At 35.3% G+C, this 144,179-nt stretch overlaps 1 protein-coding gene across 1 annotated transcript; it reads left to right on the forward strand.

Annotated features, from left to right (window-relative positions):
- The first annotated feature begins 78,462 nt into the window (after window positions 1–78,462).
- LOC107868976 lies at window positions 78,463–78,897 on the forward strand. Its single transcript, XM_016715578.1, has one exon. It carries the CDS (start codon window positions 78,463–78,465, stop codon window positions 78,895–78,897), a length of 435 nt encoding a protein of 144 aa, XP_016571064.1.
- Window positions 78,898–144,179: the final 65,282 nt, after the last annotated feature.

A 144,179-nucleotide genomic window follows, 5' to 3' on the forward strand; every position in this document is an offset into this window, starting at 1 on the left:
CATAGACTGAGGAACAAAGAAGTCCCTCTAGTCCAAGTTCTTTGGCGTAATCAGTCCATTGAGGGAGCTACTTGGGAATCAGAAGTAGACATGGGGACCAAGTATCCTCACCTCGTCTTCGCAGACTAAGACCCTGTCCAAGGTAATAACTTTCCTTAAGCTTATTCAGTTTCATGTTCAAATTTCAATTACAAACTTAGTATCAGTTGCCATTGCATGTCCAGTCGTGTATTTATGCATCAGATATACATGTCTAGTATGAGAAACTCAGTTTATCAGTAATTCCAGTCATGCATTCATGAATCATGTTCAGCTATGTGCTCATGCATCAGATATGCATGTCAGCATGATAATTCAGTGTATCAGTGATCTCAGTGATAAAACGATGTTTTAGTTGTGCATGCCCAGTTTCTAAGTCCAGTCTCTTAGTATTCTCAGTCTTACCATTATCATTCGAGGATGAATGTTCCCAAGGGGGAGATAATGTTAGACCCCACAAAATCCTTAGCTTAATTCAGTCCTCTAAGCTTGTTAAGGGGTCTCGGACTTAGAATATTCTAGCTAAGTATTCAGACTTAGTGTCATTCTAGCCTTCAAAAGTTGGCAATCTTATTTAATGGCCTTTACGTCAATTATAGGTGGATATTTACGTTGATTCATGCTTTGGAATGTCCTTAGGTGTTTTCGAACAAGTTTTGGATTTTTTGGATTTCATTTGAAGCTTCTTTGGAATTTCAAAATAGTGGATCAACACGATCTTGGGGCACTTCATCGACTACCATATTGATAAATGTTTTCCCAAGCTCCCAGCGTCAATTTTCAGTGAGTCAACACGGACTCTACTTGACGTGTAAGATATTAAATTGATGCCAACGACATGGCGTGTCAGTCTGCCCGTCGATGGTACAGTTTTTCAGTCAGTAAATCCCCTCAACCTTCAGCCCTCAAAACACAAAATTTATCACCTTAGAGAGCAATTAAACTCATTTTTTCTCAAAATTGCTCAAGAACAAAACCCCAGAAGATTCAATTTCAAATCAAGAACTCAAGATTTTCACCATCAATTTTTTGAAATTCCTTAACTAAGTGTTCATCCAAGGGTCCCTTCCACCCTTGGAGTCCAAGAAACAATTTTTAGACTTCAAGTATATGAATTCCATGTTTGGTTTTATAATATCCATGTTTAAAAATGATTAATTGGGTTTCAAATCCATATTGCATGATCAATTTCATGTGGGGTTAATTGATTTATATGTGTTACCATGTGAAATCATGCTATAGCCTTCAAATGGTGAATTTAATATTGAAATTGTGTGCTCACAAGTTGATTAGTACTATGTGCATAATTTATGCCTTTCAAGTGATTGATGAATTTAACATATGAGTTGAATAGTGAAGTTATATCATGTTAGCATGTGTTTAAGTTCATGACATAGAAGTGTTTGTTAAACTTCCCCAATGAAAGAAGAATGATCAAATGCTTAGTTTACATGTTTCAATTTTATGCCGTGTCTGTTATTTTGTGTTATCAAGTCCTGGGGGTACTTGTACCCGATAATTTAGATTATTATTTAGAGCCATGGTCAGTCATAGTATAGTAACAATTACGTCACTATCTGTAGAACTCTCAGTCAGTTACAGAACTTAGGAAAAACTCAGTAGACTCAGTATTCTTCAAGTCTAATTCAGTACTCAGTCCAGAACTCTGTAAACTCAGTCAGTTAATAGAATTCAATAGTTTCTGCTAGTCTACGAAACTTAGTGTACCCAGTTCGGTTCAATTAAACAACAATATCAGTAACAACTTAGTCCAGCCTAATACCGACTAGAAATCGGTTCAATGTCTATTTAGTTAGGAGTAGGATTCAACATCGAGTTAACCCCAGGATGGGGGCATTCCTTCTAGCAATGGGTTTGACCCTTAGTAATAATTCCTGTTTTACATAACTATGTAGCCAACGTAGGTTGAGATATCTTTCGTCTAGATATATTGAGGGATGATATATCTTATTCGAGTTATCATGCTAGCGAGGATTGACAGAAGAGCTTCCTGTCAGAGAATGTTAACTCATAGCTTGTCCTTACCCCTGGGACTGTATTGACACCCTTCAAACTAGGGTTACAGGTTGGACCCCAATCAGTTAGAGAGGGGCATGTCAGTTAGATTATTACCTCCCATAGTCTCAATTTCAGTCTCAGTCTCAAATTAGAACTTAGTTCAGTTCTACAGATTCAGGACTATCATATATAGTTACTCAGCTCAGTACAAAACTTAGTATGGTCCCACATTACTCAGAACTGTTGGATACAGTCATTCAGATAAATAGTAATATAGTATTCACAAACTCAGATATCGGTTTTTAGTATTCAGATTCAGTACTCAGTATTAGCACAATCTTAGTTACAGTCTATGTATTCATGAATGTACTCTTACACAGTCATACTCATGTTATACAGTTATTATTGTGCATGCATATGAACCTATGCATTTCAGCCTACCTCACTGAGCATACCAGTACATTCAAAGTACTAACACATGCTTTTTCCTTGTTCTATAATGTCTTATATCACAGGTTCAGATGCATGGGCTCCAGAGCACCCTAAGTAGTTCAGATTCTCAGCTTTTAGAGTAGTGGTGAGTCCTTATAGTTCGAGGAAATGCTTATTATTCGCAGTACTTCAGTTTTATTTAAGTATATGAAGTTAGTTGGGGGCTTATCCCATCAAATCCACAATTCAGATTGTTAGAGGGTTTTAGACTGGAGTATTTTCAGACAGTTGTTTAGTTTTTCAATACTTATATTTAGATTTATTTATAGATTTGAACCTTATGGCATATTTTTCTACCTATTCCTACAATCATTACAGTATTTACAACACAATTATTACAGTATGTACCAATGATGGGTCAACTTATGGTCCTTTAGGATTGTGAGCACCGTGTAGCATTTGGGGTATAGACTCGGGGTGTAACAATGGTAAAAGCTCTGGGGTCTTTCTTCTTTTCCGTAATTATGCTACACATTATAGTACTACAGACATGGGTGACTTCAATTATGTAACCTTCAATGAGCATCTTCTTTGACATCAATTTCTTCATGAGCTTAGTATATATCGGGATCTCTCGGATCGCTTCAAGAAATGGGATATTGATCGAGAGATTGCTAAACTTGGCCATAAGATTCCTGAGTTTATAACCCTCCTCTTGTTGTTAAAGCCTTTGAGGAAATATAGGAGGTACTTGGATTGTAGTCATCAAATCACTTTGTGGTTACTCAGTTTTGACCACCTCTTCATCAACCTCCATTGATTCCTTTTCATCATCTTCTTCTTCTTGATATTTTGGGGGTCCTTATTTTGGCTTAAACTTGGGCACATTTTCACCCCTATTGTCTTTCAAGTGATCACCAAGGGTTTGCCCACTCCCAGTGACTATTGTAAGAACTTGAGCATTATTTTTCGAGTTTACAATAGTATCGCTAGGAAGACCACCCTTTGGCCTAGCATTTATTTGAGCTGAGATTTTCCCGATTTGAGTATCCAATTGTTTAATGGAAGAAGAATGGGAAACCACAATTTGATTAAGTTGCAAAAAATCTTCTTTTATCTCACAACCATCTTGTCTGTGTCCTCAACTTTCATAAAAATTCTCGCTAAGATATCTTCAATTTTGTATTTGTCATGGTCGATGGGGCTTGGGTATTTGTTCTTTTCCCGATCATAAGGGCCACATAGGGATCATAGTATAGCTCTCTATCTCTCCAATCCCTATTATAATCATAATCTATCCAACCTTGATTCCCACATTTCCTTTGATAGGTGGGGCGGGAACCTCCCGAATAATTGGCCAAGTACCGAATTTCCTCATAGAGATTTTTGGCCTCCTCCTCATCATCATAAGCTTACTATGCAATGGCATTTACCACTTTTGTAGGTTCACCCATCATATGTTTTCTCAATAGCTCTAATGAAGTCATCATATTTGCCATATTCTTCTCTCTTTCTTTATCTCATTTTCGTTATTCCTTGTCAACGAAGGGTGTAGTTGGAAATCTTTTACGAACCTCGGTATCTCGGGTATGCTATCCTCAATTTTTCTTGGTAACTTCCTCAAGAAAATTCATTGCCGCATGATAATTCAAATTTATAAGAGATCCTCTTGCCGCATTGTGCAATATAGTTTTATTAAGTAGATCAAGAGCCTGGTAGAAGATTTTGAGAAGCATCTTCTCTGGGACTTCGTGGTTTGGACATTGCGTTAGTTTTTCATTGAATCTTTCCTACACTTCATACAAGTGTTTTCCATTCAATTACCTAAAGTTAATGATCCCATTCCTCAATTGGAGCATTTTGGAAAGTTGGAAATACCAGTCAAGAAAGGCCACGGTAAGTTCATCCCAAAAAGTAATTGAACCAGCTGGAAGAGAACGGAGCCACGATACCACCTCGCCCGTTAAATAGAACATTAAAAAACATAGATAGATAGACTCATGGGTTATGTGTGCAATATCAAATGGTGCACACAACTCTACAAAATTCTTCAAATGAATATTGGGATCCTCATAGGCTCCCCCCCTCCCCAAAAAAAAGTCCCTTCATTTGGAGCATATGCAACATGACACTTGTGACATAAAAGACACCATTCCCATGAGAGAAAGGGATACATATGGTACATAAGTGACCAACGTCATTTAGTTTCTCTTCATCATCACGAGGTCCACCAAAGATCCCAACGTGACTTGCATTGTCACTCATGGTTCCGTGTACACTATAAAGATAAACAAGAAACATAAACAACAACCAAAATAAATACACACCACTATAAGTATACCCTAAGTAAAAATCTACACCACAGAAGGGAAGTCTAGATTTCACTCCCTGACAATGAAACCATTTTGATAACGCTTAACTATACTATATAAATTGGTAGAGGATGGTCATTGTCAATAGCTCAACTTATGTTGAGGTCAAATCCATGAGGAGAGAGATTTAGATTTTGAGTCCTATGTGAGTCAAATTACTAACAAGATACGAGATTTAAATTTTGAGTCCTATGGGTGTCAAAATTACTAACAAAGTACCTGAAGTACGCGGCGTAAAACACATAATGTAAAATTGGGGGGGGGGGGGGGGTCAGTTTTGAATAGGGTTTTGTCAATATCAAGTCAAGCAACACACTACGGTAAAATTTTGTTTTAGAATTCAATTTTTAAAGAATCTTGGGATTATATCTACCTAAGGAAAAGTTGTACATGGGATCATAATGGTTTGGTGTAAGTTATAATCGTTAATGACATGGTCGGTAAGGTTGACAGAACTTGAGGCTAGTTTGTAAACAAGGACTCAAGGATGTCACTCCTTGACTCTTTCAAGTATCTAACGATCATATCAATGAAAGCCACTCATAACCTCAATTGGGCATCCCTATATCTAGGAAGATGACCATGACTTAACCTATTCTCCATCTACCCTTATTTCTAAGATGGCAAAAGATAGTAAGCTAAGTGCTCAGTGGTCGACTATTATTTTGTCCCCTTATAGCCCTCTTTTAAGTAAGCTATGGGTTCCCAAGAGTTCACCCTCATCCCTCTTTCATGGATGATGAAAGCTTTCAAAAGTTTGGGGTTTTCACCCAACAAACATATTTTGGATACTTAGGGTTTTCACCCATAAATCCCAACCATTTACACTAAGCAATAGTGAAATCCATAATCAACAACTAAAATTAACATAAACATATCACCACCCAACAGAAATGTACCTTAGCTCAACATAATCCCAAGACTAAAAGATTTAGCTACTCATGAAGAAAAGAGAGAAAAATATACCATAGTAATTGTTCAAAGCATCCATTCTTCATAAATACTAAATTCAAAGTCTCTAAATGAAATTATAAGTCTTGTCCAATTTAGGATTCAAACTTCAAATTCAAAAAATTTTCAATAGTGTAGAATTCCCAAAAATGAAAGAGTTTAAGCCTATAAAATGAATTGGGTTCGGCCGAGTGAAATTACAAAACTGACCTTGGGAAAATTCCCGCTCAGCCACGATCGCAATAAGGACACTAAGAATGCGGCCTTTTTACCTGCTTGACTGGCCACGATCGTGGTAACTGAGGCTTGTTTCTACATCAGGCCTTCCAGCTGTACTTCTTTCTCCTTTTTGGTCCCTTTCAACTCAAATCCATATATTTCATTCTCCTAACATGTATGCCTGCAAAATGTGGAAATTAGTGCAATTAATCCCCATTTTGTCTCACTTAAACATTCAAATCATAGTAGTGTGGATGATTGTTGAGTGCAATTGAATGGTAAATTTAGCAGTCATCAAGGTTTAGCTTCATAAATTGGCCTACTCTAATGGCCTCAGATTAACTTCTAGCAATACTAGCAGAACCCGTCTAATGTGACTGAGATATCACCAACTACTTAAACAGATGAATAGATTGGTGGAACTCAACATTAGTGATATCTCCCTTAGGTGACAGAATCGGAATGTTACCCTATGGATTAGGATCAGTGGAGACTGGTAGAACTCAAAAGGGATAATCAGATGTAGTGACACTCAATTGGGTTTGTACCCTATAAGTTGGGTCCTCAGATAGGACAGATGAGTTTTCATTAGCTTTAGATCGTCTAAGAGGCATTATCTGAAAGGAGAATAAATAGGAGATAGAGGAATTCATGAACATAGACTCCGTAGCACGAAATTAAGATAAATAAGAGAGGGAAACATTCCTAAATGCCTTGTACCCTATCCCTTATAAGTGTGGTGTGCTACCCACCCATAAATGAGATTCTACTTAACATGGATTTATGCACACCCCTTTACACCGAAACCTAGGCTTGGATACAAATTCTGTCCTGATCCAGGGCCTGGCTGTGACCAGTAATCTCAAGTCCACCAAGGACCGCAGGCCCCATTGGCTAGTCAACTAGTACACAATATTGTATGGCAGCAGAATTCCAAAAGTAATGCAAGATAGATAAGTACGACTCAAGGAAAGTATAAGGCTTCAACAACCAATCTCGAGCCTATAGTAATATCCATAAAGCCTTTAGTAAACTAAATATCAATAAAAGTCCGTACATGCCCCCGACAATAGCCAAAATAACCAAAAGAACAGTTTATAAGAATATGAAACCAAAACATAAAATGAGGTCTTCCAAAGTATGGAACCTCACCACTTCAGTCTGACTCTCGAGTTATACCACGATCACCTAGTCACTATGCAGGGAAGGTAGAAGTATGGCCAGCTCTTGCATCACATAGAATACAACATTTGTTAGTGGTTGGAGTGCTAGCATGTAACTCAGGGATAAAAGAGTAAAGAAATGCTATAATCCATAATATGACACCAGTAAAAAACAATGAATAATTTCATATGCGATGCATAAATATATCTGTATATCATATGCTGGGAAAAAACGGACAAGGCTTAACATGCATTTTTAAATCAATAACATGAACTGTGTATCTCTGTCATCGTAAAGGCACCCATGGGCTATATGAGTTCAACTCCCCCTTTTGAAAGGGCCCTAGTGCATCTTAGCCACATGTACCAAAGATAACCTGAGAGGGCTAATTCCATCCCAAAATATAAAGCGTGTCTCATGCACATGGTCACTATGACCAAACTTTTTATCGACAAACATGAGTTTCCAGTATCGGTCCCCTCAGGACCTCCACCTTCCACGACTTTTCGACAAACCCCCTTTAATCCCATATTAAAACCATTTACACATTCCTAATTATTTACAAAAGAGACTTTTAACTAGGCATTTCACATTGGTATTGTCATACCAAAATTAGAGCTTGCAAGTCTATCCCTTTATGCCATATAAACCATTAGACCAAATTTGACTTCAAAGTTTTCTATTAAACCAAAACTGTGTCAACCAAGGCCTTACCTAAACCATTTGAAAATGCAACCAATTCATATTCCATATGCCATTTATGGAATGTAAGGATTCCATGAATATTTAACTATGAGACAAAATCACATTCACTATCAATTATACAAATAGGTTAAAGGTACATAATTTCTAACACCATATATCAAGGCTAAATCATCAAATTGGGGATTAACCATGACCCCTTAGATTAATTGTCATTGACATGGATCCCACAATATTCAAAATCATAAATAAAGCATAATTATTGCATAATAAACTATGAAAAACATTTAAACCAATCACATTTGCAACCCTCAACCCATAGTTCAAAACCTATAATCAAAACCATGAATAATAACCAATTTCAGACACTAATCAAATACAAGTATAGGAAAAGAGATACATGCCTTAATTCTAAGAACTTCGAAGAGAACCATATCCTTAGGACCCTAGATGATCACCTCCTTTAAACCCTATCCTAGAATTGAAAAGGGGAATTTGAGAGAGGATAGTTGAGAGTAATGAGAATAACTTTCGTGTATTAAAAACTGATAGAAATAGGTCCTTATAGTGATTAAAAATCATCTATAGGTGAAAGGACCACGTTACCCCTCTTTTCTTTTTAATTAAATAAAATAGCTATATAATACAGGTTCGTGGCACGAACCTTATCACGGAGGTCCAACCTCCGTGACACAGGCCATATCATGTAGGCTAACCTTTATGACACGGACTGTATCACAGAGATTATCCTCCGTGACACGGGGCTATCGTAGAGGATTACTACCTCCATGATACAAAAATACCCTAAACCCTGTCTAAAATTTCTAAAACTCTTTAGGGTTGTCCTTTTAACATCCCCAAACACAATTTAATTCAAAAATCAATATTTTAAACATGGAAAGTCCAAAAATAAAATTCCCAAAATTTTGAGGGTGTTACATTATCCCACTCTTAGGATCATTCATCAATGAATGATGAGCTAGGATGCATTTCACAGGAGAATGATAACAATACACAAGAATCAAAAGATAAACCCGAATAACAACCAGAAAGAACAAAATTTATACCTCAAGCTAATTCATCCGACACATGGAATAGAAATGGATACTTAGCCTTCATATCCTCTTTCGCCTGCCAAGTGGCTTCATCCACTTTATGGTTCCTCTATAGGACCTTTATCAATGATATATCTTTAGTATGCAACCTATGTACTTATTTGTCCAAGATATCTATTGGGACCTCTTCGTAAGACAAGGAATCCGAGACACCAACATCCTCAATAGGCACAACAAAGGAAGGATGACCCACGTATTTCCTCAACATGGACATATGAAACACTAGGTGAATAGAACCCAAACTTGCAAACAATTCTAATTATTAAGCAACACTTCCCTCTTTCTTCAAAATAAAATAGGGACCAACGTAACAGGGAATGAGTTTCTCCTTCTTTCCAAAATGTATCACTTCTTTAATGGAAGACACCTTCAAGAACACCTGACACCCACATCGAACTTCAAATCTCTTTACCTTAAGTCTACATAGGACTTTTGGCAACTGTAGGTAGTCTTAAGCCTACCCCAAATCACTTTCACCTCCTCCATAGCTTGATGAACTAAATCAGTATCGAACAACCCTGCCTCACTAACATCGAACTACCCTATTGGGGATCTATACCTCCTACTATACAAAGCATCAAACAGTGCCATACTAATGCTAGAATGATAACTATTATTGCATGCAAACTCTACAAGAGTTAGGTGGTTAACCTAACTACCACCAAAGTCGATTACATAAGCTTAAAGCATATTCTTTAAAGTCTGAATAGTCCTTTTCTCTTATCTATCCATCTGTGGGTGGAAAATGATACTAAGGGTCACTTTAGTCCCCAGACCTCGCTGAAATAACTGTCAAAAATAAGATGAGAATTGCGTACCCCAATAAAAAATAATGGAAATTAGAGTGCCATGCAACTTCACAATCTTTTAACTAAACAACCTTGCATAATCCTTAGTATAATAAATAGTCCTCACTGGCAAGAAGTGAGCAAAATTAGTCATCCTATCCATGATGACCCAAATAGAATCAAACTAGTTTCGAGAACACGGAAGACCATTAACAAAATCTGTATTTATCACTATCGATTTTCATATAGGCAACTCAATTATTTGAGATAACCCACCAAGCCTTAAGTGTTCCACTTTCACTTGTTGACATACCATGCACTTAGCCTCAAAATCAACACATTTTTCTTCATGTTATTCCACCAATAGATCTCCTTGAAGTCGTTGAAAGTAATGTGAATGACCATCATATATTGAAAACTAATAGAAGTCGGTCCTTATAATGATTTAAAATTATCTATAGGCAAAATGATCTCACTACCCCTCTTTTGTTTTTAATTAATCAAAACAGTCGCAAAATAATACAAGTCCATGGCATAGACGTTATCGTAGAGGTCCAGCCTTCGTGACACAGACCTTATTGAGGAGGCTAACCTCTGTGATATGAACCATATCACAGAGATTATCCTCCATTACATGGGGCTATCATGGAGTCTTACTGCCTCTGTGACCCAAAACTACCCCAAACCCCATCCAAAAATTTTGAAACTCTTTTGGGTTACCCTTTTAAGATCTTTGAAGATAATTTAAGTCAAAAAATAATATTTCTATAACAGAAAGGCCATAAATGAAATGTCCAAAATTTGAGGGTTTTACAAAAGGGATATTCTTTTAATATATATATATATATATATATATATATATATATATATATGGTTAATATATCGCCCTTTACTTTGTTTCGCTAGATATAATGTGATTTTAAGTGTTTTAGAATTTTTGTTCTAATGCTTTCTAGGATTTAATCATATATTTGATTTTTATTTGTTTTTATTTTATTTAATTATATATTATATTTTGATATTTTATGTACTGTTTTGTTTCATTGTATTGAAATTTAATTTTATATATTTCACTATTCATCTTTTATTTTTGTGATAGAATCTTTCTTAAAACAATGATGTTGTTAGCCTCTTAATAGATGACTTTCAGTTTTCTTTCATCAATTTTGAGGTTTTCATCTCATATTTTACCATAATTTTTTTTGTTATTTCTAATTTCCTATAAATAGTTATGTTATATTATTTTACTCGTATATAATGTAGTTTCCATGGGCAGAACAAGGTGCAAATATTTGGTGCTTTAGCACCCATTAAAATCAATGCAGATTAGGTATAACTATATGATTAATATATGAAAATTAGGTCAGGATGGGAAAAAGTACCCCTGAAACCAAGAAGATAGATGGGTTCTTTGATCCCCAAGTAGAACTTTAAAGTTTTGAATGTCGATATATGTGTTCAAACTTTTCCGAACATCCGTGACCCCTAAATTATGGGTCTATCACTGGTAGTTCATTTTTCTTTAATATTTTTTATAATGTGTTTCTATGTATCAATATCAACATAATTTTGAATTTTGATATAACTTACAAAATTTTGTTAATTAAAAGATGTTCAACATAAATAGCATGTTAAATTTTTTCCAATTGAATCATTGTTTTCTTTTTTTCTAACGCTTTTGGAATGAGGTTTTGGATTATCAAATTAAATGAGACTTACAGGGTTTAGTTCAGTAAAAAATAGTGGTTATGAATATAGTAGTGAATGATGATATCAAAGGTGAATGATTTATGGTGACTTATATGTTGTAAGTTTAGCAGTGACCAATCAAATTAGTGTTGGTGGCGGCAGCGGTGACTTTGGTGTGTTTCAATTTTATTTTACATTGGAAAGGAAATATGGTGAAGGAGAAATAGGATCGGATATTATAATGTAGGAAATCGAACGCTCACCAACAAGTAACAATTCTGGCAATCAATCGAAAGACTGTTTAATGAATTTGTGGTTATGTTAAATCTAGCTATTTTATTTTATTTGTTTTTTATCCTTTCCTCAAATTTTTTTTAAAAAAGTGAAGTTTGAAATTATGAATTAATGATATTAATTTGGATTTTTTCGTATCTCCATCAAAAAGAACATAGTTTATGATTTTGTTTTGATAGTTAAGTTAGTCGTACTAATTTTCTGGTAATATATTGTAATGATTAGTGTCGAATATAAAATAAAATTTCATATGAAGTATTGGAGATAAATGTGCAATGCACATTCACATAAATTAGTGTTACACAAACATGAAAAACTATATAAATAAATTTAAATTGAAAAAATTAAAAATGGTAAAAAAAAAAAAAAACCCATATACACGTAAGAAATTACTCAATTATATTATTATTATTATCATTGTTATTATTATTATTATTATTATATTATTATTATTATTATGATGATGATGATGATGATGATGATTTCTTTTTATTTTAAGCATGTGAAAGTCCTATATTTAATATACTTCTAAATTAATTAAACTACTATCTTATATAATTACTTACTTAAATTATAATTCTATTTAAGTAACTTATTGCAAACCTTTGTTTAGCTCTCACTAACATGTCGCTTCTTTTTCGTCTTGTTTGTATTTTTATATCGAGGAAAAGGATAGAAGAAAGAAAGGCCTTATCCATGGTCAAAAAGTAACAATCTAGATCAATATTTTTTTAATGAATATTTTGCATTGAGGTTGTGCGGTATCATCTTACTTTATGAGAGCTTTCTGTAGAGGTAAGGTCTACGTGCATTTTGCCCTCCCATATTTTAATCACTAAATTACATTCAATATTTAAGTTATTGAATTTCAAATTTACATCCAACAACATCATTTAAACAAAAAGTGCATGTGTTGTGACGATATGGAAACTAACAAGATTTACATATTTCATTCAGTGTTGATGTTGATGAATAGTAGTGACTAGTGTTGGTGTAATATAGCACAATAATTAAATTAAAATTTAAAATACAAAATAAAGCAGAAAATAAAATAATATTCTTCTTGCTTGAGGCGCAGATATCTCGCCGTCTTTAAGGAGATTCAAGTCCACTGTAGCATAATCTACATCGATCTAGCAGTATATCTCGTGACTTATTTCCTCCAGGATATAACAATCCATCAAAGATGTACAACTCAAGCAACTCCGGATTAGTTAAAGAGTCCAAAGCTCCACCACAAAAACACCTTCCTTCAACATATTAAAACTCGATTTCTGTAGTGAATATAGTTAAAGAATTAGCATATTTTCTTTGTCTTGACTCTCTCTTTCACTAATATAATTTTCACACTTATCATCTTTCCATGTACCTCACAATAGATTACAACTCATTTCTTTTCTTCTTCTTACTCATAGAACGAAGACACTCTTTATATAGGTGTATATTTCTTCCACTTAGTAAATGAGGGAGTCATGGATATTAAGTAAGGAAGATGAATGCTTAGTTATTATATAAGTTACATGGTATAATGAGGTAGAATAATAAGTGACATGTTACAAGAACTAATGGCCATTTAGGTTACATGAATGTAGATGGCCTAGTTCATCCAACTATTAAGAATCAAAAGTAATAAGAGTAAAGAGATATTAAGTGGTAGAATTATGGATAAATAAAGTGACATGTTACAAGAGTTTGTTAGGGTTTTTTCCCCTAATTTTCTTACCAAGTTTAAGTTTTCCTTTTCTTGAAAGAAAAATAAAATAAATACCATAATTACTTATACTTTTTCTAAAAGAAAAATATAAAACTTTTTCATATTTGACAACCTTCTTTCTTGGAGGAAAGGTTTTAGAACTCTATAAATAGAAGATTCCTCTTCTTATACCATAATACAACATCATCCACAATGTAGTCCTTTAAAAGTCTTGTTTAGGGGGAGATTTTCTCCCAACAGTGTTTATGTTTTCTTTAATATTAGTTTTCATGTGCAAGTCAATTGGTCAAATCATATCAATTATATTATGTTTAGTATACTTTTATTTCTCATCTGAATTATTACCATGATGGTTTGTAAACTTTAAGCTTTAGCATGACACCCTCTCGATTTCGAACCAAACAGAGTTATCCAAAACTAATGGTACACCACTTTCTCTACTTTATAATATCCATAAATTATCATGCAATTTAATTTTAATATTAAAAGAAACAAACAATTAGCTTAAAAATAATAACACCAATGCTATATATGTGACATTCTTTGTGGTAAATTTGCTTGTGGGTATATATTATAGATATATGTAGCCTACACACCTTTTAGGCCTGAGTTGCAGGCTTGCAGTATGATTTTAGTTTATGAAATTGGCCTTACTTGATTAGTTTTCTTATCTTTACAGATATGAGAGGATTGATGTCTACGCTTTACGTTATGTTTGTCTCTGAATCTTTCTATTATTCTTACAGGTTAAAAAAAATTCTCTTTATGCCACATACAAATTTTACAATCATCTTTTGGTTTCTCATGAACGGGGTCTCTTGTCTATTAGGCCACTTAGGCAATCGCCTAGGGTTCCATATTTAAGAAACCCAATATTTTGCATGTAAAAAAGCTTTATATATATAAATATATAAAATTTAAAATTAAAAAATTAGCATACATCTTTTGAAAAATAAAAGAAAAAATAAAATCTAAATAATAAAAATTTTCCTTAGGATTAAAAAAGGGAAGGAACAACTTATTTTATTGATATGACTGTTTGAGCATGATAAATGGATGAGTTGGTTAAGATAAAAATGAAAAATACAACGTTTAGATGATTATATACCAAAACTGTAGCTACTACAATTATTTTTTACCTTTTAGTTACTATTTTAATTTTCCTCAACACTCAGCTGAAAAATATTCTCTTATCATTGTGTTTCTTAATTTTTCTTGGCAAAATGATCTTCTAGACCCTTATACTATGTCGACTTTGTAAGTTGAACACCTCTACTTACATATTTGTCATCTGGACCCCTGAACCCATGAAAAAGTAATATTTTAAACACTTTTTTGGTAAGTGCAATACACTCTTGCCACGTCAACTGCCATGTCATCTTCCACGCCATCTTTATATATAAAATATTTAATATTAAAATAAATAAATAAATAAAAACAATCCCCCCCCACCTCCACCTTCTTTCTCTCTTCTCTCTCTTTTCCTTTTCTTTCTCTTTCCCTAATTCTTCTTCTTCTCTCTCTCTTTCTTCTTCTGTTTCTACTCTCTTTCTCTTCTCTTCTTTTTTTCTTCTCTTCTGTTTCTCTTCTTTTCTTTATTCTACTTATAACGAATCAAAAAATGTAATTAAAATTGTTAGATTTTATATAAAAAAAAATCATATGAATTCAAGATCCATAATACCCATTTTATATACTGAATATTTTTGTTATTTGGTGTGAAATTTTAGATTTTTTTTGTTAGGAGATGATTCCATGGTAAAGTAATGAACATCTTTAGTTGTATTGTTTTCTTGAATTTGTTTGATCAGTTAAATTAAGAGTAACTTATGTCGTTGAGAGTTTGTTAGTAGATTATAATTCCATGGTAAAATTGAAATGAAATTAAAATTTGAGGTTTTTTTTAATTGATTCCATGGTGTTTGGTTTGAATAGACTCCATGATTTTTGTGATGCCGCAGTGGGGTAGGGTGGGGGCGGAACGCTAGTATGGTGGTATAGTTGTGTTGCTTGGGAAGGATGGAAGACGGGGTGGGGGATGAGGAAAGGGTAGAGGACGGAGGTACGGGGTGGGGGACGTGGAGGGTGCTGGATGGGGTAGGGAACAGTGGTGGACTAGTGGATGGGGTAAGGGGCGATGGTGGAATGGACTGGTGGATGGGGTGGGGGCGGTGGTGGACTTGTGGATGGGGTGGGGAGGCGGTGGAGGAGGGGTGGGGTGTTGGACGGGGTTGGGGGAGGGGAGGGTTTTTTTAATTTTATTTTTTTAAAATATTATTTTTAAAAGTTTTAAAAATATTTTTAAAATTAAAAAGCTGAAAAAATGTTAAATTTTTAAAAAATATATATTTTTAAAAATTTTAAAATTATTTTTAAATTTAAAAAACTGAAAAAATGTGCCTCTCTCTCATACGCACGTGACTATGCGCGTTTTAACCTAGTCAACACTTTTAATGCCACATAGATTAAGTCAATGGACAAAGGGTTTAAAATGTTGAATTTTATTGAGTTGAAGGGTTTAGATGACAACCATGTAAGTAGAAGTGTTCAACTTACAAAACCGACATAGTATAGAGGTCTAGAAGGTCATTTTGCCATTTCTTTTTGCTATTTTATTCTTCAATCCTCATTCTTCATAAGCTCAAAATCAATTGACCAAATACTATTTGAAAATGGGGAAAAGAGACAAAATGTACAATACAATATATTATATATTTTAATTTTTTTCAAGTTTTCATTGATCGTGAATTCTAAAAGAGACGAAGTTATTTAACAATCAAGCAATTTGTCTATTTCTCTATCCTTTATTAGCTTTTCATACTTTTGGATAGTGTAAAGTGTCTTTAAAATTTTGTCATAATTTAGTTATGTCAAATAGAAAATATGATTGCAGTTATTCAAAACTCTAAAAAATAGTAAAAAAAAATTGAAAATTTAATACAATCACAAAAAGGGATGCTTTACTGGATTTAGTAGAAAGTATTGAAGATTCAAAAACTAAAAATGAAGCTAATTGTTTAGCAACATATGAATTTAAAAATTTTTGAATTTCTATTGGGTATGACCATTTGACATGATATGTTGTTCACCGTTAATTAAATTAGCAAAATTTATAATCAAAAGATATGCATTCATATTGACATATATCAATTAAGTAGTTTGATTTCTTTTTTAAAAAAAAATATTGAGATAAAGGATTTGAGACTGATATAATTTCAGCCAAGGAAATTGCATCTGAGATGCATGTAGAACCTAAATTTCATAATAAATGTGTAATATATAGAAAGTATTAAAATTAATCTAAGCAATAGAAACATGAAGAAGAAGTAAACAAGAAAATAAGAAGATAAGACAAGAGATGAGAATTTTTCATTCTTTCAATTGTTCAAGTGTACAAGTCTTTCAAGTATATTCAATATGAATCCTTATGCCTCTATTTATAGTGTCATATAGAGGCATGAAAAAGTTTTTCATAAACATGACATTAACCTTTAACATAATTGAGGAGATTATGGATGTGAAAGATTGCAAGAATAATGGTCATCAATGGTAGAGGTTATCTTGATAATAGAAGGAAGTAATGGAGATAAGTAGTGAGAATAATTTCTAGAGTAGTGGACATCCATACTTATTGGTTTTATAATACTCCCTCTTTGATGTCCATAGATGATGTTCCTCCTTTAAACCTTACTAGGAAAAAATTCAGTGGAAAATAATTCCTAGTGAAGGAAAAAGAGTACACATATCTTATAATACGCGTTTGTTTGCATCCTCATTATAAACCTTATTAGGAAAATCTATTAGGACAAAACCTAGGGCAAGAAAACGAGAGTACAACACATACTTTACTCCCTCTGATGCAAACATCATTTGTCTTCTCAAAGACGATGCCTTCAATCTTATATATCTGCTTACAAATGTTGATATTGATTGTGTCGTAATCAAATCATATTCATGAAGATGTTGCATTCTTGAAATCATCTTGATGTGTTGTTTTCTTGTTTCTTGTATATGTTAAGCCCATGAACACAGACAAATAAATTTTTGAAAATTATTTTATATGTGACCTCTTCGTCGCAAGCCATTTGCATATTGAACTTGTTCGTAGCAAAAACCAATTAGTTTTGAAAACTCATTTGCATGATAGATCAAATATTCTTCCTGCATTTGTATAACCAACCATTATTTGACAATATTTGTTATAAATAATAAATCTATATCAATAATATTTTATTTCACTCACAGTCACATAAAAGTGAAATTATATCTTTTCTGCACATTAATTAAAACTATTATCTCATGTATAAAATAGTAGGATAGATAAGTGCAATAATTGCAATAATACGATATTTTTTAACCATTTTCATAAGAGGAAAATTGATCTTTTTTAATGGTAAGCGATCTCGCAATCATTGGGATATTCAATGGATCGAATCTCTTTTAAATCCTGTAAGGATTTTCCTATAAAAATTTTCATCTGGCTAGAGATTAAAGTCATTCGTTATATGCATTCAAGATTTTCATACATTGCCAGATTTAAAGAAACCTTATTACATCCAACATAGGAGAACGCATCTCCAAAAAATAATTTCAGAACTTTGTGAATAACCTTTATGCCTCAAGGCACAAGTCGTATTTTATATCTTATGATTTCACTTTTTGTATAATCACCAATTTGTATCCCACTAGCATTATACCTTAGTCTATGGACTAATTTAAAAATATCACTTTTCAAGTGAAACATAATATACTTGAATTGTGTTTTTTATTTGTCCACATTATTTGATAAATTCAAATTCAAAATTCTCAACACCATATATAATGGTGAGATCTACATTATACCAAAGATATCGTCGACTGTCATTTAATATCGATTTCATTACGACATAACATATCAAGATTGATCTTTTCTTTTTTTATCATTTTCAGGTACCTGAATCTTTACCAAGTTTTTATAAAGAGTTACATCATAGTTCTTTTTAAAGCACCTGCCTCATTATCATTGACCATATTTATCATTTTCTCTTCTCTTTCTTCAAGGAGTTTTATGTTTAGAACTAATTTATCTATCATGCTTCAGGTATTCCATAGACTCTGTCCTTCAACGACTTCTCATTGGAGCATTTATAAGTGAATTATAGCATAGGGTCAATCTGGCAATAAACTTGCAACATTTTACAAATCATTAATTATCAATTGAACTTCAAGTTCACTATTTGTTAAGAGGATCTCAATGATTCATTCCATATATTTCAACTATTAATAATATTTTCCTCTAATGTTAGGAAATTTAACATTCACCCCAATCCTATTTGGGAATCCATCTCTGTCCGTGGTGGATATTACACATTTAAATTATTTAGATGGATTCATTTGATTTCTGATCCCAAACCAACAAATAGGGGAATCTTGTTGGCTTGATGCATACAAATATAGCTACATTTAAATAAAATCATCTCATACCTAATTTTCTTTATGGGAGAATTGTTCTCATAATCAATGGTTCAGCTATAATTGAAGGCGCATAATTTTCTCCTAAATCAATTGGCATTATCAACTTTTATAGTTTCGAATAGTGCTTTCAATTTAATAATTTAAGCAAACAATCTTACAAAAATTAAATTGCAAGTAGATAGCAAAGCACATATGACCAACCATAGATGCATCTCATATCATAATAAATGGTCTGCATGCCAAGTGAATGGGTGCATATTCACCTTGGGAATAATCATAACTTTAGCCGATATTGTATTTTATAATGAGAATAAGCAACATTAGATAATTATTGAAGAATCATTTATTTTTTCAATGTAAAACCTCAAGAATTCTCAATTATCTTTGCATCAGATTTGAACCGGGATGGTCAACCAGTCATGCCAACTTATATATTTCTTGTAAACCTTTCGTTTACTACAACATGTAATTTTTCTCCATTTCCATATTTGTATCAATAAACATGGAAAAAATGTGTAGACTTTTTCATAAATATTTATACCATTTCGATTGTAGTAATATGAAGATGTAAAAACTTTCCATAATTTATAGTCTCAGAATAATAATAATTTCTTTTCTTATAATTTTTCTTGAAACTTTAAAAGTTCTTAAGGAGACTATAAATAATTTCATTCCTCCGTGTAGTAACACATTAACTTTTTGAAGCTATCAAATATTTGGGCACTACCTCATATTTCAAAAACACCATTCGTATGGTGACCATCTCCTTTTAGGGATAAAATCATTGCCTTCGTAGTTAAAATCCTTATATGCAAGACCTCACTCTTGCTTTACTTTTGCCTTTAATAAGTTATTTTAATAATATTTGGTAAAGTTCTTTTTTGATGTATTATATTTATGCGATCAGTGGCAAATTCATTCAGCCATATCATAATATTTATTTTGGTCATAGCCAAAACTTTTATAAGAAACAATCACTTCTTGCTTTTACCCTTTGGTAGATCATGATAAAACATAATATAACATCAATGATCTTTTTATACCAAATTAAATTTTTTATTTTTCTCAAACCTCCCATAAAGGTGAGTTTTGGTATTTATCCAACCATATATAAGCACAATTTTATCCATAACTTTCTATTATCACATTTTTACACATTCACTTTCAAGAATGATCAAGCATTTACAATGCTTATATGAGTCACATTCTTTTCCAAAATTGGACTATAATCATATGTGCTTCATAATTTATTTTATAAGTTCATTGTCATGCCTTGAAATTTATCATATTTTATACCCATCTCAATATCACTTTGAAAGACCAAGTGTATCTTCACTTTTATTTTTTTATCTTTTGATGGAGAATTTATAAAACCTATCAAATTACGTTGCACAACCACCATGTGCCCACTACCTTTCTTACCAAATTGATGGTGAAAAAAAAATTAACTTCACCTTTAGAAGGACAATTTGGAGAAATCGTAGTGTTCTTTCTTTTATTATTATCAAAGTGATGAGTATTACAACTTTGTTCCTCCACGTCCATATATATATTTTTAACCACTTGTCTTATTTTAGACTTATGTACAGTGCTACCATATTAATATAAAAATGGAGCAACCTAATGTGGCGAATTTTGTGATTTTTCACCAAGAGTACATTTACATCGACCATCATTATCATCAAATATATTGAGTTGAAACTTCATTCCCAATGTCTTACCCATATAGGCCTGTGAGGCCATATACTGTGGGACTTTAATCCAAGATCTTATCGTCATAGTGTATCGAAATTCAAACCTGATACCTTACCCTCTCATAATATAACTTATATCCACAGTATTATCCTCAACCAAGAGTGTAATAAGATAAGCGTAAAATGGCTCGTCCTTGTGTTTTTGAGAATTATTATGATCACTTCTTGGTCATACTCATAGAACAGTTTAGTAACGACAAGTTTTGTAACAACAACAAGATTCAACATATATAATTACTTTTGTAAACTACAACTCTCAATAATATAAGCACTTAACTAGTATAATAAAAAAAATTCATAAAACCAAATCTACTATAATATTGTTTGGCCACAATGAAAGTGCCACATGGTGTCATGATTATAAAAATTATTACATCAAATATTTTCTTTTCATAAATAATATTTTTTCTTTTAAAATGCTAACAATATATTTTTAACAATAATCGTGACATAAGCATAAACAAAACATAAACTAAACCATGATATTACACTGTATTTGGTATAGTAGACCCATAAAGTTAAGTTGTTACGTCTTTTTTTTTAAGAAATATTGATATCTCAATCTAAAGTGACCACATATAAAATTGCTATAACCAAGTGCAAATATATATAGAAGAAACAATGAAAAATAAATTCATACCTTGAATGCAAGAAAAGGAAATTACCCGTTCAACCTTTCTTCTATAAAATAATTTCATGGATTATACTTCTTACCTTTAATATCTTAGCATCATGTTGATAACGTATTAAAATTAATCTAAGCAATAGAAATATGAAGAAGAAGTAAACTAGAAAAGAAGGAGACTAGACAAGAGATGAGAACTTTTCATTTTTCCAATTGCTCAAGTGTACAAGTCTTTCAAGTATATGCAATATGAATGCTTATGACTCTATTTATAGTGTCATATAGAGGCATGCAAAAAGTTGTCATAAACATGAAATTCACCTTTAACTTAATGGAGGAGGTTATAGATGTCAAATGTTACAAGAATAATGGTCATCAGTGGTGGAGGTTATCTTCATAATAAAGGGAAGTACTGGAGATAAGTAGTGGGAGTAATTTCTAGAGTATTGGACATCCACACTTATTGATTTTATAACAGAAAGAAGCAATTCATGATAATGTTGATAATGGAATTTTAATGTCTCTAGAAGAATTTTTTAGAGTCAATTACTTTTTATACATAGTTGACGAAGTTATTTTTTCACTTCAAAGTAGATTCAATCAATTCAAAGCGTATGCCAATAATTTTGATTTTCTATTTTGTGGTAAAAAATTGAGATTATTAGATGGGAAAATTTGAAGAAAATATTGTCTTAATCTTGAATATTTTCTAATGCATAATGGTCACTCCGACATTCATTGTTTAGATTTGTTTTCTTGAATTGAAAGTGTTAAGGGAAATAGTAAAAGTAGAAGATAATAATGTGATTGATATACTCAGTTAGATCAAACAACTTGATTCTTTTTCTAATGCCTATATTGCTTATAGAATAATGTTGACAATTGCCTTAGCCGAAAGGTATTCTTAAAAATTAAAATTGATAAAGTCTTACGTATGATCAACAACGTTTCAAGAGAAATAATTTAATAGATTAGTTATATTGTCAATTGAAAAAGAACTATTAGAAAGTATTTACGATAAAATAGTATTAGTAATTTTGCATCTCATAAAGCTAAGAAAATAAATTTTAAATAAATATATATATATATATATATTAGTAATAAAGCTAAAAAAAATAAATTTTAAATATATATATATATGATTTAGAGGCCCCTGCTCATGAAGTTTATGTGTGTTGCACTAAATCTTTTATTTTTATTATTATTATTATTATTATTATTATTATTATTATTATTATTATTATTGTGGTGTCCCAGCCAACTTTCATCCCTCGACTAAGTTTATGGATACTTGACATCAACCACTAGTAACAGTATCAACAAACTCTATCCACAAAGACTTGGATAAGGTATTGGACTAATCTTTTCTCTTACGAATATTCAACTTTTTAATAGTGTTCTCTATTTAACAAATAGCTACACATTAAAGCATATTGGTGATTTACAAATTGTGTACTGCATTGGCTGACGAAACTAGGTTCATGGATCTTGCAGTTCATAGTTAAAATATAGCTACATATTAAAGCATGTTAGTGATTTACAAATTGTGTACTACATTGGCTGACGAAACTAGGTGCATGGATCTTGCAGTACATAGTAAAAAGGGATATCTTCATATAGTATACATTCTTCATCTTGATCAGGTATAAAAGTTTTGTATGTTATGTTTGTTAATAATAATTTTGTTATAGCTCTCAACTCCTGTGAATAATCTTGACTTTTGGACTTGTCTTTTTATTTCATTATTTCAACTTAGCTCCTGATTTTTTCCTTGATTGTCAATTTCCTCATTGAGCATTGAACTGAGTTGAAAAAGATTGATTTTCTCAATCTTCAAAATATCAAGTTAGTTTTCATTTTTATAAGATACAACGAATGCGTTAAACAAAAATCCAAGCACAAACTCTTGAACATTGGTCATATTTCAGTGACTCGAAAGAGTCCACTATGTTGGACGTTGTTGAATGTCAAAATTTGAAAAAGAAATATTTTTCAAAATAAGTTGATTTTAGAAATTTGATCAAACAAGTTATTAATGTGTAGATGTTGTCTGATGGGATTGTGGTGTGAAATTTACCTAAATTTTTTTCTAAATAAGTGATCTTTTACTAAATTTATTTGTTGTGTTGTGAGTATTCACTTTGATTTTACAATATCATGTTTTGTGTACTTTCTTATTATAGTATTCAGGGTAATGGTGAGATTGACGAGGATGTCACGCATTGTATTAGAGCAGGATGGTTGAAATGGAGGCTCGCTTCGGGAGTTTTATGAGATAAGAAGGTACCCCTGAAGCTTAAAGGTAAGTTCTACAGAGTGGCAATCCGATCGGCTTTGTTGTATGAAGCGAAGTGTTGACCAGTTAAGAACTCTCACATCTAAAACTTGAAGGTGGTGGAGATAAGGATGCTATGAAGGATGTGTGTACATATTAGGAAAGATAAGGTGAGGAATGAAATTATTTGAGAGAAGGTGAGAGTGGCTTCGGTGTAGGACAAGATGCGAGAAGTGGGGTTACGTTGGTTTGAGCATGTGATGAGGAGGGGCTCTAATGATCTAGTGCGGAGGTATGAGACATTGACTATGGATGGTTTTAGGCGGGTTAGAGGTAGGCTGAAGAAATATTGGAGGGATGTGATTAAGCATGATTTGGAACAGTTATAGCTTACAGAGGACATGACTCTTGATAGAAAGGTGTGGAGGACACGATTAGGATATATGGTTAGGGGGCGAGAGTGCATCGGTAACAGTAAGGGAACGTTCTTTATTTTTGTTTGATGTTTCTTGTTCGTGGTGTTAAGTGTTGTCTATGGCTTAGGATAAACAGCTTTTAGTATTATCTTGTGGTTAGCAGTGTTAGTTTATTTTTACATACTGTACAATTTTATATGCATATTTATTTTATGTTTATTATACTGTTGTCGGTCCTAAGCCGAGGGTATATCGGAAACAGCCTCTCTATTTCACCTAAGGTAGTGGTATAGTCTGCGTACACTCTACCCTCCCCGAACCCTACTATCTAGGAATACACGGGGTACGTTGTTGTTGTTGTTGTTGTAGGTTTTCTTGGTGTAGTTTTGAAAGCAAATGTGTTGAATATAGTCTGATAAGATATCGGTGTGAAGTTGACCTAAATTTTCTCTTTAAATTGTGATTTTCATTAAATTTACCAGTTGTGTTGTTGTGTGTATTCTCTTTGTCCAGATGGATCATCCAGCATCAGTTTGGTTCAGATGGACTATTGATAATTTTTCTAGGCTGAATGTGAACAAATTGAACTCTAATGCCTTTAATATAGGAGAATATAAATGGTAATTATTTTCAGCATCACATATTTTGGTGGATTACTACAAATTTAATGTGGATATGACTATTATGTGCATTGTGTTTGGAGGAGGTTACTGATATACCCAAAAGGGAACAATGCAGACCATTCATTAATGTGTTTACTTGTGGAAATGTTGCAGCGTTGCCTTACGGTTGAGTAGATATGCTTTATTTAGCTTAGCTGTTCTCGATCAAGTTCATAGAACATTCACAGTGAAAAAAGGTCAGACATCTCATTTGTCGTATGAATGATATGAATTTTGTGCATGAGTTGTAGATGAGGGAAAATTTATAGGTTATCTAGCGGCTGCATATCATATTTGGTAAATAAGATATGAAATTTGCTTGAGTGATGCAGATTGTGGAAAATCCATAGGTTATCCAACAGCTACATACTTCAAGTCATCTAAATAAATCTTTGTTGTGTTACATTTTTTGATTTACCTCATAATTTAGGGGTCAGTTTGGTACACCGAACAAGGAAAATAGGCCCGAGTCCCGAGTGCTGTAGATTGTGGATAATATATAGGTTATTGAACAGCTACATACTTCAAGCCGTTTGAATAAGCCTTTGTTGTGTTACATTTTATGATTTTTCTCATAGTTTAGGGGTCAATTTGGTACACTAGATTAAAAAAATTGTCTCGGGATAAAGTTTGAGATTTAGCCGTCTGAATAAAGTTTTGTTGTGTTACAGTTTTTGATTTCCTCATAGTTTAGGGGTCATTTGGTACATCGGATAAGAAAAATAATTCTGTAATAAAGATTTGGATTTAACTTTATCCCACATTTAGTATGTGGTATTAACTAACTATGAGATTATTTTATCTCATAACTTTTACTAAAATGGTGGGATTACTATCCCAAATGAAGGGTGGGATAAAGTAATACTATGAGACATTCCTAACGACTCCGATAGAAAAACTTATTTCAGCAAGTATTTACGTCATGCAAACTTTTGAGTTTTCTTTTTATCATTGCTTCCACCCATATAATAGTTTGTGTCATGATCCAAACTAAAGGATCGTGCGGACATCTACACTATCCTAAGTAGCTAGGAGAACCCTTATTACCTAACCAAAAGAAGTAAAACACTGCTAGTTTTAAGAGAATACTAGATTAAAAAGAATAAAGTGAATTAAATACCAATATCTAAACTTTTATAAAATTTGTACAACTTTCCTTCACTAACCCAAGACTTGATCAGACATATACAAGAGCTACCTATTACAGAATAGGCTGACAATAAAATAAATAACACAAAGACTCCATCATCTTCAAGGAAGAAAGTGCAGAAGTTAGTGTAGAATATCGTCATCCATTGAGTAACTGCAAACTAACCTGAATCCAGTCTACACCCAAAAAAAAAATGTAGAAGAGTAGAGTAAGTACAAACATACGTACTGGTAGGCATCATCGACCGATCAATGTTAGTTCACGTAATCATAAAATAGAATCAAAGAAAAGAAATTATGACATCTTAAATGGAAAATAATTAAACTAAGGTTGTAATATCATTATAATACTTTGCCTATATAATTTACAAATTTTCAATTCTATTAACGAGATTATATTCACCACTAACATAGTCTAGCCTCACTAATTCACACCATCCACCACAATCCAACTCTAACCATCATTATAACCCCTTTATTTGCATTACTTTTTTCATTATCCACATCTGTAGGATCAACCCATAATCGTAGACAACTCATACTAACTCTTGGGCTAACAACCAAACACTCTCTTATAACATTAAAGAATAATAACTAACCAATCGAATAAATTACAATTACAACAAGTATAAATGAAGAAAGTCGACCAACATATAGCAAGTAAGTACAGAGTTTAACTTTTCCAAGCACATGTCACACAATCAAATCATGGATACAATGAAATAGGGACAACAAGTCAACTCATATCTCAGTAAATTACACTAGCAACCTTATGGATAATCTTGCAAAAGAATTAATTCAATTATTAAAACTTTAGGATTATTTCTATGGGATTATTCATTGGATCCATCACTTTTGATCACTTCATGTAATACCCTTAAAATTTTCATCATTTTAATTTTGACCTTCCCATGTTTGAAATATCAATTTATGACTTGAATTGTGTTTATGGATGTTAAAAAGGATGTTCAGGGTAAGTTTCAAATTTTTTGAAAAGGGTTGGAAGTCATTTTAGGACCTCGCGATAGTGAGGATCTGCGATATCACCGTTTCATGAAGGCTATGCTCCGCGATGTCAGAGGATAGTCTCTAGGATATTGGCATGCCATGCTAAGGTGAAAATTTTGTTCAATTTTGTTTTTATTCACTTGGGATGGGAGACCTTTGGTCTTTTTACCGCTTGTACAACTTTTAAACATAAAATAGTCTCATTCCCATCAGTTTTTAAAGATCAAGTTCCTTATTTCACTCTCAAACACAAAACCCAAGAACATTCAAGGATTTTACTATGCACTCATCATCCCGAATCCAAACATCAAATTACTTTCAAATTCTTGTGTGTTTCAGGCATGTTTCTCTTCCCCAAACTTGAAATTTTTCATTGTGGCATTGACTTGATGGATTTTTTCGTGATTTAAAATGTGGGGTTTGAAATTGGGTTGAGGGTTTTTGGTTACTTTTGATTGAATTACTTGTCCTATGATTTTAATTTATTATTCGTACTTTAAATTGGTATTTTTGGGACTGAATTGGTACCTTAATTAAATGGTTGGAATAGGGAGCATGGATTTTCTCAAATTGAATAAATTTTGACTTAAAATTGCATGAACCTCAAACCGCTTTGTTAAATTGATTTTAGTTATGGAAAATTGCATGGTTTAACTTGCTTTTGGACTCATTTCATTGCATTAATAGATAAATGCTAATTTAATTGGATTTGGATGGTCGTGGTGGCCATGGTTTTTATTTTAATGGAACTTAGGAGTCCAATTTAGTTTTGTAAAATAGTTTGGCATGTTTAATTTAGTTTGCAAGCGTATTGGTATGACGATATCAAATGGTTAATGCCTTAATAAAAGAATCCTTGGTTAACGAATAAAAATGTGTGTAAATGGTTTTAATTTAGGCTTAAAATGGGTTGTGTAGCTCGCCGTGTAAGTTGGAGGTCCTAGGGCCAATACTGGAAACCACGTTTGTTGGCGTGGGGGTCGTTATGACCGACTGCATAGTTAACATAATATATGTATATTTTTGGAATGGTTGAAACCTCATTGGCTTTGTCCCTTCCCCTAATTTCTTTGGTTCATGCGGCTAACATGCATTGAGGCCCTTTTAGTAGGGGGAGCTAAACCCATATAGCCCCTAGGTGCCCTTAGGACGGTTAGAGCTACACAGTCCTGGATAATTGTTTTAAATGTCATGATTAAACCTTGTTCCCTATTCTGTCATCTTATATATGTATATACAAATGTGTGTATTATGGTTTTGACTGATTTTTGGACATGGCATTATGTTATCACTTTCCCTAAGTTACATGTCAGTGCGTATCCTATTAACCATCTTAGGATACAACATTGTTTAATAATGCAGGGTTCGAAGACATGTTTCTTACCCCTGTGCAGTATTACGTGGATTAGCACGTTGTTGAATATCTGTGAAGTGGTGAGCCTCCATACTTTAGAAGGCCTTATCATTTTCATATTATTTTATATTTGACTCAGTACTTTTAGATTTTTTTGGTCATAGTCAGAGACATATCCTAACCTATTTGGTAATCTGATTTTAGAGTCTATTATGGACAGATACGGGTTGGTCGGTTACTGTCTTGACTCTTATATTTCATTGAGTTATATTTTCATCTTTTATTTCTATTTTATTGGCTTCCGTATTGTTATTATTTGATACTATTGTGTTCTTGAGATTGGGTTAAGGGGTGCTCTTTGATCCATGGTGGAATTGAGATACTCGTTACGGCCAGACCCTGGTTTGGATCATAGAAAACTTGGTATCAGATCCAGGTTTAGAGTCGTTGGGTGTCTATAAAATCGTGTTGAGTAAAGTCCTTTTTATGGATATGTAGCATGCCAAACTTATAAAAAGTAGGCTACAAGGCATTTAAGAATGTTTCCCTTTCTTGTGTTCTATTTTTGGGCTATAGAGTATAGTATTATGAAAGTTCTCTAATTCCTAGTTTTCTTGCACTTCACATCATGCCACTTCAAAGATTTAAGGTTCATAAAAACTCAACTAGGAAATCTGTCCTACCTAAGGATAATATAGAGGGGAATCGTCTTGCTTATAAAGTATAGACTCGGTCTAGGTCCCTGCTTCTGATTGTGCTACACCTCATGGAGTTCCACCTATCCTTACTAGTCCTTCTCAGTCTTCTTGGGGTGGTGATGCTTATGATCATCCACCTTAGGAGGACATATCAGTAGTTGGGTCGATATGCGCCAGAGTTAGTGTCTAGCTAGAGATCTAAGATATGGAAGTTTGCTTCTTGGTTATCTCATAACTTGATATTAGAGTATAAGGCTGCAATTTTGAATAATGATATGTACATCTAAAGACTTATGTTTTATATACAGCAGGTAGAGAATGAAAAGAAAAAATAGGAAGAGATGGGCAAAAGGTAGAATAAAAAGTTCAAATATTAAAGTAGAGTATGGGTCAGCAGAATAGTGGACCATTAAGAAGAACTAAGATAATTCTTATTTATTTGCTAGTTCTCCCTATCCTAAGACTTCAGGTGATCTTTCTTCTTAGGCTAGTATTGGTGCTGAGGCACAGAGTACCCAGTCCTAGGCCAGTGGAGCTCAGTTAGCCCCCACCATATCCGTTTTGTCATTTTTATGGACAACTTTACCATCGTTATTATAAGGAAGGGGACTAGGTGTTATAATTATGGTCATCTGGGTCATATGTAGTGGGAGATTCCTTAAGCTGGGGTTGTCAATAGGGCTAATGAAGTTCCGATTTCTATTTCTTCAACTCTTGCACCAAAGTACGCTACGTTTGGTGCCGATACTATCTGAAATTACCTCTAAGCACTTACCACTCGCCAGGAATCTAAGGCATCTTAAAATATTGTTATTGGTAAGTTACAACTCTTTTTTTGTGATGTTTATTATTTGCTTGACCCAATATCTACCCTTTCTTATGTGACCCTTTATGTGGTTGGGCATTTTGGTTTTGCACTTGAAAGTATTTTTAACCTCTTTTCTGTGTCTACCCTGGTGGGTGATTTTATAGTTGCTAGAAAAATCTATAGGGGTTCTATGGTGTCTATTTTTCATAAAAAGGCATTGATGGATTTGATAGAGTTGAATATGGTATATTTTGATATGATCTGGGGATGGATTAGCTTCACTCATGCTATGCTTCTTTAGATTGTAGGACCCAAAGTGTCAGTTTTCACTTTTTTAGTGAGTCGATATTAGAATGGGAGGGGAGTTCCTTAGTGCCCATAGGGAGGTTCATCTCTTATCATAGAGCTTAGAAATTGATTTCAAATGGCTGTTTATATCATCTAGTTTGGGTTAAGGAATCTGACTCTGAAAAGTCCTTCTTTACATTTTCCCAGTGGTTAATAAATTTCTTAAAGTGTTTCTTAATGGTCTTTCTGAAATTTCTCCCTATAGCAAAATAGATTTTATGACTGATCTTCTACCAGACACTCATCCTTTTCCATTCCTCTTTACAGAATAGTTCCAGCTAAATTAAAGCAGCTAATAGAGTAATTGAAAGATCTTCTCGATAAAGGGTTCATCAATCCTAGTTTTTATCCATGTGGTGCTCTTATGATTTTCGTGCAAAAGAAAGATGGGTCTCTTTGGATATGTATAGACTATCGTCAGCTGAATAAGGTGATAGTGAAGAATAAGCACCCTCTTCCTAGGATTGATAACCTTTTGGATAAGCTTTAGGGTGCTAGATGTTTCTCTAATATTGATCATCATTAAGATTATAACCAGTTGAAAATTAGGGAGGTTAATATTCCCAAGACTATTTTTCAAACTCGGTGTGGTCACTATGAGTTTTTTGTTACGTTTTTTTGGATATACTAATGCTCTGGCAGATTTTATGTTTCTTACGAATTGGGTTTTCAAGTAGTTTTTTGACATATTCATTATTGTCATCATTTATGATATTTTCTTGTATTCTATAAGTGAAGAGGATCATGGCAATCACCTCCGAATTGTATTACAGACCCTTAAGGACCATAAGTTGTATGCTAAATTTTCTAAGTGTGAGTTTTTTTTTATTGTTGTGACATTTTTTTGGCATTTTATTTTTAGTGGATTTCGATGTCGTTCTGGGGATAGGTTAGTTACACTCGTGCTATGCGTCATTAGACTGTTAGACCCATAAGGTTATCTTTAGGCTCCATGGGGATTCAGTTATGGGATAGGAAGATGATTCCCTAGCTATGTGGCATGAGTAATTTTTGTAATTTAGGTCCTTAATAACCCTTCTTATGTTAGGGTAGTAGTGGATTTTAAGGTATAGTGATATTTTGAATAGTGGGGAGGTAGAAGTCCCTAAGTGGGGGAGAGTCAGGGGTGGCTCTTAGAGCCAAGGTTTTGGAAGGGCAAGGTAAGGTTGTTGTCATGAGAAATATTTAGGAGACAATTAGGTAGTCATGGTATTTGTGGTAAAATAAAAGAGGTTACTATATCCTTGGAAGGATAGGTAGTATCGCTAGATTAGAAGAGGTAAGCTTGAATGTTGTGGTTGATAGATATACCAATCGGGGTATTGGGTGCCTAAGGAGCTTGGTGAGGCATGATGTTTGGTTTCAATGATGGGAGAGAATTGTCTTTTGGGTAAATATGAGGAATTGAGCTCTGTGGCCTAAGTTAAGTCCTTTTTACTTGGGATAGGCTTGAACATAGAAGTGGTGTATATCTAGACCCAAGCTCTCGTAGTGATGAATCTCTGTGGAACTGTAAGTTAGATTGGACTTGCCCTCTAGCGTGAGTTTAATTCATTTAATAACCATGTGATTATGTTGAGGTAAGGTGTGGGTGGTCCTTCGTTGGTTGGTCCCTTTAGGTGATATTGGTATCTCAAACTCTTTGTTCTATAAGGAGGTCCCTATGAGGAATTTGTGTTGGTATGTTTTTAGGTTGCAAGAAAAAAGCTATGGCTTCGGTAAAGGTTCTATGGTGGAACCAAAAGTATGAAGGAGCCATTTGGGATGTGGAAATGGACATGGAGTCCAAGTATCCATGTTTTTTCTTTATTTTAGAAACTCGTCCATAAGGTATGTGTCCTTCAACATAACTTGGTTAAATAAATGGTGGATTTACTTGTGTCCTTGTTTTATAACTTAGTTGAAAGTCATAATGGAGGTATTCGGGTGTAAATCGTGCTAGGGGTATTTGGTGATCTTTTTATCTTATGTTATGTCTTTGTCTTCTAATTTTGTTTGAGGGAAGTTTGATGTGTGTTAATGCTTTAACTCATGATTGTGCTTGCCTTTACCTATCATTTGAGGATGAATGATCCTAAGTGGGGGAGAATGAAACACCCTAAACTTGGACCCTTAGAAAAATTTCCTAAGTTTGAGACTCTGGGCAAGGTAGTCGTACCCTAGGATACAGGTTGGGGTACCCCATGTCTTATGTTGGTCAGTAAGTTTTGTTTGGGTTCTATCAAAGATACAAGTAGGCATCATATGAGTCATATAATAGGATAAAAGTGGTATGTTAAAAATCGTATGATAACCTAAGGTTAGTCTAGTGGATTCGATTCTGCCCAAGGTTTGGTTTACAATATGTTTGATACCTTTGAGTAAGAGTTAGGCATTTTTTTTGTATGATGACCAATGTGGAGTCCCATAGTGAGGTCTAGGGTACGACTTAGGGTGCCACTCGTACCCTAGGAGTTGGTTTTCAGATTTTAAGCTGAAGGCTTTTCAGATATTTCCCACCCCAAAACCCTTATGTCCCCACGCTATATAACTCATTGTAGACTCTCATAACACTCATTAGAAGATCAAAACATTTCAAATACTCTCTCAAACTTACTCTTGAATATTGGTGGCTAGGGTTTCAACAAGTGTTCTTCCAAGGGATTAAGAGTCATGTTTCCTTCCATGAATATTCTTGTATAAGCCAAGTTACTCCTCTGTCATTGTTAGTTCCAACTAAAGGCATTATTTAATGTGTTATAAATCTTTGTTATGAATCATAAATAGTGGTTTTGGAAAATCAATGTTGAGGGTTTTGATGCATATTGATGAGTATTGTTTACCTTTGGTTTAAACTATGTTTTAACATATTTTTGGTGATGGTTTGCTCATGTGGGTGCTTGTTAGTTGTGGTTTAACAAATGGGTCATGGTTAACCCTAAACTTGATGGTTTATGTTTTGGTTTTGGTCTTGGTAAAGGTATGCCATCAACATATTTGATAAAATGCCTTTGAGAATGTTTTCACAATATTGTTGCACTTTCATTGAAACTATTGCATGGTATGATTTGGTTATGGAACCCTAAATTGGTTTTTATGGATTTTAAATGGTTTTAATGACTTACATGGTTTTGAATAGTGTGAATGGTTTGGAATAGTTAAAATATTAATGCCTTGTGTCTACAAAATTGTATTGAATGAAAACCTTGCGGGGTACATAGGAATCCCCCAAGTGAATACCTAATAAAAATGGTTTGAATGATGAAGTCTTGTGGAGAACAAGGTAATCCCCCTAGCAAAACATAATAATGATGTACTTGTAGGTTACATAAGAATCTACCAAGTAAACTTAATAATGTAACCTATCGGGTACATTGGAATCCCCTAAGGTTGGATAAAGACATTGCTTGCAAGCTGTAGTCGGTATGACAATACCAGTAATGATACACTTTGTTAATAATAAATAGAATTGATGGTTTAGTTGTGTGGTAATGGTTTTAACTGCGTAATAATGATGGGGTGTGATAACTAACCATAATAGTGTGAGTCTAATGGGCAAACTCTAGAAACTTATATTTGCCGACATGAGGATTGGTCATGGTGACCCTATACTTAAGGGGTAAACAAGAATCCCCTAACACTTGTATATATGTATCATGGAGAGCGAAGGATACACGAGAATTCACTACTTCTACGGTATCTCCAGTTTATGTGGCTACACACATCAGGGTCCATTCAGGGGTTTACACAGGACCCATATAACCTGTGGGTGGATTATGACTGTTAAGCTACACATACCCAGGTTAAAGGTTTTAAAGGCATGCTAAACTTGATTCGCTTTTTTTGGCATGAATTATGTGTGTATATATATATATATATGGATATGTATGCTATGTTTGTTTACTTGGCCTAATTGGTTTTAAAGGTTTGCATTATTTTAGCATTATCCTAAGTGCTTGCTAGCATTCACCTGCTGACACATTTTCAGGTAGCTATATCCCCATGCGATGCAGGAACCAACCACACTACTTCTCCTGCTCATTGATCGAATTCGGGAGCAGTCAGTGTTTGATTAAATTTATGAGCTTCATAGTTCGGAAGACATCCATTTTATATCATGGATTACCTTACATATTATTGTATTCTCTTAGACTTTGGTTTTTTGCTATGAACGGGGGCATGTCCCAACTAGATACTCTTTGGTTTGGTTTAGAGACTTTTTATGGACAACTGTGGACTTGGGTATGGAATGGTTATGATATATATATATATATTATGTACATTCGATTATTATTTTTGGTTTGGTAGGTTGGTTGCTAGAAGGATTGACTTGGTTGGGTTGGTCTAGCAAGTGGACCTATCCGAAAGTCATTATATCTCTTAATTGGCGATCTTTTTATATGTTCGGAATTCACCTGACTAAGGGTATTTGTTGGTTGGTTGGATTGGGTTTTTCAGGGTGGTCTTTGATCTCGATTGGACTTGAGATGCCCATTAAGACAAGGCCCCAGTTTGGATTATGTCAAGTTTGTATTAGATCCTAGGTTATCGTGTAATGGGGTATCCACAAAGCCATGTCGAGTAGAGTCTTTCTTATGGGTGTGTTGTCCACCACACTTATAATAAGGAGGCTACGAGGCATTTAGGAATGTTTCACATTGTCTTGAACTCTTCCTAAAACTTCTTTGGTTCACTTTTCAGATTATGTCCCCTCAATGATGTAAAGTTTGTAAAAACTCTCCTATCCCACTTGAGGCGACATGGATGGATCTAGTCCAACTCTTGGGGCACAGACCCAGTCAAGGGTCATAGTTTTGAATTTTCCCCATGGAATTCCATCGGTATCCATTGGCCCTACTTCAAAAGGTGTCAATCATGTTCAGTTACCTCAAGTAGAGGTTACCAGTTTAGAGTTTCGATATTCTATTCATCTATTGACCTAGTTATTAACAACTCTATCACACCAGTTTTGTCCTATTAGTATGGAGAGAATAAGGCATGGTTGGAAATGACAGAGTGAGAGGTCTTGATTTTCTGAACAAATAAGACGCCAATGGTATGGTGATAAGTGGTGCAAGAGAAAGAGTTTAATTGGTCCTAACTTATGTTCTATGGCAAGTGCTCCCTACCCAAAGTCATTGAGGGACACACATTTTTAGATTGTGAATGCTTTTAGGGCACAAGGTGCCCAATATAAGCCTGGTAAGGCCCATTCTATCCCATCCTATATTCTTGTCGATTTTGTGGTTAGTTGCACTGTGGTCATTGGAAAAAAAGGAGGAATCATTGTTATAATAATGGTCAGTTGGGTCATATACAATGAGAGTGCCCCATAATGACTGTCGCTTTGGCAAATAGAATACCGGTTACCACTTTTGTAGCTCTCACACTGAGGGATGCTTCTTCTGGCTTCGATACTGCTCAGGATTTTTCAATGCCCTTACTATCTTTAAGAAATCCATAGCACTTTCTAAGGCTAACAATGGTATGTTGTAAACTCTTTTCTCGTGATGTGTATGATTACCCATTTATGGTTATGTTTTTTGGTTTTGGTCCGGAGTCTGTTTCAAACTCTTTTTATGTTTCTACCTCGGTAGGTGATTATGTATTTATAAAAAGGGTCAAAGGGGGGTACAGTATCTGTTGGTACTACAGGGGCTTTGGTTTATTTATTTGACTTGTATGGTGGATTTCAATATCGTTTTGGGGATGGATTAGTTACACTCATGCTATATGTCATTATACTATCGGACCCATAAGGTTGTCTTTAGGTATCTTGGTGAGTCGGTTATGGGATATGATAATGATTCCCTGGCTATTAAGGGAAAGGTTCTATTATACCTTAGAGCTCAGAGACTAATCTCTAAAAGGGACATCTCTATTATTATTTGGTCCAAGTTAAATATTCTAACTCGTACGACCCTTCTTTATTTTTTGATGCCGGTGGTGAATGAGTGTTCCTGAGGTTCTTCCTGATGACCCTTATGGTGTCTTTCTTGTGGGGAGATTGAGTTATGGATCGGTCTTGTTTTGGACACTTTTCCAAACTTAATATTCCTTCGTTATAGAATTGTTAGAGGATCTTAAGGAGCAATTAAGAGATCTTTTAGAAAGGGGTTTCACCTATCCTAGTGGTTGACCATAGATTATTTCCTTTCTCTTATGCATAAGAGGGATGGTTTCCCCAAAAATGAATAGGTTTTCAATGGGTAAATGAGGAATTTGGAGTGTCCTCCTTGAGGGGTGGACCATATACATAAAGTCTGAATGAGGAGCTTTATTAGGAAGTGTCTGGTGGTTGATAGACACTAAGTGTGAATCATAGATGTTGATATTAATAAATAAAGTATGTTAGCTCATGGATATCAATGCGGAAATAGTAGAAGTAGATTGGTAGGTTGGATAAGGTAAGTGAAAGAGGCAAGGTTAGTGACTTAGGATGGAGATATAGGGAAAGTTGAGACATATAAGTCAGGGGTTCAGGTTGAACTGGTGGGTTGGAGGTTAGGTCATTGGTTGGGTTAGATCCTGGAGTTTGGATGACAATGCTGGGCTCTAGGTAGAATTTTGGTGGATAAGGTGTCAAGTATACAAGAACCAAACATCCATGGTGATACTTTTTAGAGCAGAGTATTGTTCTTATAGGTGTCATAGGATGAAGGTCGAGGGTTAATCCAAAATTTTTGTCTAGCGGTGGACTCTAAGGGAAGGTTGCGTTGCATATTCTAGTGGTTCTCTCCTATTTTAGTTAAGAGAACACTCTTCTAGTGTTGCATACATTCTGGTAGCACATGTTCTTAATGTTCGCATTCCACATTCACCTTGTTCCCTGGATAAGAGTCTTGACCTTATATTGCATTACCTATAATGAATGGGGTCGTGTGTCTGTCTAGTCCTAAGGACTCCTACTATGGTGTATTTTGTCGAGATAGTTCTTCACTTATAACCTAGGTGGCTTCTATATAGTACTTTGTTCTTATTGTACCACATCTTGTTTTGGAGGTCTCGCTTGGGTGGCATAAGTAATTCTTGTACTTTAGTTTCTTTATGACTCTTATTATGTTAGGGTGGTGTTGTCTTTGAAGGTGTAGTGATATTTTGAATGGTTGGGAGGTAGAAGTCCCTAAATGGGTAAGAGTCTTGGTGGCTCCTAGAGCCAAGGTTGTGGGATATGAGGTAAAGTTATTGTCATAAGAAATGGTTATGAGAGAAATAGGCGGTGATGATCTTTGTGGTAAAATAATTTAGGTTACTAAATCCTTAGAAGGATAGGCAGTACTGCTAGAATAGAAGAGGTAGACATGGATGTTGTGATTGATAGATATACCAATTGAGATGTTGGGTAACTAAGGAGCTTGGTGAGTCATGATGCTTTGTTTCAGTGATTGGGTGGAAGGTTGTTTTGGTTGAATGTCAGGAATAGATATCTGTGGCCCAATTTAACTCATTTTTTCTTGGGATAGGCTTGAACATGGAAGTGGTGTATACCTAGACTTAAGCTCTCGTGGTGATGAGTCTCTAAGGAATTTTAAGTTAGATTGGACTTGCTCTCTAGCATAAGTTCCATTAATTCAATACTTCATGTAGTTATATTGAAGTAAGATGTGGGTGGTCCTTCGTTGTTTGGTTTCTTTAGGTGATAGTGGTATCTTAAACTAATTTTTCTGTAAGGAGGTCCCGATAAGGAACTTGGGTTGCTAAGTTTTCCTGTTGCAAGCAAAAAAGTATGGCATTGACGAATATTCTATAGTGGAACAAAAAGTCTGAGGGAGCTATTTGGGATGCGGAAGTGGATATAGAGTCCAAGTATCCACATTGGTTCTTCATTCTAAAAACTCATGCGTAAGGTATGTGTCCTTCATTATAACTTGGTTAAAGGAATGGTTGATTTCTTTGTGTCCTTGTTTTCTAACTTAGTTGAATGTCAGAATTGAGGTGTTGTGGTGTAAATCATGCATGGGGCATGTGGTGATCTTCTTATCTTGTGTTATGTCATTGTCTCCTAATTTTGTTGGAGGGTATCTCAATGTGTGTTAATGCATTAACTTATTATTGTGCTTTCCATTACCCGTCATTTGAGGACAAATAATCCTAAGTGGGGGAGAATGAAACACCCTAAACATGGACCTTTAGAAAAATTTCCTTAGTTTGAGACTCTGGGCAAAATACGACTCTTAGGTACTAGTAATACCCAAGGATGCTGGTTAGGGTACCTCTTCTTGTATGTTGGTCTGTAAGTTTTGGTTGGGATCTGTCCCAGATATGAGTAGGCATTATACGAGTTGTATAATAAGATATGAGTGGTATATTGCAAATCTTATGATGACATATGGTTAGTCTAGTGGATTCGATTCTGTCCAAGGTAGGGTTTAGGGAACCATTCGCTTCTTTGGGTACGAGTTTGGCATGGTTATCATATGATGATTAGTGTGGAGTCCCATGTGAGGTATAAGATATGATATAGGGTACACTCGTACCCTAGGGTACGGTTTTGATGGGTGAGTCATACCCTCCTGGGAGTTGGTTTTCATCTTTTAAGATGAGGGCTTTTAAGACATTTCTCACCCTAAACCCTTATATCCCATTGCTATATAACTTATTGTAGCCTCTTATAGCACTTATTGGAACATCAAAACATTTCAAATACCCTTTCAAACTCACTCTTAAATATTGGATGCTAGGGTTTCCACAAGTGTTCTTCCAAGGGCTCAAGAGTCAAGTTTCCTTTCGTGAATCTTCATGTATTAGGCAAATTACTCCACCCTCATTGTTAGTTCCAATTAAAGGAATGATTTAATGTATTTTAAGCCTTGGTTATGAATCATAAATCGTTGTTTTGGAAAATCAATATTGAGGGTTTTATTGCATATTGATGAGTATTGTTTACTCTTGGTTTAAACTATGTTTTGACATATTTTTGGAGATGGTTCTGACATGTGAGTTCTTGTTGGTTGTTGTTTAGTGGTTCATGGGTAACCCTAAACTTTATGGTTTATGCTTTGGTTTTGGTCTTGGTAAAGGTATGCCCTCAATATTATTGACAAAATACCTGTGAGAATGTTTTCACTATATTGTTGAACTTTCATAGAAACTATTGCATGGTATGATTTAGTTATGGAATCCTAAATTGGTTTGGATTGTTTTCAAATGGTTTAAATGGTTTGAAGGGACGTACATGGTTTTTAATTGTGTGAATGGTTTGGAATGGTTAAAATAGTAATGCCTTATGTCTATGAAAATGTTTTAAATGAAAACTTTGCGGGTTACATGTGAATACCCCAAGTGAATGCCTAATGAAAATACTTTGAATGATGAATGTCTTATGGGGTACAAGAAAATCCCCCAAGAAAAACTTAATAATGATGTACTTACAGGGTATATGGGAATCCCTAAATAAACTTAATAATTTAGCCTATGGGGTATGTGGGAATCCCCTAAGGTTGGATAAAGACATTGCTTGTAATCTATAGTCGGTATGACGATACCACTAATGATAGGCTTGGTTAATAATAAATGGAACCGATAGTTTGGTTGTGTGGTAATTGTTTTAATTGAGCAATAATGGCAGGGTTTGATAGCTTACCATGAAGGTGTGAGTCCAATGGATGGACTCTAGAAACTCAAGTTTGCCAACACGAGGATTAGGCACAGCGACGCTATACTTGAGAGGTACACTGGATTCCCCTAACACTTATATATGTATCATGGAAATTGAAGGGTACACTGAAATCTCCTACTCCCATGGTATCTCCGATTCGTGCAGCTACATGTATCAGGGCCCATTCAGGGGGTTACACTGGACCCATATATCTCGTGGCTGGATTATGACGGTTAAGCTACACATCCCCAGCTTAAAAGCTTTAAAATCATGCTAAACTCGATTCCCTTTCCCACATGGATTAAATATATATGTATATATATATATAAATATATGTATATAAACACATATGTGTATGGATATGCATGCATGTGGTTGTTTGCTTGGTTTACTTGGTTTTAAAGGTAGGAATTATTTTATCCTTCTCTTGAGTGCTTGCTAGAATTCACCCTCTAACCCATCTTTGGTGGGATGTATCCCCACGCGATGCAGGAATCAGCCATATTACTCCTTCTACTCATTGATCGGATTTGGGAATAGTCGGTGTTGGATTGAAGTGGTGATCTCCCATAGCCCGAAAGGCATACATTTCATGTCATTGATTACTTTACATATTATTCTCTTCTCTTATACTTTGGTTTTTGGCTTTAGTCAGGGGCATGTCCTGACTAGATAATCTTTGGATTGGTTTAGAGGCTTTGTATGGACAACTATAGACTTGGGTATCGAATAGTTATGATATATATATATATATATATTATGTACATTGGATTATCGTTTGTGGTTTAGTAGGTTGGTTACTGGATGGATTGACTTGGTTGGGTAGGTTTAGTAAATAGACCTATCCCAAATTCGTTATATCTCTTAATTGGCTATGTTTTTATATGATCGATATTCACCCAACTCAGGGTACTTATTGGTTCATTGGATTGGGTTTTCAGGGGTGGTCTCAGTCCCGCTTTGACTAGAGATGGCCATTATGACAAGGCCCTAGTTTGTGTCCTGTCAATGGTGGATCCACAAAAGGTTGAGGCGGTGAAGTGATACACTAGACCCACGGCTCCGAACGACATTAGGAACTTCTTGGGATTGGCTGGGTATTATAGGAGATTTTTTGAAAGTTTATCGTATATTGCTGCTCTGTTTATGAGGTTAACTCAGAAAAAGGTTAAGTTTTTGTTGTCTGATGCTTGTAAGGGGAGTTTTGAAAAGTTAAAGGATAATTTGACTTCTTCATTAGTCATGACCCTTCCCAAGGATACTGATGGTTTTGTTGTGTTTTCTGATGCGTCCCATGTGGGACTAGGGTGTGTTTTGATGCATCATGGTAAGGTCATGGCCTATGATTCTAGGTAGCTTATGGTTCATCAGAGGAAATATTCGACTCATGATCTTGAGTTGGCGGCTATGGTTTTTACTTTTAAAATTTGGCGCCATTATCTGTATGGAGTGCATGTGGATATCAATTCAGATCATAAGATCTTATAGTACATGTTTACTCAGAAAGAATTGAATCTCAGGAAAAAAGATGTCTTGAATTGGTCAAGTATTACGATATGAGTTTTCACTATCATCCAGGTAAAGCTAATGTTGTTGCTGATACTCTTAGTAGGTTATCTATGGGGATCTTTTCCCATGTTAAAGAGGAGAAAAGAGGATTAGTGAAGGACATTCACAGATTGGCTAATTTAGGATTTGGGCTTTTGAATTCTGAGGATGGGGGAGTCATTGTACAAGAAGTGGTTTAATCATCTTTCGATGTTGAGGTAAAGGACAAATAGGCTTCGGACCCCATACTTATGGAGATTAAGGATTACATGGGCTAGCAAAAGGTTATGTCTTTCAAGATTGGGGGATGGTATTTTGAGGTACCAAGGTAGGTTGTGTGTTCTCGATATTGATAACCTACGGGAAAGGATTCTCACTGAGGCTTATTAGCTCAGATATACAGTTTATCTAGGTTCTACTAAGATGTACCATGACTTGAACGAGATCTATTGGTGGAGCAATATAAAGAAGGATGTAGAAAATTTTTTTGCCAAGTGTATGATTTGTCAGCAAGTTAAGGTTGAGCACTTGAGGTCTCGTGGCATGTCTCAAGTGATAGAGTTTCCTATGTGGAAGTGGGAGATGATTAATATGACTTTCATTTGTCTCACATGATAGAGTTGCCAATGTGGAAGTGGGAGATTATAAATATGAATTTTATTATGTGTCTTCCGCGGTCTCGAAATTAGTATGTTTTAATTTGGGTCATTGTGGATAGTATGACTAAGTCCGCTAACTTCTTGCCTTTGAGGACTACCTTCTCAGGAGAGGATTATGCCAAGCTATTCATTCAGGAGATTGTGAAGTTGCATGGTGTGCTAGTGTCCATTATCTCAGACCGAGGTTCATAGTTTTCATCTCACTTCTAGTGTTCATTTCAGAAAGGTTTGGATACACAAGTGAACCTTAGCACTGCTTTCCACTCTCAAACGGATGGGAAAGTGAAACGGACAGTTAATACCTTCTAGGATATGCTAAGGGTTGTATGATTGACTTTAAGTATAGTTGGGTTGATCATTTACCTCTATTGAGTTTGAAAATAATAATACTTATCTTCGAGCATTTAGATGGATCCTTTTGAGTGTTTTTATGGTAGGAGGTGTAGGTCCCCTATTAGATAGTTTGGAGTTTATGAGACTAGGTCGTTTGACCCTGAATTGTTTCACCAATTCATGGAGAAGGTGAAAGTAAATATAGAAATTCTTAGAACTGCCTAAAGTCGCGTAAGTTTTATGCGGATATGAAGCAAAGAGAATTGGAGTTTGAGGTTAATGGTTGGGTATTCTTGAAGCTGCCTCCTTTGAAAGGATTCATGAGGTTTGGAAAGAAGGGAAAGCTTAGTACCTGTTATATTGGTCCATACCAGATTTTAAGAAAAATTGGAAATATTTCTTATAATTTGGATTTATGACACAACCAGAACTAGGGCCTAGTCGTGTCGGGTGCCTCAAGCCCAACCGAGATTGGACACCACTCCCAATACCCAACCATAACCACCCTGCACTCTATAGTGGATGAATTCTAAACATATAACAAGATAAACAAAATAATAAACCAAAAACGTTAATTAAAGTCTATAACTGCGACCAAACAGCCACAACCAAATATCCAACAAAAACCAAACCAAATGCCATACCAATACCAAGGCTAGCAACAATACCGACACCATCCTTGCCCATAGTAGTCACACAAACCCTCTAACAATAAACATAGAACATCCAATGGGGACATTCCCTCGAACTTAGCAAAAACTAAAGTCCAAGAAACAAAAATAAAATAAAGAAGTTCATATTAAGATATAGAGCCTTTCGGAGTATAGAAGCTCACCACTTCAGTCTAACACAAAGTTGTCCCTAAATTAAATCACTGAGCAGAAAGAGTAGTATGGTTGATTCCTACATCACGGGGGGATACAACACCCAAAGACGGGTTAGAGGGTGAATGCTAGCATTTAATTAGGTATAAGGATAAAATAATGTCATCATTCAAAATCAAGTAAATGATCATATGCAATCACATACATATATACCATGCTGGGAAGAGGAACTAGGTTTAGCATGCATTTAAAATCTTAACCTGGGTTTGTGTAAAGTGACCATCCTAAAACAACCCACGGGCTATATGGGTCTAGTGTTACCCACTGAATGGGTCCCAATGCGTGTAGCTACATAAACCATAGATATCATAGGGGCCGAGGATTATCGTATACCCTTCGCCCTTCATGATACATATATACAAGTATAACTTAGGGGATTCCTGTGTACCCTACAAGTATATAGTCACCATGACCAACACTCATGTCGGCAAATATGTGTCTTAAGTGTCTGTTCATTGGACTCACACCGTCACGATCAGCTAGCACAACCTACCATTATTTTCCAATTAAAACCTTTAGTACATAACCAAACTACCAATCAAGACTTAATTTCCAAGGTATTATAAAGTGGTATCATCATACTGATTATAGCTTTCTAGAACTTTTATTAGCCAGCACTTACGGGATTCCCATGTACCTCATAGGATTTCCAATCAATCAAAACCATTGCCACCGAGGTCTTTCCAAATCATTTGATTCAATCAATCCAATTTAGGTTCCTTTGCCATATTATGCATTGCCAGGTTTTCAATAATAGTCAAACTATGCAACAATAACATTTTCATTGGCATTTTATCAAACATATTGAGGACATATATTTTCCAAAACCAAAACCAAGTACCAATTGAACATTTCTATGCAAACGCATGTTCAAACCACAATTATAACATGAAAATCATAAGTAAAAAGATGAGAAAACATTATCCAACCAAGAACAACCAAAATCCCCAACATATATTTCAAAACCCAAAATAATATCACAATTATGCCATGAAATCCATTAAGTAAAACATATTTTTAGTTTATAATAACAATGAGGTAGGAGTAACATGCCTTAGATTCAAAGCAAGATGGAGAGAAACCACCTTTGAAATCCATAATTGACCACCTAGCGGAAACCTTAGCATCTTTTTCAACCAAGAGCTTAAGAGAGATTTGAAAGTGTTTTAAGAGTGTTTGATTTGGGAATAGTGTATTAATGAATTTCCAATGGTGTTTTAAGTTTTGGGGTCAAAAGAAGTTAAGAGGATAAATGTCCAGAATACCCCCAACTTAAACTGTAAAAAATTTCCGCAGGTGGGCATGGTTTGGACCCCATATCATACGAGTGGTACCTTCTACTCATATCTTGATCAGAATGTAGGACATCATATTATGTCCAATATACGACTCCTTAGCCTAACTCATACCCTAACAATATGACTAATACCCCTCAAGTCGTACCCTAAGCAGGAATATCTAGGATAGACACTGGACAACATGCGATTGGATCCTAGTTCTTGTATTATGTACATACGACTTATATGGAGTCTTCTCATACCAAAAATAGAACTTGGCCAACATCACACTAACCAACATACGACTAGGGTCCCTAGACTCGTACCCACACCATACGACTAGAATAGTGATTCGTATGATAACATAAGGCTCAAATCTCAAGAAATTTCCAAGGGCCAAAACCCAGGATTTTTCAATTCTCCCCTACTTAGATCATTCGTCCTCAAATAACAAGGCAGTACAAGTATGATTTACACCCAACACCTTAACTCTGACCTTTAACTAAGTTAGTAAACAAAGATGCAAGGAAATCAATATTTTCTTCAACTAAGTTAGAAAACAAAAGTATGATGAAGAACACATACTTTCTATATGAATTTCCGAAGTAGAAAACAGGAACTGATACTTAGACTTCATGTCCTCTTCAGCTTCCCAAGTAGCCTCTTCGACCATGTGGTTCCTCCATAGAACCTTTATCGAAAGTACGTCCAAGGTGCGCAACCGACGAACCAATGATTCATGATCTTAATAGGTACCTCCTTATAAGTCAAAGAATCTGAAATACCATTATCCTTGATATGCATGATTTGAGATGGATCACCCATAGACTTCTTTAACATAGATTCATAGAACATCGGTTGAATGGAGCTCAAACTATAAGGCAACTCTAGCTCATACGCAACATTGTCAACCTTTCTCAAAAGCAACTATGAACCAACATACCGAGGACTAAGCTTCCCCTTCTTACCAAACTGCATTACTCCCTTCATGGGAGACACCTTCAAGAACACCTTATCCCCAACTTCTAACTCTAACTTACATAGCCTCAGATCCACATAGGACTTTTGGCAACTTTGGAAAGCTTTAAGTCTATCTGAAATCATCTTCACCTTCTTCATTGATTGGTGAAGTAAGTCCGAGGAAAACATGTCAGCCTCACTAACCTCAAACTATGCTATAGGAGACCTACATATCCTATCATACAATGCTTCAAATGGATCCATCCAAATGCTAGAGCGATAGATATTATTGTAATTAAACTCTACAAAAGGCAAATGCTCAACCCAACTACCACCACAATCAATTACTTAAGCATGAAGCATATCCTTCAATGTCTAAATAGTTATTCAATCTTGCCCATCTGTCTATGGGTGAAAGCCAGTACTAAGACTCACCTAGGCCCCCATCCCAAACCTTTCTAAAACGATCGCCAAAAGTGAGATGTAAATTGCATACCATGATCTAAGATAATAGAAACAGGTACCTCATCCAACTTCATAATCTCATGGAGATACAACCTCGCATAATCCTCAGTAGAGAAATTAGTCCTCACTGGCAAAAAGTGAGCTGACTTTGTCATCCAATACATGATGACCCAAACTGAATCAAATTAATTCTGAGATAGAGGATGACCAATAATGAAATCAATGTAGATCACTTCCTACTTCTACTCTGGCTACTTAATTTCTTGATATAATCCTCCGGGCCTTATGTTCTCTGCTTTCACTTGTTCGCATACTATGCAATTGGCCACAAAATTTGCCATATCCCTTTTTATATTTTTCACTTAAGGTCATGATACATTTTTGTCAAATCAAGAAGAACAACATAGCACAACTCATGCGCCTCAGCCAAGATCCTTTCTCTCAAACCATCAATGTCAGGAACACATAGCCTTCCTTGGTCCTGTAAAGTACCATCACTACTAATCTCAAAAGCCATCACCTTCTTCCCACCAACATCACCCTTGATCCTCATCAACACAGGATCTATCACTTGTTTATCCTTGATTTCATCACTAAAAGATGACAACACCACTTTCTGAATGAACACACCACCATTTGTAGAGTCCAAGAGGCGGACGCCAAAGTTAGCAAAATGGTGAATGTCCTTCACCAACCCCCGCTTATTCTTATCCACATGATCTAGACTCCCCACAAATAACTTTCTAAGAGTATCAGCAACTACATTATCTTTACTTGGATTGTAGTGAAAACTCATGTCATAATCCTTTAGAAGCTTGAGCCATCTACTTTGTCTGAGGTTAAGCTCTTTTTGAGTAAGCACATACTATAGGATCTTATGATCATAAATGATATCCACAAGCACCCCATACAAATAGTGATGCTAGATTTTCAATGAGAATACCATAACTCACAATTCTAAATCATGAGCTGGATAATTCCTCTTATGCACCTTCATTTGCCAGAGGCATAGGCTATCACCTTACCATGTTGCATCAAAACACACCTAATCCCCTCATGGGATGCATCATAATATACCACAAAAGCATTAGTGCCTTCAGGTAAAGCCAAAACTAGAGCCAAAGATAACTTATCCTTCAGCTTCTCGAATCTATCCACACAAGCATCAGACCATAAGAACCTCACCTTCTTCTGAGTAAACCTAGTCAATGGGGTATCTATAACAGAAAAACTTTCCAAAAAACTCCAGTAGTAGCTCGCTAAACCCAAGAAGCTCCAAATATTCGTTGGAGTTATGGTTCTAGGCCAGTTCTTAACCATTACAGCCTTCTGCGGATCAACCATGATCCCTTTACAAGAAATGATATGACCCAAAAAAGCGACAACGTTCAAGCAGAACTCACATTTTGAGAATTTGGTATACAATTGTTGCTCTCTCAAGGTTTGGACACCACATGGTGGTGATCGACGTGATCTATCTCACTCTTAGAGTACATAAAAATATCATCTATGAAAACAATGACAAACAAGTCTAGAAACTTATAAAAGACCCTATTCATCAAATCCATGAATACCATCGGGGCATTAATAAACAAAAATCTCAAAATACCCATACCGTAGATGAAAGACAGGCTTAGGGATATCCTCCTCCCTAATCTTTAACTAATGATACCCAGATCGAAGATCAATCATCGAAAAATACATTGCACCCTGTAACTAATCAAACAAATCATCTATTCTTGGAAGAGGATACTTATTCGTCACCATCATCTCATTCAACTACTAATAATCAATCCAAATCGGAAGGGAACAATCATTTTTATGCATGAATAACACCGGTGCACCCCATGGGTATACACTAGGATGGATAAAATCCTTATCTAAAAAATCGTTTAATTGCTCCTTAAGCTCCTTCAACTCAGCCGAAGGCATTTTATACGAAAGAATAGAAATTGGATGAGTGTCTAAAACTAGATCAATCCTAAACTTAATATCCCTATCAGGAGGAACACCGAGAAGGTCATTAGGGAAGACCTCAGGAAATTCATTTACCACTGGGATGGAATGCAAAGAACGACCCTCCGAGTTAGAATTTTTAATCCAGACTAGATGATAGAGACACCCTTTAGAGATTAATCTTTGAGCTATAAAATATGATATGAACTTCCCCTTCGGAGCTACAAAAACACCCTCCCACACAATAACCGGCTCATTAAGGAATTTAAAGATAGCCATACGAGTTCGACATTCTAGAGAAGCATAGCACAAGTGCAACCAATCCATCCCAATATTATATCAAAATCCAACATATCTAGTTCTGATAGATCCACCATACTTCCTTGCAAACAACAGATACCATACACCCCCTATAGACTCTTCTAGAAATCACAGAGTCACCTACCAGGGTAGAAATAAAAAAGGGTTTGAAATACACTATGAACAAAAACTAAAATGCACAACCACAAATAGGGTAGAGAGTGGACCCCGAATTAAGTAAATAGTACACATCAAGGTAAATGAATTTCAATATACTATTCACGACATCAGGCAATGCCTCAAACTCTTATAGGGTAGTGAGAGCATAAAATTAGTTTTGACCAGTGCTGGAGCCAGACGGTGCATCCTTCGGTGTCAAACCGGAAGAAGAGGCAACTGAAACCTTATTTACCAAGAGCAAACAACTATAGAATTTTCAAGGAGGATATGGTGGAGCAGACTGAGCCCTACTATGCTGATATTAGGCCCTTTGTGCGCTAAAGTTGTTGCCACCTTGAAAATATTTGTCACCCAATGACTTTAGGTAGGGAGCGCTAGCTGTCGATTAAGACCCAAAATTTCCCCACTTCTTCTTAGGATATTTACCACTATCCCTGCCACTCTATTATTGGCCACTACCCTGCTTAAAGAACCTAAACTTCTTGCCCTAACTCTCCCCTATCTCATTCTATTTCTTTTTTTCTTCTTCCACTTATTTTATGTACATAACCAACACAGAGATATCCATATTCTTGACCAGTAAGGTAGATTTACTTTTAAAAATCAAGTCTTAGGATAAATTGGAAGTGAACTTTCTCATCCTAATTGGAAGCGAACTTTCTTATCCTTACCCTCATACCGAAACAACTTTAGAGCATACCGTAACAAATGTTACAACTTCGAGGCGTACTCCTTGACTAACATGTTACTCTATTTTATATTAACAAACTCTTCCGCTTTTATTTCCCTCAACTCCTAAGGAATGAAGGTGTCTAGAAAAGCATTAGAAAAATCCTCCCACAGAAATGACTCAGCATCGTCACCTCTTGCTTGATCCCATTCTTTGTACCATTGGTATGCCATATCCTTTAACTAATAGGTGGAAAACTCCATGTCCTTCACATTAGTGGCATGCACAACATGAAAGATCCTTTCCATCTTATTCAAAAACCTTAAGGATCTTCCTAAACCTAAACCCCTAAAGAGGTCAAAGGATTTAACATCATAAATTGGCCAACCCTTGTGGCCTCAGAATATGGAGTAACAGGAACACCGCCCTCAGATTGAGTATCTCCCAACTATTCCAATATATGAATGAATTGAAGAAACTCACCATTGTCACTTCAACCTGAGAAGTTTGAGATAGACTAGAGGGAGGCAACGAACTTTCTCACAATCAGGAACTGAACCCCTAGACTAGGAATAGATCCTATGAGTAGAGAGTGTCCATTCAACATTGTCCTCAATTAGGACGGAGGAGACTATGAAATTCAGACCATCAAGGCATGATCTGAAAAGTGAACAAATAGGAATTAGAGGAGAATTCAAGACTCAGACTCTACAACTTGAAAATACAAAATAACAAAAAGAAATATTTCTAAATGCCTTATAGCCTCTTCTTTACGAGTGTGGCATGCTACACACCCTAGTTGTGTCGAGTGCCTCAATCCCAATCGGACCTGAATACCACCCCTAATACCTGACCATATATGCCCTACACCCTATGTCAGATGAATTCTGAACATATAAGAAGATAAACAAAATAATTAACCAAAGACATCAATTAAAGTCTATAACTGTGACCAAACAACCACAACTAAATATTCAACTAAAAACAAACCAAATGCCAATACCAATACAAAGGCTGGCAACAATGCCAACATCGCCCATGCCCATAGTAGTCACATAATGCCTTTAACCAAAAAAAAAACTTTTGATTAATACATGCTCCCGACCATAGCCAAAACCAAAGTCCAAGAAATAAAAATAAAGTAAAAATGTTCATATCGTGAAATAGAGCCTTCTGGAGTATAAAATCTCCTTACTTCAGTCTGGCACAAAGCTATCCCTGAATCAAATCACTAATCAAGAGGAGTAGTATGGTTGGTTCCTATATTGCGTGAGGATACAACACCCAAAGACGTGTTAGTGGGTGAACTCTAACATGCAATTAGATATAAGGATAAAATAATTTCATCATTCAAAACCAAGTAAATGACCATATGTAATCACATACATATATACATAGATACCATACCGAAAAAGAGAACTAGGTTTAGCATGCATTTAAAATCTTAACCTAGGTTTCTTAGCTTGATCATCCCAAAACTACCCATAGGCAATATGGGTCTAGTGTTAGTCCCTAAATGAGGCCCCATTGCATGTCGCTGCACAAACAATAGATATCATAGCAATCGGGGATTCCCGTGTACCCTTTGGCCTTCATGATACGTATATACAAGTATAACTTAGGGCATTCCTATGTACCCTATAAATATATGGTCATCATGACCAATCCTCATATCGGCATATATGAGTTTTCAGTATCCTTTCATTGGACCCAAACCTTCACAATCAACTATCACAACCCGTTATTATTACCCAATTAAAACCTGCATCATATAACCAAACAACCAATTCTAATAGTTAATTTCCAAGGCATTATGAAGTGGTATCATCATACCGACTATAGCTTACAAGAAATGTCATTAGCCAACACTTAAGGGATTTTATGTACCCCATAGGATTTTAAATCAATCAAAATCATGGCTACCGAGGCATTTCTAAATTGTTTAATTCAATCAAACCATTTTAGGTTCCATTACCATATTATACAATGTAAGGTTTTCAATAAAAGTCTAACTATTTGACAAAACATTGCCATTGGCATTTTATCAAACAGTTGATGGCATATAGTTTCATTAACTAAAACCAAGTACCAATTGACCATTACCATATAGCCATATGTTCAAATCACAATTGTAACAAGAAAATCATAAGTAAAAACATGGTAAAACATTATCCAACTAAGAACAACCAAAACCCACAACATATTTTTCAAAACCTAAAATAATATCACAATTATGCCATGAAAAACATTAAGTAAAAAATGCTTTTAGGAACAAAAAATGAGGGAGGAGTAACATGCCTTAGATTCCAAGGAACACAGAGAGAATCCACCCTTAAAAGCCTTAATTGACCACCTAGAGGAAACCCTAGTCACTTTTTGAACCAAGATCTTGAGAGTGTTTTGAGAGTGTTTGATTTAGGATTAGTAGGTTAATAAAGTCCCAAGAGTTTTTTAAGTCATAGGGTCAAAGGTATTTAAGAGGGGAAATATATAGAATACTTCCAACTTAAACTAAAAAATTTTTTTGCAGGTGGGTACAATTTGGACCACTCACCCGTACCTATATCGTACGAGTGGTATCTCCCACTCATATGTTGATCAAAAAGTTTGACATCACATTCTGCCCAATATATTTCTCCTTAGATTAAATCGTACCCTAACCATATGACTAGTACTCCTCAAGTCATACACTAAGTAGGAACATCTAGGCTAGACACAGGACAACCTACGATTGGACCCTACCTCTCGTATCATGTACACACGAATTGTATTGAGTCTTCTTGTACCAAGAGTATAACATAGCCAAAATCACACTAACAAACATATGAATAGGTTTCCTAGACCCGTACCCACACTGTATGACTAGTATGGGGAGTCGTATGATCAATAAAAAAGTCAAGAAATTTCCAAAGGCCAAAATCCAGGGTGTTTTAATTTTCCTGTGAGTTTTGATTTTATTCCTCTTATGTTTAATATGTCTATGCTGAAAAAGTGTGTGGGTGATCCTTTCTTGATAGTGCCTATTGAGAATGTTGGATTTACGAATTCCTTGTTTTATGAGGAAACCCTATTGTGATATTAGATAGAAAAGTTTATATATTGAGAATAAAGGATGTAGCTTCAGTGAAGGTTATTTGGAGAAACCAAAAGATAGAAGAGGCTACATAGGAAGATGAGGAAGATATGAAGGCCAAGTACTCATTCTTGTTCCACGTGTTGGATGAAAGTGCTTAAGGTATAAATTTTGTTTTCTTCTTGTTACTTTCCGAGTTTGTCATTTGATTCTGGTGTATTCTTGCTATTCTTGTGCTAGAAGTGTCTTAACTCATCATTTGGGGATGAATGGTCCTAAGGGGGAGGGGAAAATGTAAGACCCATAAAATTTACATCATTTTATTTTTTACCTTTCCGTATTCATAATATTGATTTTTGACTTGAATTGTGTTTAAAGATTTTAAAAGGGTATTCGATAAAAGTTTTGAAATTTTCAAAAGGGGTTCGTGGTCATTTTTGGACCTCGAGGCAGTGAGGGTCCACGATATGATCATTTCATGGAGGCTACCTCTATGATATCGGTGTGGCATGGAGGATAGTCTCTGTGATATTTGTGTTACATGCCAAGGTGAAAATTTATGCAGTTTTATTTTAATTCACTTGGTATAAGGGGATTTTTGTCCTTTTACCCCTTGTATGACTATTAAGCATAAAATAATCTCATTCTCATCAGTTTTCAATGATCAAATCTCTCAATTTCACTCTCAAACACAAAACCCAAGAACATTCAAGGGTTTCACTATGCATTAATCATTCGGGCTCCAAACTTCAAATTGCTTTGAAATTCTTTTGTATTTTAGGCATGTTTATATTTTCCAAACTTGAATTTTTCATTATGGCATTGATTTGATTGATTTTCTTGTGATTTAAATGGTGGGTTTTTAATTTAGTTAAGGGGTTTTGGTTGCTTTTGATTTAATTACTTATCCCATGATTTGAGTTGATTATTCATGCTTCAACTTAGTATTTTTGGGACTGAATTAGTACCTTAATTAAATGGTTGGAATAGGTAGCATGGATTTCCCCAAATTTGATAAATTTTGGCTTTGATTTTCATGAACCTCATTCCACTTTGTTAAATTGATTTTAGTTATGAAAAATTGCATGGTTTAGCTTGCTTTTGAACTCATTGAATTACATTAATGGATAAATGGTTATTGAAATGGCTCTGGATTGTCTTGGTTGCCATGGTTTGGATTTAAATGGAACTTGAGTGTCTAATTTGATATTGTGAACTTGTTTGGCATGTTTAATTAGCTTTTAAGTATATTGGTATGACGATACCAAGTGGTTAAATCTATAATAAAATACTCCCTTGTTAATGGATGGGAATGTGTGTGGCTTTAATTTAGGCTTAAAGAAGGGGTTTTGTAGCACGTCATGGAAGGAGGAGGTCCTGGGGAGGAGGGGGCAGTAATGAAAACCATATTTGCTGATGTGTGGGTCTTTATGACTGTGTGCATTCACACATTATTTGTATATTTTTAGAATAGTTGGAGCCTTGGTGGATTTGGCCTTTTCTCGAATTTCTCCAATTCATGCGGCTAACACGCACTGGGGCCCTTTCCGCAGGGGAAGCTGAACCTATATAGCTCGTGGATGCCCTTAACATGGTTAGAGGTACACAGTCCAAAATAATGATTTAAAAATCTTATGATTAAACCTTGTTTCTTATTCCAGTATATATATATACATACACAAAAATATGTGCATTGTGTTTTTAATTGATTTTAGGACGTGGCATTATGTTATAACTTTTCCAGAGTTACATTCTAGTACTCATCCCACTGACCGTCAAAGGACGCTGCAATGTCCATAATGTAGGGTCCAAAGATACTCCTTTTACAGCTGACCAGCGTTAGGTGGATTAACACATTCATCGAGTAGTTGTGAATTGGTGATCCTCGATCTTTCAGAAGGCCGTATCGTTTTCATATTCTTTTATTTTTAACTCAGTACTCTTGGATTTTGTTGGTCATGGTATAGGGCATGTTCTGACGTAGTTGCTATTCTGGTTTTAGAGGCTATAATGGACAGATGTGGGTTGGTCCGGTATTATCTTGACTCTTAGATTTCATAGTGTTATCTATTCATCTAATATTTCTTTTTAATTGGCTTCTGCATTTTTATTATTAGTTACTATCATTCTCTTAAGTTTGGGTTAAGGGGGTGGTCTCTGGTCCATGGTAGACTTGAGATACCCGTCACGGCCAGGCCCTGGTTCGGATCGCGACACTTTATTATCAATTCTTTTTTTTTTTTTATTATTATTATTATTATTACCATGTCGACGAATGGCATCTGATCCAATCAATATTAGTATTTAATGCCAGTCACATAGCTTGAGAAATCAATAAATTAGCAATATCGAATTTTAACATTGGGCACATTGCTACTAACAATCTTTTCATATGTTACAATTATGTTGTTCTAAAACTCATAATTAGAACATCATTAGTTCGTTATCAACTTATTAAACCACATGACCTATCAAAATCAACACTAATTTGTATACACATGGTAAGAGACTTATTTTTGTTCAACTAGTCATGACCTGCAGGGGACAATTTATGTCCATGTACCGTATCGGCATGGTACTCAATCCTTCATAAATAAGTAATATCAATATTCATATTCGTACCATCGTGGTGCCCAATCCTCAATAAATAAGTACTTCAATATTCATACTAGTTCCAGCGTGGTACCCGATCCTCCATAATTGAGTAATATAAATATTCATCTTCGTACTAGTGTGGTACCTAATCTTCGATAACCATATTAAATATATTTTATCAAATTCACACTATCTCTCAAGATACAATATGACGTACTAAATTTATAAGTGCATTTAAAATTATAAGGCAATTTGATCAAGTTCTATCATTAATCAACAATTTGACCCTCTCACGTGCATTATTTCAAAATTCATCATGATCATTAACAATACATTCATTCCATTACTTCAAGGAGTTATCATTATCAAACAAGCCTCTCATAGGCACAATTCAATAAATCATCATTAGCACCAATTTAGCCTCTGACAGGCATCCAACAGATAAAGTATTTTTATTGATACCAAAATAAGAATATCATAAAATAAATCATAATTTAACATTTAAGCATAAAATTCACTATTAGATCCTTAATTACTCATTAATTATTAAAATACCACTACTTCTTAAATATCTCAACTTGGGTTCTAACATCACCACCTATAACTAGTGCATTCAAGCATATCATTATCCTCAACATCTTTTCGTATAATACAATTCTAATACTATTTCAAGTCATTTATCCCTTATATATTACCATGAGCATCCATGTTTGACCCTAGTGTAATCATCCTCATCACATTATTGCAGCACATACAACTTAAATATCTTTGTAACTCAACTAGATTCATCACTAGAACAACTTAATGACATCACTCTTGCACATTGTATCCACAAATAATTTTATTTTAGCAACATAAGACATTATCATAGAAGATCACGTAATCAATCATTAACATAATTTTTGAGATTAAAGTAAAGTTGTTATATCTTTATCCACCTCAATTCCATGCCCGCGAGCCTAGACATGCTTTCTCAAATCAATTGTAAATTATAAAAATATGAAATAACATAGTCTTCTATTCATTAAACCTAGCCTATCTGGACGCCAAGCTTTTGAAAAAAGCAAGCCGCAACAAGAATGATCGTTTCTTTCCTTCATGCCTTGAAATAATCAAACATCTAAAAATCAAGCAATAATAAGATCTTAAACGATTAAAAGACGAAGAAGATGATGAAAAAAACTTATCTCAATGAAAGAACTTCACCCTAAATTTTAGAAAATAATCTCTCTAGGGTTGGAAAATGAAGTTTGAGATTTTTAGACCTAAAACATGACTAAAATTAATTTAAATACCAGAAGAATTTTTGCTACAATGAATTCTCATTTCAGTTCAGACAATGCTCAGTAAAATGGTCATAACTTTTTATTTGAAAGACAGATCGATAAACACTTTATTGCATTGGAAAGAGGACTTAGATATATGTAATTTGGTGGGTATTAGTCTCCTTAAATCCTTATATACTATGATATATGGTCGTTTAAACATGGACCTAATAGAAACACATATTGAAACTCTATTGTTAAGAAAGTTTTCAACTTAACTTTTTGTTAGGGATATTGTACCACCTTAATTCATACCTAAAGAACTTTAAAAAAAAGGATTTATAATAGTAATCATGAATAATTAAATTCATCAGTCTTGATGCTATCTAGACATATCAAAAGTCTAAAATCTTTGTCGTAAAGCTTAAGGTAATATAATAAATAAAATATTGGATATTCTGGACTCAACTTAATATTGAGGAATGAAAATTAAGAATTTTCATAAATTTATCAGTGATAATTTAGTGATGACAAAATAGGCCATTCTAATCAAATACCAATTTACCATCTGTTTGTCCCCAAATGAGCATTCGATGGAAAGAAGCATGAGGCTGGAATTAGAGAGACGTTACTATTAAAGTTTCTTATATTGCACCCTATTAACTCACTTGATATCCTTATCAAAGATTTTCAAAATACCAAGATGCGGAGCCAAATGGTTATGTACGAATCACTTATTCTCCTTTTTAACAACCGAAGTCTCAAACTTGAGTTTTGTAAAATACAGATAAAGACAGTTGAAAGATTCACCATGAAGAAGACAAATATCCAAAAACACCTTCTTTTCATTACTGAAGACCTATAGCCCTTAATTTAATTTTGAAAAGTGCTACAGATTCTACATGAATCTACTACTCAAATTTCAACACTAGATAAGTCACACCTAATCCACCGAACACAAAAGCTCTCTCTGAGATACCTTACATGATTTCTAGCCAAGACTACCCTATGGTAACTCTACGTTAGATCATATTTAAGCCACCACACCACTTATAAGTCGCATAACTTAGATACCTGCATGAACTCAATCAAGACTATTAAATTTATTCAATAAAGCTAGCATCAACATCTCACAACCACTATCCTTTACACCTCAAGATCAACCACGATTCAAGCTTAGTGTTTACTACTATATTTAGGTGAAAACAAAACCTCTTACACATTACACATACTTATGACTAGGAGCTATCATGAAACAACATAAATTAAGCTTGCAAACACTCGTCCTTTGACATCACTAATATTCATTCAATCATATACCATAACCACTCAGTATGAAATACCTATCAAGCACCAAACAAATTAAGATGAACCATACCATGTAATGATCCACTTATTCTCATATTTAGGATAATTCTTAATTATTCTATGGGTGTAACTAAGCCATTTGACTTTGTGTTACCACCATCATGGAGATTAATACCCTTTAAAAGCGTCATATATCAGCCAGTTCTATGAGACATGTAAATGCATTATTCAGCCACAAGGTCAAGTTAACTATAATTTATATTTTCAAGATTTTTCCCAATTCTCAATTCCACAGCTAAAACTTATGCATATGCAATCACTAACTCAATATTTTTCACATGAGAAACACTTTATTGTCAAGCCAAGTCACCAATTAAAGATATTCAAAGTAATTCTTATTTCTACCTAACAATATTTTTATTATGGGCTTAACTTAACTCTTAAAAACCTTAAGTATGGTCCCCACACCACTAGCACATACGAAAGGCCAAACAAAATCAACCAATTACAGGTCATTAAAAGTCTTATTTCCAATATCAAATTCCAGAAAAGATATCAATCATCCTTAGGAATCAACAACCTTCACTAATTTTTGCCACTTTCATTTAAAAATCATTATTTTATTGACCTTTAAAAGTCAACTCATACAAAGAACTCAAAGAAAATATCACTTAGCTAGTCCTCACAAGGAATTAATTAAAATCTAAAATAAATGGACTATAAAAGTATTTAAATAAAGTCTCAATAATCGAATAATATAATAATACATATATAATTTCAAATAATAGGAAAAATAAGGATCCATTCACGATATCAAATAACTTGACCACATAAGGATCTATTCACAATATCAATTGCAAGAGCCCATCATTTAGGAAAACACTTATCATCTCATCTTTTGTTCATGACTTTTTTTAATTATCTTTCCTTGACATCATGTCCTTATATCATCCTATTAATTCTCATTTCATCAATTTCATCAGCATAATAGTACAAAAAAAATAAGCGCCACAAAGTTATTAATTTTACAACAACAGAAAATCATATAGTCTCATTACAATAATCAGCAAAAGAAACTTAGCTAATTTTTATCACAGAAATTTAAACAAAAACAATTCACAATAATGAAGAAAATCTAGCAACCCAAGTTCAGCCATATATCAAACACAAGAAATCGAATATAATCAATACTTTCACAAGTCTTTACCTATTAAAAATAAACTTTAGGCCTTATTAAGAAATACTAAGTGAAATCTCCTTGATTTCAATTTGAACTCACTAAGATACCGATTGGAATCAACTGGATCCCAATTGAGCTTTGTTGAGATACCAATTGGAATCATGTAGATATCAATTGGATCCAACTCTGTAGTTAAAGAATACGATGAAATAATGGATAGGAAGAAGGGAAAATAACTTCTACATGCCTTATAGACTTTTGAAGATTGGGTATGAGGCCTGATGTATGAGCTGATGCTAATATATTTGAGGCTTTTAACTACGAATAATTGTAAAGTATTAAGGAACTTTTGTCATTTTTCATTGTTTTATCTTTGATTTTGCAGTGAAAGCTAACATGCTAGCGAACTAACAAGGATGGAAGCAAGAAAGTTGAAATCTGAAGCAAAAAAAAGAGAAGTGTGGCTAATGACATTCCTGATAAGTCATCTGCCCTGTGATAAGTTATCAGCTTTATTGTCAGCCTTAGCTAAAGAATGGACCTGAGTTGAGAGTTGTGATGAAATTTTGTGAAAAGTCATCAAGGAGCTGATAGGTCATCAAAATTGGTGTTAGCCTAAGGCAGCACATGAGAGCTGAGGTAGAGATGTGACAACATTTGTGATAAGTCGTCAAGGAGCTGATAGGTCATCAAAACCATCATTAACCTAAGGCAGTGAATACCAAAAGCAAAGAGGAGCTTACAACATTTATGATAAGTTGTCAGCCTCCTGATAGAGTGTCACGGATGGTGTCACCTGTTCGAGGAATTGCTGAACTTTATTTTTTTGTTTCCATAATTAGGGTGAACTATTTAAAGGATTATTTAGGGTTTTCTTAAGGGTTTTGAAACTGAGTTTTGAGACACATATTTTTGTTATTTTCTATCTCTAGTTTCTTGGCTTGAAAAAATAATTACTTTGAAGAGATTTTGATCATTACTTTAGGATTCTTATTGTGATCTAATCTGAGAATCACTATTTATTATTCATCTTGTGGTAAGTTTATCTTTCAAATTATGAATTCATCTAGTTGTTTCGATCATTACATCATGAGTGGCTAAACCCCTTTAACCTTAATTGTGGGATCTAGGGTTAAGTCTTGATAAAGTGCTAAGTGTTCAAGATTCAAAAGGTAATAGGACTCCTTGATAATTTTGTGGTTTTAATTATCGTCTATTGGTTGCAAATGATAGATAACACCTTCTTTGCTTGGCTTGAGAAAGAAATCAAATATAATGGGAATTGAATTATCAACAGAGACTTGGAAACACTAATCTTCCATTTAATAATCAGTGATGTAACAAGGTTGATTAACCAAAGGTGAAATCCGGTTAATAAATATAAATTCCCTAAGTCCTGGAAGATTAGGAAATTAAATGCTTAAGTAGGTCAAGAGATATTTAGGCATAAATTTGATAAAGATAACTTGTTGTCCTACCTACTGTGAGAATTTTGAACAACTATTAGCATTTGTCAAGTATGAAAACCCATAGTGAACATAATTCTTGGTTTTACATAAACTCTTGATTACAAACACCAAAGCTAAATTGACCAACAATTATTTGTTAATCTCCAAAAGCTCCATTTAATCTTTTCATATCATCTGTTTGAATTCAACTTGTAGCTATAGTTTCCAATTAGTTTAATCGCCACTCACATTGTTCCCTATGGATTCTACCCCAACTCCAAAAGTTTGGTAAAAATACCGGCGATGACTGTCTTGCACTAGATTGACGTGTAAGTTGAGCGTTATCAAAAATAGCATCGTTGCTGAGGAACAATTTGGCGTATTGAATTGGTTTGGAATTTTAGTTTACTTGATTGAATTCAAACTTGTAAGTATTTGTTTAGTTTTTTTTTTATCACACCTTGAGATGTTAGCTTGGATAGATAGTTTTTTTAGTGATGACAATTCTTGTTATTATTGTGGGGACCATATTTTGAGGCTTGCTGTCTAGATTTACCTAGAAGTGCATGGACTAGACCTTCACAATATGATGCAAATATTGTCCTACTTACTTTAAATTGGTGTTTGGCTTGTGGTCAAAATGATCATACTGAAGATATGCGTGATGTCACGATTCAAGCGAGCAAATTAATGAAATAAAGTTTAGAGAATCAAGAATAGCTATGGTAGAGCTAAAGGAGTTACCACTCCCACTATTTTTACAGTGGCTAAACAAAGAAGAATATGAGGAGAACATTAGCCAATTTCAAGAGAAAACTCAAGAATCGCATCCACTCAATTGTTATCTTGATCTTGAGACTGACATTGAGAAGTTTAATAAAAGTGAGTGTGTAGTAGATAGTGTAAATTTTGAAGTAGAATTAGTTGAGCCTCACTCGAAGCATTTTTCCACATTATGTTTACATGATATCTTGTCTATGGAATCATCTAAAATAGTGGAAGAGTGTGAAGATGAGGAATAAGAATGCTATATTCTTTATTTTATATTTGATAAGAAACATAAAAATGCACCTCACATTAAGGCCGGGTGGTTTACCATGCTCAATCCATTACTCGACTTTTTAATTTTTGTACCACCCCCTATGATCAAGGCAAGAAGATGGACTCTAAGTTGGGGGTGAAATTTATATCCTCAATATGGAGGAAAAATCTGAGTTGGGTCATGCCGTGACACTAAATTAGGCGCTTCTTGGGAGGAAACCCAAGGTATTTTGTTTTTTTATTCACATTATATGATTGACATCAGATCTTCGCACCCATGGTGCCACATGTATGTTTCTAATACTATTTTTTTGGTTTGATGCATTGGGGACATTGCATGATTTTAAGTTAAGGGTCGGCCTACTTATGGGTGTTGATGTCCTCCTTGGGTTTTTGTTGCCATGCCTCTTTTCCCAGGAGTCTTGTTATTAGAGCTGCATATTTAGGCGTATTGTGATTCATTGTAATATTTGTTAGTTGACTAGGAGAAATACAAATACTTGAGGTAGTTAATATGGTTTTGTTATTTTGTGAACACCTCTCAAGTGGTCTAATTCTTTAACTGTGTGATTTGCATCTAATTGTAACCACTGTTCATCTTTGTATAGTATTAGTTCTAGTAACATGATAACCATTGCTAAATAGCTGCATGAACTGAATGATTAGTACCTTGTGACTTACTTGTGTGCCAAGTGTGTGTGAGATCTTACTCAGTTCCCATTGTATATTGAAATCCAGAACTTGCCCGGTTAGTATTACCTTGGTTAAAGTATAGGGGTTAGGAAAGGATCATATACCATTTTGATATTAGCTCACTTTTTGCCTAAATAACCCTCTCTGTATGTATAATATCCCTTGATCCCTGCTTTGAGCCTGATTATCCTATTTCTTTTTATGACACCTGTTACTTTTCCAGTTTATATCATAATGAACTTATTTTGGCCCTGGTCCTCTTTGGACACTGTGCACCTTGACTTAGGCAAATTGCCTAAGATGAGGGTAGCTATCATAGGGGTGCATGATATAAAATGAGTAGCAAGAAAGGTAGAGTAAAAGAAAATAATAAAAAGTAGAGTATGGTAAAAAAGAGAAAGGAAAAGAAAAGTTATGAGAAAAAGTTATTGTAGAAAAGACCGCACCCATCCTGAATAAGTGTGATCAAGAAAAGAGAAGAATAGAAAAAGTCTAATGACTGAAACCCCAAAAGCTAGTGTAGTGTCAAGGAGGCTTAGTCACTTTAAATATCATTGTGTATCATGCCAGCCCCTAGCCCACATTAAAAGCCAAAGAGAAGACCTATAGTGATCCTAGCTGACCTGTCTGACGATCTGGGAAATGTAAATAAGGGAAAGGCTATCGTATTCAGCTTACATTGATTGGAACTTCATTCTGAGAGTGAGTGTCTTATTATTGTCCCCATGGTTATATATGTGATATCTGATATGAGAAAAGGGGGATTTCTTTGTAGTGAGGGCACACTGGTTATATCACTAATTACTGACTTATTTGGATAGTGTAAACCTGATGCATGCATGGTTGTATTGCTGAGTTCGTGACATATCTTAATTCCTGTGCATGGTTGTGTTGCTGAGTTCGTGACATATCTTGATTCTTGTGTGTTGCATTGTTGTTCTTCAATAATATATACAATTGTTCTTGAATTGATTGACCTTGGAGATGGTAAAGACGTTTTAGATTATATAGTTGATTGACTTCCAAATGTACTTTGTATTCTCTTAGTTGTGTTTGCGTTGCTTGAGGACAAGCAATTGTTTTAAGTTGAGGGTGTTGATGTGTAAGCTGATGCTAACACATTTGAGGCTTTTAACTGAGAATAATTACAAAGTCTTAAGCAACTTTTGTTGTTTTTGATTGTTTTATCTTTGATTTTGCAGTAGAAGCTAAGTTGCTAGAGAACCAACAAGTATAGAAGCAAAAGAGTTGAAATCTGAAGAGAAAAGAAGAGAAGTGTGGCTGATGACATGCCTGATAAGACATCAGCCCTATGATAAGTTATTAGCTTTATTGTCAGCCTTTGACAGAAAATAGACCTGAGTTGAGAGTTGTGATGACATTTTGTGATAAGCTGTCAAGGAGCTGATAGGTCATCAAAATTGGTGTTAGCCTAAGGCAGAACATGAGCGCTGAGGTAAAGGCATGATGACATTCGTCATCAGCCTAAGGCAGGAAATACCAAAAGTAAAGAGGAGCTGATGACATTTGTGATTCGTCAGCCTCCTAATAGGGCATCACAAATGGTGTCACCTGTCCGAGGAATTGCTGAACTTTATTATTTTTTTTTCATAATTAGGACGAACTATTTAAAGCATTGTTTAGGGTTTTATTAAGGATTCTGAACCTGAGTTTTGAGACACATATTTTTGTTATTTTCTCTCTCTAGTTTCTTGGCTTGAAAAAAAAAATTGCTTTGAAGAAGTTTTAATCATTACTTTGGGATTCCTATTGTGATCTAATATGAGAATCACTAGTTATTATTCATCTTGTGGTAAGTTTATCTTTCAAATTATAAATTCATCTAGTTGTTTCAATCATTAAATCATGAGTGGCTAAATCCCTTTAACCTGAATTGTGAGATCTAAGGTTAAGTCTTGATAAAGTGCTAAGTGTTCATGATTCAAAAGGTAATAGGACACCTTGATAATTTTGAGGTTTTAATTATCGCCTATTGGTTATGATAGATAACACCTGCTCCAATTTGCTTGAGAAAAAAATCAAATATAGTGGGAAGTAAATTATCAACATGGACTTGAAAACACTAAACTTCCATTTATTAATCAACGTTGTAACAAGGTTGATTAACTTAAGGTGAAGTCTAGTTAATAAATATAAATTTCCTAAGTCTGAGAGGATTAGGAAATTAAATGCTTAAGTAGGTCGAGAGACATTTAGGCATAACTTTGATAAAGATAACCAGTTGTCCTGCCTACTGTTAGAATCTTGAACCACTATTAGCATTTGTCAAGTACCGAAACCCCTAGTGAACATAATTCTTATTTTTCCATAAACTCTTGATTTCAAACATCAAAGCTAAAGTGACCAACAATTATTTGTTAATGTCCAAAACATCCATTTTATCTTTTCATATCATTTGTATGGCTTCAACTTGTAGCTATAGTTTCAAATTATTTAATTGCCACTCACATTGTTCCCTATGGATTCGACCCCTCCAAAATTTGGGTAAAAATATTGACGACAACCGCCTTGCAATAGATTGACGTGTAAGTTGAGCGTTATCAAAAATGGCACCATTGCTGGGGAATAATTTGGCGTAGTGAATTGTTTTGGAATTTTAGTTTACTTGCTTGAATTCAAACTTGTAAATATTTGTTTAGTTTTTTTTTTCTTTTATTTTTATCATAGCTTACTTGAGATGTCATTCTGGATAGATGGTTTTTTGAGTAATGACGATTCTTGTTATTATTATGGGGGACCATATTTTAAGGCTTGCTATCCAAATTTACCTAGAAGTGCATGACTAGATCTTCATAATATGATGTGGATACTGTCCTACTTACTGTAACTTGGTGTTTGGCTTGTGGTAAAAGTGATCATATAGAAGATATGTGTGTTGTCATGATTCAAGCGAACAAATTGATGAAATGAATTTTAGAGAATCTAGAACAGCTATGGGCAGAGCTAAAGGAGTTACCACTCCCACCATGTTTACAACGGCTAAACAAAGAAGAATATGAGGAGGAAATTAGACAATTTGAGGAGAAAACTCAAGAATCGCAACCACTCGATTGTCATCTTGATCTTGAGACTAACATTGAGAAGGTGAATAAAAGTGAGTGTGTAGTAGATAGTGTAAATTTTGAAGTAGAATTAGTTGGGCCTCACTCGAAGCATTTTTCCGCATTATGTTTAGATGATATCTAGTCTATGGAATCATCTAAAATAGCGGAAGAGTGTGAAGATGAGGAACAAGAATCCTATATTCTTTATTTTACACTTGATAAGAAATATAAAAACACACCTCATTTTTAGGCCGAGTGGTTTACCATGCTCAATCCATTACTCAACTTCTCAATTTTCGTACCACCGCCCTATGATCAAGGCAAAAAGATGGACTCTAAGTTGGGGGTGAAATTTATATCCTCAAGGTAGAGGAAAAAAACTTAGTTGGGTCATGATGCAACACTAAATTAGGCGCTTCTTGGGAGGAAAACTAAGGTATTTTGTTATTTGTATTCGTATTATGTAATTGACATCAGATCTTCGCACCCATGGTGCCACAGGTATGTTTCTAACTCTCTTGTTTTGGTTTGAAGCGTTGAGAACATTGTAGGATTTTAAGTTGAGGGTGGGGCTACTTGTGGGTGTTGATGTTCTCTTAGGATTTTTGTAGCCGTGCCTCTTTTTCCCGGAGTATTATTCCTAGTAGAGCTAGCATATTTAGGCGTATTATGATTTATTGTAACATTTCGTAGTTTACTAGGAGAAATTCAAGTACTTAGAGCAGTCAACGGGGTTTTGTTATTTTGTGAACACCTCTCAAGTAGTTTAATTCTTTAATTGTGTGATTTGCATCTAACTGTGACCACTGTTCATCATTGTATGGTATTAGTTCTAGTAAAATGATAACCATTGCTAAACAGTTGCATGAACTGAATGAATAGTAGCTTATGATATACTTGTGTGCCAAGTGCATATGAGATCTTACTCAGTTCCCGTTGTATGTTGAAATCCAGCACTTGCCTGGTTAGTTTTACCTTTGTTAAAGGGTAGGGGTTAGGAAAGGATCATAAGTCGTTTTGATATTAGCTCACTTTTAGCCTAAATAACCTTCCCTGTATGTAGAATGTCCCTTGATCCTTTCTTTGAGCCTGATTAGCCTATTTCTTTTTATGACACCTGTCACTTTTCTAGTTTATATCATAATGAACCTGTTTTGGCCCTGGTCCTCCTTGAACATTATGCACCTTGACTTAGGCAAATGGCCTAAGTTGAGGGTGGCTATCATAGGGGTGTGTGATGTAAAATTTGTAGGAATAAAGGTAGATTAAAGAAAAGAATAAAAATTTGAGTGTGGTAGAAAAGATCAAGAAAAAGAAAAGTTGTGAAAAAAAAGTGATTGTAGAGAAAACCGCACCCATCCTAAATAAGTGTGATCAAGAAAGAGAAGAATAGAAAAAGCCTAATGAGTGAAACCCCAAAAATCTAGTGTAGTATGAAGGAGACTTAGTCACTTTAAATATCATCGAGTATCATACCAGCCCCTAGTCTACATTACAAGCCAAAGAGAAGAGCTATAGTGATCCTAGCTGACCTATCTGACGATTTGGGTAATGAGAATAAGGCCAAGCCTATGGTATTCGACATCTATTGATTGGACTTCATTTGGAGAGTGAGTGTCTTGTGATTGTCCCATGGTTATAAATGTGATGTCTAATATAAGAAAAAAGGGATTTCTTTGTAGTGAGGGCACATTAGTTACATCGCTTGATACCCAACCCAATCATCCAGCATATACCCTGAATCAGATGAATTTCAAATGTATAACAAGATAGCGTGTAAGCATAACCTAAGACTATAGGATAAGTCTATAATCATAACTAACCCAAACAAGTTTGACCATCCATTATCCAATCAATAGCCATTACCAAACCAAATTTCGAATGAAATCAATCCCAATATAAATATAAAATTTATAATAAAAGAGGATGAAACAATCATATATTCAGTCCAACGATATCAACCTCAATACTAATCCCAATACTAAGGCTAACACCAATACTGATCTCTCCCATTCCAACCCATAGTAGTCACACTAGCCTCTAACCAAAAGAAAAGTAATATCCGATTGGGGCATGCCCCCAACCATAGATAAAACCAATATCCATAAATAACTAAAGTATGTAAAGATGTCCATGATATGAAATAGAAATTTCTGAAACATGGAAGCTCGCCAGTTCAATCAAATTGAACTGATCTCTAGATCCGATCACTATTAAGGAGGAGTAGAATAGTTGGTTTATGCATTGTGTAGGGATACAGCTTCCCAAACTTAGATTAGCGGGTGAATTCTAGCATAAACTAAGGATAAGGATAAAATAATGTCGTCCAGTAAAATCAAGTAAACCAACCATATGTACCCAACCATGCATATATATATATATATCCATATCGGGAAAGGGAGTCGGGTTGAGCATGCATTTAAAACCATTAACCAGCGTATGTGTAACTTAACCATCCTAAAACCACCTATGGGATATATGAGTCTAGTGTAACCCCCTGAGCGGGACCCGATTCATGTAGTCATATGAATCGGAGATATCATAAGAGTAAGGGTGTAATACCCCGTACTTTTTCCTAGCTTAATTTTGCCCCTAGAAAGTCAAAGGTTATCTTCAAAAATGAATAAATTTTATTACATGTAAAATTTTCCAGATTCAAACCCTCTATTGTGTAGAAAATTGAATTATCTTTCTACCGATATCAATTTCGCCTAAATCTAATACTCAGTTGAGAAGTTATGGCATTTTTAGTAAAAGAATATCCCAACTGGGGAAGTATCGCGCCGCGGTGACTTGCAAAATTGAAGTTGTCCTATTCAAGTGGACCTCCGCAATAAGCCTACATCGCGGTGAAGACTTATTCCCCAATTGTCAATTTCCAGTGGCTCATGGCGATAGTGATCCATCGTGGTGATTGCAAAAATGGTATTTCAGTAGTGCACCGTGATAGCTCCACGTCACGTAGAATGTCCAGTCCCCAGTTGTTAAATTCGAGTGAGCCACTGCGATAGTGGTGCTTTGCGGTGGCATGCAAATTCAAAATTTTTTTCTTATTTTCAGTTCTGATTAAATTTTAATAGGGGTACTTTGATTAATTCTCAAGCCCCCAATTTGCCATAAACAAGGGATTTAGCCTATTCTAAGCACTTTATGCATATTTTCATCCATCCTCTTTTAAAGAAAAATCCTAGAGCTCAAAGCTTACTCTCCAAGAAATCAAATTCCTCCTTTGGTTCTCCAAGAAAACTAAAAATTAAGGATTCCCAAATCAAGATAATCAAGATTTCATCTTCAAAAGGACAAATAGAGATTCAAGTTTAAGTTTTCTTAGAAATTTCATCAATTAAGGTATGTACGATTTATGAACAAGGATCCTCTTTCATCCTTGAGCCCAAAACCAAGTTTTTATTTCAAATTTATATGATTTTGAGTGATTATACATGAGTTTTGAATTGGGGTTTATACCCATTAGTGATAATTGCAAGATTATGAGATTTCAAGTGTTTTTGAAGTTGAATTTCATAACTATTTTTATATTTACAAGCCTATTGCAGTAAATTTCAGATTTTAAAATGAATTATCATTAATTACAATAACAAGCATGAACTTTATGATGTTTTGACATAAGATTGATGTATGGGTTACTATCCCAATAATGAATACTATTATTTCATGAATGATTATGCTTTAAGCATCAAATGATCAGTTTATTTTTAGATTTTCAATAAAGATTTGATCTTTTGATCATTAGATAAGGTTTGGAATGTACTTTATAGATTTATTACAGATTACAGAAATCAAATTAGCTTTACTTATAGATTGAATCAGATAAAAGCATAATTGGTTTCATAATAAACCCTTATGCTAGTTATAAATTAGATTTCCAACAGAATGAGCATACAGATTAAAAGGGAGTAGTATTTATTACTAAGCTGGAAGTGTGGGATTAACGTGCCCTATCTTCCATAGAACTACATAGCCAACTTAGGTACAGATATAGATTATTCTAATTTTTATATGGATGACAGATACAGATGTGATCACGTAAATTAGGTTACACTCCTTGGCAAGGGTATGACACCTCTCCCCATCATGAGGTTTTCCTCTTAGGAAAAAAAGACATTGGAGTCCATGTTAGCTTACATGGTTTATGTCGGTTAGAGGAACCTCTCTTCAGATAAAGTATTTTTCCATGCAAAGCAGTTTTTAAGATAATTCCCTCCTAGTAAAGAAAAGCTTTATGAAAACTAAGTGTAAAGGCTCACAACTTTATTTAGATTATGCTTCTTAGAAAAAGATTAGTTACAGATTTCAACTTTCAGATTTTAGATATAGAAGTGAGTCCTTTTTATAGTTAGACAACATGATTTATAGATAGAACATTGGTACAACTTTCAGAACTAAAAGTTATGACTCACTAGATTTACAAAGTATAATTTGTTGTTCATGATAATAGATTTCTGTATTTCATATATTCCAACTTATGTGAGTCATTTACATTTGGCATGCATTATTTTACAAACTATGATGAATATTGAGACTTTGTTTTTACTTTTACATTTCACCTTTATATACTAGTACATCCTCAAAGTATTGATCCACATATACGTCTGTGTGCTACATTGTAGGTTCAGGTGCTCAGTTTCAGCAGGATGAGTGATTTTCGAGCATCTTCATCTACATCCGATGGTTGGTGAGTCCTTATAGTTCTGGAACATAGTCATTCATATTTTTAGCATTCTAGTATAGATGATTTCAGTATTTTCAGATATTTTGAGTCAGTGGGGGGTTTGTCCCGGTGAATCTCTAGTTATTAGTAGTAATGGCTTGTCAGACTTTTAGTTTTGATTCAGATTATTTAGTATCAAGTTTTCAGACATTAATTTCAGATATTATATTCAAACCATTTTCCCATATAGAGTATGACTCTTAAGTCTATATTGCCTTCATTATGATATTCAATCTCAGTAGAAGGCAGACAGGGTTAACTTAAGGCTACTCGTAGTCTTGACCACCGTGTGATATCTCGATATTAGGTTTTGAGGTGTTAGAAACTTGGTATAAGAGCCTAAGGTTTATAACAGTCTAAGGAAGTCAGATAGGCATCGTTATATAGATTTTTGATCATGGGTATGAAGCACGCCACTTATGAGCAAGATGCTATAGGACATACTTAGGAAATCATCTCTTTCTTTCGTTATCTATCATACTTACAGTATCTTTTTGCTATTAACTAGTGCTCTTACGTGACAGTTGTTTAATATTCCTCCTCATCAAGCTAACACCTACAAAAATGAGAACCAGCCACCCCATCCCACTAATTATCTGAATGATAAGGTATCCCATGCCGAGTTTTGGGCTGCTTTTTAGGCGTTGGTCCAGGCAGTGACTTCCAATATTTAGGGAAACCATCTGGCTGCATTCCCATTTTAGCAGAATAGTGATTTAGCTGCAGCCAGAATCAGAGATTTCATTATAATGAATCCGCTAGAGTTCTTTGGGTCAAAAGTAGGTGAGAACCCACAGCTTTAAGTTTAATTAGTTGTCTAAGTATGCCCCTGATACGATAGTTGATCCTAGGGCAAGCATGAGTAAGTGTTTTACTGGAGTGTCTAGCTTTATAGTAAAGGAGTGTTGGATTAATATACTTATTAGGGACATGGATCGTGCTAGATTGATGATTCATTCCTAGCAGATCATATTGAAGCATAAAAGTTGAAGGAAAGAGAGAAAGGAAATAAGAAGGCTATAACAGGAAATTTTGAGTATGGCCAGACTAGGCCTCAAGAGTGAAATCATTTGCAGTATTAGAATCTTTCATCTATGCTAGCACCATCTTCTGCTAGTGCTCTTACTCCTAGAGCTAAGTAGGATCAGTAAAGTAAGTCTTCTATGTCCAAATCTCAGAATAGTATGGGTGGACAACCCAGTTATCCTCCATGTGCTAAGTATGGTAAGAATCATCCTGGTAAGTGTATGTCAAGACAAAAAGGTTGTTATGGTTGTGGTAAATTAGGTCATAGAATTAGAAAGTATTTGCATGATAAGCAAGGAAACAAAAATGTTCTTCCCTGGACTCAAGCTACTAGTGCACCAACTCCTCTAGGTGTCCCAGTTCCTCCTCGGGCCCATCATTCAATACCGGTGATGGTCAGCACCATAATCAGTTTTATATTTTACCACCCTTTTAGGAGCAAGAGGATTCACCAGATGTTGTTACTGGTATGCTTTGTGTCTTTCGTATTGATGTTTATGTGTTGTTAGACCCTGGGTCAAATTTTTCTTATGTGAACCCGTTAGTTGTAGTAAATTTTGATATATGTACTAAAAATATCCGTGAGACCTTCTTGGTTTCTACCCTAGCGAGTGAGTCAGTTGTTGCCGCACGAATCTATAGAAAATGTCCTATCATTGTCCTTCATAAAATCATGCTAGCAGATTTAATAGAGTTAGATATGGTTTACTTTTACCTTATTCTTGTCATAGATTGGCTCCATTCCTGTTATGTATCCATGGATTGTCGCACCCAAGTGGTGAAATTTTAGTTTCCAGATGAGCCAGTCTTTGAGTGGGGAGGAAATTTAGTGTCTCCCAAAAGTCACTTTATATCCTATCTTTAATCCAGAAAGTTGATTTCCAAAGGGTGCATGTATTAGCTAGTTCAACTTAAAGACACTGAGACTCCAACAGTTCAGTCAGTCAGTGTAGTCAATGAATTTTTTGATATTTTTTCTAAAGATTTGCCTGGGCGGTATTGACTTTCTCCCAGATACTCAGCCTATTTTTATTCCTCCATATCATATGGCTCTCGCTGAGCTTAAAGAGTTAAAAGAGCAACTCAAAGATCTTTTAGATAAAGGCTTTATAAGGCCTAGTGTTTCTTTATGGGTCGCTCTAGTCCTATTAGTGCAAAAGAAAGATGGTTCATCGCATATGTGCATTGATCATCGTTAGCTGAATAAATTTACAATCAAAAACAAATATCCTCTTCCTAGAATTGGAAATTTATTTGATCAACTCCAAGGTGCCAGTTACTTCTCCAAGATAGACCTTAGATCCGACTAACATCATCTTAGAGTAAGAGAATGTGGTATTCTAAAGATAGCTTTTAGAACCCTTATGGTTATTTTGAGTCTCTAGTCATGTCCTTCGGGCTAACAAATGCCCCAGCAGCCTTCATGGACTTGATGAACAGTGTTCAAATAGTATCTGGACATGTTTGTCATAGTCTTTAGAGATGATATTCTTTTCTACTCTTGTAGTGAGGATGATCATGCAGGACACCTTAGAATTGTGTTGCAAACACTTAGGGATCACCAGTTATAATCAAATTAAGCAAATGTGAATTTTGGCTAAGGTTAGTAGTTTTTCTTGGCCATATTGTTTCTAGTGATGCTATTAGAGTTGATCCCCAAAAGACAAAAGCAGTATGAAATTGTCCTAGGCATATTTCTCCATTAGACATTAGGAGTTTCTTGGGTTTAGATGGCTATTACAGATGTTTCATTAAGGGTTTCTCAACTATTGCATCTCTCATGTCTAGATTGACCTAGAAGAAAGTTAAGTTTCAGTGGTCCAATTCCTGCGAGAAGAGTTTTCAGGAGTTGAAGACTCAACTCACTTCAGCCTTAGGTTTAGCATTACCTGATGATTTAGATGGTTTCATTGTGTATAGTGATGCCTCTAGAATTTATTTTGGTTGTGTTCTAATACAGAGAGGTAAGGTTATAGACTATGCCTCTAGACAGCTTAAGCCTTACAAAAATAATTTCCCTACCTATGATCTTGAGTTAGCTGCTATTGTGTTTTCTTTGAAAATCTGGAGACATTATCTTTATGGGGTGCATGTTGATGTGTTTACGGATCATAAAAGCTTGTATTATATGTTTACTCGGAGAGAGTTGAATCTTTGGCAGAAAAGGTAGTTAGAATTATTGAAAGATTATGATATAAGTGTGTTGTATCATCCAGGCTAGGACAATGTAGTGGAAAATACCTTCAGTAGATTGTCCATGGGCAATGTTGCTTATGTAGAGAATGATAAGAAAGAGCTAGTTTAGGAAGATCATGGATTAACTAGATTGGGTGTGAGATTGGATGATTCAGCTGAAAGAAATGTTTGCGTTCAGAGTAGTTTTGAATCTTCTCTAGTTTCTGAAGTGAAAGAGAAGCAAGATGAGGATTCTAGTTATGTCAAACTGAAATAGTCAGTTAAAGACCAAAAGATAAAGGTTTTCTCCCAAGGGGGAGATGGTGTTATGAGGTACTAAAGTAGATTATGTGTGCCATGGGTTGGTGATTTGAGGTTGTAAATTATTGAGGAAGCACATGGTGTGCGTTATTCCATTCATCCAGGTGCTACCAAGATGTACCGTGACTTGCGGGAAATCTATTGGTGGAATTTTATGAAGAGAGATATAGAAGAGTTTGTAGTCAAGCATTTAACTTGTCAACAGGTTGAGGTAGAGCACCAAAGACCTGGTGGTACGTTGCAAGAGTTTGGTATCCCCACTTGGAATTATGAAGAGGTGAATGTGAACTTTCTGACTAGATTACCCCATTTGCATCGTTAGCATGATTCGATTTGGGTCATTGTAGATAGATTGACTAACTCAACGCATTTCTTACTAGTTCATATGTCCTACACATTTGAAGATTAAGCCAAGTTGTATATTAAAGAGTTGGTTAGATTGCATGAATTTCCTTTGTGCATCATCTCAGATAGGGGTACTCAGTTTACCTCTTAGTTTTGGAAAGCCTTTTAGAAGTGTGTTGGTACCCAAGTTCATCTTAGTTCAAATTTTCACCCGCAGATAGATGGTCAGGAAAAAAAGACCATTTAGACTCTAGAGAACATATGTTCTTAATTTCGAAGGCAGTTAGGATGAGCATTTGTCGTTGATTGAGTTAGCTTATAATAATAGTTACCATGCAAGTATTCAGATGACACCATTTGAAGCTCTTTATGATCGTAGATATAGATCGCTATTTGGTTGATTCAAAGTAGGTGAGGCCATATTGATTGGTTCAGGCATAGTGTTTGAAGCCATGGAGAAAGTTCAGTTGATTCGAGAAAGATTGAAAGCAACACAGAGTCGTCAAAAATATTATGCAGATGTAAGAAGAAGAGACCTTAAGTTTGAGGTAGATGATCTTGTATATTTGAAATTTTCATCCATAAAGGGGGTGAAGAGATTTGGCAAAAAGGGGAAGCTTAGTCCCTGACATATAGGTCCCTTTCGAATTTTAAGTCGTGTTGGGATGGTAGCGTATGAGATTGACCTACCCTCAGATTTATCATTAGTTCATCCTGTATTCTATGTGTCCTTGTTAAAGAAATGCATGGACGATTCAGCCATTATATTTCCTCTAGAAAGTACATATATTCAGAATAGCCTTTTTTATGAAGAAGTTCCAGTGGAGATTCTTGATCATCAGATCCATAGATGAAGGAAAAAACAAGTTCTCTTGGTTAAAGTTTTGTGGTGAAATAAGTCTGTTGAGGGTGCTATTTGGGAAATAGAAGCAGACATGCATACCAAGTATCCTCATCTCTGCTCCACAAACTTAGATTCTACCAAAGGTAACAGTCTTTCTTCATTCAGTTATTTTCTAGTCTCAGATTCAGACATATAGCTATTTTTCATTTAAATTCATGCACTCAAAAAGCAGTTCAGTAGCTCAGTATGTATTTGATTCAGTAATACAATTATTTTAGTTGTGCATGATAGCTTATAGCCTCAAATTCCTCAATATTTCTAGCTTAACTAGCCACATTCAAAGATGAATGTTCTCAAGGGAGAGATATTGTAATACCCTGTACTTTTTCCTAGCTTAATTTTGCTCATAGAATGTCAAAGGTTATCTTAAAAAATGAATAAATTTTATTACATGTAGAATTTCTTAGATTCAAACCCCCATTATGTAGAAAACTGAATTAGCTTTCCATCGATATACATTTTGACTAAATCCGATACTCGATTGAAAAGTTATGGCATTTTTAATAAAGAAGTATCCTAACTATAGTAGCATCGCCCTGTGGTGACTTGAAAAATGGCAGTTGTCCGATTCCAGTGGACCTCCATGATAAGCCTGCGATACGGTGAATCCGAATTTTCCAATTGTCAATTTTGAGTGGATCACCGCGATAGTGGTGCGTCACGGTGTGGCCAAAATGGCATTTCAGTAGTCCACCGCGATAGCTCCACGTTTGGTAGAATGTCCAGTTCCTACTTCTAAAATTTTAGTGAGCCACTGCAATAGTAGCACTTTGCAGTGGAATGCAAATTCAAAAAATTTCTCTTGTTTCCAGTTCTGATTAAATTTTAATAAGGGCACTTTGGTCAATTCTCAAACCCCTAATTCGTCATAAACAAGGGATTTAGCCTATTCTAAGCACGTTATACTTATTTTCATTCATTATCTTTCAAAGAAAAACCCTATAGCTCAAAGTTTACTCTCCAAGAAATCAAATTCGTCTATTGGTTCTCCAAGAAAACACAAAATTGAGGATTCCCAAATCAAAATATTCAAGAGTTCATCTTCAAAAGTACAAATAGAGATTCAAGTTCAAGATTTCTGATAAATTTCATCAACTAAGGTATGGGAGATTTATGAACAAGGTTCCTTTTTCATCCTTGTGCCCAAAATCAAGTTTTTATTTCAAATTTATATGATTTTGAATGATTATACATGTGTTTTGAATTGGAGTTTATACCCATTAATAATAATTGTAAGATTATGAGATTTCAAGTGTTTTATAAGTTGAATTTCATGACTATTTTCATATTTACATGCCTATTGTAGTAAATTTCAGATTTTGAAATGAATTATCATTAATTACATTACCAAGCATGAACTTTATGATATTTTGACATGAGATTAATGTATGGGTTACCATCCCAATAATGAATACTATTATTTCATGAACGATTATGCTTTAAGCATCAAATGATCATTTTATTTTCATATTTTTAATAAAGATTTGATCTTTTGACCATCAGATAAGATTTTTCCACTTTACAAATTTATTAAAGATTACAAAAACTAGATTAGCTTTACTTATAGATTGAATCAGATAAAAGCATAATTGTTTTCATAATAAACCCTTATTCTAGTTTTAAAGTGGATTTCCAACAGAAAGAGCATACAGATTAAAAGGGAGTAGTATTTCGCACCAAACTAGAACTGTGGGATTAGCATGTCCTATCTTCCACCGAACTGCGTAGCCAACATAGGTACAGATTCAAATTATTCCTATTTCTATATGGATTACAGATACAGATGTGATCACTTAGATTAGGTTATACTCCTTGGCAAGAGTATAACACCTCTCCCCATCTTGAGGTTTTCACCTTAGGGGAACAAGATGTTGGACTCCATGTTAGCTCATATAGTTATGTCGGTTAGAAGAACCTCACTTCAGATAAAGTATTTTTTCTTTGTAGAGCAGTTTTTAAGGTAATTCCCTCCTAGTAAAGAAAAGCTTTTAAAAAACTAAGTGTAAATGCTCACAACTTTGTTTAGATTATGCTTCACAAAAAAAATTAGTTACAGATTTCAGCTTTTAGATTTCAAATATAGAAGTGAGTCCTTTCTACACTTAGACAACATGATTTACAGATAGAACATTGGTACAGATTTTAGAATTAAATATTATGACTCACTAGATTTAAAACGTATGATTTGTTGTTCATGACTATAGATTTCAATATTTCAGATATTCCAGCTTATGTGAGTCATTTACACTTGGCATGCATTATTTTACAAACTATGATGATTACTGAGACTGTTTTTACTTATGTATTTCACCTCCATATACTCAGTACATCCTTAAAGTACTAATCCACTTATACGTCTGTGTGCATATTGTCTTATAATGTAGGTTCAAGTGCTCAATTTTAGTAGCGTGAGTGATTTTTGAGCATCTCCATCTACATCTGATGGTTGGTGAGTCCTAATAGTTTGGGGACTTAGTCATTCATATTTTTAGCTTTTTAGTAAAGACATTTTGAGTCAGTTGGGGGTGACTCTCTAGTTATTAGTAGTAGAGGCTTGTCGAACTACTAGTTTTGATTCAGATTATACAGTATTTAGGTTTCAGACATTAAGTTCAGATATTATATTCAAACAGTTTTCTAGTATATAGTATGAATCTTACGTCTATGTTCTCTTCATTATGAGATTTAGTCTTAGTATAAGGCAGATAGGGTTAGCTGAAGGCTACTCCTAGTCTTGAGTACCGAGTGACATCTTGGGACCAGGTTTCAGGGCGTTACAAGGGGATTCCCAAGTACATTTCGCTCTCCATGATACATATGTACAGTGTACTTAGAGGATTCCCATGTACCTTATAGTATCATATATGTTCGCTATGACCAACCCACATGTCGGCAAATAAGAGTTTCTAGTGTTCGCCCATTAGACTCGCACCTTCACGGTTAGCTATCATACCCCACTATTATTGCCTAATTAAAACCATTTCCATTCGACCAAACCATTACTCCATTATTATTAACCAAGGCTATGAGTAGTGGTATCGCCATATCGACTATAACTTCCAATTAATGTCCTAAGCCAACCTTCTTATGTAAAGGGATTCCTATTTACCCATAGATTCCCAGTTACCCACAAGTAGTCCATTATTAAGTTTGCTTAATGAATCCCACGTACCCTAAAATTTGTTCATTAATATGTTTACTTGAGGGATTCCCTTGTACCCTACAAGGATATTTAATTAATCGTAACTATGACCACCATACATTACCATTTAACTATTCTAAAACATTTAAACCAGTTATGCTATTTAGGGTTCCATTACCAAATCTTACCATGCAATAGTTCCATTAAAAATCTAATAATATAGTAAAATCATTCTCATAGGCATTTTTATCAAACATGTTGGGGGCATAATGTTTCAAAAACCAATTTCAATTACCAATTAACTATTCCCATGCAGCCAATTGTCCAAACCACCATTAAAGTATGCAAAAACACAATTAAGATATGGGAAAAACATTACTAAGCATTTTATACAAATACCCCAACATATATTTGAAAACCTCCAAGCCATACAATAATTATTTCATGAAAACATTATATAAAGCATGCCTTTAGTTGGAACTAACAATAAGGGAAGAGTACATGCCTTAGTGATTTAAGTCAAATAGGTGTCAATGCTTTTAATCACATAACTCGTAGCCAACATAAGGAGGTCTAAGACTTGATCATCATAAGTATCCAAGAATATTCTTTGAGGCCCTTCTTTGAGCTCCCAATCAAGCAATGTCATGTTTGAAAGATAGCTTGGAGCCGAGGAAAGCCATGAAGCAAGGAATAAAGAGAGCCCTTATGGGTTATCTCCAAAATAGCAACTTTTGGGCTATTTTTGTAATAGGATATTTGTCCAAAGGTAACTACTATAAATAGGTGCCTTAGACAGTTCATTATTTATTTTTTGTTGATTAAATTACATAATGTATTCATGAGAACTGCATGGGAGTGAAGAGGGCTTGGAAAAGTTGATGTTGAACTTTTCTTAGAAACATTAGTTGTAAGGGAGATCTAATACCCTTTGTGTTCACATAAGAGTTAGGTGCTTATTGATAGTTATTAAGGGAGGCTTAAGGGTTTGAAGCACCCTTTGATTTCCCTTTTGTTATCAATTTTATGTCTATCTTCCTATCTTGGTTATATCCTTCTATCTTTTCTTTTCCGTTTTTAGATTTTCATACTTATGGTTTGAATTATATCATTTGGTATCAGAGGTGAGCTTGATTTTGTTCCTACGAAGTCAATCTTGGGTTTGTTATCTTGAAAATTTAACATGGGGACCCTCCAGGGTAAGTCCATAGAGCTGATGAAGATTCTTAAGAAGAGGAGGGTTAATATTACGAGTGTTTAGGAGACTAAGTTGGTAGGGTCTAATGCTAGGGATATGGATTTGTATAAACTGTGGTACTCAGGGAGTGAGAGGCTTCAAAATAGAGTAGGCATCTTAGTGGATGAGGAGCTTAAAGGGCAGGTTATGAAGGTTAAGATGGTCAGTGATAGGATAATGATAATTAATTTGGTTATTGGGGGGTTTACATTGCATATGTGCAGTGTTTATGCGCCACAAGTGGGCTTGGAAAAGCAGGTAAAAGTTAGATTTTGGGAGACTTTGGATGAGGTAGTGAGAAGCGTGCCTAGCTCAGAGAAGATTGTCATAGCAGGGAACTTCAATGGGCACAATGAGGTTTTACCTGGAGGTTATGATGATGTGCATAAAGGTTTTGGTTTTAGCGATAGAAATGGTGAGGGGGATGCTTTTTTGGATTTTGTGATGGTGTTTGGGCTTGTGGTAGTGAATTTGAGCTTTCTGAAGAAGTAGGATCACCTGATAACCTTCTAAAGTGCGTTAGACAAGACTCAGATTGACTTTATACTACTTAGAAAAAGGAATAGGGTTTTATGTAAGGATTGTAAAGTAATTTTGACTAAGAACCTTTTGACCCAGCATAAGATTTTGGTGATGGACTTAGTTATCAAGAAGAGAAAGAAGAGTAGGGCTGGTGAGGGTCGACCTAAAATTAAGTGGGGTGGCTTAACGCCCATTAGTGTATGGGATATAAGGAAGAAGGTAGCGGGATTGATGATGTAGGGATATAGGGGAGAAGTGGATGCTATGTAGGATAAAGCTGCCAGCTGCATCATGAAGATGGCTAGAGAGGAATTGGGTATTTCGAGGGGTCGGACAGGTCGACATAAAATGGACTGGGGGTAGAATGAAGAAGTTAAGAAGAAAGTGGATATTAAGAAGGGGATATATGTTAAGTCGATTAAGAGTAAAGATGCAGAGGAAAAGCGAGCGAATAGGGAGGTTTACAAAGTAGCAAGGAAAGAGGCTAAGTTAGTAGTTATAGATGCTAAGACAACAACATTTAAGAGCTTATATGTAGGGTTAGAGAAGAAAGGTGGGAAAAAAAGTTGCATAGGATGGCTAAGGCTAGGGAGAGGAAGGGTCGTAACCTCGATGAAGTAAAGTGCTTTAAGAGAGAGGATGATAGAGTTTTGGTGAAGGAAGTTCACATTAAGAAGAGGTGGAAAGAGTATTTTCATAGACTTTTGAATGAGGAGGGGGACAGAGGCATTGAGTTAAGAGAGTTGGAGCACCCGGGAAAGAGCCGTGATTTTAGTTATTGTAGACGTTTTAAGGTTGAGAAGGTTAGAGAGGTCATTCATAGGATGCAGAGGGGTAAGACGACGGGGCCTGACGAGATTTTGGTGGATTTTTGGTAGTATATCATTGAAGTAGGTTTAAGGTGGTTGACTAATTTGTCTAAAAATATTTTCAAGACTGTGAGAATGCCTGACGCTTAGATATGGAGTACGATGATTCCATTATATAAACAAGGGTGACATTAAGATTTTCAAAAACTATAGGGGTATTAAGTTGTTGAGTCACACTATGAGGATTTGGGAGAGGGTAGTTAAGTGTAGATTGAGGAAGGTCATGTCTATTTTAGAGAATCAATTTGGTTTTATGTCTGGTCGCTCAACAACAGAGGCAATCCACCTAGTTAGGAGATTGGTAGATCAATATAGGGAAATAAAGAGGGATTTGCATATGGTGTTCATCGACATAGAGAAGGCATATAACTAAGTCCCTAGAGAGGTTCTTTGGAGATGCTTGGAGTTGAGAAGGGTTCTGGTGGTGTACATCAGAGCTATTAAGGCCATGTACGATAGAAGAAAGACTCGGGTGAGGACGGTAGGAGCTTAGGGTATTTTTTGATCGAGATAGGGTTGTATCAAGGATTGACTCTTAGCCCATTTCTATTTGCATTGGTGATGGACATGTTGATGCGGAGTATTTAAGGTGAGGTGCGTTAGTGTATGTTATTTTTGAATGATATAGCGCTGATTGATGAGACGCGGGAGGGTGTGAATGAAATACTGAAGGTTTAGAGGTAAATCCTTGAATCTAAGGGGTTGAGATTGAGTAGGTCCAATATAGAGTATATGGAATGCAAGTTAAGTGACTCGAGTCAAGAGGAAAAAGTGGTGGTGAGGTTGGATTCCTAAGATGTTTGTGAGAGGGATAGTTTTAAGTATCTTGGGTCTATGACTCAGGGGAATGGCGATATTGATGAGGATATCTCTAAATGTATTGGAGCAGGTTGGATGAAGTGGAGGCACACCTCAGGAGAGTTATGTGATAAGAAGGTGCCCCTTAGGTTTTATGGAATATTCTACAGAGTGGCAGTCCATCCGGCCATGTTGTATGGAGCGGAGTGTTGGCCAGTCAAAAACTTCCACATTTAAAGCTTGAAGGTGACAAAAATGAAAATGTTGTATTGGATATGTGGACTTACTAAAGGGGATAGAGTTAGGAATGAGGCTACAGAGAGAAGATGGGAGTGGCTTCGGTGGAGGACAAGATGCTAGAAGGAAGGCTAGATGGTATGTGCATGTGATAAGAAGGGGCACGGATGCCTCAGTTCATAGGTGTGAGAGGCTATCTTTGGATGACTTTATGAGAAGTAGAGGTAGGATAAATAAATACTGGAGGAGGGTGATGAGACATGGCATAGAGCAGCTATAGCTTAATGAGGACATGACCCTAGATAGGAAGGTGTGGAGGTCGCGGATGAGGGTAGAAGGCTAGTGTTAGTTTGTGGTTGTAGTAAGTTGTTAGGAGAGTTCTTGCATAGACGGGTTAGTAATCCTAGGAATGTGTCCATTAGTAGGAGCCTCTAGCCAGGAGAGTTAGGGTGTGGTAGGTGTCTTTGGTTTGTGTGTGTATATTACTACAAAATGGGTATCCTATCTCTAATTTCTTATTTCAAATTGCTCATATTTCTCTTATTTTGTATTTCTCTGATATCTATTTTATTATTATTTCTTATTACTTATTTATATTATGTCATCCATCCTTCTTCATGTTTCACTATGACCTTGTGTTCTATTATCTATTCTGAGTCGGGGCTCTATCGAAAACAACCTCTATACTTATTCATAGGTAGCGGTATGGACTGCAAATATTTTACCTTCCCCAGACCTCACTTTGTGGGAATACTAGATTTGTTGTTGTTGTTATTGTTGTTATCTTGAAAATCAACAAAAATAGTGGTGTCAAAAATTAAAAGTCCAAAAAAAATCACTAGTCATGTTTTTGTTCTAAGGTCAAATTTAAGTTTTTGATTTTTTGTTTTTATTGTGTATCTAGTGTTATATTTGTATTCTCTAACACTATACGAGTCTAGAAATTAAATTTGAGCTAAATCAGATTGAAATTGAGCCTTCTATTATCATTGGAAGCTTAGGTCGAAGAGTTTGAAGTGAATTGAAAATCTGAAGATTTTGGTAAATAATTTCAGTAAATTGATGATTGGAATGAGTTTAGAAGGTTAAGAAGTGCCTATATTCAAAATTTCAACTCATTCTGAGCTACGGAGAAAAAGTTAGAAAAGTTGGTGTTCTTGGATAGATTGTTATCTTCATCTTGAAAGTTCATCCAAAATAGGTTGTTTGGTCAAAAATGATGTAATAAAAAGCGTGTAAAAGTTTTTTTTACTAATGCATCTCTAAAGGATTCCAAGCATATTCCAAAAGAAAGTGCAAAGAGGGACCACAAAGTGGAATTTTCACCCATTCAAGAGGCTGGTTTGGCTGACTTGTGCCTAAGGTGCCTTGGAGCTATGCCTGACTTGATAAAAAAGGTCCAAGGTAGATCAAAATAGTGACATATCAACCAGATGCATCCATCCTTCCCTCCATCTACGTTTGAAATGTTGCAGCACCTCCAGCGGATAACCTGTTGCATAATCACCAACACACACCAAAGCAATAAGCAACTCCGCAAACTACATCCAACGTGCTCCACACCTGCTGGAGCAGGTCTCAATGCTATCCAAGTGGAAGTAAGCCTTCCTCAACCCAAATTTACTATTCTGAAGGAGAATGTGAGATGAATGATGATCCTAGTTCTTATAATGAGTATAGAGATGATGAAGATCCTTTTGATGATTCTTATGATGAAGATGGGGTATGTGAAGAGTATTACACTTCCCACTCCGAGCCTATCTGTGATGTAAGGTATAACTTATTTATTTAAAAATCTTATGGCGATCACAGTGAGAAAGTACATGACTATTGTGAAGTTTCACATTCCTTGTCTTGTAGTACTTCTTATCAAGGTCAAATTGATGTGAATGGTTATGATAATTATAGTAGAGATTTCTCCATGGGAATGAAAGAGCATACATCTCCAAACCCATAGGGTACTACATCTTACTCTTCTTATCCTAGTGCCTAAATGTATGAAAATAGGAACCAAGGAAGATATGAAGGGTATAATAGGAGTCAAGATCTTTGTACTCTTCTAATCTTTATGAGAGAGTTGGATCCCGAAGAATATCTTAGTTGGTAATGGGAGTGTGAAAGGATATTCATAGATTATGATATGAATGAATTCGAAAAACTACGTGTGCCACTAAACATATGTGAGGTCCAACATCGATTTGGTGGGATATCAAAAGAAAGTCCGACCAAACATGGAGTGCCTTGAAGGAACTCATAAGGATTTCCCATGTACCATTGGGGTATAGGAAGCTTTATAATGTTGATCCAAGAAGAAATGTTTACTCTAGAAAGGTAAGCATTTGTAAGGTTCTAGGATGCCTCCTTGTGCTAGATGGTTAGCATATAGGAACTACATCATTACACCAGTAGTTAACCATCTAGGGATACCTCGACAACCTCTACTTGTTTCATACTTCTTGGATGGGTATAAGGTTTCCAAAAGAGTGAAAGTTTTCTTTACCCGATGTGGGTACTTTGAGAAGGTATGGTGTGAAATCTTCCCCTTGGAACAAGGTCATTTATGCTTGGGTGCCGATTGGTTTGCACAATGTAGAGTTCCAAATGTGCAAAATTGGCCTAAGATTGTAAGGGACGAATAGGGAAATCATCTCTTTCCACCCATTCTTCCCAAATCTCAAAGAGTTATGACAACTTACTCCAAGACCAAAGAAATTGAGAGACAAATTATTGAGACGATTAATAGGGTGAAAGGTGGCAACCTAAGAGAGGAAAAAAGCAGATAAAGTAAGTAGTAAAGTGAGGGGATTGCCACCAACTGGAGCTAACATTGTTTTCCCTTCTTTTAATAAGGGCATTTGTGTAGGTACCATCATGGCAAGTGGAGGAGAACAAGTGTCAAAAGAAAATATTCCCTTTGACGATTTGATGAGGGTAATCCTATATGCTTCCAAAGCTTATGGAAGACCTTTAAACCAAGGTGAATAAGAATATGATCAAGAACTTCAAGGTAAAATAGCTAACTCTTACACTTTTCTGCATGAGAATGATAATTGTGTGGCTAGTAGCCCATTCAGTATGAGTAGTAGCTTGCCGATATATGTGCCTAATAATTCTTTACCTCTTGATGATGATTTACATGTTGTGAGTGTGGATACACTAGTTGATCCTATTGATGACCGAATTGACTCTTCTTGTAAGATCAATTTGTGTCCACCTAGTGTTGAAGCCATTATGTTGAATGATAGTATATCATCATGTGAAAATAATATTGATTTGATCAACTTGTGTGAGAAACTTTCCCACCACTTGAGGATATGTGTCATGTGATTAATGAACCTCAAATTAGTGATGATGTTGAAAATATTGATAATGTGAATAGGAGCGACCCTTTGATCATGTCTTCTAGTGAAGATCTTAATGTTAGTTGGGCTCATGGGGATAATCATGTGTTTGCAACATCTTTGATGCTTGATAATTGTCTTTTAGAGAGTGAACTTGCATGCTTACATCCTCTTCATGGATAAACCCTTCTCTCTTCAATAACAATATCATTTTTGATGATGATGAAATCACTCCTAATGAATTACCTAGTGGTGTGGATAGCATTGATGGTGTAGCTCATCTTGAGGGCTCTATCTTATATGACAACCCACTATGGTGTGATAACATTCCTCTTAAAAATGGAAATCTATTATTGGAAGATGAGAGTACTCTTAAGGGAAAGGAATGTCATGTCTTGGAAAGGAATAATCAACTGGGTGACGATAACTTTGATTTTCTTGAATATTTGAGAAACCTAATTAATGATTTTTTGTATGAAAATGCTTGTGGTTGTGATCCTTTTTATTACACCTCACCTTTGTTTGATAATTATGAGAATGAATTGCTTGCTTCTTGTGAAGACTTAAGTTATAATTTCTTTAAAATTAGTGGTGGTATATGTCTACATAAGGATTCTTTCATTTAAGAGAAAGTATCAATTGTTTAGAAATCGTTACTTCTTCTACTTTATGTGCTCCTATGTGGAGAATACTCATGGCGATGATCTTGAATGTTATAGTGAGTACATACATGAGGACACTTTAGTTGAAATTGGCTTGAGTGATACTTTTCTCTACTCTTCCTTTGTTTTTGATAATGATTACGCTAATGTGGAGAGTATATCATTTAGTTTGGGTGAAGCTTATAGGGAAAAAGAGTGTTTTCTAGACTCGTGTTTATAGCCACTCTATCCATTTGACCCGGTACCAAATTTGGATATCGTGATTTTGTCACACCTAACTTGTTGTTTAATCTCTATGAAAATCAAATTTTGATTGAGGATTTCGGTATACTTCCCTAGATAGAAAGTATTTCTTGGGGATTTATGATCCAATTTATGGACCAACATTTTGTAAGGGAAAGATCTCCAACAAAGATGAGAGATTTTTAAAAAAGTGGAGTACTGAAAATCTCTAAAAGAGTTCACCATAGTGTGTTTCCACTCTTTAACAAGGTTCCACTAGTTGTTGGTCAAGAAGAGAGTCTTCCTTTGTAAGTACTTTGGATGAACTCAATTCATGTGATACCATTCTTCAATACGTAAGTGGAATTGATGACCTCCTTCTCAAAGGTGGTATCTTCTTGAGAACCCAGGGGAAAATGTGTCATTGTATCCTTTGGGTATTGCTTATAAACTTGCATCCTTGCTTGACACACTTGTGATTAAATTATGTAACCCCCGAATTATAGATGCGAAGTTGATTATTTTCTTGAAAGGAAGAAGTCCTATAGGCTTAAATGTCTTGACTCCATACCTGTGTTCATCATATGCTAAGTATTTTGAGCCAAATGTAATTCTCATAGATAATAGCACCTTGGATGATGTTTCTACCCTTGATTCCTTTCTATACTACCTCTATTCCTTTTATGGTATCCATGCTAGTCTTTGATATATTTTATGTAGAGGTAGGAAAATTTTTGGTTTGTCCACTTGTTTGAGTTCCAAAGACAAAGCAGATATATACAACATATAAACAGAATGGAAACTATACCCAAGAGTCCATAAATCATATGACGAGTCTATAAGAAAATAAAGAACAACTATCATGTTCATGTCCAAGAGTAACGTAATAAGACTAAGCAAGCATCAGGTTGAACTATCCTGTCCCAGCTTTATTCCATTTACATCAATGCTATACCGTATATCCCAAGTCAATATATCAATAAATAGCATACGTAAGATACATAGAAATATACAAGGCAAAGAAAAGAATATACAATATAAACAATGAAAGAAGGGATATATGTTAGTACCATATCTTCGTATAGTAAGATATATATAGGTGTATATATACATATAAACATAAGGTCATCTCAAAGCATAACCTATATCATTATATTCTCATTTTGAGACCGCATTATAATACTATCAAGATTTAAATACTATCATACTCCAGCTTTCTAATCCATATGGCTAGACATGAAATAATCTTGCATAATAATGCAATCATAAGATACGAGAGGCCGAAGATATACCTCAAATCCCTATACAGGATCAATGACCAATCTATCATAAGCTCTCCAAAATAATGATTATAATAATGATAACAACAATACCAATAATAGTGTGAATAACCAGCTACTCCGGACAACCAAATACCTAGCGAACCTATGCGTACCCCCACCGCCCCAGGCTCGAAAGGTTCAATCAACGTACAATAACACAAGGCATATTCTTCACCCATATATAGGCAACCATCCAAGACTTACTGATAAATATAGGTGCATATTGGTGATAGGCGATGCACATGTAGGAATATATGCAAAGTACATAATAAATATCACAACTCATCATAACTGTCCTCATCAGGACTATTATCATCATAATCAACCTTTGTCCTTGTCGGGTATCAACACATCATCAATATATTCTCCAACCTTGTCGGGTATCAACATCATTATAACAATATCCTGCGGCCTTGTCGGGTATCAATATATCATCAATATATCCTCTGGCAGTGCCGGGTATCAACACATCATCAATAGTATCCACCAACCTCTCTAGGTATCAACATCATCACAATAGTATGCTCCGTCCTTGATGAGTATCAATATAATCATACTAGTATCCTCTAGCCTTTCTGGGTATCAATATCATTACAATAGTATCCTCTGGACTTGTCGGGTATCAATATCATCACAATAGTATCCTCCAGCCTTGTCGGGTATCAATATCATCACCCTTACCATTATCGAATAAGATACACTAAAATACTCATAATCATAGACATATTACCAAAGAATATCTATCTAGTTAGTACTTCCCAACTACTTGTTATTAGCTAACCAACACTTATTATTATAAAATAAGTAGTTCTCTAATCATCACATAACCTCTAGTTATTAGCCTAAACCTTATCATTAACATAATCCTTATTCATGGGATAACAACTAACCACTATTTATTTAATAGTCAACATCTAACATCTAGTCAAGGTTCATCATTAGACCAAAACCGTTATTTACCCACCATTCATTATTATCAACTAATCATCCTATATTCGTTAATCATTACTAGACAACATATTACTACTTGTCACCTAACCAACTTTTATTAACCGACACCATTCATTAATTAATAGCCACTATTTTTAACTAAGCAAGATTCATTAACTAATACATTAGATTCCTAGCCATCAAGTGCTATAGTCCCCTAATAGACAACAAGTTACCACATAGCTTTACCGTCTAACAAGAAGAGTAGTCATAAGATCACAGTTCAACTACAATCACATCATTTATAATGGTAAATAATCATGAACATACCAAATCTATGCATGTCATCACTTGTATTAAATCAGTGGAATAATAAGCATTATACCACATCTTTCTCTGTCCCATACCAAAGAGATGTGTATATAAACATATAAATATTCATATTCACAAACTATAATCACATCATCACATATAATGATAAATGCTTCTCGTCTATTGAATCAATATCATAACACGACCCTTAGCCCATTAATTTATCCGGAATAATCATAATAGACTAATCACGACCTTAGGCCCATACACATATATGGGATACATATCAATAATCATATTTATAAGTCGTAGCATACCTCTACTCATCTCACCTATAGGAGGCATAATATTAATAAGAATGTAATCATCTCTCACATAAGAGGCGTCTCACATCTAGAAGGCATATTATAAATAAACATATAATCATCTATAGGATATAATATATCAATAGGTCATACATCATGACTACAGGGAATATAGCTTCTTTAGGCCAATTTACATATTCCAGAGGAACATTGTCTCTATAAGTCCAACAATCATGACTAAAGGAAATAGCAACTTTATAGGCCATCATCAAGTCTAAGTGGAAATACCATCTCTATAGGCCCATCATCAAGTCCAAGAGAAAATAGCATCTCTGTAGGCCAATCATCAAGTCTAAGAGGAAATAGCATCTTTATAGGACCTATAACGTATCTAGGAGGAATATCATCTATAAATTCCCAATATCACCTCCATAAAGAGTATCATAACCATAACATAAAAGACATAATTCGAGAACATCAATATGAGTTACCAAGTTATAAAGTAACCTTATTCTAAGGTTTACTAGCCTCATCTATGTCTAACATCCACACTAAGTCCACAACATTTAACACAAGCTTAGGCCTAAGTGGGCCGAACGATCCTACTTCTAATCCACAATTTCCATAATTAGGTACACTATGCTCTAAACTAGGATAAGGCATCTAGTTCATATTCTAGATGTCAAGTAAGCCATATTCAAGCCTAAGATAGTAACTTCGACTAGAAACAAGGGTACTCAAGTTAACTCTAACCAACTTACAGTTTCAAGACTACCACACTAGCCTAATAAGGCTAAATATACAAATCATGCTTCAAATGCTAAAACTATACTCCAAACATAGCATTATATCATATTCATGCTGTAACTAATCTAAACTAAAGAGGGAAGGAAATAGGATACAAAAGGGGTATAAATATGTCATATTATGGGTCCAAGACCCTCATCTAATCCCCAAGCATCAACAATCAAGGCTAAGTTATTTTACTCAATTATGAAGCCTAACATGCAAATTAACACGCAATAAATATCACTCATCAACTATGATGATAAGTAGACAGAAACCTACCTCAAGGCCATAAAAAACCTCACTTTATGGACTATATGCTCGCCTTCACTTTACAATTCTCAAAATGTCATCCCACTATCAAAATCATAATCTACTCACCAATACGAGTCTAATGATACCCATATTGCACTATTGTGCTACCGTTCCAAAAATGACACCAAAATCTCCAAGTAGGTCCCACATATGGAAAATGAGTTTTCGAGGCCAACCCAATGTTCACACATGAACAAGGAATCATAACCCTTAAAGAATGGGTAAAAATTAAGCATACTTTGGGCTAAAATCAAGCCCTAAGCTAAATTGGGGTTTTGGGTCCAAACTATGAAATTCAAGAATGAATTTAAGAAAGTCTTACCTTAATCTTGAAGATAATCGCGATACAAGATGATAATTAAGCTCCCAAGTCACCCCTATGACTAATTTTTAGTTATTACACTCATTTTGGGGTTTCTAGTTCTAAATGGTGAAGGGGAAACGCCCCAAACGCGTCTTGGGAAATTTATATAGTCCCTACAGGTAAAGAGATGCCGATATTGTGGTCATATGGGCTGCGATCATGCTCCTACGATCTCACACTCTTGGCCGCGACTGCGGTTACACCAGATGACAGCAAACTCAAAAATAAGTTTTTGACCTTCGGAAATTATCCGGAATCGAAAGAACATGATCCAATAGTGAATTTTGAGTCTAAAACACATTTCAAATCCATTGGAACCATTAAAAATTTCATCGGAGATTGTTTAGGAAAAAAGTGGGGCCCCAGCCTATAGTTTCAGCACTTTTCATAAAATCCGCTCAATAGGTCAAAATGAGTCTAGGGGCCTTGTGGCATGAACTAATGGTTTCTCTAGCCTAAAATCTATGTTTCGAAAGTGATGACGAAGTCAAATTTTCTATCTGAGGCCTTTTTGACCAAATGTTGGTCCCACACCCATTCTTTCTAATTTTCAAATTTCCATCCAATAGGTTGAAATGAGCTCGGGTTGATTGGGACCCAAATGAAAAGTCTACCTATACTAAAATCTAAATTTTAAATATGTTGCCATAGTCGGAATTTACATTCGAGATCATTTCACCAAAGTTTTTGCCTAGTGGCCATTTGGAACCGGCAAAGACTTTTAAATAGGGAATTGGCTCGAAAAATAGATGAACTGCCCAGTAACTAAACCGTTGGTCCCAGCATGTCAAAAAGTACTTGGGGCAACTATAGAGAAGCCCGAACTGTGAAGATAAGCATAAATATGAAAAATGACCTGAAAGGTTATTACAATATCTACTACTAAAAGGATATTCGTCCCCAAAAGTCAACAGACAGAAATAATCTCAAAAGCTTAAAAGGATGAAGTACTGGTCCCGCATGCTCCAACCATGACTTCCCAGCTAACCTTAGCAGAGAGAAAACACTTACAAGGAATTTTGCCACAAGTACCTCTTTTTCAATCAGCACCCTAATTCTACTTCCAAGATAGCCAATTCAACTTAATTGCTAACTAATCTTAAAAAAAACCAAGAAGGATGTTGCACACATATTTGAATCACATCACGTTGATACCACCTCTATATCCGCATAAATTAACAAAGTCTCATCCAAGCCAAAATCAAACCAATAGATGAGTCATAAAACTAACTCCAAATCCAAAAATAACCTTAAATAACCATTTTACACATGTTATCAACTCCAAACCAAGAGAAAAATCACCTAAGTCTCATCCACTCTATCTCATCACGGAGAAATCAAAGAACTGGAGATGGCACACCAAAGTTCATAAGGCAAACATGAGAATAAGCTTATAAGGCTCTATCTGGGCATACCAATAGAGATAATTAAGGATTGCAATCCATGCCAATGCTGCAACCAGTCTGGATGAAAATAAAATAAAAATCTCAAATTCCAAGGTATAACTATTAATCACTGAATATTCCACTCCAGGATGTGTCATCCACCGAGAATAAGGACATATTGAATCCAACTTAAAAAAACTACTCCCGCTGAGTTTATCATCCAAAATTTCCCAAAGAAAACTAAAACTCAAGGTCAAAATAGAAATAACCATTACGAGGTCTATAGTCTATCATCCTAATGCTTATCAACTATAATCTAGCCGAAGTCTGGAAAACTATATAGGCAACTACAAAGTAGGCTCAACCAAGCCATAAATGAAACCAAAACTGAAAAAATTCCAAAACAAAGGCTGCATGACAGCTATACAACACCAAGCTAAAATGTTAGTACTAAGGATGAACCCCTTAATCTCGAATATCTAAATCAAAACTAAAAATAGGTGGGCATTAATGCTCCAAATCTATCATACTTCTAAATTGCTATTCTAAGGAGTCAAAATCCAAAACTGGGCTAATAAGGCTATATCAGTATCAACTATCTCAAATTGACTCTAGTATCTAAAATTTAACATACTCGAGATAAACCATACCAAGCCACAGTCGAGAAATATCTAGAAAGTAAAATCACCTATAGAGATAACCACTGACTAATAATACAAGCAACCAACTCTATATCAGCTAGAGGGAATGGAACATAGCCACAAAATAGGAATCATGCCAAAGGAAAAATATCACCAGCTGAAAATGCATATAACCCACTCCATAGTCGCTGGAGGGCATGAATTATCCAAACATACTCAAAACTTCTCAATGCTGAAAACCATACCAGTGAAGGCAAAAACATTAGCAACTCAAAGAAATGCAACTTAAGTCAGAACTAACCAATGCAATACTTAGTCTATAAAAGAAATAGTCATAGGCTCATATCATAGAGGAGAAATACCAATTTTAAAATCAAGGTCAAGGTCGAGAACAGCACCAGAGTACGAACAACTTAAGATAAAGAGTTTCTAAATTGCCAACTTAAGAAGTGATCATAGGAAAGGCCTCCTGCCTCTAACTTTCCCACTTCAGTAGACAAAACCATATCACAACGACAAAGGAGTATCAAATCTCCACACTAAAAATAAGACAACCCATCAAGAGGGAACGAACCCAACATACCTATGAGATAAATCCACGACATCTTAACATCAACATCAAATCACTATTAAATAATGAAATAGCCACAAATAAAGAACAAACCTCAAAATAGTCCATCTCACAAATGGGTTATACCAGAAGGGATAGCCAAAACAAAATCCTTCAAAAACTAGGAGGAAAGTCTAAGGATCTCAATTTCAAAAATAGGCAAAATAACTAAATTGCCGACTCAAAAACCACAAAGTACCTTAGAAGATCAACTTACCTTCAATACCACAATACACCCTCAAAAACAATCTAATATAACTAACCAAGAGGGAACACAGTCAACCTTGCCGCGCTATGGGAAAGAAATTATGAAATTGGGTTATATCTACTCAAGACACCAAATAATATCAAAAGAAAATGAAAGTCTAACTAGATAACAGTAGTCTATACAGCTACTCAACGAGAATCCAATTCATTATATAACAACATCAAGTAATAATATCAAGTAATATAAATAACCACACACAATTGTATCAATAGAAACAACAATATCAACATACTAAATAGGAGATACCAAAATTAACATCAATATCATGTACCACACAAGGGCTAGTGTGCCAAGATAAATAGGACTCAAACCCAAATCCACACCCATGGGGAAAAGCATCAATATGTATCTACTCTTTCCACTACTAAGGAAATAAACCATGGAGTAGATACATATTCATGAATTTAATAATAAGGCACATAATGACTAATGTCAATTCATCAAGGCATAAAATCATCAATGGGTGTGAAAACCCATGTACATATAATAAGAGATAAATATGGGAAATAAAAGCATACTAATTATCATAACATTCACAGTCACCTGCCTAACGGGCATAGGGAAAATAAATCTAAATGGGTCTAAATCTGACCAACCAACTAAATCATCAACTGAGGTGCCAAGCGCACCATATCTAACTGAGGATATCACAACATCACAAGATGAACCATGTAAGCTAAATGACTGGAATCTTATGTTAGGGACAAACCCTAGATTACTAGTCAGCCTGTCTGCAATTGTAGCAATTCTTGAAGCATCAATATAGAGAAAACACCAATTAAGCCCAAACGGCTAGCCAATTGATGCTGAGAGAAATCTTCAAACTTTTGAAATCATAGCCTAACTTAGGAACTCTAGGCTGGCAAAGAATATAAGCTAACTCTAGTTGATCACCTATATCATAGCATGGGCATTCTCTAAACCAGCTTCTATAATAATACAAGAAAACCAAGATCCTAGAATACTATGAGATACTACCCCTCATAATCCAGAATAGTCTCCATGGCTCAAAGAAACACACCACACTTCACAAGTGTAATGGGGCTCTACCCAAATCCTTTTTAGCTGCCATTGAAGATCTTTGATATCCATCTCTGACTCTCTAATTTGATGCTATGCTAAAATTTTTTAAATGCATATTGGAGTCTTGTCCGCATCTATGGACAATTTCACATCGTCCTTTGGGGATAAAATAGAGTCAAAAATTATGTTCAAAGTTCATAAGAATGTGGACACACGACAAGGGGCCATGAAGTGAATTTCCTAAAATGACATTGTAGACTCCCAAAGTTAGGTTATGAATCTCTCTGCACTGATTCGTAAGACTCTACTAACATTTAGCTCTTGTACTAACATACTGATGAAACCTAGGCTTTGATAGCAATTTGTCACGACCTAATTTCCTCTGGTCGTGATGGCGCCTACCATAACCCACCAGTAGGTAAGCCAACCCATAGTCCAAAATATCTAGTAATAGAATACCCAATAATATAAGGAAAAGAATGCAGAATATTTGAAATAAAGATACAACTTATCTTTGAATACAACTTAGAGGCTAGTTTAATATATAAGAGAGAGATATGTAATATTCTGAATGTTTGGAGCTCACTCTGAGTCTCTGAAATAGGGTTACTCCACATAATGCACACATCAATGATAATAACTCGTACTATGATCGGCAGGTAGCAGAAGTGTAGTATGAGTACCAAATAAATGGTGCTCAGTAGACAACTGCCAACTAAACACCAAAGATAAAGCAGATATATATAGAATATAGATAGAATGGAAACTATACCCAAGAGTCCATAAATTATATGACAAGTCAATAAGAAAATAAGGAACAACTATCATGTTCATTTCCAAGAGTCTAACATAATATGACTAAGGAAGCATCGGGGTGAACTATCCTATTTAGCTATATTTAATATACCTTAATATTATACCATATATCTCAGGTCAATATACTAATAAAGAAAATGAAAGATACGTAGTAATATACAAGGCGAAGAAATGACTATACAATATAAACAATGAAAGAAGGCATATACAATAGTACCATAGCTTCATATAGCTAGATATATATATTTTTATATATATACATATAAACATAGGGTCATCTTAAAGAATAACCTATATCATTATATTGTAATTTTGAGACCTCATTATAATACTATCAGGATTTGAATGCTATCATTCTTGGGCATTCTAATCCACATAGACAGACATGAAATAATCGTGCATTACAATGAAATCATGAGATAGAAGAGGTCGAAGACATACCTCAAATACCGATACCGGAAAAATTACCAATCTGTCATAAGCTAGCAATAATAATGATTATAACATTGATAAAAAAATATCAATAACAGTGTGAATAACTTGCTACTCCGTACAACCAAATACCTTGCTGACCCTATGTGTACCCCCACTTCCATAGGCCCGAAAGGTTCAATCAACATACAATAACACAAGGCATATTCTTCACCCATATATATAAAATCATCCCATACCAACTGATAAATATAAGTGCATACTAATGATAGGCGATGTGCATGTAGGAATGAATGCAAATTACATAATCAATATAACAACTCATCATAACTATCCTTGTTAGGACTATCATCACCGTAATTAACCTCCGGCCTTGCCGGGTATTAACACATCATTAATATATCCTCCAGCCTTGCCAGGTATCAACACATCATCAATAGTATCCTCCGGCCTTGTTCGGTATCAACATTATCACAATATTTTTCTTCTCAGCCTTGTTGAATATCAATATCATCACACTAGTATCCTCGGCCTTATCGGGTATCAATATCATCACAATAGTATCCTCCATCCTTGTCAGGTATAAATATCATCACAATAGCATTTTTCGGCCCTACAGAGTATTAATATCATCATAATTACCATTACCAAATATGATACACTAAAATACTCATAATCATAGACATATCACCAAAATATCTATCTAGTCAATACTTTCCAACTACTCATTATTAGCTAACCAACATTTATTATAAAAACATAACTAGTTTGTTAGTCATAACATAACTTCTAGTTATCAGCCTAAACCTTATCTTTCATATAATCCCTATTCATGGGATAACAACTAACCACTGTTTATTTAATAGTCAACATCAAACATCTAGTCAAGGTTCATCATTAGACCAAACCCATTATTTACCCACTATTCATTATTATCAACTAATCATTCTATATCCCTTAATCATTACTAGACAATGCATTACTACTTGTCACCTAACCATCTTTTATCAACTGACACCATTCATTAATTAACTATCGTAGCTACCATGTTTTAACTAAGCAAGAATCATTAAGTAATACACTAGATTCCTAGCATCAAGTTCTATAGTACCCTAATAGACAACTAGTTACCACATAGCTTAATCGTCTAATAATAAGAGTAGTCATAAGATCATAGTTCAACTATCATCACATCATTTATTGTGGTAAATAATCAGGAAAATACCAAATCTATGCATTCCATCACCAGTATTAAATCAGTGAAATAATGAGGATTATACCACATCTTCCTCCATCCCATATCGGAGAGATATGTATACAAATATATAAATATTCATATTCTTAAATTGTAATCACATCATCACATATAATGATAAAAACTTCTCATCTATTGAATCAAATCATAATACGGCCCTTAGGCCATTAATTTATTTGGAATAATCACAAAATCAAAATCACGGCCTTAGGCCCACATACATATCCGAGATACATATCAACAATCATATTTATAAGTTGTAACATACCTCTAATCATCTCATATATAGGAGGCATCTCATATATAGGAGGCCCAATGTCAATAAACATGTAACCATCTCTCATAAAAGAGGCATCTCATATCTAGGAGGCATAATATATATACAGATGAAATCGTCCATAGGATATCATATATAAATAGTTAATACATCAAGAATATAAGGAATATAGCTTCTCTAGGCCAATTTACATATCTAAGAGGAATATCGTCTCTATAAGTCCAACAATCATGACTAAAGGAAATAGCAACTCTATGGGACAATCATCAAGCCTAAGAGGAAATAGCATCTCTATTGGCCAATCATCAAGTCTAACAGAAAATAGCATTTCTATTGGCCAATCATAAAATCTAAGAGAAAATAGTGTCTCTATAGGCCACAAAATGTATCTAGGAGGAATATCATCTCTAAATGCCCAATATCACTTCCACAAAGATTATCATAAGTATAACACAAAAGCCATAATCCGAGAACATCAATTCAAGTTAACAAGTTATGAAGTTACCTTATTCTAACGTTTACTAGCATCATCTAGTCTAACGCCCTCACTAAGTCCATAAGACTTCACACAAGCTTAGGCCTAAGTGGGCAGAATGATCCCACTTCTAATCTATAATTTCCATAATCAGGCACACTATTCCACAAACTAGGCTAAGGAATCTAGTTCATCTTCTAGATGTTAAGTATGCCATATTAAAGCCTAAGATAGTAATTTCAACTAGAAATAAGGGTACTCAAGTAAACTCTATCCAACTTACGATTTTAAGAGTATCACACTAGCCCAATAAGGATAAATATACAAATCATGCTTTAAATTCCAAAACAATAATCTAAACATAGCATTATATTATATTTATGATATAACTAATCTAAACTAAATTTGGAAGAAAATAGGATACAAAAGGGGTATAATCATGTCATTCTATGGGTCCAAAACCCTCATCTAATCCCCAAGCATCAACAATCAAGTCTAAGTTATTTTACTTAATTATCTAGCCAAACATCCAAATTTACATGCAATATATATCACATTTCATCTATAAAGATAAGTAGATACAAGTCTACCTTAAGGCCCACCCGCAAGACCTCACTTCATGCACTTCATACTTGTCTTCACTTTATAATACTCAAAATGTCATCACACTATCAAAACCATAAACTACTCATCAATATGAGTAATGATATCCATATTTCACTATTGTGCTTCGTGTCCAAAAACGATACCAAAAATCCCAAGTGTATCCCACATACATAGAACGTGTTTTCTATGCAAGCCAAATTTTCACACATGAACAATGAATCATAACCCTTAAAGAATTAGTGAAAATTATGCATACGTTGGGCTAAAATCAATCCTAAGATAAATTGGGGTTGTGTGTCCAAAATATGAAATTAAAGCATGAATTTAAGAAACTCTTACCTTAATCTTGAAGATAATCGCGATACAAGATGAAAATTAGGCTCCCAAGTCATCCCTTATGAATAATTTTGAGTTATTACACTTATTTTGGGGTTCCTAGGCCTAAATGGTGAAGGGGAAATTCCCTATACGCATCTTAGAACCTTTATATAGACTATACAGGTAAAGAGATGCCACTATCGAGGTCATACGACCCGTGATAGTACACTTTTGGCCGCAATTACGGTTGCACCAGATGACAGCAAGCTCAAAAATAAGTTTTTGACCCTCTTTCAAGGATGATATGGATTCCTACACTTCACCTAAAAACCTTCTTTCGAAGATGGCCTTGAACTTTCTAGAGCTTGGAGCTTTCACTCATCAAACTCATGTGGATATTTAGGGATTTCGCCCATCAAATACCAACCAAATTAGCATAGGAATGATAAAACTCATAAACATGAATTACCATATAGATTCTAACATTAACAACCCATACACACTTTAACCCCTATGCACACATAATACCCAGAGGGAGATTTAGCTACACATGAGATAAATAAGCATAGATATATCCATAATCTCAATTGAAATAAATTGTTGAATATTTAAGTGAATGTTACTTCAAACTTGGCTCTCCCACAATAGCAACAATACTAGTGAGCAAATCTTCCACTTAGAAAGTCTCCAATGTATTCTTCAACCAAAATTTTCACAATATTTAATTCTCCAAAAATGAAGGCTATAGAGTCAACTGCTAAAAACTAAAAATTGGGGAAGATGGAATATCATCCATGAGGCCAGGGTTTGAGTCTTTTGTCAAAATTGGGAATAGAAATGTGTATTTCAAGTTTTGCCCTTAGGCTGCTTTGTTTTGCTAGGCCACGGTCGCGGTAGTCTAGCCGTGACTGCGGTTAACTTCCACGATCGCAGTTGATTGACTTCTGCTTAACTTTCATAACCACGGTACCTGAGGCCAATTCTTGCTCCAAGTCTTCAGCTGCACTTTCCTGCTCTCTTTTTACTTATTCTAAGATCCAATCCATATCTTTCTAGCTTTTCAACTCTATACCTGCAAAGAGTGGACACTAGTTTGTTGACTCACAAATATGTCTCATCAATTCATTTAAACCAAGTTAATGTATATGATTGTTGAGTAAGAATGAATGGTAAGATCACCGCTCATCAAGACCCGCAACTTAAAGCATTTGCTTGTCCTCAAGCAACACCACATCTTATCATGAGACACAATCATTGATGCTCAATCTATATGCCCTAAAGGTCATAATGACTTCAACTTTAGTTGCAACCACAAGTAGTTCATTGTACACGGGCTAAGATAATTTCCACTACACCCCTTATTATATGATGCAACATTCAAGGATACATAGGATCTTAAATAGCAACTAAGAAACAACAACCACTACTCTATAAGTGTCTTACTTTTTGGATGCAATTAAGCTATACTCTATTTGCCTCATTCTTTGGGTGGTGACACAATCATCCAACTCAACTTGTATCACATGCCAACCTCACAAGAAAGAAAATTCCACACTCCAAGCTACTAAATATGCACTAGGGAAGTTCAAGTTAACCTCTCTCCCTTATAAAAAACTCTCAAGGCAACAAGTGTCATTTCATAGGCTTGCCCATGTTTTCAATCATCACTATAAAGAAAGTAAATAGTCGGAGATCTTAAAGGACTTTCTAAGCTTGTAACGTAGGTTCGGGTTAGGGTAAGATTTCATTTAGGAACAACATGGATACACTCCTCTTTGAACATATACATCATACTTGGCAATCCTCCTTTTTTTGACTAAGGGCTAGACTTCTTTATTTTCTTACTTTTTGCATGCCTATTTTTCACTTCCATAGTGCACCACCTTTATTTTATTTCCTTTTCTTGCAAATTTCATGGAATTCAATTCTTTGATGGACTCATTTCTTTTTTATTCACTTAGTTTCACAGTTTAGGCACATAAGGCATTTCACTAACAACTTTGTGGCCTCAAACTTTCTTCCATCAACCTTTACCATCCCCAAACTAAGTTTTTAGCCTCAAGTTGCATCTTTAAATTCAAGGAGGGTTTGGTTAAAAATAGGGATAAAAAGAATTGGTAACATTTTGTAATGAGTTTTCCAAAGAAAAGTCCTAAGGCTCAAAGTGGGTACTAGGGATTATAACTATGCATGGGTAGGCTTTTTAGGCTAGAGAGGGTTCCACAGTCACAAAGATGGCCTAAGATCATTTCTCTAATCATATACAATCAAAATTACTTTTGAAAGACAATCAGGGCAAGTTCTAGATAACACAAGTACACAAGAGATGAAAGCTAATGGCTCACCACACATGGTATGCAAAATATACTAAGGGAGCTCAAATGTCCCTCCTACTAGAGACATAAATGGAGTATTTATCATATTCACAAGCAAAAATTTTGCGGAGCCACAAAAAGAGAAAAATTTTTGTTACAATATTTCTCACATCCATGCCCTTGATTTAAAAATGAATTTGGACGGAGAGGGTTTCTTGCTTTGCATTAGCATCTCGCACAATTTTCTAAACTATCTCTACAACCAAAGTTGGTCGCACATTTAGGCTCCAAACGGGCAAACCCAACCATATGACTATTCAGACTTTGCCAATGGTGTATAAAGTGACCCCAAATTTAGAACATACAATGTCATAAGTATTTAGATTTCCCTTGCATTTTTGACATTTATGCTATGGGTACTCAAACTTCCCCTGCACCTATGCCTCAAAACCCAAACCAAATGATTTAACATTAAGAATGTCATCACTTAATCCATCTGAGGCAAAGTTAATCTTGAATTATAAAAATAAAAAACAAGGCAAGAGTAAAAAGATATAAACTTGAACTAGAAAAAAAATATGTTAATCCATAAAATGTGGACACCATCAGAGTGCCCAGATAAAATATCTCAAAAATACAACAAAACAATATCCAAAATGTCATCCCAGAATAAAATTAAAACCATCATCCAAAATGCCATAAAAATAATACCAAGAACATTCAAACACTACAGATATAGGGATAGGCACCCCCAACTGAAAAGTTGGTTGTGCCCCCACTGCCTAGTTAACAAGTTAAGAGTAAAGGATGCTCCCTGAATCAGTCTCACGAACTACTGTCTCTGATATACCTTGCATCATCTCCACCATCATCAGCACCAAACCATTCAGTAGGGCTCCATCATCACTCTTGACCCTCAACACAGGTAGATGCTTTTTAGGTTTGAGTACCTGTAAGATGCTCTTTACCCCTCTCCATATCTTGGTAAAGAATTTTTCTCTCTTATTTTCCCTCTTCACTATCCTTTTTTATGACTCCCTAAGGTCCCTGTGAGATATTGGCAAAGATGAATATGATCTCTCCAATTTGGAAACCCTAGCACCCTACTTTTTATACTTCTCCCAATATATTTAATAATGATATTAAGATATATATAAGTGGTGAGCAGTTGAGGACTCCCCTAACCCCTTAGGTAACCTTGGATCAGGTTCTGTGATAGCAGCAAGTCTATCAAAGAATTTTGGGAACTTTTCTGGAACTCTATCCATTGAGATACTTCTTTCTAGGTATAGCTTGGTCCTTGGGAGGTCATTGTAAAACTATTTGTGGCATTATAGAGGACTGAATATGGTATCATCTAAGTCTCCCAATTTTGTAGCTGAGTACCTGTATAAACACACTTCAGGCCATTTTTAGTATTTTGTAAAGCAAAACTTATGCTAGATTAACAAGAAAACTGCATATGGCAATGCTAAATGAATGCTAGGGTGAAAAATTAGATATGTAAAAATTTGGATTTCTGCTGACAACTATTCTCAGGTATGGCAATCGCAGAGCATTGACAGCGATAGCAATACATCAGACCACAGTCAATAGTTCTTCCATCACTCAAGACACATGAAGTTAACACCAACTTTATCTTCCAACTGGCACACAAACATCATGATTAGATAAAGTGTAATACCCCGCACCTTTTCCTAGCTTAAAATCATCTTTAAAATATTAGGAGAATTCTTTAAGTGATGAATCCACTTTTGTATATATGGTAATATTAAGATTTTCATTTTTTGTCATGTGGAAAATTCAATAAGCTTTTCATTGATATAAAATTCACCTAAATTCGATAACCAGGTAAGAAGTTATGACTATTTCAAGTTCTCATCATAAAACAGCGCCATATTGGTCAGTGGCGCGCCACGCCACAAGATAAAATGGCAATTGTCCTTTTCCAGTGTCTCAGCGTAATTTTTTCCATGTCGATCCAAAGTTTCAGATCACTAAAGAAGGGGCAACACGATGGCTCTGCATCGCGTCATCCATCAGTTTCCCAATTATCAAATTCTAGTGACACGGCGAAATGGCACCTCGCCAAGCTAGGGGTCCAATTTGGGAAATTTCTACTAAAATTACAAGACACAACCAGGGTTATAAGGGTTAATTTCCCACCCCTATTGAAGCCCTTTACCACGTGATTCAGAAATCTTTCACCCAAAATATACTCTCTTCTCTCAAAAACCTCTCAAGAACAACCTAGGGCTTTTCATAGAAGATTTAGAATCAAGAATTACCTTTGTCAATCTTTGTTTATTTATGAACCAAGGTATGCATAGTGTTCATTCAAGGACTCCTTTTGTCCATAAAGATCAAGAATCCCTTTTCTAAATTCAAGTTTATGGATTTTCTTATGAATTTTATGATTGGGTTTCTCTTTTTCATGTGGTAATGAGAAATTGAATTCTACTCCATGTTGGATGATAAATTCTATGTCGGTTAAATTATTATAGATACAGATTCATGCAAACCTATGACTAAATCCTTGAATGGTGAAATTATAATTGAACCATGATGTTTAATTATTATACAATGATGTTTACATGTACCATGTCTACAATATGTTTGATTAAATGCCTAGATGAAGGAAAAGTGCCTAAATAGCATGATACTATCAAATCTCCAAGTATGTACAAGTTATTCCTATCACATCTTTTGATGAAATACTGCTATAAATGTATTATGGATTATGACATTAGTTATATGTTCAAGTAAGTTATGCTTGGTCAGTTTCCTTCCATTGATTCCTGGGTGTACCCGTACCCAAAATATTAGCTGTGCACCTAGAGCCATGTTATGTTTTCATGATACTCTCAGTCAAGCTATAAATCCTTAGACTTCAAACAGTTTTAGGACTCAGGAAACCTACATGATCTCATGAACTCAGCCAGTTGTCAGATATCAAAGTATTCTATCAGTCAATGGAATTCAGTAACTCAGCCCATGTTTAGTTCAGTTAATCATGTTCAGAGTCTATTCAGATGGGAGTAGGGATTAGCACCGAGTAAACCTAAGGATAGGAACACACACAATCAAATAAGGGTGTGATTCTTAGAAGTCATCCTTGCATTCCAAAACTATGTATCTAGCATAGATTGAGAAATCAATATTCTCCGATGAGGGTTGATGAGGTGGATAAGCACTATTAGGTAAGGGCCTCATCGTTCTCTTTTAGGGACACTATCAGATAAGGGTTACCCACAGTTTGTCCTTAATAGTGGCACGGTATTGACACTCTTCCAATTGGGGTTACAGATTGGACCCCAACTTAGTCATATTGGCATATTAGGGGCATGTCAGTTAGATAATTACTTCCCACAGTTTCATGTTATAATTAGGACTGTCAGACATAGTCAATCAGTCTCAGCAATAGAACTCAAATAGTTCTTTAGATTTCAAGACTGCCAGATATACTCATTCGTGTCATAAGTTATATCAGTTATCAATATGTCATATTATCAGTATTCAGATTCAGTAATCATGTTATCATAATATTAGTGTCGATTATTATATGTCATGCATGTATTCTTACACTCATGATAGTCAGTTTGCTATTGTTATTGTTTATGCATATGAACCCCATGCATTCAGCCTACCTCACATGCATACCAGTACATTCAAAGTACTGACGCATTTGTGCTTTGGTGTCTTATACCATAGGTTCAGAGACACAAACTCCAGAGCATCAATAGATTCCAGTCTTAGCTGGCAGAGTTAGCAGTGAGTCCCCCTTATTTAAAGATATAATAATCTTTTTATTATCTCAATAATTAGCTCATTAGTTGGAGTTAGTTGGGGATAGGTCCCATCAACTTCTTATACAGACAGTCACATTTTAGAGGCTTTCCAGACTATAGTATATTCAGATAGCCTATTTCAGTTGATTTAGGTATTTCATACCCCTCTTAGATGTTATATTTTTATTAGATACTATGTCATAGTTTTGAACCTTATGGCCTTTCAATTCATGTTTTTTCATTATAAAGTATTTTATGCAGTATATAGGTACAGATATCAGTCATGGGTTAGACTGTGGTCCTTTAGGTTCAGCAGCACCATATAGTATTTCGGGTACCAGATTTGGGGCGTTACACACTTGGTATCAGAACCAAGTTCAATAGAGTCCTAGGAATTCTGAAAGTCACATCTAGTAGAGTTTTGTACATGAGTGTGTTGCACGTCAAATTTATGTACAGAAGACTATAAGATGTTTTAGGAACTGTTTCCCCTATTTCAGTATTCATGTCGTGCCAGTGAGCATAATCTCAAGTCAATCTCTCAGTCTAATCTATTTCTTCCTTTCTTCTACAGAACATGCCTCCTTGAAGAAGAAATAGGAATCAGCCAGCCCTTCAGCCCGAAGAACCTTTGGGTGAACATATTTCTCATATAGAGTTCCGAGCTATATTCATTACTTTTGCTAACTCAGTTGCTGCTCAGAATAAATGACCAGCTGTCATTCCAACCAATCCAGTGGCAATTTCAGCTGTAGCCAGAATTCAGGACTTTACCCAAATGAACCCTTCATTCTTTCTCAGGTCTAAGTCAGGTAAGGACCCTCAAGAATTCCTAGATCAGGTGCAAAATATTATGGACATAATGGGGGTTACTTCTAGTGAGAATTCTTAGCTAGATGGATATTATTTGTAGGATGTTTCTCACACTTGGTTTAAATAGTGAAAGTTAGAAAGGCTAGATGATGCAGGGCATGTTGAGTGGGATGATTTTGCTTCTGCTTTCCTTGATAGATTCTTTCCCCTAGAGCTTAGAGAAGCTAAGGTGTTAGAATTCATCAACCTCAAGAAGGGAAATGTGACTGTGAAAAAGTATTCTCTTAAGTTTACTCATTAGCCAGATATGCCCCTCATGTGGTTGTAGATAGTAGGGCCAAGATGAGTAAGTTTGTCTCAAGGGTAAATGATAGCGTGGTTAATGAGTGTAGATCTTCCATGTTGAATAGTGATATAACTTTAGCTAGGCTCATGATTTATGCTCAAAAGATAGAGAAGCAGAAGATTAAGTAAAGGGACAAGCAGAATAAGAGAGCCACGACAGGTAGCTTTAATTTTAGTCATCCTAAGTCAGAGGGAGGCAATAGCTCTTAGACTCGTCCTAATTCATTAGTTCCAGCTCCTTTGTCAGCCAGTGCTCCAGTTTCTATGTTGAGAAAGGGTAACAAAGGTAAAGCGTCAGGCTCTAAGTCTCAGGGCAGTGTTAGTAGTGCCTGAACTAATCCCTTTGTCAGACTTATGGTAAGAACCACAAGGGTATATGTAGAGCTGGTAGCGATGTCTATTTTGGTTGTGGAAAGCTAGGCCATAGAGTAAGAGACTGCCTCAGCCAGATTATCAGAGTTATCTCCTCTCCTCAGCTCACTCCGATCACCCAAATCAACAGTGTCCCACCTCCAATGCTACTAGTGGGCAACGCCCAAATGGACTCTATACTCTCCAGTCCCGACAAGATAAGAAAAATTCTCCTGATGTGGTTACCGGTATGTTACAGATCTTTCATGTGCATGTTTATGCTTTGCTAGATCCAGGTGCTTTCTTATCTTTTGTTACTCCCTATATAGTAGTTGATATCGGAATTAGTCCCAAAATTTTAGCAGAGCCCTTTTCAGTCTCTCCTTAGTGGGTAAAACTATCATAGCCCGGTGGGTATACAGGAACTACCCGATTATGATATTTCAGAAAATTACTTCAGCAGATCTAGTCAAATTAGAGATGACTGATTTTGATTTCATTCTCAGCAAGGATTGGCTTCATTCCTGCTATGCCAGAGTAGACCGTAGAAATAGGATAGTCCAACTTAAGTTTCCAAATGAACCCGTCGTTTAGTGGAAGGGTAGTGTATCTATTTTCAGGGGTCATCTTGTTTCCTACCTCCGGGCGATGAAAATTATATCTAAGGGATATATCTATCATCTTGTTCAGGCTAAGGATTCCAGTTCTGAAACTCCAATTCTTGAATCAGTTTGAGTTGTGAATGAATATTCAAATATCTTTCCCAAAGATCTTTCAGGAATTCCTCCTGAAAAGGAAATAGACTGGCATTGATCTTCTTCCAGATACTCAGCCTATCTCTATTCTACCATACAGAATGACACTGACAAAACTCAAAAAATTGAAAGAATAGTTGAAGGATCTCTTAGATAAGGGATTCATTAGACCCAGTGTGTCCCTGTGGGGCATACCACTCTTATTCGTGCACAACAAAGACGGATCTCTCAGAATGTGTATAGACTACCGTCAACTTAATAAGGTCATATTCAAGAACAAGTATCCTCTTCCCAGAATTGATGACTTGTTTGAACAAATTCATAGTGCTTGATATTTCTCCAAAATAGACCTCAGATCCTTGCGAGAAGAGTTTTTAGAAGCTGAAGACTCAACTCATATTAGCTCTAGTTTTTTCTCTTCCAGACGGCCCAGATGGGTTCATAGTATATTGTGATGCATCCAGAGTGGGTTTAGGTTGTTTCCTTATACAGCATGGTAATGTCATAGCCTATGTCTCTAGATAGCTTAAACCCCATGAGAAGAATTATCCTACTCATGATCTTGAGTTAGCAGCCGTAGTCTTTGCCTTGAAGATTCGAAGGCATTATCTCTACGGAGTTCATATAGATGTTTTCTAAGATCATAAGAGCCTTTAGTATGTCTTTTCTAAGAAATACCTCAATCTTTGTAAGATAAATTGGTTAGATCTCTTGAAATATTATGACATGAGTGTCCTCTATCATCCAGGCAAGGCCAATATAGTTGCCAACGCTCTCAGTAGACTATCTATAGGTAGTGTTGCTCATATGGATGATAGTAAGAAGAAGTTAGCTCAGAAATTACATCAGCTTGCCAGACTAGGTGTTCACTTAGTCGATACAGATGTGGGTGATATATGGGTTCAGAGTAGTTCAGAATCATCTCTTGTTTCTGAGGTGAAAGAAAAGAAAGATAGAGATCCCATCCTTGTCAAGTTGAAAGAGTTAGTTCAGGATCAGAAAGTAGAGGTTTTCACCCAAGGGGGAGATAGTTTTTTGTGTTGTCTGGGTCGTCTCTATATTCTAGGTGTAGATGAATTAAGGTAGAGAATTCTTATAGAAGCGCATGGTGCACTCTACTCTATTCATCCAGGGGCCACAAAGATGTACCACAACTTGTAGGAAGTTTATTGGTGGAGTGGATAAAGAGAGATGTTGTAGAGTTTATGGCTAAGTGCTCTACATGTCACTAGGTTAAGATAAAGCATCAAAATCCTAGTAGTCCTATGCAGGAGTTCATTATTTCTACTTGGAAGTGGGAAGAAGTGAACATGGACTTTGTCATGGGTTTGCCTCGAACTCGTCATCAGCATAATTTAGTTTGGGTCATTGTAGACAGGATGACCAAATCAGCCTATTTCCTTCCAGTTCAAACCTCTTATTTAGCCGAGGATTATGCCAAACTATACATTAGGGAGTTTGTCAGATTACACGGTATTTCATTATCTATTCTCTCAGATAGAGGTATCCAGTTCACCTCTCACTTTTTGAAAGCATTCCAAAAGGGTGTTGGTACCCAAGTTCATCTCAGTACAACCTTCCATCCTTAGACAGATGGTCAAGCAGAAAGGACTATTCAGACTCTAGAAGATATTCTAAAGGCGTGTGCAATTGATTTCAAGGGTAGTTGGGATGACCACTTGCCTTTGATTGAGTTCGCATACAACAACAGCTATCATTCTAGTATTAAGATGGCTCCATTTAAAGCTCTCAATGGTAAGAGATGCAGATCTCCAGTCAGTTAGTTCTAAGTTAGTAATGCATTAGTCATAGTGCCTGACTTAGTATTTAATGCCTTAGAGAAAGTCCAGTTGATCAGAGAAAGACTCCGAGCTGCTCAAAGCCAACAGAAGTTTTATGAAAATGTTCATAGAAAAGATCTCGAGTTAGAGATTGGAGACTATGTCTATCTAGAGATCTCTCCCATGTAGGGAGTGAAGTGGTTCTACAAGAAAGGGAAACTCAGTCCCTGATATGTCGGTCCCTTCGAAATTCTCAGTTGCATTGGCAAAGTAGCTTATGAGCTCGAATTGCCTACAAATCTAGCTTCAGTTCATCCAGTCTTCTATGTAACTTTGCTCAAGAAATATACAGGTGACCCAACAGTTGTAGTCCCTGTTCAGAGCATCGATGTTCAGAACAGCCTCTCTTATGAAGAGATTCCAGTTGAAATCCTAGACTATCATACTCGTAGATTGAGGAACAAAGAAGTCCCTCTAGTTAAGGTTCTTTGGTGAAATTAGTTCGTCGAGGGAGCTACTTGGGAAGCAAAAGTAGACATGCATACCATGTATCCTCACCTCTTCTTTGCCAACTCAGATCAAGCTCAAGGTAACAGTTCTCCTTAAGCTTACTCAGTTTCATGTTTAGTTTTTATCACAAACTTGGTATCAAGTACCATTACATATTTAGTCATGCATTCATCTATCAGTTTGGTTATATAATTATGCATCAGACATGTATTCTCATTGGGAAAAAACTTTGTTCCTCAAAACACTCAGCCATGCATTCATGAATTAGTTATATATGTATCAGATATGCATGTTCAGTATGACATATTCAGTTATTAGTCATGTCAGTCATGAGATCATGTTTCAGTTATTCATGTTCAGTAGGTATGTCATTTTATGTTCTTCCCCTGACTCTCAGTCTTATTTGAGGACCAATATTCTCATGGGGGAGATATTGTAATACCCCGTACCTTTTCCTAGCATGAAATAATCTTACAAATTTTAGGATCTTTCTTTGAAAGATGAATCTACTTTTATATACGTGGTAATTTTAAGATTTTCACTTTTTGTCATGTGGGAAATTCAATAAGCTTTCCATCAATATTAAATTTTCTTAAATCTGATAACCATTTAAGAATTTATGACTATTTCAAGTTCCGATCGTAAAACAACGCCATATTGGTCAGTAGCGCGCTGTACCACGAGCTAAAATGGAAATTGTCCTTTTCCAGTGTCTCAGTGCAAGTTTCTCTGCGTCGCGCAAAAGTTTTAGGTCGCAAAAGAAGGGGCAACCCGATGGCTCCGCATCACGCCATCCCTCAGTTTCCTAATTGTCAAATTCCAGTGACACGGTGCGGATGGCGCCGTGTCGTGCCAGGGGTCTAATTCAGGAAATTTTTACTGAAATTACAAGATGCATCCAGGATTAAAAGGGTTAATTTTCCACCCCTATTTAATCCCTTTAACATATGATTCAACCACTTTTCGCCTAAAATACACTCCTCTCAAAAACCTCTCAAGAACAACCTAGGGATTTTCATAGAAGATTCAGAATCAAGAATTTCCTTCGTCAATCTTCGTGTATTTACTAACCAAGGTATGCATAGTGTTCATTCATATACTCCTTTCATTCATGAAGCCCAAGAATCACTTTTCTAAATTCAATTTTATGGATTTCTTATGAATTTCATGATTGGGCTGCTCTTGTTTATGTGGATAATGAGAAATTGAATTCTACTCCATGTTGGGTGATAAATTCTATGTGGGTTAAATTATTATAGATATAGATTCATACAAACCTATTACTAAACCCTTGAATGATGAAACTAGAATTGAATCATGATGTTTAATTATTGTACAATGATGTTTACATGTACAATATGTTTGATTAAATGCCTAGATGAAGGAAAAGTGCCTAACTAGCATGATACCATGAAATCCCCATGTATGTACAAGTTAGGACTATCATATGTTTTAATGAAATGCTTCTATAAATGTATTATGGATTATGATGTTACTTATATGTTCAAGTAAGTTATGCTTTGTCAGTTTCCTTCCATCGAGTCCTGGGGGTACTCGTACCCGAAATATTAGCTACGTGCCTAGAGCCATGTCAGGTTTTCACAATAATCTCAGTCAAGCTATGAATCCTTCGACTTCAAATAGTCTTATGACTCAAGAAATCTCCATAATCTCATGAACTCAGTCAGTTGTCAGATATCAATAGTATTCCATCAGTCAATGGAATTCAGTAACTCAACCCATGAGCAGTTCAGTTAATTATAATTAGAGTCTATTCAGATGGGAGTAGGGATTAGCACCGAGTGAACCCAAGGATGGGAACACACACTATCGGATGAGGGTGTGATTCTTAGAAGTCATCCTTTCATTCCAAAACTATGTTGCCAGCATAGTTTGATACATCAACACTATCCGATGAGGGTTGATGAGGTGGATTAGCACTGTCAGGTAAGGCCCCACCGTTCTCTTTTGGGGACACTATCAAATGAGGGTCACCCACAGCTTGTCCTTACTAGGGGCTCTATATTGACACCCTTCCAATTGGGATTACAGATTGGACCCCAACTTAATCATAATGGCATATTAGGGGCATGTCGGTTAGATAATTACTTCCCATAGTTTCATGTTATAGAATCAGGATTGTCAGACGCAGTCAATCAGTCTTAGTAAAAGAACTCAGATAGTTCTTCAAATTTTAGTACTATCAGATACGGTGACTCATGTTATCAGTTATATCAGTTATCAGTATGTCATGTTATTAGTATTCAGATTCAGTAATCATGTTATCACGGTACCAGTGTCAGTTATTATGTCTCATGCATGTATTCTCACACTTATGATAGTCAGTCTGCTATTGTTATTGTTCATGCATATGAACCCCATGCATTCAGCCTACCTCACATGCATACCAGTACATTCAAAGTACTGATGCATTTGCGCTATGGTGTCTTATACCATAGGTTCAGAGACACGAAATACAGAGCATCAGTAGATTCTAGTCTCAGCTGTCAGAGTTAGCAGTGAGTCCTTATCTTTCGAGCTCATGATCATCATTTTATTATTTCAGTAATTAGTTTATTAGTTTGAGTTAGTTGGGGACATGTCCCATCAACTCCTTATTCAGAGAGTCACATTTTAGAGGCTTTCCAGACTACAGTATGTTCAGATAGCTTATTTCAGTTGTTTTGGTTATTTCATACCCTTCCTAGATGTTACTTTTTTATCAGATACTATATATCAGTTTTGAACCTTATAGCCTTTCGGTTCATGTTTCCACATTAAAAAGTATTTTATGTAGTATACAGGCACAGATATCAGTCATAGGTTAGCTTGTGGTCCTTCGGGGTCATGAGCATCGTATAGCATTCCGGGTACCAGATTTGGGGCGTTACATAAAGTAAGCCTAGATTTCAAGATTTTATCCCCAATCTTAAAGGAATTCACATTGAACTCAGTTGGGTATTGAATGAACACATAAAATACATGTCATTTTCAACGATTTTAGGCTAGAATATTGGCACTGAATACTTCCCTAAATGATGTGTAGACACCCTACAGCTGCTTACCACAACAATAAACACATACAAGCACAGTTTTGGAATTATAACAATGAATTTATGCCTATTTCTAAACTACATGTACAGGGCCTACAAAGACAATAAAAGTAAGGGAGTGTGAGACTACTTACCAGATAAAGGATACAAAAGGTTTGAAAGGAAATCTTGGATACTCTACACAATGCCAACATATAGGAGAATTTTGAGAGAATGGGAATGAGCGTGTGGGAAAAGAGCAGTTGGATGGTAATTTAAACTGGTATGATCGTGATCACCATCCTGGTTCCGCGATCTGCACTTCGTTGTTCAGTCCAACAAGCCATTTTCACAACCCCCTTTATCAATTTCAATCAAAATTTCTCCTAGTAATCACTTTTTCATGGATTATGCATGAACAAATATAAAAATAAAATCTACTCTATCATGCATAAATAAAAGGATACGGTCCACTTTTTGTGGCGTGATAGGGTGCCTCCCATCAAGCGCTTAGGTTAACATCGTAGCATGACGCCTCCACCACTTTCTTTTATGATTTTGCTTAGAAGATTTAAACCTCCCTCCCAACTTTCATTCAATATAAAATGAGCGGCAGAGGGACAGAAGATTCAGATCTTCTAAGATAAAACTTAGACTATATGAGAACATAACGGGCAAGCTTCGATCTCGCCATTTTAAAGATTTGAATCTTTTACCCAACTTTACATCAAACTTTTGGATTAGTTCCTTGGGTAAGAGTAAATACATCAATAGGACATCCCTAGTACATAGGAATTTGAATTCCTTGGCCAATGATGGGTTAGATTACATGTGCTTCTTTGGACTTTCAAAGTCCAAAATATAGGAATCTTACTTCGTCTCCTGATTATCCATCATTTAACTTAGTGAAAGGATTCTCATCACATCCTTGAGGTGCAATGATGAAAAGTGGGTTGAATAAGGTACAACCTCTAATTTTGGAATTGCTTCCTCCAATGCATCTTCACCCAAAAATAAACTAGAGTCATCATAAGAGGTATATATTGATTCTTCTTTTGACTCTAGTACCATTTTTTTTTATTTTGTCCTCTTAGTCCTTATATGAGTTGGATGATTTGGAAGCCATCAAGGAGTCTTTGCTACAAAGCTCATCATCATAGCTTGGTTTCTCTTCTTGATTAGCCTCCTCTTAGAAAATGAACCAGGTTGTGAGATTTACTAAAATGATGTTCTTTCCCAATTCCCTTGCCTTGACATTTGTTCAATTAAACACCCCAAAAGCTTTATGCAGGTCTTGTGCATTCCCCCCATTTATAGTTACCCGATCCAAAATAGTTTAAAGCATTGCTCCAAAACCAATAAGCCTAGTTTCTCGCTCCTCCTTCTTCTCATCATAAGACCTATCAATAATATAACAAGAACTAGCAATTCGGTTAATATAAAAGGGGGAGGGGGCATTTGGGCAATCATCCCTACATCCATCTTGACTTCCACGTGAGGTACAACTACACTCCCTATAAGACCTAGATGATGATCCTATCTCCTTTCGAGGAGCATAGTTACAATCTGTAATGAAGTGTGGTCTCTCACAATATAGACATAGGCCGTCAATATAGGTGTTCCAACCACCAAATTCATATTCGTCGGAAGATGCCAAAGAAAAAAGTAGAAATAATAGAAAATTTACCTACAACAAAGAAAATCACAAACTAATATTTAAAAGCTTGAATTTAAGCAAGTAAACTAAAATTCCAAACTAACTTAATAAGCCAAATTGTTCTCTGGCAACGGTGCCATTTTTTATAACGCTCGACTTACAGGTCTAATTAAGTGCAAGGCGGTTGTCGTCAATATATTTACCCAACTTTAGAGTCAGGGTCAAATCGACGAGGAACAATGTTAGTGGGATCAAATTAATTTAAAATGAAAGATATAAGTTAAATTCAAACAAATGCTACAAAAAGATAAAATGGGGAAGATAGGTTGCTACACTAATGTTTCTTTTATGGTTTTTCTAGTATAAATTTGGGGTACGAATAATTAGAGTTTAATAATTATGCATGGATCTTGGGATTATGAATTACTAAGAGAGTCATATATGTGTGTTAGCAATCAACATCATATTAGTAAGCCAAATATGGGTAGGTTAAATTATGGATTTTGATGCTAGTCTTTTAACAAAACACCAAACTTTCACCTATTGATTCTTTCGAATACCTAATAGGTGTGTTCAACAAATTTTAACCATAACCTCAATCTAGGAATCCCCATTTCTAGGATGATACTCATGGTATAGTCAACCTCATATTCACCCTTATGTATAAGATAGTGAAAATTTAGCAAACTACACACATAATTATTTATCATTGCTTTGGTTTCCATATCCCTATTTCAAGTATGATATGGATTCCTGCACTTCACCCAAAACCCTTCTTTCAAAGATGGCCTTGAACTTTCTAGAGCTTGCAGCTTTCACTTATCAAACACCCATCAAATCCCAACAAAATTAGCATAACAATGATAAAACTCATAAACATGAATTACCAAATAGATGCTAATATTAACAACCTACACATACTTTAACCCCTATTCACTCATAAACCCAAGAGAGTGATTTAGCTACAAATATATTACATAAGCATAGATATACCCATAATCACCATTGAAATAAATTATCGAAGATTTAAGCAAAAGTTACTTGAAACATGGCTCTCCCACAATAGCAACAATAGTAGTGAGAAAATCTTTCACTTAGAAAGTATCTAATATATTCTTCACCAAAAATTTACATAATGTTTTCTTATCAAAAAATGGAGGCTATGGAGTCAAGAGCTAAAAACTAAAAATTAGGAAAGATGGAATATCATCCATAAGGCTAGGGTTTGAGTCTTTTGTCAAAATTGGGAACAGACATGTGTATTTCTAGTGTTTCCCTTGGGCTGCTTTGTTTCTTTAGGCGACGGTCGCGCTAGTCTAGACACGACCATGGCTACGCGACTGCGGTTAACTTCCACGATCACAATGGTCAACGGACCATGACTACGGGATCTAAGGCCAGTTACTGCTCCAAGTCTTTAGCTGCACTTTCCCACTCCCTTTTTACTCATTTTAAGCTCCAATCCATATCTTTCTAGATTTTAAACTCTAACCTGCAAAGAGTGAATATTAGTACGTTTACTCATAAATATGTCTCATTAATGCATTCAAACCAACGTAATGAGTATGATTATTGAGTAAAAATAAGTGGTAAGATCATAGTTCATTAGTAAACCACATTTCAAATCCACTGAAATCATCAAAACTTTCATTAAAGATCATTTAGGCAAAAAGTGGGGCCCACGCCTATAGTTTCATCACTTTTCATAAAATCTGCTTAATAGGTTGAAATGAGTCTGAGACCCTTAAGACCTGAACCAAGGATATCCCTACCCTAAAATAGATATTCTGAATGCGATGGCAAAGTTGTATTTTCCATCCGAGGTTGTTTTGACCAAATATGTGTCCCACACCCATTCTTTCCAATTTTTAACTTTTCGACCAATAGGTCAAAATAAGCTCAGGTTCATTGGGACCCAAACAAAAGGTCTACCTAGACTAAAATATATTTTCTGGATATGTTAGCACAGTCAGAATTTGCATCCAAGATTGTTTCACTGAATAACGAAAAAGGTAGGTCAAGCATAAGCATGATTGATTTGCATTATCAAATATCAATCCAACTATTAACCAAGTTAGAAAACAAAGATGCCAGGATCTACCCTAACCCGTAACTAAGTTAGAAAATAAAGATATGATCCAGAAACATACCTTCCATACAAATATTCAGAGCAGAAAACAAATGCGGATATTTGGATATCATGTTTGCTTCTAGTTCCCATGTAGCCTCTTCCACCTTATAGTTCCGCCATAGAATCAAAATTGAGGCGACATCCTTGGTTCATAACCAATGAACCTGATGATCCAATATCTCAACTGGGACCTCTTCGTAAGATAGATAATCTGAGATATCCAATCCTTCCAAAGGAACTACGAAAGAAGGACCACCAAGATACTTTCTCAACATAAAGACATAAAATACCGGATGAATCGAGCTCAAACTAGAAGGAAACTCCAATTCACAAGCCACGTTACGAACCCCCTGCAAAACCAAATCAGGACCAACATACCAGGGACTAAGCTTCCCTTTTTTACCAAACCGCATCACTCGTTTCATGGGAGATACCTTTAGAAATACCTTATCACCAACCTCAAACTCTAAGTCTTTATGCCTTTACATCCATATAGAACTTCTAGCAAATTTGGGAAGCCTTAAGTTTATCAAGAATCACCATTACCTTTTTCATAGCCTAATAACCAAATTCGGACCCAACATATCTGTCTCACCAAACTCAAACTATCTAATAGAAGATCTGCAGCTCCTAGCATGCAATGCCTCAAAAGAGGCTATCCCAATGCTAGAATGATAGTTATTGTCGTAAGCAAGCTCTACCAAAGGTAGATGCTCAACCCAATTTCCACCATAATAAATCACACACGTAAGAAGTATATCCTCCGATGTATGAATAGTTTTCTCTACTTGCCCATCCGTCTATGGATGAAGAGTAGTACTCTGATTGACCTTGGTACCCATCCCCTTCTCAAAAGACCGCTAGAAGTTAGATGCAAATTTTGTACCACGATTAGAAATAATCAAAATAGGTACCCCATACAGCTTTACAATCTCATTAAGATACAACCGTGCATAGTCCCCAACCAAAAAGTTTGCACTGGCGAGAAGTGAGTCCTATCCACGATGACCCAAATCAAATCAAATTGATTCTGAGGCTGAGGAAGACCGGTAATAAAATCCATATTGATTACCTCCCATTTCCATTCAGGCAACTCAATTTCCTGAGACAACCCACCAGGACTTATGTGTTCAATTTTGACCTGTTTGCATAACATGCATTTGGAGACAAAATCAGCTATATCTCTTTCCATGCCATTCCACTAATACATCTCTCTGGGGTCATAATATATTTTTGTCGAACTGAGATGCACAATATAGTACGATTCATGCACCTCAGCCAAAACCCTTTCACATAAACCATCTATGTCAGGAACACATAACCTCCCTTGATCCCTCAACGTATCATCACCACTGGTCTCAAATACCATTACCTTTTTCCCACAAATATCAGTCTTGATTTTCATCAATATGGGATCTAGCATTTTCTTTTCCTTGTTATCTGCACCACGAGACGATCAAACCACTTCCTGTACTATCATACAACCATCACTAGAGTCTAATAGATGAACTACAATATTATCTAAGTGGTGAATATCCTTCAAAATTTCCTGCTTCTCCTTATCCACATGAGATAAACTCCGTAAGGACAACCTACTAAGAGTATCAACAACCACGTTAGCATTACCTGGGTGGTAGTGAAGACTCATATCATAGTCCTTGAGAATCTCCAACCATCTTTTTTGCCTGAGATTTAGCTCCTTCTGAGTGACACATACTGTAGATTCTGATGATCAGAAAAGATGTCCACGTGAACTTCATACAAATAATGCTGCCAGATTTTAAAAGCAAAAATCAGCGCTAGAAGCTCTAAATCTTGAGTAAGATAATTCCTCTCATGTACCTTTAACTACCTAGAAGCATTGGCTATCACCTTCATATGCTGCATCAAAACAAAACCAAGTCCCATCCGGGATGCATCACAATAAATCACAAGCCCCTCATTACCTTCAGGCAATGTAAAAACTGGAGCTGAAGTTATCTTTTACTTAAATTCTTGAAACACCCTTCATAAGTATCCGACCAAGAAAAAATTACCTTCTTCTGAGTCAACTTAGTCAATAGGGAAGGTATCGTCGATTAACCTTCCATGAACCGCCTATAATACCCATCCAAACCTAATAAGATCTGAATGTAGGTTGGAGTTGTGGGTCTAGGCCACCTTTTAACCACAACCACCTTTTGCGGATCCACCATGATCCCCTTTTGTGGATCCACCATGATCCCCTCACTATAAATAACATGACCAAGAGAAGTCACAGCTTTTAATCAAAACTCACACTTAGAGAATTTGGCGCACAACTACTATTCTTTTAAGGTCTACAACACCACACAGAGATGATTAGCATGATCCACCTCACTCTTAGAATACACTAAGATGTCATCAATGAACATAATAACAAAAAGATCCATAAACTGCCTGAAAACCTTGTTTATCAAATCCATAAATTTCATCGGGACATTAGTCAAACTAAATGACGTAACCAAGAATTCAAAGTGCCCATTTCGAGTCCGAAAAGTCATCTTAAGGATTTCATCCTCCCTAATATTAAGCAGATGATACCCAGACCAAATAATATATCTTAGAAAAGAATTTGGCACCTTACAACTGATCAAAAAATTCATCTATCCTTTCAAGAGGATACTTGTTCTTAACTGTCACTTTATTCAACTGCCTGTAGTCAATGCACATCCGAAGGGAACCATCCTTCTTGTGCACAAATAAAATCGATGCACCCCAAGGGGATACACTAGGATGGATAATAGCCTTATCCAAAATATCCTTAAGTTTCTCCTTGAGTTCCCTAAACTCTGTCGGAGCCATTCTATAAGGAGGAATAGATATTGAACGAGTGTCCGAAACCAAATTAATCCCAAATACAATCTCCCTATTCGGAGGAACACTAGAAAGATCATCTAAAGAAACCTTAGGAAAGTCATTTACCATCGGAACCAAATGAAAAGAAGGACTTACCGAGTTAGAATCTTTAACCCAAACTAGATAATAGAGACACCCTTTTGAGATTAAACTCTGAACTCTAAGATATAAAATAAACCTCCCCTAGAAGCCAGGGAACCACTGTCCCACTCAATAACTATTTCACCATTGAACTTAAAGACAACCTTATGGGTCCGGTAATCTAAGGATGCGTAATAAGAGTGTAACCAATCCATCCCCAAAATAACATAAAAATCCACCATATCAAGTTCAAACAAACCCACTAAAGTCTGCCTACTACCAATAAAAACCACACACCCCCTATAGACTCTCTTAGAAACCACAAAATCTCCTACAGGGGTAGAAACAAAAAAAAAGATCTAAAACAACCTTATGATCAAAACAAATATACATAGCCACAAATAGAAAGTGGACCCCGGATCAAGCAAAAAAATACATACCATAAGAAAAGAGTTGTAACATACCAGTAATGACATCAAGTGATGCCTCAGATTTATGTCGTGTAGAAAGAGCATATAATATATTTTGACCTGTGTAGGTACCAGAAGTAAAGATAGATGTAAAAGCGGCATCCTTTGGTGTAGGAGTAGAAGATAAAGAAATCAGAGCCTTACTCTCTCCCGAAGTACTCTTACCAATCAAATAATTTCTAAGCATATTGCTTGGTTGACCACATTTGAAACACATATCCCTCCCCTTATCATTAAAGACCTTATGAAACCTACCACAAAACTGACAAGGACAACACAATGAGGCCGACTGAGCCTCACTTGCCTGAGATTGGGTACCCTATACCTAAAAATTAGCATCACCCTATTAACGCCTATGACCCGACTGTTTCAAATAAGGAGCACTAGCTGTAGAGAAGGAATGAAAACTCCCTCACTTTTTCTTTGGCCACATACCTCTATCCTAACTACCTTGCTATTGAGCACCACCCTGTTTAGAAGACCAGAACTTCTTACCTTACCTTTCCCCAAGCTCAACCTGATTTCTTTTTTTTTCCTCTACCAGTTGCATATGAACCACCAACCTATACATATCTATATTCTTGATCAACAACGCAATCTTACTTTCAAGGATCTAGTCTCGAGACAGTCCAAAATCAAAATTTCTCATCTTTTCCCGTATATCAGACACTAGTTTTGGAGCATTCCATGGCAACTGATGAAATCTCAAGGCATATTACTTGACAGACATTTTCACTAGACTCAGATAGACAAATTTCTCCGCCTTAACTTCCCTCAACTCCCAAGGAAATAAGCTATCCAGAAAAGCATTAGAGAAAGTCTCCCATAAAGTAGACTCCTCAACATCACCTCTCACCCTATACCACTCTTCATACCATTGATACACTACTTCCTTAAGTTGGTAAGCAGCAAATTTCACCCCTTCCATATTCATGGCCAAATTCTCCTCCATCTTTACACTATTAAAAGTAGGAGGATTCATTTTCATAAACTAGCCAACCCTTGTAGCCTTAACAGATAAAACATTAGATGCCTCCTGTTCATCCTGAGCAGCAATCAACTGAGCATAATATAAATCAATTCATGAAATTCTATATTTATCACCTCACCCTATAGAGGACTAGCAGCAATCGATGGAACTCTAGAAATATCAGGGACTTGACCCCTAGATCGAGTATGGATTCCTTGTGTCCCTTCCACATTGTCCCTAGTTGGGATAAAAGAGTTACCTTTCATCTCAAATAATTGGAGAAGATTCCAGGACTTAGACTCTAAGCTTGAAAATATAATATCAAGAAAGTAAAACATTTCTAAATTCCTTGTAGCATCTCCCTTATGAGTTTGGCGTGCTACATACCCTTAAAAGAGACTCTACTCGACACAGCTTCTGGACTCCTAATTGACGATGAACCTAAAGCTCTGATACCAACTTGACATGACCTAACCCAGAGCCTTATCATAATGGGCAACTCAAGTCCACCCAGGACCATAGACCACCCCCGATACTTGACCCAACCATCCAGTATATACCCAGAATTGAATGAATTCTAAATATATAACAAGATAGTATGTAAGCATAACCTAAGACTCTAGGATAGGTTTTCAACCATGGCTAACCTAAACAAGTCCGACCATACATTGTCCAACCAATAACTATTATCGAACCAAATCGTGAACCAAATAAATCCTAATATAAATATATAATTCAAAATAAAAGAAGATAGAATAATTATAAAATCAGTCCAATAGTATCGGCCTCAATACAAATGCCAATACTAAGGCTGACACTAATACCGATCCCACTGATTCCAACCCATAGTAGTCACATAAGCCTCTAACAAAATGAAAAGTAATATCAGGTTGGGACATTCCCTAAACCATAGCCAAAACCAATATCCACCAAAATAACCAAAGCATGTAAAGATGTCCATGATATAAAATAGAGCCTTTCGAAATATGGAAGATCACCACTTCAATCCAACTGAGCTGATCCTGAGATTTAACTACTATAGAAAAGGAGTAGAATGATCGAGTCCTGTATCGCGAGGGGATACAGCAGCTCGAAGATAGGTTAGCAGCTAAACGCTAAAATGAACTCGTGATAAGGTTTAAATAATTCCATCCAATAAAACTAAGTAAAAACCCATATGCACACAACCATACATATATATATATACATACATATATATATATATATTTATATCCATGTCGAGAAAGGGAGACAAGTTTAGCAAGCATTTAAAACCATTAACCTGGGTATGTGTAGCTTAACTATCCAAAAACCAACCACGGTCTATATGGATCTAGTGTAACCCTCAGAACGGGCCCTGATGCATGTAGCCGCATAAATCAAAGATACCATAAGAGTAAGGGATTTCAAAGTACCCTTTATTCTCCATGATACAAATGTACAGTGCACTTAGAAGATTCCTATGCACCTCATAGTATCATATATGGTTGCTACGACCAACCCTCATGTTGGGAAACATGAGTTTTCAGTGTCCGTCCATCGGACTCATACCTTTACAGTTTGGTATTATACCCCTCCATTATCGCCCAATTAAAATGATTTCTATTTGCCCAAACCATTATTCCGTTATTATTAACCAAGTCTATAAGTAATGGTATCGTCATACCGACTATAGCTTACAAGCAATTTCCTTAGCCAACCTTCTTATGTAAAGAGATTCCCATGTACCCATAGATTACATTATCAAGATAACTTAGGGGAATCCTGTGTACCCCACAAGTGTTTCATTATTAAGTTTGCTTGGGGGAATCCTTTTTCATTAACATGTTTACTTGGGGGATTACTTTGTACCCCACAAGGACATTTAATTAATCATAACCACGACCATCATCTCTTACCATTTAACCATTCCAAATTATTTATGTCATTTAGGGTTCTATTACCAAATCATACCATGAAATAGTTCCATTAAAAATCTAATAATATAGTAAAAACATTCTCATAGACATTTTATCAAACATATTGGGAGCATAGCATTTCCAAAACCAATTTTAATTACCAATTAACCATTTCCATGCAAACAATTGTCTAAACCACCATTAAAGCATGCAAAAACATAACTAAAAGATGGGAAAATCATAACCAAACATTTAATACCAAAACTCCAAAATATATTTGAAATCCCCAAAACCATACAATATTTATGCAATGAAAACATTGTATAAAACATGCCTCTAGTTGGAAATAACAATGAGAGAGGAGTACATGCCTTAGTTTACTAAGATGATGGAGAGAAATCAACCAAACAAGCCCTAAATTGCTCCTCTAGATAAAACCCTAGCAATCCTTTACCCAAGAGTCTTAGAGAGAGTTTCTAAGTGTTTAAGATTAGAATAATAGGGTAAATGATGTCCCAATAGAGTTGCAAGTCATGCGTCCTTAAGTGGTCAAGTGGGGAAATGTCCAGATTACCCCCAACTTAACTGTATAAAATCCCCGCAGGTGTACGACTCTACCATACTAGTCATACCATCCAATATGAGTAGTACCCTCCAATATGAGTGGTACCCACCACTTGTATCCTAGTCCTCACTTAGACCCCTACACAGGTCAACATATAACCATTAAAGCCAAAATGTATCCATGGATACGTCTAGTACCCTTAACCCATACCTATAACAGAACCAACAGGAATTGACATTGTCCAACATACAAGTAAGACAATATGACTCATACCCTATCTCAGGACCCATGGTGAGCCACTCGTACTCTGATCCAAGTTACTTTACTAAGTCTTATATTACATGAAGGAATACCCAACCATATGACTCGTCAACCACCCTATGACTCATACCAACCCAAGTCATACCCATTCCAGAACCCAATCCAACCCACCAACCATAACTGGTTAGCGTACGACCAAACCTTACCAATCGTACCCCAGCATACAACTTGTGACCCCTAGTCGTATCTTGTCTAGAAATCCAAGATATTTTCCAGGGTGTTTCACATACGTACTTGTAGGCCTCATCGACCGACCAATATTAGTTCACATTATCTTAAAAATGAATCAAAGAAAAAAATTATGACATCTTAAATGAAAAATAATTCAACTGAGGTTGTAATATCATTATAACACTTTGTCTAGATAATTTATAATTTTTCAACTCTATTAATGATATTATATTTACCACTAGCATAGTCTAGCCTTATTAATTTACATTATTTACCACAATCTAGCACTAAACCATTACTATCACCCCTTTATTTGCATTACCTTTTTCCATTACCCATATTAATAGGATCAACTTTATAATTTTAGATGACTCACACTAACTCTCATACTAACAACCAAATACTCTCTTATATTATTAAAGAATAATAAATACCCAATCAGATCAGTTACAATTATAATAATTCTAATATAATCAAGTCAAATAATATATAGCACGTACGTACAGAGTTAACTTTTCCAAACACATATCACACAATCAATCTCAAGGATACAATTAGGTAGTAAATACAAGTCAACTCATAAATCAGTAAATCACACTAGAGAACTCAAGTCTCATTAACAAACCATATGGATACTCTTACAAAAGGATTAATTCAATTATTGATACTTTTATATCATATTTTGGGGATTATTCATTGGATTCATCACTTTGGATTACTTTGTTATCAATTTCTTCATTGTTATTATTATTATTATTATTATTATTATCATGTCGGCTTGTGACATCTAATCCAATCATATCTTAAAGTAATATCAGAATTTAACATCAATATTGCTTGAGAAATTAATAAAGTAGCACTAGTGAAATTTAATGTTGTCCATGTTGCTACTAACAATCTTTCCATAAGTAACAATTATGTCCTTCTAAACCTCATAATTAGAACATCATTAATTCATTATCAGTTTATCAAAGTACATGACCTTTAAAATTTAATACTAATTATTACACACGTGCTAAGGAATTTAATTTTGCTCAACTAGTCATAACCTACAAGGGACAATCTAACTCCATGTACCATACCAGCATGGTACCCGATCCTTCATAATAAGTAATATCAATATTCATATCTGTACCGCATGGTACCCAATCCTCTATAAATAAGTAATATCAATAGTCATACTTGCATCGACATGGTAATCGATCCTCCATAAATAAGTAATATCAATATCTATATTCATACCAGTGTGGTACCCAATCCTTCATAACTATATTATATACATTTTATCAAATTAACACTATCTCTCAGGATACAATACAACGTACTAAGTTTAAAAGTGCACTTAAAATCATAAGACAATTCGATTAAGTTCTTTTATTTATCAATATTTTGACCCTCTCACATATATTATTTCAATAATTCATCATAATTATCAGCAAGCCATTCATGACATTACTTCAAGGAGTTATCATTGTCAAACAAACTCTCATACGCGTAGTTCAATATATCATCATTATCACCAATTTATCTTCTCATGGACATCTATTATATAAAATATTTTTATTAATACCAAATAAGAATTTCATAAAACAAATCATAATTTAACACTTAAGCATACAAGTCACTATTGGAGACTTAGTTTCTCATTACTTATTAAAATACCATTACTTCTTAAATACCGTAACTTGAGTTCTAACATCACCACCTATAACTAACACATTCATGGGTATCATTATCCTCAACCTTTTTTCTCATAATATAATTTTAATAATGATTCAAGTTATTTATCCCATAGATATTACCATGCTTATCAATATTTAACCTTGGCATAATTCTCCTCATCACATTATTGCACAACATAAAACTTAATATCTTTGTAACTCAACTAGATTCATCATTAAAACAACTTAATGACATCACTCTTGCATATTATATCCGTAAATAATTTTCTTTCGGGCACATAACACATAGTATCACAAAAGTCACACATAATCAATCAATAACATAATTTTTTAGATTAAAGTAAAGTTCTTATATTTTTATCCACTTCAACACCATGTTTGCAGGCCTATACATCCTTTCTCCCATCAATTTTAAATTATAAAAATATAAAACAACACAGTCTTCTACTCATTAAACCTAGCCTACCTAGATGCCAAGCTTTTGGAAGAAGCAAGCCGTAAATAGAATTCTCTTTCTTTCTTTCATGCCTTAAAATAATCAACCGTCTAAAAATTTAAAAATAATAAGAGTAATTAAACAATTACTCTTCAAACAAATATCTGGGGGATTCAAACCCATTAATCCTACCTTTCATTCAAGGTCTATATAATTCACTAAGGTCAATTAACTATTAACTAGTTTTTTAAGCTTAACTCATCTCCATTAGTGGAATTTTTATTCTAAAGATCTCATTTTTATGAAATTCAAGATTCCTAACCAACATAATACCTAATATAGTTTATTAAGATCATGCTAGGAATCATTAATTTATAATCTTGAATTTGTTATATGTGATATTAAGAACTCCTTTAAGTTTTTCTCAAAAATCCACCATTAAAGGTTCTATCCTAAAATTCCACCATTGAAGGTCTCTCTAAGATTCGAGGATGTTAAAGAATTATAAGATGAAGAAGATGATGGAAAAACTTACCTCAATGAATGACTTTCATCCTAACATTTGGAAAATCACCTCTCTAGGGTTGAGGAATGAAATTTGGTATTTTTAGACCTGAAACTGATTTAAATACCACAAGAATTTTTGCTACAGCGAATTTTCATTTTATTTTAGACAGTGCTTAGTAAAATGGTCATTACTTTATTCTCTAAACTTAGATTGACAAATGGTTTATTGTTTTTGAAAGAGGACACAGAGATCTTTAATTTGGTAGGTTTTAGGCCCCTGTAATCCTTACATTCTTGGAGATATGATCATTTGAAGTTGGTCGTAATAGAAACCCATATCGAAACTCTATTGCTATGAAATTTTTTAGCTAAACTTTGTGTTATGAATATTGTACAACCTTAATTCATACCTAAAGAACTTTAAAACTAATTAGTTGATAATAGTACTCATTAATAATTAAATTCATTGAGCTTGAGTCTATCTAGACATATCAAAAGGCTAAATCTTTGCTGGAAAGCTTGAGGTGACATAATAAATAAAATATTGTCTATTTTGGACTCAAGTTAATATTGAGGAATGAAAAATAAGAATTTGCTTAGATTTATCATGGATAATTTAGTAAAGATGAAATGGGTCATTATAGTTTAGACACTTAAATAATGCAATACATAATATATTTAACTCCTAACAATGGCAGCAAAACCAACTCATTGCAATAGGCTAACTGTATCCCTTTGTTTTCAATTGCTGGAAGGACGAATTTATAAACTTTGTCGCTGCTCAGAATCCCTTTGAGATTGAAAAGTGATCTGTATTTTGCGTTTCGCTCAACTATAATTACTTTCAGAGGTTTCTCTCTTTGAAGGCCTATATTTATGTCATAGTGTATTGTGATTTTATTAGTCGAAGTGCTGACTATTTTGTTTAATTTATAAATGTTATAGTAGAAACTCCTCACCAGCTTAATGCAAGAGAAAGTGTCTGGGTTCCATTCATGACTCACTAAACTACCTAATCTCGAAATGAGGTTATCTTGTGGATTATATAATCATAATTAAAGATGATATATCTATGTATAGAAGTCTTAAAATTCTGAATGTAAGGATCTATGCATCACCAATGTAGAAAAATGTATTTCACCATGAAGTGATTATTAAATTCACTGTCATTGCATAGTAGCTATATAGATGGCTTCAACAAAATTCTTAAAGATTGTGTTGGATCTAAGTGCCTTGAGAATTTGACGTTAGATTATGTTTATAAAGGTTTGGTAAGGTTTAAACGTTGTGAGAAACAAATCTTCAAGGTCATGAAGTTAAGAATTGTAAGGGAATAATCGATACTGATGCTGTGAATTAGGTATCACTTGAGCATATGACAAATCAAATTCCTGAACTTAAAATTCCATGAATTTTGGACCAACAACAAAAATATCATTCCTTATTATTGGAACAAATTAAATATTATCTGGTTTTTTAAGGTTTATATTTTTGTTTCAAATTGCACCTCAGGTTCGAAACATACCCTTTATTTTTCTTAATTCAATAAAATGAACAACAAAGAATTGCAACAACATGATGGAATTGGTTCCCCACAAGTGGACGTTTTAAAAATAGATTTCAAAAGGTCATTGTTGGACAAAAAAATTCTCGAGTCGGGAAAATAAATAATTCAAGACAAGAAAAAATATTACAACAATCAATTTATTGATTTCAATATGTGAGTGTTACAATCTCTATGAATCCTCTAATATGCATTTTCAAATATAAATTCAAGGGCTTAAAGCTTGATCTAGAATTTGAACTTGATTTATTGATTTGAGAGTCTTGATCTTGATTTCTGCTTGAATTCAAGGGCTTTTGAGCTTGTTCTTGAAAATTACGGTCTTGATCTTGAATCTTGATGAACTTTGATTTGAATGCTTGAAATTTTTAAAGAAAATGTGGCATTTAATCCATGACTTTCTCTTGCTACTTGTTAGAGTTCTGGGGTTCTTTTCTAAATTATGAGACCCCTATTTATAGTTTTGGAAAAGGGAAGAGTCATGATGAAGATGAACTTCCTATGACCAATCAGATTTGAGTGACATGGCACCTTTTATGGGGTTTTATTTCAATGGACCTGCTACATCATTTTGACATATGGCATGGTCCTATTGTCTCCTCCCCTTGACTTGGCATGCCACATCATTTGACATGTGGCGCTTATTTGGGTCTCTAGAATATGACAATATCTTAGGCTTAGCAAAGTGAGCTTATTATTTGTAGCTCAAATTAATAGACTAGCCTAATGAAGATTGGACTTTATTTAAATCCATACATGTTTGAACTTAAATAATTAATCCAATTATATTAATCCAAAAAATTTATTTGGGACTAATATATTTTGAATTTAGTATAATCCGAATTTTGTATGGATTTAAATTTAATAAAATTGCATCGCCCATCAGTGCCCCATACTTCAAGACTCGTAAAGACATTTAGTATTTTGGAGACTAGCCTTGAAGTATGATTATTTAAGCATCTTTCTTCGTGCTTCAATGATTTCCATAAAGCTAAACCATGTTTTTCCATGAATCTCTACACTTAAGACCCATTGGTGAGGCATGATATCCAATTTCAAATAGCTTTTGAAGGCTTTTTCATTGTCTTAGTTAATCAGGAATAAAACTCTTCCGATTTGAACTTAGATTGGAGAAAGAAAGAACCTCCAATTTGAATTTGTATGAGAGAAGGAAATAACCTCCAATTTCAATTTGTATGAGAGAAGAAAATCAATCTCCAATTTGAATTTGTACGAGAGAAGAAAATAAACTCCAATTTGAATTTGTATGTGAGTAGGAAACAATCTTCAATTTTAATTTGGAGAGGGAAGCTATTCCAATATGAATTTATATGGGAGAAGGAAACGATCTCTAATTTGAATTTAGAGATGGAAGTTATTCCAATCTGAATTTATATTGGAGAATAAAACATCCATCCTACAACTCTATAAAGGGAGGTAGTCTCCCCACCTTTTCAATATCAATTTTGTGGTTTTCAAGCCATCAACAATATTGAGGTAATTTCTTTCCCTCCTACTTTTCTCTTATTTTCGTCACTTTTTTTCAGCACAAAATGTTAGTGGTTGAAATTTCATATCTAATTGTAGAAACATCAAAATCATGAACAGTTTGATATTCCCGAAACTAGACTTCGAGATATATACATCACCAAAATTCAATTTTAAATTCCTTCAATATATTTCTCGATAATTTTTTTGAAGTTAGCCCTGAATTTTATCCTGCTGAAAATTTTAAATCTGCGTGTCTTTACTAAAACTTTCATATCTTAAAGTAGGAAGGATGAAATCGCAAGATGCTTGATTCTTGTGAAACTAGACACAAAGATCTATAACATATCCAAATTTTATAATTTAATACAATTCAGATTTTTTCAGGTGTTATCCCGAAATCAACATTGAGTTTTGATGTATCAACAATATTAGATTTATGCGACATCACCAAGAAAATTATATCTCTATGTGAGAGTATAATTATGATCCACTAGATCCTATAGATTCCAAAAAAATGCATGTATAACATATCCAAAATTCGGATTTTAAAACTTCTTAGATTTTTTTGGATAATTTTTTGAAGACGATCTTATATGTTGTCCGACAGAGGATTCCAGATTTGTGTCGCCTTACCAAATAATTTATATATTGATGTGGGACCATTACCACCCAAGAGAATTTTGATTGTTTCAAACTAGATTTTGAGGGCTTTATTCTCATCAAGGCATCTTGTCTCAATCCAAGTTGGTTATATACAACTTTTAAGATCACAACGCTCTGATAGGTAACATCCTTTCTATTTGTTTTTTTACTTACTTTCTTGTTTCCTCTTTTTTTTTTTTTGGAGATCTAAAACAGATAGAAATATGCAACAATGGAATTAGGGTGCGAGAGTTTAACCTCACCTCCATCACCTTAAGTCCAAACAATTTTACTTGAAGATGGTGGACATCGTCTTAAGGTGCGAGAGTTAACTTCACCTCCGCCATCTTAAGTTCAAAATTTTTTTGCTTGAAGACGCATGTTTTTTTTTAAGTATGGGCCCTTTCATCGATGCATTTATGCAATGGTCTTCTCTAAGTATGGGCCAATTTACTGATGCATTTATGCGATGGTCTTCTCTAAGTATGGGCCCTTTTCGATGCTAAACTTAAGGTGCAAAGGGACAAATCTTATCCACCTTAAGGCATGAAAATTTTGATATCCTTTTAAGGATAAACCCGTGAGAGGCCAACTTAAGGTACAAAGGGAAAAATTTTTTCCACCTTAAGGAATGGAAATTTTGATATCCTTTAAGGATAAACCCATAAAAGTCCATATTAAGATGCAAAGGGATAAATGTTCCACCTTAAGGCATGTAAATTTTGATATTCTTTAAGGATAAACCCGTAAGAGGCCAGCTTAAGGTGAAAAGGGACAAATCTTGTCCACCATAAGGCATGGAAATTTTGATATCCTTTAAGGATAAACTCATGAAAGGCTAGATTTAGGTGAAAAGGGACAAATCTTTTCCACCTTAAGATATGGAAATTTCGATATCCTTTAAAGATAAACCCGTGAGAGGCCAGCTTAAGATGCAAAGGGACAAATTTTGTCCACCTTAAGGAATGGAAATTTCAATATACTTTAAAGATCAACTCGTAAGAGGATAGCTTAAGGTGCAAAAGGATAAATCTTATCCACCTTAAGGAATGGAAATTTTGATATCCTTTAAGGATAAACTCGTGAGAGGACAGCTTAAGGTGCAAAGGGATGAATCATGTCCACCTTAAGGCATGAAAATTTTGAGATCCTTCTATTCGTAAGCTTGGAGAACTTTGGTATTTCAACCCCATTAAAGGAACTCTCTTTATTTTCGACGGGTTTGCCCCATTGAGTCACAAATATTTAAAATAAGTTCAAAATTTAATTTAAATAGTTTCATACTCGGTATCCATATGGTAGATACTGTAGGAACATATTTTTTTTGACACTCATGCAACTAAACTCAAAATAAAGTTTCAAGCACCTACGTACCTCAATGAAGATGATCAAGTCACAATGTAGTTCTGGGTGAGTGGTTTTTTTTTGTTTCCTAACTTTTTCCTAGGCCACCTCTTTCGAGGTTTTCAATCTAGCAGACTTTTATTTTCTTTAGCCATACACAGTTTATACTCTTGGAGCCAGGAGTGTACATACAGTTTATACCCATGCCTTAAGTAGTCTCATCTTCCTTCAAGGATAGTACTTTTTCAAGAACTTGGCATTGATGGGGCCAATCCTCACATGATCTGCATCGACAAGCTTGTAAGAACCATTTCAATATGCCTCTTGTACGACATATGGGCCATCCCACTTTAGGATAAATTTTCCCCAGACTTATGAGAAGTGATAATGGGCCTTTTTACTTCAAGGAATTGATCTCCAACTTAGAAGCACCTCAAGAAATTCCTTTTGTTGAAAGAACGAGATAGCCAGGCTTGATAGCATTCAAGATTTTTGTGAGCCTCTAGTCACTTCTCATCAAGAGTTCCTAGTTCTTCAAGACGCAACTTAGCATTTTCTTCATTGGTGAACCCTTCTTGAATAGCAAGTCTCAAAGAAGGTATTTAACGCTCATGTGGTAAGACTTCTTCAACTCCAAAAGCAAGTGAGTATGGGGTTACTTTGGTTGGTGTGTGGTAAGTCATTCTATATTCCCATAAAGCTTCTTCCATTCGTTTATGCCAGTCTTGCTTGGAGTTAGAGATGACTTTCTTTAATAGATTGCATAAAGTCTTATTAAACACTTTGGCTAAACCATTGGCATCGGCATGACACATAGAAGACTTGCATTTCTTAAAGCCAAAGAGATAAAAAATTTTATTTATCAACTTGTTATCAAACGGTTTTCCATTATCAGCTATTAAATATTGAGGGATTCTAAAGCGGTAGATAATATTCACTCAAATAAAATTCACAATATTCTTCTTATTTACTTCTTTAAGAGCAATAGCTTCGGCCCATTTTGAGAAGTAATCTACTGCGGCAAAGATGTAAAAGTATCCACCAAAAAATTTTAGTAGTGGCCCAACTACATCCATTCCCCAAGCATTGAATGTCCAAGATGCTACAGTTGGATGTAGTACCTCTAGATTTTCATGGAATCGTCAAGCTTTGCATCTTCTATCATAGTCCAAGCAATTTTTCACCATTGTCGGCAAATAATATCCCATCTTTTTAATATAAAAATAGAGCTTCAGTCCAGACTTATGTGATCTACAAACTTCAGGGTACGCTTTTAGCAAAACTTGAATTACTTCTTCTTCTCCCAGACACCGTAAGAGTACTCCTTTAAATGATCTTCTGTACAGTGAGTCCTTATAGTAAAGAAAGTGAGGTGCACGACGATGAATATCAGTCCTTCTCTTTGGATCCTCTGGAAGTATCCCATAACATAAGTAATCGATGATAAGTTGTCTCCAATCTTATTTTGAAGCTTCAAATACAGTAATGAGGTATTCAACTTTACTTTCTTTATCCTCAGTTGTTGGATGCACTACCCATTCTTGGTGGATAGTGACTTGTGTCTGATTTGGAAGTGTCAGGGTTAAGGCCAAAGCAGCTAAGGCATCATCTTACTTATTTTCTCTCCTTGGAATATGTTGGAGGGTTACTTCTCTAAGCCACCCTATCAAATTTTGTGCATAATCATGAAATGGTTGTAGCTCAGGCTTTCTAACTTCATAGCTTCCCAAAAGCTGCTTGATCACCAAAGACTTGTAATTGTAGTTGTTTCATGTCAACTGCTATCTCAAGTTCAAGTATTAAAGCTTGATATTCAAAAACATTATTAGAGTAATGGTTTGTAAGGGTAAAAGAGTATGGAATGACCTTTTCTTATGGAGTAAAGAACACCACACCGGCACAAGCTTTATCTCGATGTGCGGCACCATCCAAATATATCTTCCATGAGGGTATGGCTACGATAACCATTGCATCTTCATCAAAAAGTTCATCGCTTGGTTCCCAATCATTAGGTATCGGGTAGTCTTCCAAGAAGTCAGCCCATGCTTGTCTCTTTATGGCCTTTTGGGGAACATACACAATCTCAAATTATTTAAAGTGAAGGTACCATCTTGCAAGTCAGTCTCTAAGGATGGGTTTTAACGTTACAAACTTGATGGGATTTGCCCTAGACACAAGACGAACCACATGAGCTTGAAAGTAGTGTTTCGTCTTTTGAATTGAGTAGTCCAATGCCAAACATAACTTTTTAATTGGATAATACTTTAGCTAATTTGGTGTCATCATTCTGTTCAGATAGTAAAGAGAGTTTTCTTTGCCTTCACTATTTTCTTGAGCCAACAGTGCTCCAACTGACCTTTCTTGTGCCACGATATAGAGTATCAATGGTTTTTGAGGTATAGGTGCCGCAAAAACTAATAGCTTTGTGAAGTATGATTTGATACTCTCAAAAGCTTTACTACAAGCTTGGTCTCATCCGAAGGGAGTGTCCTTCTTCATGAGACAACTAAATGGTTGACATTTTCCAGCCAAGTTAGAGATGAACCTCCTTAAATATGCTAGCCTTCCTTGAAGGCTTTTTAACTCATGAATATTTCGAGGCTCGGGTATCTTCAAAATTGTATCAACGTGGGCTTGGTCAATTTTAATTCCTTGGTGTCGCACAATGAAGCCAAGAAACTTTTCGGAAGTAACTCTAAAGGCACACTTTAATGGATTCATCCTAAGTTGATATCTTCAAAGTAACTCGAACACCATTCTTAGGTCTTTTAAGTGGTCATCTCTCTTTCTTGACTTCACCACTAGATCATCCACATAGAATTTTACATTTTTAAGGAGCAGATCATCAAAGATGTTCTGTATATCCTTTTGATAAGTGGAGCCAACATTTTTCAAACCAAAAGGCATCACCTTGTGATAATAAATACCTTTGGGCATACGAAATATAGTGAGTTCTTTATCCTTTGGCGCCATGCAAATTTGATTATAGCTGGATGGACCATCCATGAAGGACATTGTCTCATAACCAGTGGTGGAATCAATCATTAACTCTGCAATGCTTATTGGAAAGTCATCCTTAGGACAGGCATTGTTGAGATCCCAAAAATCAACACAAACTCAAAATTTGGCCATTCTTCTTTCATACTGGAACAATACTTAAAATATAAGTGGGATATTTGACTTCGCGAATAAATCCAGCTTCAATGAGTTTGTTAACTTCATTCTCAATCAATGGAACCAACTATGACCTGAAGCGCCTTTGGCCTTGCCTAATAGGACGAGCCCCATTTTTAACTGCCAGATAATGGACTACTACTTTTGGATCTAATCCAAGCATTTCTTTGTAACTCTAAGAAAATGCATCCATATATTCTTTGAGTATGTCCATATAAGCCATTTCCTCCTCTGCTTCTAGAAACACACTCAGGTAAGTTGGTCTTGGGTCTTCATCATTGCAAAGATTAACTTTCTTCAAGGGTTCTATTATGGCCTTTACTCCTTATTCAAGTTATAAAAGATCATCTCTATCATATTTCTCGTCTTGAGGTTTATAGTATTTGATGGATATATAATGACACTAGAAAGCATCTTCTATCTCTTCATCAAACTCATTTGAGATGAGACATCTTTCTCATTCTGGGTTATAATATGATATGAGGAACCAACAATCTCTTCATCTTCCTTGCATTGTTTGGTATAAACCAAAGTATGAGACTTTAATTTTAGCACCTAATTGCATGAAACTACCAGTTTTGTCTTCCACCTCATTCTAGAATGAATTAAACTTTGGAAATTCTTATGCATCAAAGGCGAAGAGTGTATTGTTGTAGTTTGACAACTTCTCCTATGCTTGTTATTATTTTTTTCTAATTTAGAGGACCCAAACTTTTGAACATGAAAGTTCTTACGGCTGATTCTGAAATTCAATCAAATACAAAGGGTCTCTTATTAGCAGCGGTGGATTCTACTTCCATAGTGATGTAATTACTGGCTGTCCTTCTTATGGAGATACAAATTGGAGGTGACTGTGTTTATCCTAGGCCATCACGTGCCTACCTATTTATACCCTCCGATGGAATTTTTCCCAACCCTGATAGCTCATTAGGATTGTATCCATCCTTTAAGAATAGCTTGTATGCAATTGGGTTGAAGCCCTCTTTTGTATGTTTCGTAGGGAGTGTTATATCTTATGGCAGATTTTGAGCCACATCTTCTCCAAGTAGCCTTGAGGATGGATTTATTGTTTCAATCTTTCTAATAGGTAAAGTTAGCTCCTTTAGCACATTATCTTGGGCATCAAATGGATGATTTTTCTCTTTCTTTACCTTTGGTATGTAGTGAAGAATAGGAGTTGCCTTTTTTTCATAGGTGTGACACTTTCTTTATTTGGAGTGAAGAAGGGCTTCTTGGTAGCGACTTTTTCGACAGTCACCATGAACTTCTTAGATTCAAGATCATCACACTTGGTTTTGGTAACATCTTTAATCCTTTTCTCATTCACAACATAATTCTTTAAGTAGAACTTTACATTAGCAAAGTGTGACTCAACTTCATTGAATAGTTTGTCATTGGCAACTATCTTTCTTTCCACTTCTCCTTTAAGGTACTTCAAGTATTTATAGTAAGAGGATGAGATAATTTTGTTCCCGTGTACCCAAGGCCCACCAAGTAATATGTTGTATGAAGTTTTGGCATCAATCACATGAAACAATGCATTTCATTGAAAATTATCCATATGAATCCCTAAATTGATAGATCATATGGCCCTCTTACCCCCTTAGTTAAAGACTTGAATCATTATACGGCTTTTATCCAGTTCGTTAGTAGTGGTGCCATGTTTTTTCATCGTGCGGATAGGCAGGATGTTGACTCCGGATCCCTCATCCATCAAGATTCTATTTATCCTTTTTCCTAGAACATGACCTACCAAGTACAAGGGACGATTGTGTAGGGCTCCTCCAAGAATAAGATCATCATTTGTAAATATGATTTTTGCATCACATACATGTGCCTCTTCGCCAAGAGTTTCAGCAAACGGTTTAGAGGATGAAGGAAATTTTATGGGTATATTTTCACCCTTTGCCCCCTCTTTAGCAGTATTAAAATAGGATGCCTCAAGGTTGACTTGGGCAGTCTTTACACGAAACCAACTTGGTAAGAATTCCTACAACGTTACTGGACACCATGGTGTTTAAAGGTGAAGTTCTGTGATAGTTTTCCTTTTTAGACGTTCAACCAGCTTCTTTTTCATTGGTTTCTTCATCATACTCTTTCTGGTTGGCTGCTCGGATGACTTCTTTCGCAGAATCGTCCTCCTACGTCTACTTCTGGTCGCTAGAGTCCAACCTTCATTATTGCCTTTGTTAATTAAAGACCTGTCAGGCTCTAATATTTTCTCATTATACTATTTGACACATAAATGGACTGGGTCGAGTCAGCCAAGGTGTTCATAAAAAATCTCAGCAACATTAGAATCAAGAGAGTTTCTGTTGCCAGTGGGCAGCTATAATCCATATATGCTGCCCATCTCGCCAATGATTATGTTAGCAAAATTTAGGTTACTAGCTCACTGTGTATCTTTCTAGTGACTATTTTCTCATTTCTTTGAGTAGCACCATACATCTGTCCGATGACTACTTTTTATATCTATTTTTCTAAGCACCGTACTTTTTTTCAATGACTGTTTTCTCTTATTTGATTTGCGTACCACCGTGCATCTTTTGACTACTGTTTTATATCTAATTTGGATAGAATCATGCATCTTTATAGTGACTCCTCAGATTTAATTTACATAGTTCTGTACGTTTTTCCAGTGACTCCTCATATCTTTTTCAGTAGGGTCATGCCATCATTTCGACCCTGCCCATATAATTTTTATTTCTCATTACGACAATGCCATCATTCTGACCTTACACATATTTCTCTTTTTCAATAGGGTTGTGTCATCATTCCAACCCTACCCATATACTTTTTTCCTCAAATTATAGTTATTTTTAAGCCATCAAATCTAATAATCCAGAGTGTGAGCATGTTTTGGCTAAGTTTTCAGTGACTTTCATGTTCAACATATACTCGTCTCTTGATTTTGAGATGACCCATCTATTTTATACCAGTTTTTGGCAATTTTCCAGCGACACGTCAACTTTACGGCAATATTTACTACTTTTTGGATCACTTTTTCAGTTTTTTCCATTTTAATTGAGGTCTCCCAGATGCTCAAAGTAGTCCTTATCAGTTTTACTTGTAGATATCTTCACCAAGTCCCTCACCGATTCTCATATTAGTTAAATCTATAACTAGCTTGGTACATATGTCTTATATGCACCAGCTTGAGAGGGAGTGTTAGGATATTAGTAGGAATAGGAATACCATATAAAATCCTACTTGGAAAAGGATTATAATGCAGTGTCCTATTAGGAAAAAGATTGGAATGTATTATCTATAAATGGGGCCCCAATGTAATAATGTAGTTACAACAATTCAATAATATTTTTCTCCATTATTTGTCACATCCTTTAAAGTTTCTAATTTTGACATGCTCCAAAACTCATCTTCATACTTTGGTTCTTGCTCACCTTTGTGGTGACCTTCACAGGAGACACATCAATATTCACGGACTCCTTGTTGTCATTTTTGGGAACAAAATTGCCCCATTTTTTGGGTTCCAGCTTATTTTTTCCCTTTGAGGGTCATGGATAGGCGTTGATCCCTTTCTAGCAGAAGACATGCTCAACTCCATATCATGAGCATGGGTAGCTAGCTCTTCAAAGGATTTAGGCTTAATACCTTGCAAAATGTAGAAAAGTTCCCAGTGCATTCCTTGGATGTACATCTCTATTGCAGAAGCTTCGCTAAACCTATCTTTGCAGTTTAGGCTAGCATTTCACCATCGATTGATAAAGTCAATGACTGTTTCATCCTTTCTTTGTCGAGTATTTATGAGCTCTACCATGCTCACTGTATGCCTTGTGATACAAAAGCAATTTAGGAACTCATGCTCCAATTGCTTCCAGTTATTGTTTGAATTAGGTACAAGGTCCGTATATCAACCAAAGGTTTTTCCCTTTGGGGAATGAATAAACTATTTGAAAAGATAGTTACCGTAAGTTCCAGCATTGTTACATGTTTCAACAAAGTGTGCGATATGTTGTTTTCGATTCCCTTTGCCCTTAAATTGTTGAAATTTGGGGCCTTAATAGTTGGTAGGCATTTTGTGGCTATCTATCTTCGCAGTGTAGGGCTTGGCATACGTAAGGGAAGATTTGGTAACAACATCATACTTATCTTTGAGGGTCCCTTCAATGAATTCCCTCAATTGCCCTATCGGATCATTCCCTTAGAAGAAACTTGCACATCTATAATCGGTGGTGTTTGTTTCACAGGATTTTCTATTTTATGAACCTCTGGAGATTTTCCAGGTGCATGGCTAGACCCTCTATCTATCGTACTGTCCACCCTATACACAATCTTATTAATTTGAGCATCTTGATTCTAAACATATTTGGTCAGTCCCTCAATTGCCTTTGCCAGATTCACAAGTTACTCCTTCATAGATGAGGCATCAGTCACCATCGCTTCCATAATCATTGGAGATATTGGAGAGAAGCACATATTATTTCATAAGTTAATCTTTGAAGTTCTTAACTTATGCGGTATAGTCGGAGATGATGAGTTGCTTGAACGACCATTGCTCTTTGAACTAGAGTATCTGGAACTGGAATGCTCAAGTAGAGCTAGAATCTTCTTAAGAAATTCTGCCACACTTCTTCCTCTTTCTGAAGCACTTGCATTGGACTTCTTTTGGGATTGAAGATCCAAAAATTAGAGTTGGTTCAGACGATACTGGATGTGTTTGTTGTCCTAGCAAGCCTGCCTTGCTCCTCAAGATAGATCCTAAGCTTCCGAAAGTAACCCCAATGATTCTCTCTACTTCATTAGAGAACCTTGAATCAGCAGCCTTGGAAGTATTTGATTGAGAGTTGACCGTCTTGGAAGTTATTTTAGTGTTGTTAAACTTTGAAGTTGGAAAACTTGAGATGAGAGGTAGAGATTGTCCCACTAAGCGTGCCACAATTTGTTGGACCATAAAATTTTTGAGGATGAAAAATAAGTAATCGAGACAAGAAAAATATTACAACAATTAATTTATTAATTACAATATGTGAGTGTTACAATCTCTATGAATTCTCTGATTTGCCTTTTCAAATATAAATTCAAGGGCTTAAAGCTTGATCTTGAATTTGAGCTTGATTTGTTTAGTTGACAGTCTTGATCTTGACTTGTGCTTGAATACAAGGGATTTTGAGCTTGTTCATGAATATTGTGGTCTTGATCTTGAATCTTGATGAACTTGATTTGAATGCTTGAGCTTTTTGGAGAAATTGCGGTGTTTCATCCACGAGCTTTCTTTTGCTACTTGTTAGAGTTCTGGGGTCCTTTTCTAAATTATGAGACCCCTATTTATATTCGTAGAAAAGGGAAGAGCCATGATAAAGATGAACTTCCTTTGACCAATCAGATTTGAGTAACATGGCACCTTTTATGGGCTTTGATTTCAATGGGCCTGCTGCATCATTTTGACATGTGGCATGGTCCTATTGGCTCCTCCCCTTGACTTGGCATGCCATATCTTTTGACATGTGGCACTTGTTTGGGCCTTTAGAATATGACAATATCTTGGGCTTAGCAAAGTGGGCTCATTATTTGAAGTCCAAATTAATGGACTAGCCCAATAAAGATTGGACTTTATTTAAATCCATACATATTTGAACTTAAATAATTAATCCAATTATATTAATCCACAATATTTATTTGGGACTAATATATTTTGAATTTAATAGAATCCAAATTTTATATGAATTTAAATTTAATAAAATTGCATCCCCCACAGTCATCTACATGGTGTACAATATTTGTGGATGCTTTATTAGGAGTTGTCATCCTAGGAAACTTGAACTATGATCAACTAGCTAAGTGGATACATGTTTCATAGATAACTCAATGTATATGTAGAATTCCAGTGATTCTACATCTCATGAAAGCAAAACTTGGTACATCTCATGAAAGCAAGCCTTGGCATAGTCAATTAAGAGAAGCAAAAGCCTACCCATTTGATTACAAAAATAAGCAGCATGTGGAACTCAAAAGTAAGGATTTATTTTTAATTAGATTGGTTATGTAGTCTGTTTGTATCCATTGCAAATTGATTGCACTTATTCCTTTATAAAGTTTATTAATATGGCTGTTTTAGGATGTATTCTAGATACTTTAAATTTATGAAGTTTTATTTAAAAATATCTTTGCCCAAAGCATGAAACTCAAAAACACTGTGTATGAATTCTTTTTTCTCTCAGTTCAAGTGAATTTGCAGAAATTTTGTATGATTAGCAACAATTGTGATACATTTAATAATGTAGGTCTTCTTGTGTTTATAGTTTTATTGGCATGATGTGAGACACACGTGCAATATTCGTACCGTAAACAAGTATCCAGAAAAAGTATGATCTACTTATTTAAAACATTATTCGGGTAGAATCCATTCATCATATTCGTGGTACCCCACCACATTCACAAAGAAGAAATCTCAATTTCACCAGTCAACATCAAAAAGCTTCCTTGCATTAGTGGTACTCCATCACATTTGCATTGAGCAACCTTTGGACTAGCAAATCAGCATCAGTTGTCCATGCTAAAATGATAATATTCGTTATACAAACTCGAAATAAGATGATTTTTTTGTAATGATTCCAAAATCACGATATAAATTCAAATTCTTTAGTTATAATATAATTTAGAGCTATAACACCTCAGATTTTTGCCTCTGTAAATTTTGAGATTTGAGCTTACTGCCTCAGTTAGGACTCACCTAACAAGTCATAAAGACTCTATATGAGTCGTAGTGCCTCAATTGTTGGGTGAAAGTGTGGGTACAAAAGTTTCTATCCTGGGTATGATTAAGACCAAATGAATCATGGAGAGATATTACGAGTTATAATGTGGGATTCGTAGTCCCACCAGTGTAGGTCCCTTATTTCTATTATGGCTACGACTACACCCTATGAGACGTCATGTTGGACTCCGAGTCATATGGTACAACTCAGAGGGTCAATATTCGGGGTGCCTTGGGACACTGCCAAGACTATTAGTCAAAGGTATGACTCAAAGTCAGTAGTTATGAGTTGTAAGGTGACCCGTAACGACTTGGAGGTAATTTTTCACTATTTTTATGAAGGACACTTTGGTCAATTCCCTCTTTCTCCACTTAGACCTCATGTCTATAAAACACCAAAAAGGGGTTATTTTCATCCTTTATCAAATCAACAAGTTTGAAACACTCGCAAATTCCTAAGTCAAAAACAAGTAAGGGTTTCTCAAGGTTGATCATTTAGAGCTTTCAAGTGGTGATTTCTCTCCATAATTGTGATACTTTCAGGAATGTACATCTCTCCTTAAACTTGTTTTACTTAGAGCATGTGTTTAAATGGTTATTTATGTGGATTTAAATTGGGTTGAGGGTTTTGGAAGGATTGTTACTTGATTTGGATTCTCATGGTTTTAATTCAAGTGTTCAAATTTTATTTGTGTATTTTAAAACCCATTGGGGTGCATGGGTATGGTGAATGGGATGGGTTCAATGTAGTACTTCAAATTGATGATTTTGGTTTTGAAATTTGGTTTGGAAATTATGTTCCCTCAACTCAGTTGCATAATTGGATTTAAAAATATGGTTAATTACATAATTTGGCTTATTTCCCTAAACTATTGCTTTGCATAAATGGTTAAATATATGAAAAGGTTTTTCAAGGCCTTGTTGGCCATGTATTTTATTTTAAACGTGATTTAATGAACAAAGGGGGTCATGGCATTCTCCCAACTAGATTTAATAAACAAAGGGGCTCGCCGCATTCCCCCAACTGAATTTAATAAATACAAAGGGTTGTGGTATTTCCGTAGGTTAATGGAATTGGTATGATATAACTATAAGTTTTAAAGCATAATGGTATGACGATACTTGTTGTTGATACCTGAACGGATAATTCCTTGGTTCAATGGATGTGTTATGTGAAACTTGTTATATTTGAACTTAAAGGGGGTTAATATAATGCCCAGAATCTGGTACCCGAAATGGTACACTGTGCTCATGACCTCGAAGGACCACAAACTATCCCATGACTGATATTTATACCTGTATACTGCATAAAATACTAAATAATGCGGAAACATGAACTGAAAGGCCATAAGGTTCACATAACTGAAGTAAAATATAACATCTAATTTCGTAATCCTAGGGTTTATTCATAGGTTCACATGAATATACATCTATACAAATCAATTCCACTTAAAATTGATCACCCAACATGGATTTGAATTCAATTGGTCATTCTCAACATAAACACAACTAACCCAATATCAAATTCATAAAGAAATCCATAAACTTAAACTTAGAAAAGAGATTCTTGGGCATCATGGACTCAAGAAGTCCATGAATGAACACTACAATACCTTAATTCGTGATTTCATGTGGATTGATGGAGAAACTTTCTTGGAATTGGATCTTCTATGAAAACCCTAGCTTGTTCTTGAGAGGTTTTTGAGAGAAGAGAGTGTATTTTGGATGAAAAGTGGCTGAATCACGTGTTAAAGGGCTTAAATAAGGGGGGAAGTTGACCCTTTTAACCTTAGATGTGTCATTTAATTTCAGTAAAATTTTTCCGAATGGAACCCTTAGCACGACGCGGCACTATCACGCCGTGTCACTAGAATTTGGCAATTGAGAAACTGAGGGATGTCGTGATGTGGAGCCATCACGTTTCCCCTTCTTTTGTGACCTGGAAAAGGACAATTCTGAATTTTGGCCCTGGCGGGATGCACCATAATCACAGACCCATACTGAAATTTTCCAAATTCCATTTCCTCTTGTGGTACAGCGTGCCACTGACTAATATGGCATTGTTTTATAACGGGAACTTAAAATTATTGTAACTTCTGACTCGGTTATTGGATGTGGGCGAATCTTATATCGATGGAAAGCTTATTGAATTTCTCATATGACAAAAAGTGAAAATATTGAAAATTCTTCATGGAATAACCATCATTTAATTTAGAAGCTAATACTAGACATTCTTGAGATGAAATTTGCTAGGAAAAGTATGGGGTATTACAAAATGTCCCCCTTGAGAACATTCACCTCGAATGAGACTAACTGAGAGAGGGAGAAAAGAAAACTAACGTACATACTGAACATGAATAACTGGATCATGATCTCATGACTGACATAACTGACAAGTTGAACGTATAATACTGAACATGCATATCTGATGCATGTGTAACTGATTTATGAATGCATGACTGAGCATCCAATGGTACTTGATACCAAGTTTATAATCGGAACATGAGCATAAAGCTGCATACCATGTTTTTGATGAACACTGAACTTGAAAATAAGTAAGCCTAAGGAGAACTGTTACCTTGATCTTGATCTGAGTTGGTACACATGTCTGCCTTTGCTTCCCAAGTAGTTTCCTTGATGGACTAATTTCACCAAAAAACCTTAACTAGAGGGACTTCTTTGTTCCTCAATCTACGAGTCTGATAGTCTAAGATTTCAACTGGAATATCTTCATAAGAGAGAGTGTTCTAAACAATGATCTGAATAAGGAATACAACTAAGGGGTCACCTATGCACTTCTTGAGCAAAGAGACATGAAAGACTGGATGAACTGAGGCTAGATCTGAAGGAAATTCAAGCTCATAGGCTACCTTTCCAAAGCAACTGTGAACCTTGAAGAGACCGACATATTGGGGACTGGGCTTTCCCTTCTTGCTGAATCTCTTCACTCCCTTCATGGGAGAGATCGTTAGATAGAATAGTCACCAATCTCAAACTCGAGATCTTTGCTACGAACATCTGCATAAGACTTCCATTGGCTCTGAGCAGGCCGGAGTCTTTCTCTGATCAACTGGACTTTTTCTAAGGAGTCGAATACTAAGTCAGGCCCTATGACTAAGGCCTCACTAACTTCGAAACAACCAATTCGAGATCTACATCTCCTACCATAGAGAGCTTCGAATTGAGCCATCCGAATACTAGAATGATAGCTGCTATTGTATACAAACTCAATCAAAGTTAAGTGGTCATCCCAACTTTTCTTGAAATTGATTGCGCACACCCTTATCATATCTTCAAACATCGAAATGGTCCGTTCTGTTGGACCATCTGTCTGAGGATGAAAGGCTGTACTGATATGAACTTAGGTACCAAGACCCTTTTGGAATGCTTTCCAGAAATAAGAGGTGAACTAGTTACCTCTATCTAAGATAATAGAAAATGGGATACCATGCAATATAACTAGCTCCTTGATGTAGAGCTTGGCGTAATCCTCGGCCGAATATAAGGTATGAACTGGAAGAAAATGAGCTGATTTGGTCAATCTATCTACAATAAGTCATGAATCATGCTGATGACGAGTTCGAGGTAAACCCGTCATAAAGTCCATGTTCACAACTTCCCACTTCCAAATAGGAATACTGAACTCCTGCATGGACCCACTAGGCTTCTGATGCTTTATCTTAACTTGCTGATATGTAGAGCACTTAGCCACAAACTCTGCAATGTCTCTCTTCATCCCACTCCACAAATAGATTTCCCGTAAGTCTCGGTACATCTTTGTGGCCCCTGGATGAATAAAGTAGCGCACACCATGTACTTCTGCAAGAATTCACTGCCTTAAGTCATCTACACCTAGAACACAGAGATGACCCTAACGATGCAAAACACCATCTCCCACTTAGGAGAAAACCTCTACTTTTGAAACCTCTACTTTATGATCCTAAACTTACTCTTTCAACTTGACAAGGCTGGGATCTCTATCTTGATTTTCTTTCACCTTGGAAACTAGAGATGATTCTAAACTACTCTGAACCCATATATCACCCTTATCTGTATCGACTAAGTAAACTCCTAGTCTGGCAAGTTGATGGACTTCCTGAGATAACTTCTTCTTACTGTCCTCAATATGAGAAACACTATCCATGGATAGTCTATTGAGAGCGTCGGTCACTATGTTGGCCTTTCCCAGATAATAGAGAACACTCATGTTGTAATCTTTCAAGAGCTCTAACCACCTTCTCTGAAGACGATTGAGATCTTTCTGACAAAAGACATACTGAAGAATCTTATGATCTGT

Source organism: Capsicum annuum, chromosome 4 (genome assembly GCF_002878395.1).
Source record: "Capsicum annuum cultivar UCD-10X-F1 chromosome 4, UCD10Xv1.1, whole genome shotgun sequence".
Lineage (NCBI taxonomy): Eukaryota > Viridiplantae > Streptophyta > Magnoliopsida > Solanales > Solanaceae > Capsicum > Capsicum annuum.

Excerpts from the sequence above, each read along its gene's own strand:
- LOC107868976 (XM_016715578.1), top strand. The coding sequence starts at position 78,463 with ATGGATTTGTATAAACTGTGGTACTCAGGGAGTGAGAGGCTTCAAAAT.